The sequence below is a fragment of the Pinus tabuliformis genome, chromosome 2_2 (assembly GCF_031772625.1).
Source record: "Pinus tabuliformis cultivar Carrire ecotype Pingquan chromosome 2_2, CPIR1, whole genome shotgun sequence".
Taxonomy (NCBI): Eukaryota; Viridiplantae; Streptophyta; class Pinopsida; order Pinales; family Pinaceae; genus Pinus; species Pinus tabuliformis.
In genome coordinates, this window is record NC_142300.1 from 1,051,548,097 (window position 1) to 1,051,692,275 (window position 144,179).

A 144,179-nucleotide genomic window follows, 5' to 3' on the forward strand; every position below is an offset into this window, starting at 1 on the left:
CATCATATGCTCATGCGTAGCTTAATGGAGTCCAAAGGGGTCACAATATAATGAGGGCCTACAAAACAATAATAATGTAAGCGCTCAACAATAACAATAGTGGGTTTCTATGGGGAAAACAATAACAATATTGGGGTTACACTAGTATTATAGAGGGTCACCTACGCAAAGGTAGTGCTTTATAACATGTTCTACGAAGTAAGTGACCAATGTTAAAATATGTGTTGCTGAGAACAAAGGGCACCTTATAGAGGCTAGAGAAAATGGTCACTTTGTTAGGCACACATCACCATGACCCATGTTACAATGTGTGTTGTTGAGAAAAAGGGCCACGTTATAGAGACTAGAGAAAATCATCACTTTGTTAGGCACACATCACCCTGGGATACACCTCTGTATCCAACTATGATTCTACTACCAATCCATGTTGACATCAAGGAGAACAAACTAGCCATAATGCCAACACTTTGATTTTTAATTTGGAATTGATGCCTAACATTTAAAACAATATTAATAACAAAAATATATTTATATATGGGTCATAAATAAAATATTTAAAGCAAGTAAAAATATTTCAAAATTAATTACGTATAATATATACAGAGGAATTGAAATAGAAGATTTCCCATTACACTCATAAGTGCTCTCTAGATCCCAATATGAAAGAAATATATAACTGAATTCGTTGTACTCGAAAGCAAATTATCAACAACAAAAAAATATTTCAAAGACAATATTTCCCTACACACATTAGAGTTAAAACATTTCAATTGTGTGTTATTAGTCCCTGCCGGGGACTATAAGCGATCGATAGATCGCTGACTTTGGGTTGACCGCGGCGATATTGGGAAATATTTGGGCGTTTTCCTAAGTGAGAATAAGGTTTACGGGGCGGCAACGGTTGGGGGTCTTATTACGCGCTTCGCATGGTTCGAGGCGAGTGGCACGTGGCGCGCGTGAGGGGCACGTGGTTGCATGCGGTCTGGTGGTGTGATCGGCGGCCAGGTGTCCGTCCTCGAGATGCTGGAAGCCATGGGGTGTGTTTTAGTGTGTTCGCGGCATTTGAGTTGGTATTGTTCTGTGCGATGTTTGGTCTGCGGTAGAGGTCCTGCCTGCCCGGGTATTGTTGCTTGCAGTCTGTGCGATTTTTCGTCTGTCGTGGAGTTGCTGCCTGCTGGGTGTGGCTTTGGTGAGTTCGGCGATGGCATTCTGGTTTGCCTTCTGGTTAGATACTGAGGGTTTCTCTTACGTGCATGCAAGAGTCCATGGTTAGTTGAACGTTATAAGTTAATGGCATTCTGGTTGAATACCGAGGGTTTGTCTTGGCTGTCGTCGGCATGCGGTATGGTGGTCTGATCGGCGGCCAGCTGTTCGTGCTCGACATGCTGGCTTGGGTTTTACTGTCTTCGCGGCCTTTGGGGTTTACTGTCTTCGCGGCCTTTGGGTTGGTATTGTTACTTGCTTGTTTAGCTCTGCAGTCTGTGCGATTTTTCGTCTGCGGTGAAGTTCCTGCCTGCTCGGGTATTGTTAGTTGCTTGTTTAGCTCTGCAGTCTGTGCGATTTGTCATCTGCGGTGGGGTTCCTGTCTGCTCGGTGTGACTTTGGTAAGTTATTCTGGTTAAATATTCAGGGTTTCTGTTACCTGCATGCAAGAGTCCATTGCTATTTGGGTTTTGCCCTGTTCGCGGCCTTTGGGTTATTATGATTACTTGGTTGTTTAGGTGCGCGCTCTGTGCGATTTTTGCTTTCTATTTGTTCTATTGTGTGCGGTGAAAACACAATGCGGTTCCTGCCTGTTGTGTTAGCTGCATGCAAGAGTCCATGGCTGTTTGGGCATTATAAGTTAATGGAATTGTGGTTGAATACTGAGGTTTTGTCTTAGCTGCATGGGCTTTATGCAAATTTGGGTAAATGTCTGCGTGAAGCTATGATTGTTAGTTGTATTGTTTAGAGGTTAAGTTCGGCTACTGCATTATAAGTTAATGGCATTTGAATTATTGTTGTGAATACTCAGTGTTTGTCTTCTGGTTGAATAGTGGGGTTTTGTGTTACGTGCATGCAAGTGTCCATGGTTATTTGAGCATTTTAAGTTAATGGCATTCTGGTTCGAGGCGAATGGCACGTGGCGCGCGTGAGGGGCACGTGGTTGCATGCGGTCTGGTGGTGTGATCGGCGGCCAGGTGTCCGTCCTCGAGATGCTGGAAGCCATGGGGTGTGTTTTAGTGTGTTCGCGGCATTTGGGTTGGTATTGTTCTGTGCGATGTTTCGTCTGCGGTAGAGGTCCTGCCTGCCCGGGTATTGTTGCTTGCAGTCTGTGCGATTTTTCGTCTGTGGTGGAGTTCCTGCCTGCTCGGTGTGGCTTTGGTGAGTTCGGCAATGGCATTCTGGTTGAATACTGAGGGTTTGCCTTCTGGTTACATACTGGGGGTTTCTCTTACATGCATGCAAGAGTCCATGGTTAGTTGAACGTTATAAGTTAATGGCATTTTGGTTGAATACTGAGGGTTTGTCTTGGCTGTCGTCGGCATGCGGTATGGTGGTCTGATCCGCGGCCAGCTGTTCCTGCTCGACATGCTGGAAAGTTCGGCTTGGGTTTTACTGTCTTCGCGGCCTTTGGGTTGGTATTGTTATTTGCTTGTTTAGCTCTCCAGTCTGTGCGATTTTTCGTCTGCGGTGAAGTTCCTGCCTGCTCGGGTATTGTTAGTTGCTTGTTTAGCTCTGCAGTCTGTGCGATTTGTCATCTGCGGTGGGGTTCCTGTCTGCTCGGTGTGACTTTGGTAAGTTATTCTGGTTAAATATTCAGGGTTTCTGTTACCTGCATGCAAGAGTCCATTGCTATTTGGGTTTTACCCTGTTCGCGGCCTTTGGGTTATTATGATTACTTGGTTGTTTAGCTGCGCGGTCTGTGCGATTTTTCCTTTCTATTTGTTCTATTGTGTGCGGTGAAAACACAATGCGGTTCCTGCCTGTTGTGTTAGTTGCATGCAAGAGTCCATGGCTGTTTGGGCATTATAAGTTAATGGAATTGTGGTTGAATGCTGAGGTTTTGTCTTAGCTGCATGGGTTTTATGCAAATTTGGGTAAATGTCTGCGCCAAGCTATGATTGTTAGTTGTATTGTTTAGAGGTTAAGTTCGGCTACTGCATTATAAGTTAATGGCATTTGGATTATTATTGTGAATACTCAGGGTTTGTCTTCTGGTTGAATACTGGGGTTTTGTCTTACGTGCATGCAAGTGTCCATGGTTATTTGAGCATTTTAAGTTAATGGCATTCTGGTTCAATACTGAGGTTTTGTCCATGGGTTGACGGACGGGATTTTTGCAAACATTTGGCATATTTCCTAAGTCGAACTAAGCTTTACGGGGCGGAAACGGTTGGGGGTCTTATTGCGTGCTTCGCATGGTTCGAGGCGAATGGCACGTGGCGCGCGAGGGGCACGTGGTTGCATGCGGTCTGGTGGTCTGATCGGCGGCCAGGTGTCCGTCCTCGAGATGCTGGAATGTTCGCCTTGTGTTTTACTGTCTTCGCGGCATTCGGGTTGGTATTGTTACTTGCTTCTTTAGCTGTGCAGTCTGTGCGATGTTTGGTCTGCGGTAGAGTTGCTGCGCTAAATGTCTGCGTGAAGCTATGATTCTTAGTTGTATTGTTTAGAGGTTAAGTTCGGCTGCTGCATTATAAGTTAATGGCATTTGGATTATTATTGTGAATACTGAGGGTTTGTCTTCTGGTTGAATACTGGCGTTTTGTCTTGCATGCATGCAAGTGTCCATGGTTATTTGAGCATTATAAGTTAATGGCATTCTGGTTGAATAGTGACGGTTTGTCTTAGCTGTGGTCGGCATGCGCTGTGGTGGTCTCGTCGGCGGCCAGCTGTTGCTCGTCGACATGCTGGAAAGTTCGGCTTGGGTTTTAGTATGTTCGCGGCCTTTGGGTTTTACTGTCTTCGCGGCCTTTGGATTGGTATTGTTAGTTGCTTGTTTAGCTTTGCACTCTGTTCGATTTTTCGTCTGCGGTGGAGTTCCTGCGTGCTCGGGTATTGTTCCTTGGTTGTTTAGCTCTGCAGTCTGTGCGATTTTTCGTGTGCGCTGGGGTTCCTGCTTGCTGGTTGTGCCTTTCGTAAGTTCGGCTTCTCTATGGCAATCTGGTTAAATACTGAGCATTTCTGTTATGTGCATGCAACAGTTCATGGTTATTTGGCTTTTGCCCTGTTCGCGGCTTTGGGTTGTTATTGTTACTTGGTTCTTTAGCTGTGCGGTCTGTGCGATTTTTGTTTTGTATTTGTTATATTGTCTGCGCTGAAAACACAATGCGGTTCCTGCCTGCTCTGAGGATTGCTGTTACCTGCATGCAGGAGTCCATGGTTATTTGAGCATTATAAGTTAATGGCATTCTGGTTGAATACTGAGGGCTTGTCTTAGCTACATGGGTTTTATGGAAATTTCGGTAAATGTCTGCGTGAAGCTGTGATTCTTAGTTGTATTGTTTACACGTTAAGTTCGGCTACTGCATTATAAGTTAATGGCATTTGGATTATTATTGTTGCTTGGTTGTTTAGCTCTGCGGTCTCTGCGATTTTTCCTTTGTATTTGTTGTATTGTCTGCGGTCAAAACACAATGCGGTTCCTGGCTGTTCGGTTAACTCTATCGCAAACGTTTGGTTGCGGTTGTGTTGTTCCAGGTGCAGCTTCTATCGCTCGACTGTGTGCTGTCGCTTTGGTAAGTTGAGCTACTGCATTATAAGTTAATAGCATTCTGGTTAAATACTGAGGGTTTCTGTTACTTGGATGCAAGAGTGCATGGTTATTTCAGCATTATAAGTTAATGGCATTCTGGTTCAATAGTCAGGGTTTGTCTTAGTTGCATGGGCTTTATGGAAATTTGGCTAAATGTCTGCGTGAAGCTGTGATTCTTGGTTGTATTGTTTAGAGGTTAAGTTCGGCTACTGCATTATAAGTTAATGGCATTCTGGTTAAATACTAAGAGTTTCTGTTACCTGCATGCAACAGTCCATGGTTATTTGAGCATTATAAGTTAGTGGCATTCTGGTTGAATACTGAGGGTTTTGTGTGCAGACTTCGTTAACCAATTACGTCATTTGCACATTTTCTCATGGTAGTGGCATAGGCTGCGTTGTGCATGCATATGCTCTAGAGGAGAAGGAATTCGAACGCTCAACTTCGTTGCAGGTACGGTGTTATTCTACTAATTGCATTTTGTCAATTTTTGTATTGCTTGCTTTTTGTCGATTTGTTAGTGTTTTAATTTTTGCGTTGTGTAGGTTTATGGTCCAGTTACTCTAGGTTTATAGTCCACTTACTCCGTCATCCCTGCCAGGGACTATATGCGATTGATAGATTGCTGACTTTGGGTTGACCGATGCGGTTGCTGGCTGCCGTGATACTATGGGTTTCTGTTAGCTGCATAGGTTTTATGGAAAATTCTGTAAATGTGGGTTTCAGCCACAATGTTGCTTCGTTATCATTTGAACCGAGTGGACCTGGGCGAAGCTATGGTTCTTGGTACAGATTGAGTCGCAGTATTTTGTAGTTTGAACTGTTTTTGCACATGAACATCTAAATAAATTGCAGATTTTGAACTGTTTGAAATGTTAAAATATTGAAGATTGCAGTCTGTTTTGTAACTGCACGGTTTCCTATCTTAGGCGTGTATTCAACGTTTTTCGCTCGTATAATTTATGTATATGTTTGCTTTGGTCCTTAATGTTTGTTCAGGTCTGTAATTCTGTTATGGATGTATGAATATTCGACTCTGATATTACTGCTAGAACGCAAGGTTTCTTTGTTAACAACTTTGTTAAGTTCATTTAGTTAGTGTTAAGTTCATTTGCTTTGTTAACAAGTGCTGAATTCAAGGTTTGCTATATTGGTACTAGATGTTGTTCGTTTGTTGTTGCTTATATATTGGATGAAATGTTTCGTTTGCAAAAATTATAAGCTTTTCTATGATACTGAGGGTTTCTGTTACCTGCATGGGTTTTATGGAAATTCCCGTAAATGTCAGTTTCGAGCACCATGTGACTTCCTTGTCATTTGGGCTGAGATGGCCTAGGTGAAGCTGTGGTTCTTGGTACAGGCTCTGTTGTGCATGAATTTGTCTAGACGAGAAGCAATTTGAATACTCGGCTTTGTTCCAGGTACGGTGTTATTCGACTAATTGCTTTTTGTCAATTTTTGTATTAATTGCTTTTTGTGAATTTGTTAGGGTTTTAATTTTTGCATTGTGTAGGTTTATGGTTCAGTTACTCTAGATTTATAGTCGAGTTGCTCTGTGATTGTTTTAAAAAACATAGATATTTAAGCTGTATTCAGTCATTGAGATCTTTTCTGTCATTCAATTATATTGGAATTCAAATCTGAAATTGTCATTGTTTATTTTGTGTTTACATTAATATTAATATTAATATTATCAATTGTTATAATCATAACAACAATATTATTTGAGATGATCCCAACAAGTACAAGTTGAGTAATGCATGCAAGTAGCTTTGTATAATGATGAATCAAGACATTTTGTCTATTTAAACCTTAGATTAAAATGTCATGTTAGCTAGTTATAACCAGATTGGTTTTCATATGATGTTCAACTACCTTATTCTGCTCAGACAGAAAAAATTATTTTATTATGAAAACAAAATTACATTTATTATATATGTTCCTGCATTTCACAGATATGCTTAAGCATAGGAAGTGATAAAAGTATTGCTGGGAACATATCTTGTTTCATAAACAGTTTCCAAAAATGTCAATATGACAGCCCTATCATAGTCATTCTAACATATATCGAAGCTTTGAAGCGAGTTTTATCTGATAACAGCCCTGTCATGGTCATTCTGACATACATCAGAGATTTGAAACCAGTTTTGTCTAATGAAGAATCAGGTCCTAGATATGTTCATAAACAGTGGCATAAAAAATTATACATAGATATTGGCATTTAAAAGACATTCCATCAGCTGTCCTTCCACTCTCTGTTTAATCAGCCAAGCTCATGCTACCAAGTGTAATCTTGCTTTTGACAGTCCATCAGTTTCCATGTTCCTGTCTTTGTGTAATCTTGCTTTTGACAGTCGATCAGTTTCCATGTTCCTGTCTTTGTAAACATGTTCAAACATAATCTGTTAAATACTCTGTTTAACGAAGTCGAATCTCCTGAAATATAGGTTGAAGTTTATAATTATCCAATCAATTTCTTGCATTCATCAAATTCACCACAATTTGTGAATCATCAAAGATCTGTAATTTTTGAGCATCTTCTTTCACATGCGACAATTGGCAATAGTCTTGGGACAATTTGCTTAGGCAGATTGTTGCTGTGTTTGCCAAACCTGCCCTTTGAATATATTACATGTTCATCATTTATATGGATCATAGCTGCAGTGTCCCATAATGATGGATCTTGTTGAGAAGCATTATGGAATTATGCTTATGCACTACTCGTATCTGGTTCTCAATGCCTTGTTTGGGTTCCTTGATCCTTGAATTCTGTTTAGATTCATATACTGTCATGGTCATTTTGACATACATCAGAGATTTGAAACCAGTTTTGTCTCATGAAGAATCAGGTCCTAGATATGTTCATAAACAGTGGCATAAAAAATTATACATAGATATTGGCATTTAAAAGACATTCCATCAGCTGTCCTTCCACTCTCTGTTGAATCAGCCAAGCTCATGTTACCAAGTGTAATCTTGCTTTTGCCAGTCCATCAGTTTCCATGTTCCTGTCTTTGTGTAATCTTGCTTTTGACAGTCCATCAGTTTCCATGTTCCTGTCTTTGTAAACATGTTCAAACATAATGTGTTAAATACTCTGTCTAACGAAGTCGAATCTCCTGAAATATAGGTTGAAGTTTATAATTATCCAATCAATTTGTTGCATTCATCCAATTCACCACAATTTGTGAATCATCAAAGATCTGTAATTTTTGGGCATCTTCTTTGACATGTGACAATTGGCAATAGTCTTGGGACAATTTGCTTAGGCAGATTGTTGCTGTGTTTGCCAAACCTGCCCTTTGAATATATTACATGTTCATCATTTATATGGATCATACCTGCAGTGTCCCATAATGATGGATCTTGTTGAGAAGCATTATGGAATTATGCTTATGCACTGCTCGTATCTGGTTCTCAATGCCTTGTTTAGGTTCCTTGATCCTTGAATTCTGTTTAGATCCATATAGTATAACCATATCCAAATACCATTAACTTATAATGCAGTAGCTGAACTTAACCTCTAAACAATACAACTAAGAATCATAGCTTCACGCAGACATTTACCAGAGGAACTCTACCGCAGACCAAACATCGCATAGACTGCATAGCTAAATAAGCAAGTAACAATATCAACCCAAATGCTGCGAAGACAGTAAAACACAAGCTGAACATTCCAGCATCTCGAGGACGGACACCTGGCTGCCGATGAGACCACCATACCGCATGCAACCACGTGCCATTCGCCTTGAACCATGCAAAGCGCGTAATAAGATCCCCAACCCTTTCTGCCCCGTAAACCTTAGTTCGACTTAAATGAAGACTTCAAAAATTTCAAGTGCATCTCAAGTTGCATTAAGCATGAAGTAATGATATTGATAAAGGAAAATATCATTGTCCTTGAACATACCCATTTTGAAGACTGCTTTCTAGAAGCATTGTTTGCAAAAATAAAAGTTGACACATTAGAAATTCCAATACTCAATATATATGCATTGCCACATGCAAACCTAAACAATATCCTCAACGTCATTGCAAAATCCTTTTACCAGTTAGATCTAAACAATATCATAGTTATACTAGGGGACTTGAATATTGACATGGCGCATTGCAATCAAAAAACAAAGCAGCTAGAAACCTACATGCAAAACTACAATCTTCATTTCCTAGTTGACAAAACTAATAGCATGCACAAATCATTGATTGACCATGTTTGGGCAAATGTAGGCAATATAAACTATAAAATTTTCGTATTGGATGCATATTGGTCTGACCATGATATAATATCTCTTCTCCTTGACCTATGATATACACATGAAACAGTTTACAAAATTCCAAATTTTGACATTTTTGCAATATCTCATTGCTTTTATCATATCTATTTTACTAAAGCATACTACAATATATTTTTGTGGTAAACGAAGTGATAACAGCATACATACTATGCATTCCATTCTACATTTGCATATATGGCGTTCTGTGTTGATCAATGCAACTTATGCCAGACACAGCCTTTTCAATTAATGAACAGAACTATCCTATCATAAATTTGCAGATATGACCCCATCTATTTATGCATGCAGATTCTACTAGTAAAACCCTTTTCAATTGAACAGAACAACCAAGAAAAAAGAACAACAAGATGCAACATAAACAAACACAGTATATTCTTTTTGCCTTTCCTTTTCCATGGATCATGCATCTTGTCTTCTTGTTCAAGTTTTACTTTCATATGTTCTTTTGACTTGTACTAAATATGTCTTGCTATTCTATAACATAGCATAAAACTTGAAAAAGGAAATGAAACAATTCAAGAAATAGAATGCATAAGCCAATTAGAAAGCGCAAACAAATCACTTGTTTTGCAAAGGTACGTCTATGAGAACTACACAAAAATGGTAATTTGTATTTAGAATATTAATGTCTACTATATATGCATTCTATTTTTATTTTTACATATGTATGGTTCTATGGTTTTAATGTTCTTGTTCAGTTTTTTCTTCTAGTTTGCACTAGATATATGTTAGTATTCTATAACATAGCCTAAATCTTCAGAGACGAAATGAAACAATTGAAGAAATAGAATCCATAACGCAATTAGAAAGGGCAAGCCAACCACTTGTTTTGCAAAGGTATGTCTATGACAACTATACAAATATGCTGATTTGTATTTAGAATAATAATGTTCAGCAAGGTATGTCTATAACAACTATACAAATATGCCAATTTGTATTTAGAATGTTAATGTTTAGTATATATCCATTCTATCTTTACATATGTATGGTTCTATGGTTTTAATGTTCCTTGTTAACTCTTTACTTCTATATGCTCTTTGAAATTGAACTAAATATATGTTCCTATTCTATAACATAGCATAAATCCTGGAAAAGGAAAACAAACAACTGAAGAAATAGACCGCATAACTCAATTAGGAAAGGCAACCCAACTGCTTGCTTCGAAAAGGTATGTATGGCAACTATACAAACATGCTATTTGCTATTTAAAATATTAATGTTTACTATATATATCTCCTCCTTTTACATATCTATATTTAAATGTAGATATGTCAGATCACGCCACCAAACCCCCGTGAAGCTTCTCAACGCCAAAGCCTTTCCCAAAGAACGATCTCCCTTTTTCAACGAAACTCCAAATGTTTGCATTGGTAGTTTTGTTGAAAAAGGGACATTGTTCTTTGGGAAACATTTTGGTGTTGACAAGCTTCAGGGAGGTTTGGTGGCCTGTCGATGTCAGTCATGTTCAGTTTTTGCTAGCTTCATCAATATTTTTTTGCAAAGCTGTACAAGACAATTGCAAAAGGCAACCCTGATAAGCAATTGCACATAATGGAAGAAATAATAGATGTTGACAATTACAACTTCAGATTGCAATGCGTTTTGCCTGACAACATTGACATTGTATTAAAAAGAAATGGTCTTTTTAGACTAAATGCATTTTCATATACTGTAGCAGATTGTCTATTTGACTCGTTCGAAATGCTTCTACATTTTCGTTATACTTCAAGTGAATTGCGAAATGCATTAATAGACCACTTTCTTTTTTGCTTAAAGAACAATGACGTTGAAGCAATACACTCATATCAATATGAACTAGCACCTCAGTTCCTATACGAGTTACATCGTGTTAATGACATTGGTACATATCTTCATAAAATGCATTATTCTGCATCTACAAATATAAAGGAGTCTGAACGAGGTTTATGGGGTAATACCTTTTGCATACGTTGGTTAGCTAAATGGCTAGATATATCAATTGCATTAATGTTGGAAACCACTTTTATATCAGTTTCAATCTTCTGCTGCATTGTTGACATTCTGTTTTACTTGGTCATGCATCAGAAGAAAAACAGCTTCAATCAGGGTAGAAGCAGGCTCAAGTTAGCATGAATCTGAAGTTTGATTGCAAATACAATTCTGTAACCAGCAATAGCATTGCATACGATAAAACACGTTTAAGGAGCTTGATCTTATATTGAAATTGTGCTCTTCCCTGCTCACATAAGGCAAGTGCAATCTGCAACTATTTGATGCTTCTTTCTGTTTGCAACTATTTCAGGTTTTTTTGCAAATACCTTATCCAAACATCTTTGTTTTATTTATGGCTCAACATATTATTACATGCAAAATTGAGTTCAGATGTTTTAGATTACACTTCCATGTTATTTCAGTCTTGCATAACTTGACTACTGTTTTGACTCAACTAGTTTATTTGCATGAGCAAGTGCACTTGATGATACAAAGTGCAATTCGTCACAGAGCATCATGATGATGTTACATGTGTTTATTCTTTCCCAAATATTTCTGTTGGCTTACCTAAGTTGTCAAATTTTTCCATCGCATGGAGCACCGCATCAAATTCTGTTGGATTCAGATATAGATAGAAATGACTTTTTTGCAATTCTTTATCTTCTAAAACAGAACCGCTCACAGTTCACTGTGAAAGTACGTTTATTTTCTGCTTTACTTGCTTTTACATATATGGCTCTAAAACTTTGCTGCGTGTTAGTCTGGATTCTGTGTGCATTCTGTTTTAGTTTAATTGCATTCATTTGACTCGACAATAAAAAACAAAGATCATGACACATAGTTACTAGTCCCTGCCGGGGACTATAAGCGATCGATAGATCGCTGTCTTTGGGTTGACCGCAGCGATATTTGGAAATATTTGCCGTTTTTCCTAAGTCAAATTAAGGTTTACGGGGCGGAGAATAAGGTTTATTTGGCGTTTTAAAATAACCATGATAAAGAATGTCCAAGCAGTAAGTTTACCTCAACCCATTTCATTTTTTATATGATTTGAAGTGCACTTCACACACAGTATTGTCTAAAATTTCTAGTCGGTTCTTTGCATTTAATTGCCTACATCCTGAGCATTCTGCAATATTTCCAGCCAATGTTTCTATTAGACTTCATTGAAAAGCACATGCTACAGGCTTTGTGCCAAAGGTTTATGGCTTTGTAGCCTCAGACTTTTGATCTTTCCTTCTGCATTCTCATGTTTAGCTAGTTAGCGTGAATCTGAAGTTTGATCGCAGATACAGTTCTGTAACCAGTAATAGGATTGCATATGATAAAGTACGTTTCAGCAACTTGATCTTATTTTGAAATTGTGTTGTCTAATTAGCAGGGATGCTGTACCGACTTCTGATATGAGGCACACAACAGCTGCCAATATTAGAATATTACAAAGAGAACAACTTCCTCGGTCTGCTTTCGAAAGTGATCAATTGGTTGAGGTATGTACAATACTCACTTTCTAATACACTGTTTTTGCAAATCAAAACAGATCTCGTCAACATTGCAAAGCTGCAACAAGCCATCTTAGGCATGTGTTTTAGTCTTATACAGCTTTAGTCAACAAAGCAACCTTCCGTTCTAGGAGTAATATCAAAGTCGAATATCCATAATCCAAATGCCATTAACTTATAATGCAGTAGCCGAACTTAACCTCTAAACAATACAACTAACAATCATAGCTTCACGCAGACATTTACCCAAATTTGCATAAAGCCCATGCAGCTAAGACAAAACCTCAGTATTCAACCACAATTCCATTAACTTATAATGCCCAAACAGCCATGGACTCTTGCATGCAGCTAACACAACAAGCAGGAACCGCATTGTGTTTTCACCGCACACAATAGAACAAATAGAAAGGAAAAATCGCACAGACCACGCAGCTAAACAACCAAGTAATCATAATAACCCAAAGGCCGCGAACAGGGCAAAACCCAAATAGCAATGGCAGAGCTAAACAACCAAGTACCAATAATAACCCAAAGGGCACAAACACAGTCCGATTCATACCAACGTTACATAACGGCTTGGGAGTCACCGGACCACCTGCCCTTCACCTCCAACTATGCGAGGCCCCCAATAACACCCCAAAACCTTTCCACCCCCAATACCAACCTATCCAACCTCCAAAACCTTGGTTCGACTTAGCTTATATCGCTCATAAAAGCCATGCAGATAACAGAAACCCTCAGTATTTAACCAGAATGCCATTAACTTATAATGCTCAAATAGCCATGGACTCTTGAGGGAAACGAAGAGACAATAAACCCAAGTCGAGTAACTCTCCAGGATCTCGACCAGGGACAGTTGTCCGCCCACAAGACCACCACAGACGAAAAGTTGCACAGACTGCAGAGCTAAACAAGCAAGTAACAATATCCGAGCAACCAGGAACTCCACCACAGACGAAAAATCACACAGACTGCAGAGCTAAACAAGCAAGTAACAATACCACCCCAAAGGCCACGAAGACAGTAAAACCCAAGCCGAACTTTCCAGCATCTCGAGCAGGAACAGCTGGCCGCCAATCAGACCACCATAGCGCATGCCAACCACAGTTAAGACAAACCCTCAGTATTCAACCAGAATGCCATTAACTTATAATGCTCAAATAACCATGGACTCTTGCATGCTCGAATAACAAGCTCAATTGTTGATGCATTGTTATGAACACACTTTATTTACTGATCATGTTTTCTTTGTATGGTCAGATTTCTGATGCCAAAGTTAATCTTCTTGAAGTTAGCCCAGGAAAATCTGAATCACTGATTAAAATTTCAGGCAATCCACAGCAAACAAGTGCACCAATTTTGTATGCAGTTCTTGATCTCCCTCCAACATTTTCCAACATTTGCCAACAATTCGTCTACTGTCCCTCTGTTGCTACTTTTTGATTTTGATTTCTTACAACAAAAGCAGATTCCTTGATTCAATTAAATTTCTATTTAAGATAATTAACCATAAATCTGTCTGCAAACACGAACCCCTGGAGTACTAACTATATGCTTTGTTTCAAAATTCAGTCAAATTGCAATATAAACAGTATTGGCAATTTCTCTGAGTTTGAGGACCCAATTCTTTGTCAACAGACTTCTGCCAGATTTGAAAGGTACATAACATTTGCAAAATTTTGTCAATTGCTACTATCATAGTGCTTTTGCTGATCAGTATTTCTGTGCTAATGTCCTTGACATTGTATATCACCTTTGGCAGTGTGACAACCATAAATCTGTCTGTAAACATGAACACCTGCAGTACTAACTAACTATATGCTTTGTTTCAAAATTCAGTCAAATCGCAATATAAACAGTATTGGCAATTTCTCTGAGTTTGAAGACCCAATTCTTTGTCAACAGGCTTCTGCCAAATTTGAAAGGTACATAACATTTGCAAAATTTTGTCAATTGCTACTATCATAGTGCTTTTGCTGATCAGTATTTCTGTGCTAATGTCCTTGACATTGTATATCACCTTTGGCAGTCTGGCTAAACAGTATTGGCAATTTCTCTGAGTTTGAAGACCCAATTCTTTGTCAACAGACTTCTGCCAGATTTGAAAGGTACATAACATTTGCAAAATTTTGTCAATTGCTACTATCATACTGCTTTTGCTGATCAGTATTTCTGTGCTAATGTTCTTGACATTGTATATCACCTTTGGCAGTGTCACAGCAGCTGGTCAGCTTATCACAAAAGCTACAGTTGAAGTTGTAACATCTGAACGCACAGTTGAAGTTGTAGCATCTGAACGCACAGTTGCAGCCATTCTAGGAAAGTCTGGAAATGATCTTGTTAAAATTCAGCAGTTAAGCTAGTATAAAGAAGCATAAATTTCTGCAAATTCCATGGGATCCCCTTCAACTGAAATTTTTGAAACATGCAGACTTGGAATGAACTGCTGTAATTGCTGGCAAAATGACATTGTATTGACAGAAGGCAAAATGTTGCAGCACAAATCCTATGTTCTTAAATGATCATCTTGTATGTGAACATTCATTTAGTGGAATGTTGCATTAACTATTAGTTAATAAAAATTGGCATTGGCAGTTTTTATTTTGTCTCTATGGCTCTTGATTCATTATGCTAATGTTTAATGCATTAATTATTACTTAATAAAAATTGCATTGGCAGTTTTTATTTTGTCTCTATGGATCTTGATTCATTATGCTAATGTTTAATTAAATTTCAATATCTCTGGTCCAATATTTTTTCATTATGCCAATGTTTAATGCATTAATTATTAGTTAATAAAAATTGCATTGGCACTATTTATTTTGTCTCTATGGCTCTTGATTCATTATGCTAATGTTTAATTAAATTTCAATATCTCTGATCTAATATAAAAATATTATTATTATTTATTTTTATTTAATTGTAATATCACACTCTATCTTGCATTGTTTAAATAAATAATGCATTTTATGATTTAAATTACCCATATAATATTAAATACCTCTTATTCATTTATATTTAATTATAACTATTAAATTATTTATAGTTTTAACTAACTATAAGTTTCCTATAATATTTTTATTATTCAGTATTCATGATGCAAAGACTACACTTCCAATCACAAAGAAATAAAATTCCTTGAATAAAAAGATTCGCACATTGAAATGAACTGTTATCTATTTCTTATTTAAAACAGTATTAATTGAATATGGCTTTCATAATTCATAACATGTAATATCATTCCTTCCAGTTGTATTACTTTCTTGTTACCAGGTATAAAGTTTAATAACATAATAACTTTTAAAAAATCAAGCTGTCAAAACATTATTTCTAACTAATAAAAAGTAATTTGAACTGTCAAAACATTATTTCTAACTAATAAATAGTTTCTAAGGTATAAAGTTTAATAACATAATAACTTTTAAAAAATCAAGCTGTCAAAACATTATTTCTAACTAATAAAGAGTAATTTGAACTGTCAAAACATTATTTCTAACTAATAAATAGTTTCTAACTAATAAATAGAATAATTTGAAGTCTCAAAACATTATTTCTGACTAATAAATAGAGTAATTTGAAATGCTATAGTCAATCTCCATTCTTTTATTATTTTCAATTATCCCAAATTTCGTCATTCTATATGACATCATATCTCCTATGCTTATCTTATATCAAATAAATGAATTATATTAAACTATACTTCCTAATTAAGATAATCACAAAATAGAAAAACAACTATGTTTAATGGCATCTGTTTATCTGTGATGTAAGTGCCTTCATTATACTTTGAAAAAATTTCAATAAGAAAACTAACTTGCTTAAATGGAACACAGATATTGCAAAAAGCAACAGTATACAACACCAAAAGATAATGATTTTTTTCCTTGCAGCTCATGATCAAATTTACATTTCAACTCGTACAATTTAAATGTTTTTTTAATTTTAATCTTTTTATTTTAGTTTTTAATTTATAAAATAAACTTATCAAAATTGCTTTGCTATTGTACTTAGATACTATATTTACTAACCCAAAACTACAAAAAAGACCAAAAGTCATGTCCTTCTGCATCACAACAAATTACTAATTAAATGCAACAAATCACTAATTAGGAATTAGATGCTGGGTTTATTTTCTTTGCTAATTAGTAATTGGACAAATTTAAAGTTCACATTAAAGTTATGGTAAACAATATTTTTAAATAAATATATGTTTTGTTCTTTTGACCATGGAATAATTCCCCAATCATTGACATTAACCCCAATGGAATCACTTATGTCCAAACATGTTACTAGATATCTAATCTTTCAATTATGGGTTCAAGACTCCATAATTTTTAAATGCTTAAGTTCCTCCTTGACTTTCGACAATCATAACACTCTCCACCACAGATTCAATTAACAAATTTATATTCATATTAATGTTTATTTGCTCATTATCATTTTATGGATATTTCCATAATATTCAAATGTAAAAAAAAAAACAAAATTCTATCTTTTATGCACCATGAATTCATTATTATGCATTTAAATATATTTTATACCCCATGCTTATTAAAATACATTGCTTACTTTAACACTCTCTAATTCTTCGTATATTGTAATGCATTATTATTACCCTTTATAGTTTTTCCCCGTCAAGGTTTCCATGTTTCACTCTCAAATTTTATTACATTTTAATTATTAATCTAAACACTCTCTAAATCATGACACATTGGAAAATTATGTCTAAAACTATTTTTACATTTACCACAATTCTTAACAAACGCAAAGTTCATTATATTTCACTGTTTGCATAAAGTCAAAAAGTCCATACAACAATTTGCTATCCAATTCACTGAATCTTAATACAAATAAGCATGCCTACAACACACTAGTAATGCAAACTGGCTCTAATAATAATGCAAATTAAACACCTATTAAATCTCATCATAATAACTCACCAAACACTTTTCTTAACCGGCAGGGACTAGCACCACAACAGTGGCTCCTTGTTTAATATGATGGAGGGATATATGCAGGTCCTTCCATACTTAACATGGTATTGATATGATAAATATTTTTTATTTTTTTTCTTTAATTTCTTATTTTTAAATGCTTATTTATGAAGTAAATAATTTTATGTTTTTAATTACTTTATTTTTCAGTTAAAATAGAAATTAAAATATTTGATTTATAATTAAGGATGAATTTTTTAATTAATATACATTTTAAACATTATATACAAATTATATATACATATTAAACACCACCGAATTATACATATATCTCACACTAACAATTTCCAAGTCAATTAAATTAGAAAAATATATTCCCACACTTTAGAAAAATAATGACTATACTTTTCATGTGAGCCAAATGAGAAGAACAAAATAAACAATTTATCAAATATTTTTATTTCTTACTTTTAAATATTTATTTACAAAATAAACATTTCTATATTTTTATTTACTTTATCTTATATATATACTTTAAGATGGATATTAAATATTCGTTTTATAATTAATTTTGAAAATTTTAATTAATATATCTTTTAAATATTATACCTAAATTGTATATACATATTAAATATTGAATTAATGATTCAGGAGGATCTTGTCAGTTCAACGTGAGTGGAGTCTTCAGTGTTTCAAGTCGAAGCGGTCTTAAAATGATCATAGTCGATGAGGTCTTGAACTTTATTAACTTCGCCAGTATTCCTCGTCAGCATTCAGTGTCTGGTATCTTCAACTTCGACAGTGATGTTATGGTTGTCCAGTAATGTCAATGGTTGATATGGTTTTCATGGTATTCAAAGGATATGGTTTTGTACCTCATTGTCAACATGTTTGTCGTCAGTTCTGTCGGGGTTTGGTTGTCGACATGTGTTTGTTGTCAGTTTCGCCAGGGTTTGGTTGTCAACATGTGTTTGTCATCATGAGATAGTGGCAAATGTCGCTTTGTGACAAAGAGGTGTGCATGGGTTTTATTATCAAAATCAAAGTGATTTAATACACAAACCTAAGTCCTACATCCTAATACACCTAAACCCTAACCTATACCTAATCCATGCATTAAAATGCCATAACCCTAAGTCCTAAACCCATCCATGCTATTGCAAAACCTGTAAAACATTAAAACATTACAAAATGCACATAGAACAACCCCTAACTGCTGCCTAACCGCATCGGAGCATACCGCAGCGGGCCATGTGAGGGAACAAAGGATTAACCATCGGGGTTAACATTAGATCCTGACCGTGCAGGGAATGGTATCTAATTGTGGTTGTGGGTGGACGCAATGTAGAAAACCACACGGTCGGGGGTTGTCTCCACCGTTTGGTGGATAGCCACGGTCAGTGGGGGTAGCAGGTATATGTGAGTGCCGAATTAACTGCCAACTGTCACCGTTGTGAAAAACAGTCAGCGAAACCGCTGAAGCCATAACCGTGGGTTATCTAACCTGTTCACATGCACTGTCAGCACCCTTCACCTGGTTAGCTAACTGCTAACAGTTTCGGGCTAAACTAAGGTCGAAAGTGGGTTTTTATTTGTATTTTGGATATTTTAATTACACCTAGGTGTCGAATATCACTCTGTGACATTAATTCATAAACTAAAACCCTAAATTAACCCTAAAAGTCAGCGTGTTCATTCCTAAACTTATACTAAGGAGTTCGAATGCATCTGGAGGATTATAAAGATAGTTTGGCTCGTTTAAGAGTAGGAGGGAGTGATTTTAGAGTTTCGTATGGAGATTCTGGAGGACATAGGTTGATTTTTTTCAGTGTAACGGGAGCATCCAGAGTCAATTGGGAACCGTGATAGGCGTTGGAAAGCTAATTCAGAGAGATTTCTTGTGACAGTGACCAAAAGTGTTTGCGTGCACAATCATTCTCGTTAATTTGTTGTGTAATCGACCTCCTCGGATTCAATCCTAATAAAGCGCACACCCATCTTGAAATCGGACCCGGAGACGTGGTCCATTAGGGACGAACTCCGTAATCAATGTTGATGTCTGGTATCGTTGCGTTTTTGCTACTTATTACTTCTTTATGTATGTTTCTCTTGTTTCAATTATGTCGTAAAGTCACTCCTTTTCAATCAGTTCTCAAGGTTAAAGCACCTTAAGTTAACATTCATTTCACTAATGGCATTAATCAATTTAACTTCAGTTTAATGTATGATCATCTCAAATCAATTATACATATTTTTCATACTAACAATTTCCAAATCACTCCAATGGAAAAAATCAGATTCCTACCCTTCAAAAGTCACTCCAATGGAAAAAACAGATTCCTACACTTCAAAAGTCACTCCAATGGGAAAAAAATAGATTCCTATATTTCCAAAAAAAAAATACCAATCGAATGGAAAAAAAGAGATTCTTACCTTTCAAAAAACAATAACTCTAAATTAAAAAAAAAACAAATTATATAGATAAATTAAAAATCCTACATCCATAAAAAGGAAACCACTAAATATGCTTTTCAAATCAACCAAATGAAAAAATATATATATATCATAAAAAAAATATATCACTCTACAAATGAAAACTAATTCTACATATACAACTAGATTTCTACGTCTACCATGGTAAATAATGAATACAAGTTTTCAAACCAACCAAATGGAAAGAAAAAAATCCAACTCCTATAAATGAAAACAATAAATCTTATAAAACTAGTGTTAGATAATGCATACCTTGAATGTTAAATGAAAAGAATACATCTTTATCCTTTGGGGTTGCATAAAAGACCTCCCAACCAACCAAAAAACAAATCCCTGTCCCTAAAAGTGAAAACCATGAAATCTTACGGGTTGATATGAAATCTTACGGATACAACTGGTGCTATGAGGCGTACCTTGAATGTTATATACGTGAAGACAAGAAGCACGAACCCATCGTTGTTTAAATCGTCCATCAGTATACCTTTTTCGTCGTTGGTTCTGTGTTGCCCATGACATTCATTATCCTTTACACGGAGTACTGATGCGACATTATAAGATAAATTTCATCAAGGCATGTTCGAATCATAAATTTGTGTATAATTTTTATGCACATAATTTCCAACCCGTTTCATTTGTCAATCTCGTGTAATTATTTTTATGTTTTGAAATGAAAGGTTAATTTATATTTTTTTTGTTATTTAAGTATTTTTATATATAAATAAAATTAATCTAATTAAAAGAAAAACTGTTATTTAAATTATATTTTTCAATAATAAATGAATTTAACCTAATTAAAAATTTAAAAAACACGTATAAAATATACTTTTGTAATTTTAATAAACAGAGATTATATTTAATACTCCTTTAATTTTAATAAACGAAGATTATATTTAATACTTTTCTAATTTTAATAAATGAAGATTATATATGATGACTTGGTTTGTGATTTAAATAATTACATAAGCATTGTTTTTTAATATCTCTATATTAAATTATAAGATGTATATGGATACAAAAATTTATTTGGTTGTTTACTTTATATTAGAATTGTTTTTAGTGGGATTTTTTAATTTTTTTATGGGAATTAAGAGAAAAAAATTGAGGTGAAATTTTCATTTGTGTTATTTAAATTGGTTTTTTTGACTTCTTATATGGATTCAGCACCCTCAAACTTCTTAGAGCTCTTGAATTGTCCAGGACTTACCCATCAAATCTGTGATTTCAATAAATTTCTCTTGGATTTTAGAGAAATTAAACTATAAAAACTTCCAAAAAAATCTCAATAAAAACAGCTAACTTTATATTGACAATGAACCGCTGTTCAAATAAAAAATAATAATTGTGAGAAACAATAATGGATCATGACTGTCACTCAATCCGCTTTATTTATATTTATTTAAATAGTATGGAAAGGTTAAAATTTCAAACCTTTCTAGTTCGATAAAAAGATGTAATGAGGCATAATGTGCCTTGTTATGCTTTGGATTCTCTCCTCCACTGAACGACAGCAATCCAAAAGAAGGAACGTACACAGGCATGACATGGCAGTACAGTACTTTTCTAATTTTAATAAACAGAGATTATATTTAATACTCTAATTTTAATAAACGGAGATTATATTTAATACTTTTCTAATTTTAATATATATAATGACTTGGTCTGTGATTTAAATAATTAGATAAGCATTGTTTTTAATATCTCTATATTAAATTATAAGATGTTTATGGATACAAAAATTTATTTGGTTGTTTATTTTATATTAGAATTGTTTTTAGTGGGATTTTGTAATCTTTTTTTATGAGAATTAAGAGAAAAAAATTGAGGTGAAATCTTCATTTGTGTTATTTAAATTAGTTTTTTTGACTTTGTATATGGATTCAGCGCATTCAAACCTCTTAGAACTCTTGAATTGTGTAGGAGTTACTCATCAAATTTGTGATTTCAATAAATTTCCCTAGATTTTAGAGCAATTAAACCATAAAAACCTCCAAAAAAAAATCTCACTAAAAACAGCTCACTTTATATTAACAATGAACAGCCGATCAAATAAAAAATAATAATTATGAGAAACAAGAAGTGATCATGACTGCCGCTCAATCCGATTTATTTATATTTATATTGTATTTTTTATTTATTTAAATAGTATCGAAGGGTTAAAATTTGGAAGCTCTCTATTTCGATAAAAAAATGTTGCGAGGCATAATCTGCCTTGTCATGCTTTGGATTCTCTCCTCTGCTGAACGACAGCAATCCAAAAGAAGGAACGTACACAGACATGACATGGCAGTACACGTTCAATCGCAGTCCCGTCGGATTGATGTTACTGTCACTATACTCACATGGCATGTCAGAAAAAGAAAAAGAAAAAACGATGCAACACAAAACAGTTACAACTCGTAATAAAGTGAAACAAAACGTCGTATTCTATTTTTCATTTTTATTAGTCCTTGCCTGGGACTAATAGCATCGATCAATCGTTGACCTATCATTATTTGATATTTTGACCGGTTTTTTTTGGTGTTTTCACATTTTAACCTAAGTTTGATGCTCCCAATTTTATTCAACAAAATTTTACCCAAAGTTTTTGGTTCGGCAAACCATTGAGGTCTTATTGCAGCCTTCACGTTGCTCGATGCAAAAATAGACGAGTACTGCAAGAAAGATTGTAAAGCTTAACCAAAGTTTCCTTGCCCTTTGATTGGACAATCAAATGAATAGTTTCCTTGCCCTTTGATTGGGCAAGCAAATGAATGTCTTATTGCAGCCTCTCTATAATTACCCTGAGCAATGTATTGTTATTACAACATTAGCCTAAGTTTTAGCTAACATCTGGGATAACTTTACAACATTATTGTAAGTTTAGTAACTTTAGAACTCACGCTAGCCTTTATGTATCCTATCCTAAGTTTAAAGTTTTATATTCAAGTCAACTGTCAGCTGTCGTGTAACCTACTGTTGGCATGTTAGCCATCTGTCAAGATTCACTCACAACCCACTATTGGCATTTTGGCCATTTTCCAAGCTTCCCGCAACTACTAAAGCAAGCTTCAATTCTTTGCTCCTATCTTCGGTTTTGGTCTAGGATCAACCACTCCCTTTCTTGATCTGCAAGTGCACTCCCTTTCTTGATACTTGATCTACAAATGCATTCTCTTTTTTTCTCTTTCTTTGTTGGTGATAGAGGTAGAGGATTTTTCCACAAGAAGGAAATCAGGTACCATATCCCCATTGTGAGATACAGTGAAGGAAATCAGGTACCATATCCCCATTGTGAGATACAGTGAAGAAAGTGCATTCTTTGTTCTTCGTGAGATATAGTGAAAAAAGTGCATTCTTTGTTCTTTGTTGGTGACAGAGGTAGAGGCTTTTTCCACAAGAAGGAAACCAGGTACCATATCCCCATTGTGAGATACAGTGAAGAAATATTGTAAGAGGCATTGTCAAATGAAGAAATATTGTAAGAGGCATTGTCAAATACAACATTTCTAGGTACCATATCCTTATCACCAGATAGATACAGTGAAGCAGCATCGTCTGATACATTGAAGGAGCATCGTCTGATACGGTAAAGCAAGCCACATTGATACAGTAAAGCAACAATGCCAGCACAATATCCCTTGCGCCCTTTCACCCTGTACATTGAAGCTTTCTCTTTCAGCCTGTGCATTTATAATTTTCATCATGTAATCCATTTACATTGAAGCATCCTAACTTAGTATTTACATTTAACATAGTATTACATTGAATAAGAAACAACAACTTCTTCACATGGTTAAGCTCAAAAATAAAATATTTTACACAAAATATTACAAATTTTGGTATGTATGTACAAAGCATTTAGCATTTTCCATATCTGTTTGTTTTCTGGTTCTTCAATTTTCAAAAATACTGAAGCATTTGGTATGTATGTACAAAGCATTTAGCATTTTCCATATCTGTTTGTTTTCTGGTTCTTCAATTTTCAAAAATACTGGAGCATTATAAATTTAGTCTATGCTGGGTCTAAAATCTCTTGTTTTCTCTTAATTTTCCAAAATAATGAAGCATTATAAATTTTGTATATGTTTATATGCAGTAATTTCACCTTTATATGCATAAGAAACACCATTTTAGCATAATTTCACCTTTATATGCAGAAGCACCAATTCCAGTAATAGCAGTTTACCGGGGATTGGTTCTTCCATGAATGGCATTGGAACAATTTCAATTGGATATGGGTATTGATCTTGATTAACTGAATTTCCAATTGATGGGATTTCTGTTTGAACTTGATCTCCATCTTGATCCATCACTACTAATAATGCTTTTGCAAATAGTGAACATAATAATTGCAAATCCTCTGGCGTCTTTAGGTAAATAATAAGTAGCTGTCAAGAAGTCGGAATTAAGGTAAAATGCCCGGACTATAACGAGTGGGATATATAGGCCTTTGCCTTTTATGCTCCCACCTATGACTATGCCTTTGCTGACGGGTAAAGTGAAATGGGTTGCTGCTTCTTTTACAAAGGCTGAATATAATAATTGGCCAGAAACTGTACAAGAGCGAGAGCGATACCCATATTAGGCTTCGATACAATTTCACAGGGTCCTATATGATTGGCCCAAATAAATTTGTTTCATCCTCTGGTCGTGGTCCACTACTTTGCCTCGACAACAGAGGCTTGACCAATCTGTCCTCATTGTAATCTAAAGGAGGCATGAACAGAGCCGCTAGTTGATCATGTAGAGGTTATGGCTGATGATGCAATAATGGCTATAGCACAAAAAATATTTGACTCCTTATTCGAGCCAACAGTGATCTGCGTAGATGTCCACTTGTCTCAATAATGGCTTGCATCGATGCCGATCAACGATGCTCTGCCTGGATGCCTACCTGTCAATCTTTTAATACAATGTATACATTATAATGTCAATCTAATTTCATAGGAATCCGTTAAGTAACAAGATGGTGTTGCGATATATTATAATCCCAATATTTTATAGAAATCCGTGAAATGACAGGATGGCGGTGGTTTCTTCTTCAAGAGCGTTCAATAGACCTTTCGAATAAGTTACTAAAAATCAATGATAACCTCCATGCCCAGGTTAGGCTCTCCAATAACACAAAATCTATCTAATTTGATGTCTTTCATTATGAAAATCAAATTCTTGTATTTTAAAATGAACAGTAACTGTATCGACCATCTTATTTTCTGTCTTTCATTATGAATAACAAGTTGAGCCTCTTATATCATGTATTTTAGAATGAGCAGCAAATTTTGAACACGTTTTGAACACGTTCAACGAATTCAGTAACTTCACTTTTATTTCAGAATAAACAACAAAGTTTAGTGTCTTATATAACGTATTTAAAAATGAAAAACTAATTCAGTAACTATATCCTGTATTTCAGAAAGTTTAAGTTTAGTGTCCATGAAAAACTAATTGAGTAATTATATCCTGTATTTCAGAAAGTTTAGTGTCTTATATCATGTATTTCAGAATGAACTAATTGAGTAATTATATCTTGTATTCCAGAAAGTTTAGTGTCTTATATCATGTATTTCGGAATGAAAAATTAATTCAGTAACTATATCATGTATTTCAGAATGAAAAACTAATTCAGTAACTATATCATATATTTTAAAATGAATAATCACAAATATCAGTAACTATATCATATATTTTAAAATGAATAATCACAAATATCATGTCTTTCAGAATGAACAACAAATTCAGTTATTAATGTGGAATGTAAAAGGACATAAACTAAAATGAGAAGAGTCAGCTTTTACTTACCTTGGATTTCAGCATTTACTTAACTCGGATTTCTAAATTTCAATTTCTCTTCATTGGCAGATCTATCTAGGTTTTCTGATTCATGGTTATACCGCCACTGTTTTCATGATGGAAGATTACAGCGATAAGCAGACATCTCTTTATTAAAAAAATTAAAAATTGCTTCTCTTTACGATTTCAAAAAATTAAAATTCAATTTCTCTTCATTGCCAGATCTATCTAGGTTTTCTGATTCATGGTTATACCGCCACTGTTTTTGTTTTCATGATGGAAGATTACAGCGATAAGCAGACATCTCTTTATTAAAAAATTAAAAACTGCGTTTCTTTACGATTTCAAAAAATTAAAAATTACTTCTCTTTAAGATTTCAGCATTGTAGTCTGACAAATACAAATCATTTAAAAGAAATCTGCAAAAATAATTTAAAAACAATTTAAATTATTAATTTTATTTAGTGTAAATTTTTAAAAAATAGTTAAATAATTTAAAACAAAATTAAATTAATTAATAGACAAATTTACAATTTTCGTATTCAAATAATTTCTCAAATTTCATATATTAGTTCAACATAGTTTTATTTGATGATAATCCATGCTTAATTTTTTAAAAAATTAATAGATTAAAGTTGAAATTTGTCTCGGCAAAGGAAAAAAAAGTTTGGTGAGATTGAGTTTTTAGGCTTACTTGATCACTCCTTTTCAAAATCTATAATTCAAAAACTATAATTCAAGGATTACAATAAGATTTCAAAAGTTACAAATTTATTTTAGTATTATCATAAGGGAAAATGGTTGAATTTGATTTTTCTGTTGTGAGCTGGTTATTAATCAACATTTATAAAAAACATTTATAAAAAGGTGAAGTCAAGTCTCTTTATTTATAATGAACGAAATTATGTAAACTAAATTGTTAATAAATGTAAATAGGCTTCAATTCTTAAATGCAAGGTGGCAATTTAATAAATGTAAATAGGTATCAATTTTTAAATGCAAGGTGGCAAAAATGAAGGGTGGCTCATGCAGAGAAGAATATGTGGTAGTGGTGATTATAAAATTGAAAAAAAATTGAAGAAATTGAAACCGTGTATATAACTTTGCCGTAGTCTTTAACGCGACTTTTTGAAAGCTTTTCCGGCGATTTTTTCCGGTGAAAATCCGGCAGTAATTTATTGAAATCGAAGTTTGATAACTAGTTTCTGCACAATGAAAGCGTCCCAGGGGTTTTTCAGGGTGCTGAATCCGAATATGCAGTTAAAAAACCATTTTAACTGCAACAAATCATGATTTCATCTCAATTTCTTCCGCCGGATTCCGTCACCGGAATCTCAAAAAGTCGCATTATAGACAACTCCTATAACTTTGAAGGACGCCGCCTGCAATAAGAGCTCAAAACCTTTAGCCCAATCAAAACTCATGAAAATAAAAAGTAAGTAATTTTAAATTTGAAATGGTCGTGCTAATTGAAGGACCTGTCTGGGAAGATGGCAATGGCTCTAAACCATTCAAAAACCAGAAATTCAATTATAATTACAATTTTGTAAGGACCTGTCTGGGAAGATGGCAATGGCTCTAAACAAAAACCAGAAACTCAATTATAATTACAATTTTGTATTGTTGTTGTGGCAAACTTCGAAGATGTCAATCCATTTTCGCTGATGCAATATTGTCTGAGATTAACAGGTAAAAATGGAGGCCATATGCACGGTAAGTTTGAAAGAATGTGCAATGTAAGATATTTTGCAATAATCAAAGTTGATCTTGGTTGTTGAAGTCACCCACTGACAGTTCGATGAACAATTTCTGCAACTTCCAATGATAAAAATACAATATTTTGATCAAGTTCTGGCTTTGCTGAGAAACAATTCCACTCCAACTGTAACAGATGAGAATTCAGAATGACCACCTATATCTCATAACGCCCGAGAGATATAAGGAGAAAAAGAATAAATAAGATTCAAATCATGTTTTTTTCGTTTAAAATAATTGAATTTATTTAGATTTCTCTTTATAGTTATCCATGAATATTACATAATGTTATCGTAGATTACAATTTTTTAACTGTTGGACCATTATAAAATCGTATTATGTGGCGAAAAATTTGATTTGCAGTCAAATAGTCTGGCAAGGTCTCGGCAGTCTACCTTATCTGCAGTTGACAGTTGGTCCAGGGGAAGCTCGAAGGGTCCTTCACAGGTCTCATCCTCGACCCAACTCCTTTGACATAGAATACTGATGCATGGGATTTGCTCTATGTAGTGGCCGGGGAAGTTGTCAGGCTGGAGATGGATGGAACTAATCCAATATCCACATCTCCGATGCATGCCCAAGGGTTTCAAGCTCATGTTAGAAGGCAAAACTTCTCTGCATCACTTTGTTTTCTTAAATATGAGCACTTGGTTCAAAACAATTGTTGTGGCAGACGCCGGCAGGACTACTGCGCTTGTTTTAGAGGTATTTGTTTATCATTTTTATTGAAGATTAAAAAATTTAATATTTCATTTTATAAGATTTTATTTAATGAAATTTAAATTAATATGATATCCTACTAATTCTCTCAATTAATTTTAATATTTCGATTTTATGTAAGATTAGTTTTAAAATAAGTGAAATTAGATATAAATTTAGTTATGCTTCGTTTTATTTAAATTAAAGTAATTTTATTTAATTGATAAGTTAAAAATAAAGTAATTTTATTTAACTTATAAATTAAAATTTAATGAAATTCCAATAGAAATAAATTTTCAATATAAACTCGTACTAACTTCAATATTAAAAAAAAAATTGAGATATTTAAAAAATTATTAATATAAATTAAAAAATTATAAATTTATTTTATTATAAAAATAAGATATAAATACATATTATTTTAATTCCAAAAATTACTAAAATCCCTTAAGTGTGTTATGTGGTTTGCAGTGTGTTCAAAAATAAAAATAATATTTAATAAAAATTTATATTAATTTGAATATTATGATGATGATGATGGTTAACGTCTATTGAGACCAAATAATGGTCTATCGGACCTAAAAAAACAAATTACCTATTTTGATTTAAGATTTTATTCCTATGCTCAAAAAGCTAGGAGAGAAGCCTCCCGAGCTCACTATAATTTTGACATTGTAAAAGGCTAGGAAGGTCAGTATTGTAACAAAGATTGTGAAACTGAGATCTAATGTGGTTATACGTGGGAGGAAGTGGTTTTCATCCTCGATGTTCCTATTCTCACATATATGGCAGATCTTTTCCGTCCATGGCGTTTTAGGAACTGCCCAACGACCTGTTTCACTATGGAGCTCATGAGAACTCGTTCTAATCTTTGCTATATTAATTTTCTTCTTTGAGCTAGTTAAAATAGAGAGATACTTTTGATCTTCTAGGGTGGGGTTGATGACCTTCTTATAATAACTTAATTTTCTTTTAGCCACTAAATCTTTCTCACACCACATTTTTTCTTTGAACTTAGAAGTAACAATATCTTTAATGTTATTTATGTTTTGCAATGCATCATTTTCGTTGATCTCCCAATAGTTTAACCAGGCCCTTGTGTCTTTATGCCACCCTCGATTGAGCCTTAGGTGGTTTTGGCTAGAATTTAAAGCTAGCTTAGGAAGTCTATGATCGTCTATGTTACTGATTTTGTGCTTGTACAACAGAAACCTAAGCATAGATAGGCTCTCAATAGGGGAAAGACCTGCTTCTATAAGGAGAGTAGGATAGGGTGTATTACTTTTAATTTTCAGGTTATAAGTTATAAAACGCTTCTGGATTTGCTCAATCTTTCTCCATGATTCTCTGGAGATGCTGCAACCCCAAACCTCACAGCCATATAAGATAATAGGTGTGACTAAAGTGTCAAAGAGGAACTTCTTTTTATCCCACATTACGAGGTTTGCTATTTTACAATTATTTTCAAGACCAAAGTAAGCTTTCCACCCCCCATTAATCCTTTTCTCAATGCTATGGTTCCAATTGAGCTTGTGATGAATATCAATTCCTAGGTACTTGTAAGAATACACTTCCTCCAAGTTATTATCGTCATACATAAAATTAGCGTAAGTGTCCTTCTTGGATTTGATAATCATAACTTTTGTTTTGTTTGTGTTAACAGTCATACCCATGGTAGAGCAGAAATCCTTAAGAAGCCTGAGTTGCTTATTAAGATCAGATGGGCACCTTGCCAAAAGAACAATATCGTCAGCATAAAGAAGAAGGATGACGACTATCCCAGCTAAGATCGTGCCATCACATCCTGCTTCCTCTAAATAGCCTTCGAGCTTATCGATGTAAATGCCAAATAGGGTAGGGGAGAGGGGGCAACCTTGTTTAACTCCGATGTTACACTTAATATCTTTCGACCACCCTTCATTCCTCTTTAGCTTGGCAATTACATTCTCGTATAACCTTATAGCGGCAGCTCTCGACTCGAGAGGAACCTTTAGCTCTTCTAATCTATTCCAAAGGTTGTATCTAGGAACCGTATTGAAAGCCTTTCTAAAGTCCACAAAGCAAAAAAATAAATTGGATTTATCAATACGACATTCCTCCGCAATGATCCTAAGCGTAACAAGGTGGTCTGTTGTTGAGTGATGCCTTCTAAAACCTGCTTGGCCTTTAGCCCGCTTACCTTCACTTTCAAGCCATATGCTTAACTTCTTTTCCAAAATACTACCATATAACTTGGCTAAGAGAGGGCTGATCATAATTGTTCGATAATTAGAGGGGTTATTTGTATCCCCACTTTTAAAAATAGGGATAATGAGGCTCTCAGTCCAAGGTTTAGGGAACCCTTGCTTGACTGCTTGATTGAAAAGCTTGTGGATGTGGGGGATGAGGACAAGACCTCCAATTTTTAAGATTTCTGCTTGGTAACCTTCAATTTCCTTAGATTTCCCATTAGCGAGGCGATTAACCCCAAACTTAATGTCTTCTAAAGAGAAAACTTCTTTTGTTGTGAGAAGGGTTTCCAGATTATCCATGACATTTGGAGATTCATAAAGCTTTTTAAGATAGGAATTCCAATCGTGAAGAGCAATTTTATTATTATCCTTAGTCTTCCTAGTTAGAATCTGCCTCCAAAATTTCTTAGGAGCTACCTTAGAGAGGTGTAAGAGATTCTCCTGTCTTTGACGAATGTACTGCCTCTTTTTCCTTTTAGTTAGGGCTTTGTATATTTTTATCTTTTCCATTTTAAGAGATTCATCAACAGCATCCTTAATTGCTCTCCTTGCACTTTTACAATCTTTGTCATACCATGGATTGGTTTTGCTATTTCTTTTATTATTTGAAACTTCAATTGAGAACTTGTTAATAGAATATGAGAGGGTTGTAGTAAAATTATGATAGAGGTCTTCTATGTTGTCTATATTAGATAAAGGAAGCAAATTAGTTTTTAATTCATTTAGAAAGAGATCATTTTTATTTCTATCAAATATTAAGTTCTTTTGGCTATAAGTATTATTTTCTATGGGAACTCTATGCATGACAAAATTGAGAGTTATAAGTAAAGGCCTATGATCAGAGTCAGGTTTGTGGTCGTTTAAGATGTCAAAATTTATTATTTCGTTGTATAATGGGAGATCGGAAATAACGTAGTCTACCACGCTGCTACCAAGTCCATGGATGCAGGTCATCTTGCTGGAATTGGGCCACTTCTTTAGACCATTGCAAATTATGAGATCCTGAGCACTATAGAGCTTGACTAGCTCCGACCCAAACAAATTTTCCTCGAGATCTTCAGAGCTCCTTTTGTACCTGCTAGCCAGAGTAGGGTCTTCGTCTAACCAAAGAGGATTAGGGTTGGAACGATTGCTTGGTTGTTTGAAGTTCGAGCATTAAAGTCACCTATTAAAAGGATATTGCCGTCATTCCTTAGGCTAGAAATATCATTCTCTAAACCATTGTAGGGGTTAGTTTTATCTAGATTCTCCTTCTTATAGAAGTTAGAATTAATGGGGGGAAAATAACATATTGCTATGTAGGACTTTTTATTATTAATGTCTTTGATCTCTATCCAACTATATTGGTTGTGAGGGTCGTTTTTATAAATCCTAACATGGGGGGAGATGTTCTTCTTAATGTAACAAGCTATTCCCCCAATGCCTCTACGGGAGGATCGCTTGTTCCAGGTAGACCATAGCGTAAATCCATCTATGTTAGGGACCTTAGATTCTTCATGCTCTCAAGTTTCAACAAGCAAAATAATATCAACATCATTTGAAATCCAACTTAGCTTGGGGCCTTTGTTCCATGGGAAGCCCCGACAATTCCAAGAAAGGATCCGGAGCATGTTTAATTGCTATTGATTACTATCTTTTTGGTTTCTGACTCGAATAAAGGCTTTTCTATTTCTGATTATTGCCCATTTTCCTTCCTTTCTAGCTTCCTTTACCTTTTGAACCTCCTTTCTTAATTCTGCTTGATCTTCTGGAATGAGATCTTCATTTATGAATATTTCCGTTCCTTTTAGACTTGAGGTTTTACTAAGTATGTCATGCTTATGATCAATGGAGCTCACCTTTATGCGGATTAGTCTTCCTTTATTCTCGGTTAATTTCCCCAACCTTGTTGCTTCTGTGAGACACAATGTTTCAATTTGTAATCTATTATGTAGTTCTGTCTGGGCTAAGACTAAAGTATCCTCGTCTACTTCCTCTTTTAAACCGAATATTATAAGGTTTAAGGCCCTTTTGTTACGTTCGTGGTCTAATTCTATTAATTTTTTCATTTCATCTTTAATTAGTTTGATATCTAACTTATCTACCACATTATTTAGGGTGAGGCGGCTATTAACTTTTTCTTCTAGTTCTTTAATCATGTCTTTCATTTTAAGACTCTCTAAAGTATCAACATCTCCTTGCTTGGATGGTTGGTTAGTATCATGGTTTTTTTTTTCTATAACCTGCAGTCTAGTCTCCATTGCCTCCATTTTATTCTCTAGTAGTTCTATTTTATTTTCTATTTGTTTTTGGATCGTGTCTTCAAGAGATGCAAATTTATTTTCCAGCATGGCTTCCAACTCTTTTTGTAGCTTGGCTTCTCTTTCTTCTCTACGTTTCTCTAAAGACTCTATATACTCATAAAGGCCTTGTAGAGTAATTGTGCTAGGTCTTCCCTTGGTAATCTTTGGTAACTGTGGTGAAATATTCATACTTGAAATTATATGAGCAAATATGTATTAGAAAAATAAAAAGATAAGGAATGTGTGCACCTGATATCAGCAAACCTGACTGCAGATCGCCCGTCTGCCCTTGGTAATCTTTGGTAACTGACTGCAGATTGCCCGTGCCCACCATAGCCCGTAGACTGAAGAATATATGCGAAGAATATATAGAGTACATTTTTAATTCTTTCAATGAGCCTTAGAAATCTTTCACTGAAGAATAAATGAGAAGAATATATAAAGTACGTGTTTAACTCTTTCATCGAGCCTCAGAACTCTTTCACCAAAGTATATATAGAGTACGTGTTTAACTTTTTCACCGAGCCTCAAAACTCTTTCACCGAAGAATATATGTGAAGAATATATAGAGTAAGAATATATGCCAAGAATATATAGAGTATAGAGTAAATTTTAAAAACAAATATAAAATTTCAATCTAATAAAAAATGATTAATTAAGATAATATTTTAGGTAATAGGCTTTTGGAATTATCTAGTGTGATTCATTGTGAGGATAAGATGAAGAGGTAGATAATGGTGTGGTTCATCGCGAGGGCAAGATGAAGAGGTAGATTGTGGCAATGTAGAGACCTTTAATAAAGTTCACGACTATAATAAAAAATTAGTTTTGAAAAATTATATTTTAATATATAACATCAATTACTAAGATCAAATTATATTAGATAAATCTAATATTAAGATATGGTTCAATATATAGTTAAATAAATATATTAAAAATTTAAAGCCACACTTAAAATAAGGAGCTAGGGCTCTAAATATAATTAGTGGAGTCAAGACCCTAGTAATAAATAATAATATTATTTCAAAAAATCAATCGCATAATCAAAATAATAAAAATTCCAAGAATGTAAATAACATTAAAAATAAAAATAATCAAAATTAGTAAAAAAATTTGAATTAAAAATTCAAAGTCAAACGTAAAAGAAGGAGCTAAGGCCATAAAAATAATTAAAGCATGCAAGAAAAATCAATGAAATAATCAACATAATAAAAAAATCATGGAAAAAAAATCTTTGAATAACCAATAATATCTATCTATCTATCTATATATATATATATATATATATATATATATATGATAAAATGTAACAAATATATAAAAATACAAAATCAAAATAAGAGAAAATAAAATAAAATAAAAAGAAATATAAATTCAATTAAGTTAAAATAACATAACAAGACAGGGACCCAACATCTTCTAATTTTCCAAATATCGTCTATATTCAGATTATTGAGCCTTCTTTCGATTTCTAGGGCTTCCCTAAATTTTTGATCATGGAAATGACTAATCGTGGCAATGACCTGAGCCTCCTCAATGCAGATGTGATGCTTAGTTTTTTCTACATGTTCTGCCAAAGCTGAGGAGCAGGTCCTGCCATGCTTGATATCAGTGGATTTCTCATGAATCCTTTGATTAATTGAGCGACCCATCTCACCTATGTAGGGAGTCACACAAGAGCAAGGGATAACGTAAACACCTCTCATATTTTTGGGTCCACTGAGTCTTTTACATATCTTAGGGAGCTCTCGATGGTATCTAGAAGCCTAAAGGTTGAAGGAACCTCATGCTTCCTTAAGATCTTTGCAATCTTGTTTGTGGTCCCTTTGATAAATGTGAGATGTAGCCTTGAAAATCGATCCTTGGGTTCTTTTTTGATCTTAGGACCCTTTTAGGTTTTCAGGGAAACCTTAGTACATTGGTGCCTATTGTATCCATTATTATAGAAAACATTTAGGAGATGAGATTTCTCATCATTAAGATGGTTTTCATTAGAAACTCTTAAAGCTGTAGTCACTAAAGTGTTGAGAACACCAAGATTTTGAGTAGGAAGTGATGAAATTTAGCATGAAGATATTGCTCCATGTGTCATTTCTTCCGAAAAAAATGATGAGAAAAACATTCATCATCCTTCCTTGAAAGGATGATGTCGAGGAATGAAACACTACCATTTCTTTCATATTCCATGGTGAACTTTATGGAACTAGATTGATTGTTAAGATGATGGAGAAAAAATTCCAACTTTCCCTTACCATGGGACCAGATGACACAAGTGTCATCCACAAACCTCTTCCACATCTTAGGAAGAAGTCGAGGAGAGGCCAAGGCCTTTGATTCAAAGTCCTCCATAAATATATTAGCCACCACAGGGGAGAGGGGCGAACCCATGGAAACCCCACAAGTATTTTCATAGAATTCCCCATCAAAAGAGAAGAAAGTAGAGGTGAGACAAATACTGACTAATCTAGTCATAATGCGCTTGATGACTTCAATGGCCTCATTAATAGGGATATTATTGTAGAGGGAGACCACATCGAAACTCAAAAGTTTTTCATGAGGATCTAATTTTATACCCTTTAACTCATTGATAAATGATGAGGAGTCCTTGACAAAGGATTATGTAAGGCCAACAAGGGGTTTAAGCTTTTGGGCTAAATATTTAGCAAGAATATAGGTCGTCCCTCCTATAATGTTGACAATGGGTCTTAGGGAAGCCAATTTCTTATGAATCTTTGGAAGGTCATATATTCTCGGGGTAAGAGGGCTACTTTCTTTTTCCGGAGAAAATAGAGTTCATAATTTCTATTAAAGAGAAATAATAGAAATTACATGCTGTTGATGCCAAGGCATATGCTGTAGTGTGGTTGCTACCACTGCTAAAAAATTATACAAAATTACATCCAGTATGTGTCACTAGGATACGATGGTTCTGTATCCGTCAAAGATAGACAGTGTCTCACAAAATTTAACCAAAAATAGACAGAGTTGAGGAATATATCCCTCATGCAGTAAAATAAGTATAGAACCGATCTGAACTGTGCTGTTATATACAAAAATAAACATGTAGAGCAAAAATTTAGATGGGGAGGTTGTCCCCCTGTTGGAGGCCATCAATATATGGTCGATGATAGAATCTGTGCATCCCCTCTGGATTGTATTCTTCAATCAGCCAGTCTCCTAGAGGCCGATCCGCCGCTTCTTTCGAGAGCCGGTCAGCAGTTGCATTTCTTTCCCTGTAGATGTGAGAAACAGTGATCTGGTCAAAATGTGTTTTTAGAAAAACAATTTCTTCCAAGATGTGTTTCAAAGAATATGCATGACAGATAGTTTTATTATTTGCCCAATCAATCACAATCTTTGAGTCCCCAAAGATTTGTATTTGTCGACAGTTTTTGGATAGAGCAAAGTAGAGAAGATGTCTCAATGTAATAAGTTCTGCATGGTTATTGGTACCGGGGCCGAGTCCCAATCTCAGGTGAAAAAAGTGTGTTTCTGTTAGATGAAATAAAATACCCCCCCCACATCCTTGCATTGGTGCTGCCCCATCGAAATATGCCCAAGGCATATCCCTGTTGATATTTTCAGGCGTAATGTTCCTGGGTGTGTTAATTTTATTTTCAAATGGGATTTCCATGTATGCCGCGCAGATGGACGGCGGAATTAGTTGCCAATTGACCCTGTTGTCTTCAAAGATTATGGCATTACGCCTGTTCCAAATGTACCAGGACACCACAGGCGGTAAGTTCCTGGCCTTTTCAGAAGCCACCGCAGTCCACCACTGTTCCCAGGCTGAGGGTATATCTGCTCCTTGCCAAACTGTGTTTATGTTGAGAGTCTGTGTGACCTGATGCCATAAATCCTTTGTAACCTCACAGGTGAGAAATAGGTGAGGTGTTGTTTCCTCCTCTTTTCTGCAAAGTACACACCAAGTTGGTCCAGCGAAAGCCCGTTTCCTTAGAGTGGCGCCTGTAGGTAACTTGTCTGCAATGATATTCCACATTAGAAGCCTGGCCCTAGGCTGTGCTTGAAGCTGCCAGATATCAGACCACCAGTTTTTTTGTATGTCTGGTTTCTTAGCTTCGATAAGCTTTATGTAGCCAAGCTTTGGAGCATAAATACCAGATTTGGCAGGCGCCCATATTAGTTCATCTTCCTCCTCATGAAGCTTGATGTGTGATTCGGTAAGTGCTTGTATGTATCCTTTCCAATATTCAGTCCATTCGTCTGACAGATGCCACTGACGATCCGTGACCCATGCCTGTGTGAAGATAGTTGATCGTTGTAGATCGCCAATCTGAGCCAGATATTTTATGCCCCTGTTGTTTAGATGTCGAATCAATCCTTCCGGCAGTAAGTGTGCGTTCCCTGAACCAGGCCAAGGGTCTAAGCCAATACGGACCTGTGCACCATTGCCAATTTTCCATAGCAGGTTATCTCGGATGAGTGGCATAGCTTTTAGTGTGGCCCTCCAGATCGCAGATATGCCTTGGTGGTTCCATGTGGGTCTGCGAAGCCATTCAATGATGTTGGAGGGCCAAATATACTTTTGGTGTATTACTTCCGCCCATAAACTGTCCATCTTGAGGAGTGACCAGCCCTGTTTCGCTGTTAACGCTTGTGCAAACTCTGAAAGAGATTTTAGTCCCCACCCTCCCCATCTCTTGGGCATGGAAACCAGGGACCATCTTGTCCAAGCAAATATCTTACCCTTTTTATTGCCATTCCACAGGAACCTGTTGCAGATTTGTTGAATTTTTTGAAGGATGCCTTTTGGTATCCATGTGAGGGACATCCAGTAGACTGGGGTAGCCTCAAGTACAGATTTGATCAGCAGTAGTCTACCAGCTTTTGACAGTAGTCGATGTTGCCAGCAGATGATCCTTTTTTCAATTTTGTTTATAAGCCATGACCAGTGTTCAGATTTATAGCCATCCGGCCTTAATCTGAATCCAAGGTATTTGATGCCCTCCAGCATGTTATTTTCCGAGAAGGGGAAGTGCTGTGTCGCCAGTTGAGTTTCCTGATATGTGCATCTCATCATGGATCTGGTGGATTTCTGCCTGTTGATCTCCATGCCCGTGGCTTTACAGAAGAGTTGTAGAATATCATTTAGTGCAATGGTGTCCCGGACACTTCCATTGAGAAAGATTAAGATATCGTCAACAAACAGTAGGTGGGTAAGAGAGTACTGTTCAGTGATTTTGAGACCGCTGAAGTCTCCATTCCTTTTTGCAGCAGCAATGAGCCTGCTCAGTCCCTCCATAACAATAAGGAAGAGTAGTGGGGAAAGGGGGCAGCCTTGCCTGATACCTCTGTTGATGTTAAAGCGAGCAGAGGTTGCACCATTAATAAGGATGGCAAAGGAGACAGATGATATACATCCCATAATCCAGTTTATGAGCATGTGGGGGAATCCCAAATGGGTAAGAATCATCTTAAGGTAGAGCCAATTTACCTTGTCAAAAGCCTTTGCAAGATCGATCTTTAGTGAAATGCCTTTGAGGTTCTTCAACTTAATAGAGTGTAAAGCTTCCTGGGCTGTGCCTATGGCCTCTTGGATGTGGCGGTTTTGGAGAAAGGCAAATTGTTCTGCAGATATATGTGTGGACAAGATAGGTTTAATGCGGTTGGCAATGATTTTGGCAATGATTTTGTAGAGGCAATTACAGAGAGAGATAGGGCGAAAATCATTGAAGGATGTGGGGTCATCAGATTTGGGGATCAAGGCAATGAAGGTCTGGTTCATAGGCGGATGTATGTGCCCAGTGATCCTGCTCTCCTCAATGACTTCCAATAAGTCCTCGCCTAGCAGATCATAAAAAGCCAGGTAGAACTCCACTGGCCAGCCATCTGGCCCCGGACTTTTATCTTTCTTAAACCATTTAAGGGTACTTTCCAGCTCTTGTATAGTAACCGGTTGATTAAGGTCTTCAATGTCTTCCTGTCCAACAAACCGAGGAAAATTTCCTGCAAGACTGATGATGTCTGGTAGATTTACAACATTCGGCGCCGTGAATAGTCGCTTAAAGTGTGTTACCCCCAGACTGGCAAGTTGCTGGTGAGTGGTAGCCCAACCATCTGGTTCCCGTGGTAGCTTCCAGATGGTATTTGATGCCTTTCTGCCATTTGCCATATTATGAAAGTATTTAGTATTACTGTCCCCAGCTTTGAGCCAAATGGCTCTGCTTTTGAGTCTCCATAGCTCCTCCTTTTCTTGTAATATCTTCGATTTTTGCCCAAGCAACTGGTTTAGTAATGTTTTTGAATCATCGGATTGATAGCCCGCCCCCCTCTCATCAGTCAATAGAGCTATCTGTTCTTCAGTGTCCTTCAGTATCTGTTCATCTCTATTCCGCTTTGATCTCGCCCAGGTCTCAGTCATTTCTTTGAGCTTCTTTAGTCTACCACAGAAATCCATCGCTTTCCTCTGTTCCCTCAGCGGGGGATGTGATGCCCAGAAATCCGTGACCAGCTTGATGAATTCCGGCTCTTGGAGAAATCCAGCAAAGAATTTAAAGGGGGAGCGCGGCTTTAATTTTTTATCGCTGATCTGAAGTAGAATCGGGTGATGATCTGATAGGCCCCCAGTGCTGACCCATTGTCTGTATAAAGGGAACAATTGTATCAATTCCTCATGTATCATATATCTGTCTAACCGCCGCCCCAGAGCAGCCTCTCCTGTGCGCTGATTGTGCCAAGTAGGAAGCTTCTTGTTCATGGGGATATCCACGAGGTGGTGTGCATCTAATAACATGTTCATTTGATCCGCAATAGGGTCGCTCTGAGCATGAGGTCCCCAGGATTCTACAACCCCCAATGAGAAATTGAAATCACCCCCAATCACTGTATTCTGAGTGATATGATTGCCATTTAGAAAATTTTGCCAAAATGGGAGTCTATTCTGATTAGGCCCGTAAATATTAATAATTCTGATGGGGATGCCCAAGTCACCCATAAATATGTCCATGCCGAGGAAGCCACTACCCCCCCAAACAGAGAGTAGCCTGCTTTTTCTAGGATTTATTCCAATGAGCAGCCCGCCAGATCGACCACTCGCATCCAATCCATGTAAAACCCAGCCAGGGAGCATAGCTTGTAGACTTCGCACCGCCACCTCGGATGTACAAAGTGTTTCCTGAAGGAAAATGATATCGCATCTAGATTCATGTAAGAGTCTTTTCAGAGCCAGTCTTTTTTTGGGGTTGGCTAGTCCCCTGCAATTGTAGGAGAGCCAGATCATGGGGAACCGCAGGTCAGGGGCTCAATAGCTCTAAGTGCCCGATCAATGGTAAACTGTCGCCCCATGGCGACTTCCGCAACAGCATTTAGCTTTGCTGAAGAGATTTTAGATGGTCTGCCTCGCTTTTGCTTGCGGTGGCTACCAGGGGATGATCCCAGTCCCAGAGTTCTAGAATGTGCCTGGGGTCTCAGATGATAGTGATGTGATCCGGATCCGACCGGAGAGGAGGGGGAATCAGGACAGCCCAATACCAGGTTGTGAGAGGGAGGTGTGGTAGAGAAAGTGGGTGGAGGAGGGGCAATGGTGCAAAGGATGGAGGGGAGGGGGACATTTTCTGTGTGGGAAGTCCGCAAAGAAGAGTATACAATAGATTGCATATCATCAGAAAAATTGTGAGTACAATTGGGAGTGGAAGCATTACCCGGATGAGTAGGTGCAGCCTCCGCAGTCTTGGAGCGAGTACGCGGTGGCCTTGGAGTAGATGAATCCTTCCTTCGAGCAATCTTGTTGGTACTATCACCCGCCTTCTTGGATGGAGTCTCCTGTTGAGACTGCTCCCCTTCCGTAGGAATATTAGCTCCTGCATTTTGATCCACTGTGGTCTGCTGTCGAGGTCCTTTGGTATCCTCAGAAGTCACCCCCGAATTCAGTGGACAATCCTTATAGAGATGGCCAATTTTATGGCATCTTCGACAGCGGAAGGGAACTCCTTCGTAGTCTAGTAGCTGTTTGCGTGAGACATGGCTGTGGTGCAGGGTGATTTTCTCCTCTAATCCCGGTCTGGTGTCCAAGTGGACAAGTATGCGAGCCATTGTCCTGATTCCCGATTTGTCATACGATCTGTCGTGCTCCAGGTAGGTACCTAGAGTGTCCCCAATTCTCTTAAAAACATACGGGTTCCAAAATTGCCAGGGCAGACCAGGTAGGCGAACCCAGATGGGTCCAGCCCCCAGTTGTTCACGTTCCGGGTCGAAGAGAGGATCCCAACGCTTGAGCATGACTGGTGCTAACTCAATGTGCCAATACTGAGAGAGGATCCACTGGGTGTATTCGGGTCTATGGAAATGTAAGGCGAACCAGCCCCTCGTGAGGACCATGATATCTGGAAGTTCTTTGAGTAAAGTGCCCCAAATCTCCTCCACCCAGAGCTTGAGTCGTTCCACAGAGTAGGTGCGTCCACGGACCCTACCGACCAGGACCTTGCGAGAAGAATCCATCACATCCGGCAGCGGTGCTTCAGGCCCAAAGTTGATGTTGAAGTCCGAATCAGTTGCTCGAAGGCATCTGCCTTTTGTCACCTTCTCTGAGCGCTTTCCAAAAGGATTCTCCCTAAGAAGTTTACGGCAAGGATCAGTAGAGCTATGCTGTGCGGATCCAGCGGATCGAACCGGTAGCGGCGGGGTAGTAAAGCATCCCGAGCGAATCGGAGAGCGAGGAACAGAGCTACTAGTGCCCGGGAGAAGGGATAGGGAGGAGCGGTGGGGGGGCTGTTGGGCCAGCGGCATAAAGGAAACGGAAGGTGATTGAGAGTTTGATGGAGGCGGAGGCGGTGGGGGCTGTGGTAATGCAGGGCGGTTGGAAATCTGGAGCGGAGCGTCGAGAGAAGGCGAGTTCTGAAAGCATGAGCCCAACAACTGAATCGTCGCAGGAGATAGGGGCGGGCATTCAAGTGGCAGAGAGTCGACGAGGTTGAAGTCTGGGGATTTGTTCTTCCCAGTGAGCGGCAGGTGCGGCTGCTGAGACGAAGCACCTGTCTCGTAGCCCAGTGCAACACTCCGCGGGATCATATGAGGCCGCTTCGGATGCGCCCAGATGTCTTGGTGAGGCGTGGGGTCCGCCTCGTAGTCAACAATATCTTCTTCTCCCATGCTGTCTGTCGGTGCAGTGTATGCCAACAAGAAACGATCAGGGAAATCGTCCAGCGGAAAGGTAGGGGGGCCAGAGCACCAGTGTATCCAGGAGGGGACCGCAGAGTATAATAATGCGCCGAGAAACCCGTAGCTGTTGTCGTTACTCAGACCGTCAGTGATCCCTGTACCCAATGCGCAAAACGCCTGTCGCCATGGTTAGTCGACCCTGTAACAAGACCTAGGGTTTAGGGTTCCACCATTGTAGCAGGAGCGCTCCGCCTGTCCTCTTCTGTGTCTGATCTCTCGCTTATCCTTTTTCTTCCACTTTGTTATTCTTGTTAGAGTGGGGATTAATGGAAGATGTATATGGGGTTTTAGGGTGTGGGTTGAAAATTAAATTGATTAATTATATTAGGTTTTAGGGTGTGGGTTGAAAATTAAATTGATTAATTATATTATTTAGCGTAGAGTTAATGTTTGAATATATTAAAATTAGGGTGTTTTTTATTTTAATTTGATGATACAATTTTAAATAAGGTTGCTAATGACATTTAAAGATTGAATTTTATAGGTTAAAATTTTTAAATTTTAAGTTTTTAAAAGTCTATTGGTGATTAAAATTTAGATTTTTTAAAATAAATTAAGAATCAAATATATATGATGAATTGAGAAAATGTCATTTTACAATATTAATTTATGTTTGTATTAGTTAAAATGAGATCAATTTATAGGATATTTTTATATGAGGATTATAAGGAATATCTGCCGGTTGTACCAAAAATTAAATTTAGATTATTTATGTTTATTAGAGTGAGGTTAGTGTGCAGGGCTTTTTAAATTTGTATAATTTTTAGAAATAACTATATCAAATATAATAAGAATTGAACTTATGATGGTTATGTTTGGTGGAGTGAAGTTAATTATGTATGACATTTTTTCTCTATGAATTTTAAAAAATGGTATTGAAATTGGATTTGGAGTAGTTATGTTGGGTAGAGGGTTGAATTTCTTGTAATGTATAGTTTTGAAGATTTTAAAGTAAAGCCGTATTAAAGAGAATCAAGTGCAAACTAATTGTGTTAGCCAACATTAAATGAAACTTCTAAAACATGTTGTTTTGAGGATTATGAATTCAACACATACAAATTGCATTAAAAATTTAGCCTAAGTTAGTTGTATTGACAAAAATGTGGTAAATGAAAGAAAACATATGTGCAAAACTTCCTACACTAATCAATGATAAACACACTTGCAGTAATAAGGAACACATAAACATACAACCCCTAAGCAACAATTTCTTGGGAGAAACCCATTTAGGATAAAAATAAGACACTATAAAGCAAGCTCTATATATTATATAATGATAAACAATGTTTACAATACACTTTTATAGCCATGCTTTAACATCCGTAATATGCAATGAGCTTCTCTAAACCAAATTAGGCCTACACTATGCACTCGAATATTACATTGACCACACAAACATATTTAGATTAATAAACCAATTCTTGAAACCCATACCATGAAACATCTTACAATGTATTATTCCAAGCCATTGAACATACTTCATTAAATAAAATAACATAAACAAATGCTATGGGTTACCTAGTACAAAGGATGCATAAATCATGTATTGTAACACAACATTAAAAATCAAACTTAAATTATACAACATTAATTGTATAAAGGTCATCATAACAACTTATAACAAATCAAATTTAACCCAACAATAAAACTCTTTAATTATACCACTTTAAAAAATGCCCAAGAAAACCATATATATTACATTAAAAATTGAGTTCAAATTATTGCCAAAGGCTTCTTATTTCAACTTAAGGTGGATGAAGATCTATTGATTTTTTATTTTTATTTTTTTAATTGAGGGCCTAGATTGATTCTCAAGGGAATATGATCAACATATGCTTAGTCTTAATGCTTATCAAGGACTATACGGTATTAAAGAGTTTGTTAGGTTGCATTGACTTTTAATAAATTTAATAAATTATATTTCTGTGGGCCCACCAATTACCTAGGAATTTGAGATTATTCCAATTCTAATAAGTTTTTCCATGATAAGTTCTTCATTATTATTTATAACATTCATTTATATAAGTAAATTTTATTTAACAAAATGGTCCATTACTTTTAATAAATTAAAAAAATTAGATTTGTGCCACTTTGCTCCCTACCCACCAATTCCTAGGGATTTGAGATTATTCTAATTCCAATAAGTTCCTCACTATTATTTATAACATTCATTTATAATCCTTTTTTTCTTAAGTTAAAGTTGACCCATAACATTTTTATACATGGTTAATTAGGTAAATGTGTGCATTAGTAAGACATTTTTTGTGTTGCAATAGTTTTTTGGTTATATTTTTGAATCTTTCGACTATGTCAACCACATTAATATTTTTAATGTGGTTGTACTAGTATATATATTCCATTTCAAACATACACATAACTTTACAAATTTTCAAATAAAACCATATAAACTGAAGGGTAATTAAATCTAAACTGCCAAAAATAAAATCAATATTTTTTTATTTGTTTTCTAAGTTGTATGTTTTAACATGACTTCACACTTAATCTTTGGTTTGAGAAATCATGACTCAAGGATATCTAAACCATCAAAATCACTCAGAGATCATGCTCGACTTAACCATCAAAATCACTATGACATCGTGCTCAGCGTATGCTACACCAACCCTTAACATGATTGAATTTTTTCCCACTAGGCCACACCAACCCTTAACATGATTGGATTTTTTTCCACTAATAACTTTAACATCATAAAATGCCTTCACAATATATCCCATTACTATCTACACTATACCCTCTAAATAAAAATAAAATCAATATTATATAATAAATTTAAAATAAATAAATAAATAAAATATAATTTTGTGAATATGCTATTAAATTACAAATAAACTGTCCATTTATTATAAAGCCACCATCCACTTACCAATACCTGCCAATTAACTACTTCTAATACCTTACCCAAAAATATCGCATTTCATGATTATTGTGAGAAATTTAAATTTGATTTCACCTCTACTTAGTCCACCGCCAAGAACATCATGGAGAAGGAAAAACAGTGAAATGATGAGGACGCACAACCGGCAGCGTCATCGCGGACAAAGAAACGGTCACATTGAAGAACAAAGTTTCAAGAGACGGTCCGCGTAAAGATCGATTACTTTCCTTTGAAACAAACGAGTAAATCGCTGACACGTTAACGAAATTAATACCGACAATGTGACAGCTATCAGTGTCACATCTGGCCGTATATTATCTGCCACCTGGCACGCTGTGAGCTGTAGATTTCAATAGACGTTGGGATTCGGCTTCCACACGCTATAAATGTATACATTGTCGTGTTTCAGAGATTTGCTAACGTGCTCTCTGTGAAAAACCAGAACAAACCAATCCAAACCAAAATGGCTTCTCTGCGGATATATTCAATGTGTACATCCTCGGCCTTCCTGTTGTCTCTACTCCTTTGCAGTATGCACCTAACAACATCGTTTGCTTCGGTCTCACCAGAGGAAACGGTACAAGGCGGTGAGCAATGCGAACCCATCTTTGAGATTAAGTAAACAGACTGGGATTTTGGGCTTGTCATTTGTTATGTGAAACCATGGATGGAATTTTGACAGGTATCGTGCATTTGGAGGCTTCTCCACCTGCTCCTTTGGCGGAGAATAGTTCCCTGATTCTAGCAGCAAGTCGAACGCACAGGCATGATCCATTAGACAACTTCAAGCGCTATGGTGGGGGATGGAATATCACCAATAAGCATTATTGGGCTGTAAGAGATTGAACCCTGTTAGAAATCAGTTCATCTCATGGCCATGTATATACAAACACCCAATAATAAATCCTCACCCCTACAAATATATATATACAGGGACACACGTATACATATACACACCCACCCATCTCTGTGTTTATTATTAGATGTGTGGGAATTCTATGCATATACACCCATCTGCGTATATAGCGTTAGGTGTGTGGAAATGCTGATGTCTGTAATATATTGGTGGTACATATTGTATGGTTATACAAATGCTGACAATATAAACGTTGTGTATGCATTTAGTGTTTGATTATGCTGATATGTATGGACCCTTGTGCTGCTTGGCTTCTTCAGGCCAGTTGTTATAGTGCATCTCTTTGATTCTGAGAAAAATTATCGTGCTAATGAGTGTGTAAATATCTGTGTGCAGTCTGTTGGTTTCACTGGCGCGCCATATTTTGCCATTGGTGGCGTTTGGTTTATAGGGTTTGGACTGGTACTGTTAGTGTTACTTTGCTATCACTGCTGCTGTAAACGGAGGGTGAAACTTGATAAACTCCACGAGAAGACCTACACCATTTCGCTCATCCTCCTCGTACTTTTCACCTGTGGAGGAATGTAAGAAATTTATGTTCCTTCTCCTGGAATATCAGAATGTTTTCATTGTTTTGTTTTTATTTACATCTTTCTGTTTTGTAGAAATTGCTTGAAAAATATCCCTAAATAAGTGCAGGGTAGGACCTTAGTTTTGAAGGATAGACCTTGCACTAACCATTCCGTGGGAAGTTTGATCAGAGTCTTTTACTCGGCTGACTTTACAGGTAGATTAGGACCTTATTGGGTAGACAAAGGACCTTGTTGCCTTGAAGGCATACCTAAGAACTTTCTTGTCCTTTCAGGGCCAACCCTTCTATGGAGTAAGTGATAACCGGATTTGGGGACAACCTTTCAAGCAAGGTTTGATCAGAGCTTTCTATTGGGTTGACATCACTGGACGATTAGGACACGATTGACTGGACCAGGCCTTTTACTGCCTGAAAGGCTTACCGGAGACCTTTAATGCCCGTACTTTGGAAAGATTGACCTTGCAGGATCAACTAGTTAGACGGGTTGATCATGGCCTTTTACTGGGTTGGCCTTACAGGAAGATTAGAATCTTATGAGCAGGACCTTACTTCCTGAAAGTCTTACCTCGGGGCTTTCAGGAAAAATTGGTTAGAATGCTGATCAGGACCTTTCACTTTGTTGTTCTTACAGGAAAACCGGGACCAGACTGCTTGCTAAGACCTTTAACGACCTTATTTTCGAAGCATTGACCTTTCAGGGCCAACCAGTTAGAAGGGTAGACGAGGGCCTTTTGCTGGGTTGATCTTTCAGGAAGATTAGTGCCTTACTGAGTGGTTGAGGACCTTGCCAATTGAAAGGATTACCTCAGATCTTTCATGCCCTTACTTAAAACCTGTCAGGACCAACTCTTCTAACTTGTAAGTGATAACTGACTGGCATAACCTTTTGAACACATGTACAACCTTTCAAACAAGCACTGATCAAATTTCAGAAGAATCAGTAGCGGAGCAACTGTAGCTTCCTTAGGCTTAGTTGCCATTTCGAGTGGTTAGCTATTCTGCCAAAATCTGCCGGGACTTGAACATGTCATCATACCTTTGAAACCCAGTCCATTCGGGTGAGGCAGATCGCAGCTGGAATGGAACCTTGATGGACTGCTTAGTACAGCCATAGATTTACAATATCACATTCAGTTCGTGCTGCTCATCAGTCTTGACGTTAGTTCTGATGTTCATATTTTGACCCTTTTGATTGACAAAAGCCATAATTTCCCGATACTGAGAGTCTGAGACATCATTATTCAAGGCATAATGCTCTGGCATAGCGGAGACATAATGTTCTTTCATGTCTGTACCAGATTTCCTTGAAAATCACTGTAAACTGGTCTGATATTTTGGCCCTTAATGAAAGGAGGACCAAGAAAAGCTCGGCCTCATCTACACTGAGCTTTCTCCTAGGAGCCCAGTGCATGCATGTAGGCTGGGCACCCCATTCTAGATGCGTCGGGTTAAGGGCTTGTGTGGTTTTAACCCTGGCCTACTTCTCTAGATAAGCAGGCAGGGTCTCTGTTAGGGGATGAAGAATGAGAGTTTGTAGTGATTGTTTTTGTGATGAGGATGTTCTGCAGCAGCATATCATCAGAAGCAGGTTCTGTGAGTCTTCAGATTTTCATGGTGCAGAGCAGTGAGGGCAAAACAGTGGTCATATAATAATGCAGAAATTATGGAGGAGTTAGAGAGCACATGTTTATGTCAACCTCTCTCTTTTCCAGATTAGGTTGCTGTCCAGAATTAGTAGTATAGCTTCAGTTCAGATTTGGTAGTTGCTTTTCTATTATGAGTTTGCTTTTCCAGTTTCAAAAAAAGTGCTCAAGTGTATTCCAGTTTTATGAGGCGGTGCTGATCCCAAAGATAGAACTGAGGTGCTTGGCATGGTTTGGCCTTCTCCAGTGGAGCAAATTCCTACGAGCCCACTGCATGTATGTATGCAGGCTGGGTGCTCCATTCTAGATGCCTATGGTTAAGTTCTTGTGCATTTTTAACCCTAGCCTACATCTTTATATAAGTAGGCAGAGTCTCCCATAAGGGCATGCAGAAGGATAGTCTGTTGTAATTTCTTTTGTACATTTTTCTTTTACTGTTTTCTGTTTGTATTTTCAGTTAGCTATGTGTTTTTAGATCTAGCATATAAACTGGCAGTTTTGTGACACTGATGTTACAGGAATTTTCAGGAGAGAATCACGATAGCTCCGCATTGTTGACTTCAGTTCCTGTCTCCTGCATAGATTTTCCTTTGCCCTGCAAGTGTTCTGAGTTCTAACTTCCTTCTCACAAGTCAGATTCTTTTCCTTCCTGTATTTTTCCTTCTAGCCTGGTGACCCTTGTAACTTGTTGTATCTATCCTCTTCCTGCCTTTGACAGATGACTCTGCTCTGCGGATTCCTTCCTGGTTGCTTCTTTCTGCATTTCCTTAGATGATGCCTCATGGGGTGATAGCAGCAGCTTATTTCATTGTAGCAAACAGCATGATTAAACACAGATTCTGCCAATTCCTGGTAATAAAACCGATGCCACTTCACTTAGTCTAGATTGCCATCCTTTGCAATCATGGATCAGATTCTGCCAATTCCTGGTGGCTCAGATTTTGCCAATTCTTGGTAATAAAACCAATGCCACTTCTCTTAGTCTAGATTTCCATCCTTTGCGATGATGGCTCACGCATATTTGGGCTCACCATTTCTCAAACTTGGTGTTACCTGCTTTAAAATGCCACGATTGACCCTGCATTTATCTTTCATATCAACATATTCGAGCTCCATCAAAATATGCTTTTGTCCTTCGATAGCTTCTGTCACAATCAGCATGATTAAAGTTTAAACACACCTTGTGCTAATTCCTGGCAATAATGTGAAGGTTCCTTCTGTTAATCCAGATTTCCATCCTCTGTAATGATGGTTGGCACTTATTGGGCTCATCATTTCTCAAACTTGGAGTTACCTGCATTAAAATGCTATGATTGAGTCCTGTGTTATCTTTGGATGTCAACCTATCTGAGCTCCATCAAAGTAGCCTCAGTCCATTGATAACTCATGTTGCTCTACATTGGATCTCAAGACCCAAAGACTCGATTTTTATAAGTTATTAAGGAAATTCTTTTCTAATTGTTCCTTTTTCATTGTGTAGTTATCCTGACCTATGTTGAATGCCAGTGCTCTGATTCTTTTGTTGTACTTGTTGTAAGCATCTGGATAATATATTTTTCTTGTTTCCATTTCTTTGACCTTAATTTAAGCTTTCTTATGCCTTAAAGCTTTCCATGTCTCTTTGAGGGTTATTCATCTTGATATGTTCATCTTGATGTGTGCAGAGCCGGGAGCATCTTGCTTTATGTTGGACAGGATAAGTTTCATCACAATATATCTCATACCTTGGATTATGTTGTTGATCAGTCCGAGTTCACAGTCCAAAGCCTAAGAAATGTGTCAGGGTATCTTGACCTTGCAAAAACTACGGGCGTAGACCAAGTGTTCCTTCCTGTAAGTGACCAACAAAACATTGATAATTTGAATAGAAAGTTGAATAGGGCAGCAAATGATATGGAGTCCAGAACCAAAGACAATTCTCGGACAATAAGGGATGTACTGGAGAATGTGTAAGCATCTCTGGAACAACATCTTTAATTTGCATGTCAGAATTACTCATCTGAGAAGTTGTGCTGCTGGATTAATTAATCCAGTTTTGTCTTTGTTTTTTTACTTGCATTAAGCTAATAAGCTGTGATTTTCCTGAGGCAGGCGATTTTCCTTAATTGTGGTGGCTGCAGCAATGCTGGTTCTGGCATTTCTTGGACTTTGTATGATTTACTACCTGTTTCTAATACCCAAATGCACCATAGGATTGGGTCTTCAATTTTATGTCTGAGCATTTCCGCTTATTGAACTTTAAATCTGTTTTCCTTGTTATTACTTTTTACTTAATTTTTTGAACTAATCTGATCCCTGTGATTGTTGGTTGGCAGTATTTTCTATTCTTGGACTCAAGACTCTGGTTTACTTGTAAGTTCTATATGTAGAAAAACTAGTTCTTTCCACGAGGATTAAAAATGCATGAAGATATGGTTTGATAAATTAAACCTTTAAACATTGTCCTGTTGATTATTTGTTTCTGCTTTGTTTCTCAGTTTGGTACTTGGTGCATGGTTTCTTGTGGCGGGAACATTTATTCTTTGTGGAGTGTTTGTTTTATTAAACAGGTAAGTTGGTTTTATCTCTAAACCCTGCAGTATTCGTGTCCAAAATATAAGGTTTGTCAGCGCTTCCAGTAACACAATTTGGATTGTCATTGTAAAATGCTTGGTTGATATTTTTCCCTTCAAAATAAAAGCCTGCAATGATGTTTTTTCTTGCAGAAAGAAAAACAACAATTAAATTAAAAAGGTTACATTTGATGGATTATTTTTTTGTTCTGCAAAGTTTACAACTATTAAATCTTTGCCTCTTGATATTTTGTTGACATCCAAATAGGCCTTCAGGGTGAAAAAAACCTCCCTTGAAATGTCAATTTTGCTGCTACAATGAATGGTCATTAATATTATCAATCAATTGAGAATACCATGTGTGAGATATTTACATTCATTAAGAACTAAATATAACCTTTTATGTATGAAAGGGTTCTACATTCATTCATTAGCAGCACTTGCTAATGAAGCCTTATCAATTAGTATTACCTGAAAGAAAATAGTTATAGACACCAATGCAATTTGATCAGCCCTTATAATTGGGTTGGATCTCGTTCAAAATGATGAAAGACTTATCCAAAAGGTAGGAAAGGCTATTATACAAAATACACATGATTTCTCCCATGAATCTTCACTTATGTGCCAAAAGGGGAAATATGGAAGAAATTTTCTTTTTGTTCTCTTAGATAATAGTGTGAGATTCTTAGTCTAGGTTCCTCTCGATAGGTTCATTGAGCATGATTTTGATCTAGCTTCCAGTGTTTTAGGAAGTCTTCTAGTGGAGTTCCAATGTTGGGAGTTTAGTTGGGGTAAGTTCGATAACCATTCACATCTGTGGGCAGGTTCGACAAGCATCAAACCACGTTTGCTTTGCAGCCCAAAATGATGAATTATCTAGAGATGATATGATTTTTGAGAGAATGTGAAATTAAGTTTCTATAAGAAACCTTTGCGGTGTCTCTCCTATTTTTCTAATTACTTATATTATCCCTAGTTTTAAAACCGGTCCGGTTGAATTGAAAATTGGTCAAACCGGCCTAACAAATTTGATTGGTTGGTTGTTCAAGATTGATTGGGTACAAAATCGGCTGGTTTTGGTACCAAACCAACTGGTTCGGCTGATTTGGTACTTGACCGACCAATTTTTGTAAAGAATCGACCGGTTAGGATGGACATTTTGATGGCACTCCCAGGTGGTTTTTGGAGGTGATTTTTAGCCAAACCATGATAGCTTCCCTTCTAAATATGCCTCCCTAACTAAGTTACCAGAAAACGGATACGGGAACGGATACGGGTACGGGGTTTGAAACAGATACGGCAAATTTTCAAAAAATCTGGATACGATACGGCAGGAAACGACACATAATATATATATATATATATATATATATATATTAAAAATAAAAAATTCATATTACCATTCATATTTCAGAATCTAGATTATCCGTATCATCTATGATCTATCATGATTCATGATTCATCATCATCAATTCAAGTTTCAACATATGCCATATTGAAGAAACGTTTTCAGTGTTCACTCTCCAAAGAGGTAGAGATTACCTTCTCATATCAAGCCAAGGGTTCCTTTTTTGCTGGCTAAATATATCTTGTTATCTGGGCCGAGTTTACCTCTTATTACTTGCTAGTCGAGTTTGCTGCTTTGTGGGCTGATTTCTGCCATTTTAAATGGGCTGAGTTTTGTCCTTTTGAGGACCCAGTTCCAGTCTATTTCTGGAGTTCAAGATGCTACTAAAAAGGGGGTTTAGTCCCCTCTTGTTGTGCCGTTCAAGCTGCCCAAGACCTCTGTTATTGGTGGCTGAGGATTTGTTTGGAAGAACTGTGGGTAATATTTGATATCAGTCTTGCGTTTTTTGAATCTATCTTGTGCTAGACCAAAACAGTTCCAGTAAAAACTTAAAAGCCAAGGGAGGCAGTCTTGCTTGTGTCTGCCTGTATCATGTCAACTATGTTCCAACTTCCAAGATGAAGATAATGCCAAATGGCAAAACCTCTGATTCTTTGTCCTTTTATGATATAATGGAATGAAGCCATGGAATCCTTTGATTCCAGCATTGTTAATCCAGGTTTGCCTGTGTATTTATTATTAAAACAAAATGAACTATTTCCCTCTTCATGGATGTTTGAGCCATTTCAGAGCATTGCTGCACTGATCTCAAAATTTAAAAATTTGAAATAACCTTTAAGATATCTGGGGTGTTTTCATAGCTCTTCTTCCCATTTCAGTGACCAGTCCATTAAAATCTTCAGAGGGCCATTTCATAAACTACTTTCAGAGCATGTTCTTGTACTGTACAATACCCTATCTTAATAACAGAGTTTTAAAACTACAAGCGTTTCCAATTTCTGGGTCTAACAGACCAAAGCTCATTCTCGATAATTCATGTGCCTTTTAAGTTTTTACATAGTACTTTCCAATTTTCACGTCTAAAAGACCAAAGCACATCCTTAACAATCCCTGTCCCTTTATTGCGTAGCAGTTCACGATTTGCTGAAACGTATTGGTTTTTTTAAAACGGGAGGGTTTTTTCAGGAAAACGCCTAAAAAACGGCTAGAAGAAAACAAAACGTTTCTAAATCACCCAAAATGTTTTTTGGCCGTTTTTTTGCAGTTTCTCGGGTGGATACGTATCCAAAACGTAAAACGGCGTTTTGGCCCTTCAGGCAGCCGTTTCCGGTATCCTAGCCCCCTAACCTATAAGCTCCTATTTGCCTTGTGCATATGAAAGCTTGGACATATTTGCACCAACATTGAGTTTTGGAGCAACAAGTTTGGAGGTTCTTTGTCATCTTGGAGCTAGTTTGGAGCTGTCTAGGGGTGTTGATCCTAATGCAAATCTGGTAGTCGAACGAAGAGTTGAAGGAAGTGAACTAACAAGACCAAGCATGGAACAGGTGACTTGTGAGGGAAGCAATAGTTGTGCAACTTGATGAATTCATGCCTCTAGTTTTGGTGATGAGGTTGCTCATGCTACTACTAGTACTGCTACTGAGGTTGGAGAGGAGTTTGAGGAGTCCTCAAACTCTGAGCTAGATGATGTTGATGTAGCTCCTAGTGATGATCCCATTTGTAGTAGTGGTGATGAGTTTAATGAGTGATCATGTCGATCAGTGATTGGCATAGTTACATGGGTATTTCTCCCAGGCATTGGAGAGCACGTACCCCGCGCTCCTGGGAGCTTGGGAGTTGGTAGAAAATGCTCCAAAACTGTTGGGAGCTTCAACTTGTACTTTTTTGGAGCTTTTCGAGAGTTTCACTGCAACAAATTTTGACGTTTTGGGTACTTATTTTGAGCAGGGAAGGTACCATTTGTTTATTTTCTAAGTGATACATGCCAGGTGAGGGGGCTGGACTCCATGAACTTTGTAAAGTGACAAAGATGTGGAGATGTAGCAAAGGTTTCAACAAAATATAAACTATTGCCAATCATTTCTTGATAGTTTTGTTGCAAATCTTTAAGTTAAACAATTGCAAATAAAATAAGTCTACTCTCTTGAAGCCTATCTTGCAGCTTTAATGATAAGTTTCAACGAATTAAGTGATGGTAAGAAAGAGAGAGTAGTGTGTTAGTTTCATTTTATAAATTTCCACACTTGAATTTCGAAGTTGAAAATACTATAGCATTGGATGAAATCACATAATAATAGAGTAATAACAACCTTTTTTATAACAAGAGCCACACTTTTGGAGATATTCTTTAAAGGATCCTTATTAAGTTTCCTATAGATCCCGCTATGACAAAGGTGGTGCAACATTTTCTTTCGGTAATCCTGTTTATCTAGAATAACCACAATACGAACCTTGTAGGCTTTCATAACAACAATGTCCTTGTTATTGTTTAACAACTTGCGAGTGTCAAACTCAAGTTTTCTAATGTTGTTCTTGGATGGTTTTGTCTTTCTGAGGATAAAATAACAGTAATGTCTGATGATAATTTTAGTAACGTTCATGTCATATCCCTCTCGTAAATAACTCGAGGTAAAAACAATCATGTTGGGAAACTTCGCCTATATTCAATTCCAATAATTTGGCATGTGAAGAAAAGCCATTTACTGTATGCCATGGTTGTTCCGGCTATGTTGAGTTGGATTCAAGATACTAAACCACCAACGCTCACGGTTGACACCTCGAACGAGGTCGTCTACGATGACATCTTTATGGGTAATTTGTATAAAAAAAATTAACTCCCTGCTTTTACATGCGAGGTTACCGGGGTATGTGACAGTTCAGTAAGTTTCTAATACCATATTCAATGTCACAAAAAATATCGTTAATCAGGATCATTCTAATAGCAAGGGAAAACTTTAAGCCTTTCTCAAGAAGACTATAGACTAGGTCATTATATATCAACCTTCCAATCATGCTAAGGTGGTTGTAGATGAGGGTGAGTATATCATCTCCATTAAAATATGTATTGGTGAGTTCCTTCTAATGCTCCAAGATAAAAACAAAGCACTGAATCATGACTTCAAAACCATCCCACCTGTAGTAGACCTAAAAAAATGGTGGGATCAAATTTCGACCATGCAATGGAGGCATAAGTGGGATTATGTTTGACCGGAAGATGGCCATAATCTATCTTCCTCTCATCTCTACCACATATATTACAAGTTACTATTTTGTAACTTAATCACTTTCGAGATGTGCATGCCATCAGAAATCAATTACGTGAGCAGTTGCATGAATCTCTTGGAAAAGTTAATCGACTCACAAAAAGACGTGGCTTTGCTAAGATCAATGGGAATCCTTACAAAACTACTTGGGAGTGACAGAGAGGTTTTCGACCTTTTAGATGTTCTATGCAAAGATGTTGGGGTCGTGAGTATGGAAAATGTCTTTGATGCACTGAGAGAAGCTATGAATGTAGACTACAAAAAAAAATAAGGTCCATCTTAAAGAGATTGTCTAAGATCTTTTCTCACCGTCGTGGAAAGCTTTAGCTTTGGGGGTGGAATTTTTTATAGTTCTTCTTGCCTTTATTCAAATAGTGTGCACAATTATATCGCTTATATACAAGAAGTAGCGCCTTACCTATTTTTTTCTCTGAAATAGATAAGTGATTTGTATGTGGTTGATGATTTGTAGTTTTAATCAACCGACTATAAATCAGTTATTTATTTCGAAGAAAAAAACAGCAAATAGGCTACTACTTATGTACCGATTTAATTGTGAAGATTGTTTGAACAATGGCGAGACCCAGTATAACAATTGTCCCCACCGTTGCTAAAGCTTTCCAGGACGATGAGAAATGGTCCCGCACAAGCTTTGCAAACTGGACCCTAATTTTATCTCTGTAGTGCTTATTCACTCTTTCTTTCAATAGGGCAAAGAGATCTGCCATACTCGTGATCCCAACATCCTTGCATAGACCGTTGAATAGGTCGGCAACCTCTTTGTCACTCCTAATCAGTTTTGTAAGGATTCCCATTGATCTGAGCAATGCCACGTCTTCTCCCGAGTCGATTAAGTCGTCAATGAGAGTCACGTAACTACTCACGAAATTGCGTTCTGATGGCCTGCACATCTTCCAAGCGATTAAGTTACGGAATAGTACTTTTGGTGCCGTATGTGATATAGACCACAGGAAGATAAATTATGCCCCTCTTATGGTCGAACGTAATCCCACTTATGCCTCCATTGCATGGTCGAAATTTGATCCCAACATTTTTTAGTTCTACTGCAGTAGGGATGCTTTCGCAGTCAGCATCCAGTGCTTTATGTTTGCCTTGGAGCATTAGAAGGCAAGAGCCAATACAACTTTTAATTGAGAGGGGATGCTCAGCTTGATATGGCTCAACATCGGAAACCTGATATATAATGGCCTCGTGCAAGAAATCTAAAATATGATCACCTTTTTTTTTGGTCATCCTATCCATTATAGAATCTTTATCCTTCCAGGAAATTTTGAACAAACCCGATGTTCCATTCTGCAGCAGATTCATAAGCTCCCACTCGACCGGGCTTTCCCCCTCTTCCTCCGATCTGCTTTCCCCCACTTTCTCCAAACTTAGTAACTACGAGAACGATCCAAGGTATCTGATTCTCAAGCATCACAATGTCCTTCAATATATTGGATGCAAGGAGCTTGTTTTCCCAAATAATAAGGTCATTCCTCTCATCCGGGTGATTCGAGACCCGACCCATAGTTCTCAATCCTTCTAGAATGCAGAAACCGTCCAAACATAGCATCCAAGCAAGGGTATTTCCATCGTAACCGATAATTTTTTCGTAGATGGCCCTCATTTTGTACTCCACGCTGAGGGTCGCATCCGTTGCATTCGTGGAGAAAGCCATATCATCTCGCTTGATCTTCATCTTGTTCATCATTCTACGCAGGGCTCTTTCTTTGTGATTGTTCATAGGAGCAAGCTCTTCACTTTTGTGATGAAGTGGACCCAAGGAAACTGTTTGAGGGACATATGCTTTCCTTTTTGTGTCTTTCAGGAACTTTGGAACTCTGAATATCGAAACTCGAGAATTCTCGAAATTTGTGCTGAGCCACATTCGCGGCCTTTCACCGCCCACTGATTGTCCCCGTAGCCTCTGCTGCCCGTCATCACTCTCGGCATCTGCCTGGATCTCATCACTCTCGGCATCTGCCTGGATCTCGTCGAAAGGCTTTTTCGATCTCTGCTTTCCTTGACTCGTGGAGGGAATCTCATCTAGCTTTCTTTTACCCTTGGAGTGACTCTCGGTAACTGGCTCTTCGTAGCATACCAAATTCTATTTATTATAACTGTCCAAATAACTCTGGGTTGCCAACTCTACAGACACAGTGCTTGCATGGCCACTACTAGACATTTTATGATCACAATTCCGGTGCAGAGAATACTTTGTGTCTCTCTTATTACAACTATGTCTCCGCTCCAGTGGAGTTTCTAAAAACTTTCTTCACTTTATATCTCATTACACACTCAAGCAAAGCTCTAGCAATCAACACAGTTATAAACAAACAAAGAATACTCCACACAACAACGAACACATGAGTCGTCAAAGGCGAGAAACGAATGGGAGAAACCAAACATTAGAAAGGGATAAAACTGAAAAATCAGGAATCACATGACTCAGAAAACAACCTACTTCATAATTTTTGTTGGAAGATTACATAAGCACAGTTATGTAATCTTCCAACAATTATTATGAAGTACGCTGTTTTCTGAGTCATGTGATTCCTGATTTTTCAGTTTTATCCCTTTCTAATGTTTGGTTTCTCCCATTCGTTTCTCGCCTTTGCCGACTCATGTGTTCGCTGTTCTATGGAGTATTCTTTGCTTCTTTATCACTGTGTTGATTGCTAGAGTTTTACTTGAGTGTGTAATAGAGATATAAGGTAGAGAAAGTTTTTAGGAACTCGGGAGCGGAGACATAGCTGTAATAAAATGTCTGGCAGTGGCCATGCAAGCGCTGCGTCTGCAGACTTGGCACCCCAGAGTTATTCGGACAGTGATAATAAAGTGATTTTGGTGCGCAACGAAAAGTCAGATCCGGAGATTGAGTTCGAGCCAGTTCCCGAGAGTCCCTCCACGAGTGAAGTAGAGCCGACATCAAAAAATACTCTCCGAGGTCCAGTCAGATAACGATAATGGTGAGGAATTTCTTTACTCGCGAGGATGGGTCACCAACGCGGAATGGGGTTCTTACATGAAAGGGGATCCCTATGTTCGTCTCAGATTGTCGATATTCAGAGTTCCGAACTTCCTGAAATACACAAAAATGGAAGCATATGTCCCTCAAACAGTTTCCCTGGGTCCACATCATCACAAAAGTGAAGAGCTTGCTCCGATGGACCGTCACAAAGGAAGAGCCCTGCGTAGAATGATCATCAGGTCCAATAACAGGATGAAACTCCATCAAGATAATATGGTTTTTGCCAACAATGCAATGGAAAAGATCCTCAGCCTGGAGGACAAAATCAGGGACATCTACCAAGAAAGCATCGGTTGCTCTGGAAGGACCCTGGCTCAGATGCTATGTTTGGACGGTTGCTGCATTCTAGAAGTATTGAGAACTCTGGGTGGGTACTCGTATAACACGGATGAGATGAATGACCCTATTTTTGGGGAAAACAAGCTCGTTGCATCCAATATACTTAAGGACATTGTGATGCTCGAAAATCAGATACCTTGGATCGTTCTCCTAGAGTTACTAAGATTGGAGTGCCCGGGGGATGACCAGGTCGAGACGGTGCTTTTGAATTTGCTGGTGGATGGAACATCAGGTTTGTTCAAAATTTCCGGTCCGGATACATCTCCTCTAATGCAATGGATAAATCAAGTTAAAAAATTTGATCATGTTTTAGGTTTCTTGCACAAGGTCATTGTATATCAGCCTTCCATTGATGAGCAAGATCAAGATGAGCATCGCTTCTCAATTAAAAGTTGTATTGACCATTGCCTTCTAATGCGCCAAGACAAACATAAAGCACTGAATGATGACTTCGAAAGAATACCTACTGCAATAGAACTAAATAATGCTGGGATCAAATTTCGACCATGCAATGGAGGCATAAGGGGGATTAGGTTCGACTCGGAGAGGGCCATAATTTATCTTTCTGTGTTCTCTATCACATACGGCACAGAGGTACTATTCCGTAACTTAATCGCTTTCGAGATGTGCAGGCCATCAGAACCCTGCAATTACGTGAGTAGTTACGTGAATCTCATAGACGACTTGATCGACTCGCAAAAAGACGTGACATTGCTCAGATCAATGGAAGTCCTTACAAAACTGATTAGGAGTGACAAAGAGGTTGCCGACCTATTCAACGGTCTATGCAAGGATGTTGGGACCTTGAGGATGGCGTATGTCTTCGCACAAGTGAAAATAGATGTGAATGCGCACTACAGAAATAAAATTAGGGTCCAGTTTGCAGAGTTTGTGCGGGACCATTTCTCATCGTCCTGGAAATCTCTAGCAACGGTGGCGGCAATGGCTATACTATGTCTCGCCATTATTCAAACAATCTTCACAATTATATCGGTATATAAGAAGTAGCCTCTTTGTTGTTTTTTTGTTCGAAATAGATAAGTGATTTGTAGTCGGTTGATGATTTGCAATTTGGATCAGATGTATCACCATCCTAGTTCTAGTTGGTTTAAGCGAAGTTTACGTAGTTGGTTTAAGATAGGGAGCTTTGTAGATAGATTAAGTAATTTGAGCTTGCTTCCGGATGGCCATAGTATGTATCGAACTTATCAGATGATGTATCTGACCGAATATTATTCACATAATTTCGTAGTGTTTGTTTAGTATTCTCCACTTCTAAATATTTTCTGTGAAAAAACATTAATATAATAGAAGTATGTACTAGCTATATTCGTGTATATTGGTTACAAATTTGCCAGAAATTATTAACAAAATTATATTATAAAGTTTAGAGTTATCATTGTAATATTAACGCTTCAAAAAATTACATACAAATTCTGAAGATAAAATAAAATATTTTCAACTCATTCATATAAATTATATATAAATAAATTTATTATAATTATATAAAAACATAAAATTAAAAAAAAATTTCATTTATACCAACAAAAAATAATAAAAATAAAGCGAAAAAATTATTATCTCATTCATACAATAAAAAAAAATGTTAGTTTTATTATATTTATTGGAGAACTTCAAATATTTTAATTTGATTATTATATTATCGTAAATTATGTTTTATAAAGAAATTAGTAAATCTTAATTTTTAATTTTTAAGTTTTATATTTTAATCTTCCAGATTTAAGCTTCATGTTTTAATCCTCCCGATTTAAGCGGAAATATGTCGAGTGCAATACTGTGTTATTTAAGTCGAGATAGAGATAGGAATTTTTCTAATCAGTTCAAATAAATATTATGAGTGAGTTTATATTTATCTGGTTGAGTTTACATTTATCTTATTGAGTCTCAACAACATAGGTCATTTTCATCCTATGTTGCAATTGTCTTGGGGTGTTATTGTTGTGGGTGTTGTATAAGATATTTTTATTTTTTATGACGTTATTTGAATATGTATATATAAAATTAAATTAAATTTTTAATATAGTTTCAAAAATTAAGTAAATATCATCAATATGTAGATTGTAAAGTAATAATTATTTAATATTTACATATAAAAAATTAAAAAAAATACTAGTCACATTTAAACCCTAATGTACACTAAATATATAATTATAATATTTTTAAAACATATAGTTGTGATATTTTTAATGCAAATACATTCAAGTAGTGCTAATACTTAAATGAACTGTGCAATATTAAAAAAAAATTATATAATATTAACCGTAAGAAAAATATAACAATTTTAAAAAACAATATCTTATAATTTTTCAAAAATCACTTTCATAAATATATAAAATAAAATAAATTATTATAAAAATGTAAATATATTTTAAAAAAAACTAATAATCTCATTATATATGTTGGTGGACTTTGGTTTTCCTACACGAGTTGAAGCGATGACAAATACCATGCCATGAACATGTATAAACCTACCCCCATAGTTGCAGGATTTACAAACAGCTTCTAAGCTATACCTTGTCAACGTTATGCTTAATCATTGTTTGAGGTGCTATGTTATCTCGTATACTACAATATCCTTGACACTTCAAAACCTTCATCCTGAAATATAAGAAGAGAGAGAATGCCATTTAGCAGTAAAAAAATTACCATTCAGCATTCAAAATTGATTTTTGCCAATTTTCATTCATTTTTCGCCGGATGGTATCATGTTTCTAAGGAGAGGAACAAAAACAAACACACCAAACACTTCAAGCCAAAAGTAAATGTTCAATGTATATATCCTTTTAACAATTTACTCGCTGGCCAGGCTTTAATTCCCATGACTATGTCACGTCAATAAATTGAACACAGTGTCTATATATATAATTTTGTGGAGTGGCATAAATAAAAGATTGAAAACCATTAGATTTTAAATAAGTATTATTTGTAATTTTGTTATTTAGTACTGTTTTTTTTGGCTTAAAAAGTGACTAATCAATTTTATATTGATTCTTTTATGTTTTAAAAATTTACAGTATTAGTGTTGTTATACACATCATTATTTTAATGTATAAAGCATGTAATTATGTTTTCACTATATAGAGTATACAGCTAAACTTGATAACATATAGAATGTAGATGAAGCTTATATCATAAATGTGTTGGGCCAAAATATTTTATTGATTTATTTTCTTAGTGTTTTTAATATATAAAATGTTAAAAATAGCTTTTATATACTGTTAGTATGTTCAATTATTTGATCATTTCTTTTTATAATAAAAAATAATCCTCTGTAAAAAGTATCATATATCACGTTGACCGCGGTTGCGCACAAAGGTAAGTAAGATGTCTTTGTCGGTAGCAAAGGTGTGATATGTGCAGCAAGCCAAGGAAGGTGCATGAATGGTTCTAACACATGGCAGGTGTAATGAGTGCGCCCCTTGGAAACCTGTTTAAACATGTAGCTTGGAACGGAACACATGAGAAAAGATTCATCACAAGCTAGAAGGAAGGAGAACCAACAGTCCAACAAGTTAAATGAAATAAAATAACAACATATGCATGAAACGCGCTGGCTCTGTTATATTAAAAAGTGAAAGTTCCAATCATACAATACAAAAATGACCAACCACTAGTCCCGATAATGGAACTTTACAGTTACTGCTACCTACTTCTCCAAATAGAAGTACTAGCTCTGCATTGTGGAGAAGCCAAGGCTCATTACAATACTCTCCAAGATTTCTTTAAGATACACCTATCGGAAGCTTGGCTTACTAAAAATCCATACAATAAGTTATAAGTTACTATAAATAGCAAAGGGTAGGGTGACGCTTGACATTCCCCTTTGTGACTATCCATCTACACACATGACTATTCAACTACTCTATGACTGTTACATTCAACTATCGACACTTGAAGTTCCACTTTACAAGATGTTACATACAATATGCACATGTACCCATGTGAGACAAAATAGGCTTCAGCGAGCCATGCAAGACATCACTATGAATCAGACAAGTGCCTCTCCTATTTTTCTAATTACTTATATTATCCCTAGTTTTAAAACCGGTCCGGTTGAATCGAAAATTGGTCAAACCGGCCTAACAAATTTGATTGGTTGGTTGTTCAAGATTGATTGGGTACAAAATCGGCTGGTTTTGGTACCAAACCAACTGGTTCGGCTGATTTGGTACTTGACCGACCAATTTTTGTAAAGAATCGATTGGTTAGGATGGACATTTTGATGGCACTCCCAGGTGGTTTTTGGAGGTGATTTTTAGCCAAACCATGATAGCTTCCCTTCTAAATATGCCTCCCTAACTAAGTTACCAGAAAACGGATACGGGAACGGATACGGGTACGGGGTTTGAAACAGATACGGCAAATTTTCAAAAAATCTGGATACGATACGGCAGGAAACGACACATATATATATATATATATATATATATATATATATATATATTAAAAATAAAAAATTCATATTACCATTCATATTTCAGAATCTAGATTATCCGTATCATCTATGATCTATCATGATTCATGATTCATCATCATCAATTCAAGTTTCAACATATGCCATATTGAAGAAACGTTTTCAGTGTTCACTCTCCAAAGAGGTAGAGATTACCTTCTCATATCAAGCCAAGGGTTCCTTTTTTGCTGGCTAAATATATCTTGTTATCTGGGCCGAGTTTACCTCTTATTACTTGCTAGTCGAGTTTGCTGCTTTGTGGGCTGATTTCTGCCATTTTAAATGGGCTGAGTTTTGTCCTTTTGAGGACCCAGTTCCAGTCTATTTCTGGAGTTCAAGATGCTACTAAAAAGGGGGTTTAGTCCCCTCTTGTTGTGCCATTCAAGCTGCCCAAGACCTCTGTTATTAGTGGCTGAGGATTTGTTTGGAAGAACTGTGGGTAATATTTGATATCAGTGTTGCGTTTTTTGAATCTATCTTGTGCTAGACCAAAATAGTTCCAGTAAAAACTTAAAAGCCAAGGGAGGCAGTCTTGCTTGTGTCTGCCTGTATCATGTCAACTATGTTCCAACTTCCAAGATGAAGATAATGCCAAATGGCAAAACCTCTGATTCTTTGTCCTTTTATGATATAATGGAATGAAGCCATCGAATCTTTTGATTCCAACATTGTTAATCCAGGTTTGCCTGTGTATTTATTATTAAAACAAAATGAACTATTTCCCTCTTCATGGATGTTTGAGCCATTTCAAAGCATTGCTGCACTGATCTCAAAATTTAAAAATTTGAAATAACCTTTAAGATATCTGGGGTGCTTTCATAGCTCTTTTTCCCATTTCAGTGACCAGTCCATTAAAATCTTCAGAGGGCCATTTCATAAACTACTTTCAGATCATGTTGTTGTACTGTACAATATCCTATCTTAATAACAGAGTTTTAAAACTACAAGCGTTTCCAATTTCTGGGTCTAACAGACCAAAGCTCATTCTCGATAATTCATGTGCCTTTTAAGTTTTTACATAGTACTTTCCAATTTTCACGTCTAAAAGACCAAAGCACATCCTTAACAATTCCTGTCCCTTTATTGCATAGCAGTTCACGATTTGCTGAAACGTATTGGTTTTTTTAAAACGGGAGGGTTTTTTCAGGAAAACGCCTAAAAAACGGCTAGAAGAAAACAAAACGTTTCCAAATCACCCAAAATGTTTTTTGGCCGTTTTTTTGCAGTTTCTCGGGTGGATACGTATCCAAAACGTAAAATAGCGTTTTGGCCCTTCAGGCAGCCGTTTCCGGTATCTTAGCCCCCTAACCTATAAGCTCCTATTTGCCTTGTGCATATGAAAGCTTGGACATATTTGCACCAACATTGAGTTTTGGAGCAACAAGTTTGGAGGTTCTTTGTCATCTTGGAGCTAGTTTGGAGCTGTCTAGGGGTGTTGATCCCAATGCAAATCTGGTAGTCGAACGAAGAGTTGAAGGAAGTGAACTAACAAGACCAAGCATGGAACATGTGACTTGTGAGGGAAGCAATAGTTGTGCAACTTGATGAATTCATGCCTCTAGTTTTGGTGATGAGGTTGCTCATGCTACTACTAGTACTGCTACTGAGGTTGGAGAGGAGTTTGAGGAGTCCTCAAACTCTGAGCTAGATGATGTTGATGTAGCTCCTAGTGATGATCCCATTTGTAGTAGTGGTGATGAGTTTAATGAGTGATCATGTCGATCAGTGATTGGCATAGTTACATGGGTATTTCTCCCAGGCATTGGAGAGCACGTACCCCGCGCTCCTGGGAGCTTGGGAGTTGGTAGAAAATGCTCCAAAACTGTTGGGAGCTTCAACTTGTACTCTTTTGGAGCTTTTCGAGAGTTTCACTGCAACAAATTTTGACGTTTTGGGTACTTATTTTGAGCAGGGAAGGTACCATTTGTTTATTTTCTAAGTGATACATGCCAGGTGAGGGGGCTGGACTCCATGAACTTTGTAAAGTGACAAAGATGTGGAGATGTAGCAAAGGTTTCAACAAAATATAAACTATTGCCAATCATTTCTTGATAGTTTTGTTGCAAACCTTTAAGTTAAACAATTACAAATAAAATAAGTCTACTCTCTTGAAGCCTATCTTGCAGCTTTAATGATAAGTTTCAACGAATTAAGTGATGGTCAGAAAGAGAGAGTAGTGTGTTAGTTTCATTTTATAAATTTCCACACTTGAATTTCGAAATCGAAAATACTATAGCATTGGATGAAATCACATAATAATAGAGTAATAACAACCTTTTTTATAACAAGAGCCACACTTTTGGAGATATTCTTTAAAGGATCCTTATTAAGTTTCCTATAGATCCCGCTATGACAAAGGTGGTGCAACATTTTCTTTCGGTAATCCTGTTTATCTAGAATAACCACAACACGAACCTTGTAGGCTTTCATAACAACAATGTCCTTGTTATTGTTTAACAACTTGCGAGTGTCAAACTCAAGTTTTCTAATGTTGTTCTCGGATGGTTTTGTCTTTCTGAGGATAAAATAACAGTAATGTCTGATGATAATTTTAGTAACGTTCATGTCATATCCCTCTCGTAAATAACCCGAGGTAAAAACAATCATGTTGGGAAACTTCGCCTATATTCAATTCCAATAATTTGGCATGTGAAGAAAAGCCATTTACTGTATGCCATGGTTGTTCCGGCTATGTTGAGCTGGATTCAAGATACTAAACCACCAACGCTCACGGTTGACACCTCGAACGAGGTCGTCTAACTAACTAAGTTACCAGAAAACGGATACGAGAACGGATACGGGTACGGGGTTTGAAACAGATACGACAAATTTTCAAAAAATTTGGATACGATACGGCAGGAAACGACACATAATATATATATATATTAAAAATAAAAAATTCATATTACCATTCATATTTCAGAATCTAGATTATTTGTATCATCTATGATCTATCATGATTCATGATTCATCATCATCAATTCAAGTTTCAACATATGCCATATTGAAGAAACGTTTTCAGTGTTCACTATCCAAAGAGGTAGAGATTACCTTCTCATATCAAGCCAAGGGTTCCTTTTTTGCTGGCTAAATATATCTTGTTATCTGGGCCGAGTTTACCTCTTATTACTTGCTAGTCGAGTTTGCTGCTTTGTGGGCTGATTTCTGCCATTTTAAATGGGCTGAGTTTTGTCCTTTTGAGGACCCAGTTCCAGTGTATTTCTGGAGTTCAAGATGCTACTAAAAAGGGGGTTTAGTCCCCTCTTGTTGTGCCATTCAAGCTGCCCAAGACCTCTGTTATTGGTGGCTGAGGATTTGTTTGGAAGAACTGTGGGTAATATTTGATATCAGTCTTGCGTTTTTTGAATCTATCTTGTGCTAGACCAAAATAGTTCCAGTAAAAACTTAAAAGCCAAGGGAGGCAGTCTTGCTTGTGTCTGCCTGTATCATGTCAACTATGTTCCAACTTCCAAGATGAAGATAATGCCAAATGGCAAAACCTCTGATTCTTTGTCCTTTTATGATATAATGGAATGAAGCCATCGAATCCTTTGATTCCAGCGTTGTTAATCCAGGTTTGCCTGTGTATTTATTATTAAAACAAAATGAACTATTTCCCTCTTCATGGATGTTTGAGCCATTTCAAAGCATTGCTGCACTGATCTCAAAATTTAAAAATTTGAAATAACCTTTAAGATATCTGGGGTGTTTTCATAGCTCTTCTTCCCATTTCAGTGACCAGTCCATTAAAATCTTCAGAGGGCCATTTCATAAACTACTTTCAGATCATGTTGTTGTACTGTACAATATCCTATCTTAATAACAGAGTTTTAAAACTACAAGCGTTTCCAATTTCTGGGTCTAACAGACCAAAGCTCATTCTCGATAATTCATGTGCCTTTTAAGTTTTTACATAGTACTTTCCAATTTTCACGTCTAAAAGACCAAAGCACATCCTTAACAATTCCTGTCCCTTTATTGCATAGCAGTTCACGATTTGCTGAAACGTATTGGTTTTTTTAAAACGGGAGGGTTTTTTCAGGAAAACGCCTAAAAAACGGCTAGAAGAAAACAAAACGTTTCCAAATCACCCAAAATGTTTTTTGGCCGTTTTTTTGAAGTTTCTCGGGTGGATACGTATCGAAAACGTAAAACGACGTTTTGGCCCTTCAGGCAGCCGTTTCCGGTATCCTAGCCCCCTAACCTATAAGCTCCTATTTGCCTTGTGCATATGAAAGCTTGGACATATTTGCACCAACATTGAGTTTTGAAGCAACAAGTTTGGAGGTTCTTTGTCATCTTGGAGCTAGTTTGGAGCTGTCTAGGGGTGTTGATCCCAATGCAAATCTGGTAGTCGAACGAAGAGTTGAAGGAAGTGAACTAACAAGACCAAGCATGGAACAGGTGACTTGTGAGGGAAGCAATAGTTGTGCAACTTGATGAATTCATGCCTCTAGTTTTGGTGATGAGGTTGCTCATGCTACTACTAGTACTGCTACTGAGGTTGGAGAGGAGTTTGAGGAGTCCTCAAACTCTGAGCTAGATGATGTTGATGTAGCTCCTAGTGATGATCCCATTTGTAGTAGTGGTGATGAGTTTAATGAGTGATCATGTCGATCAGTGATTGGCATAGTTACATGGGTATTTCTCCCAGGCATTGGAGAGCACGTACCCCGCGCTCCTGGGAGCTTGGGAGTTGGTAGAAAATGCTCCAAAACTGTTGGGAGCTTCAACTTGTACTTTTTTGGAGCTTTTCGAGAGTTTCACTGCAACAAATTTTGACGTTTTGGGTACTTATTTTGAGCAGGGAAGGTACCATTTGTTTATTTTCTAAGTGATACATGCCAGGTGAGGGGGCTGGACTCCATGAACTTTGTAAAGTGACAAAGATGTGGAGATGTAGCAAAGGTTTCAACAAAATATAAACTATTGCCAATCATTTCTTGATAGTTTTGTTGCAAACCTTTAAGTTAAACAATTGCAAATAAAATAAGTCTACTCTCTTGAAGCCTATCTTGCAGCTTTAATGATAAGTTTCAACGAATTAAGTGATGGTCAGAAAGAGAGAGTAGTGTGTTAGTTTAATTTTATAAATTTCCACACTTGAATTTCGAAGTTGAAAATACTATAGCATTGGATGAAATCACATAATAATAGAGTAATAACAACCTTTTTTATAACAAGAGCCACACTTTTGGAGATATTCTTTAAAGGATCCTTATTAAGTTTCCTATAGATCCCGCTATGACAAAGGTGGTGCAACATTTTCTTTCGGTAATCCTGTTTATCTAGAATAACCACAATACGAACCTTGTAGGCTTTCATAACAACAATGTCCTTGTTATTGTTTAACAACTTGCGAGTGTCAAACTCAAGTTTTCTAATGTTGTTCTTGGATGGTTTTGTCTTTCTGAGGATAAAATAACAGTAATGTCTGATGATAATTTTAGTAACGTTCATGTCATATCCCTCTCGTAAATAACCCGAGGTAAAAACAATCATGTTGGGAAACTTCGCCTATATTCAATCCCAATAATTTGGCATTTGAAGAAAAGCCATTTACTGTATGCCATGGTTGTTCCGGCTATGTTGAGTTGGATTCAAGATACTAAACCACCAACGCTCACGGTTGACACCTCGAACGAGGTCGTCTACGATGACATCTTTATGGGTAATTTGTATAAAAAAAAATTAACTCCCTGCTTTTACATGCGAGGTTACCGGGGTATGTGACAGTTTAGTAAGTTTCTAATACCATATTCAATGTCACAAAAAATATCGTTAATCAGGATCATTCTAATAGCAAGGGAAAACTTTAAGCCTTTCTCAAGAAGACTATAGACTAAGTCATTATATATCAACCTTCCAATCATGCTAAGGTGGTTGTAGATGAGGGTGAGTATATCATCTCCATTAAAATATGTATTGGTGAGTTCCTTCTAATGCTCCAAGATAAAAACAAAGCACTGAATCATGACTTCAAAACCATCCCACCTGTAGTAGACCTAAAAAAATGGTGGGATCAAATTTCGACCATGCAATGGAGGCATAAGTGGGATTATGTTTGACCGGAAGATGGCCATAATCTATCTTCCTCTCATCTCTACCACATATATTACAAGTTACTATTTTGTAACTTAATCACTTTCGAGATGTGCATGCCATCAGAAATCAATTACGTGAGCAGTTGCATGAATCTCTTGGAAAAGTTAATCGACTCACAAAAAGACGTGGCTTTGCTAAGATCAATGGGAATCCTTACAAAACTACTTGGGAGTGACAGAGAGGTTTTCGACCTTTTAGATGTTCTATGCAAAGATGTTGGGGTCGTGAGTATGGAAAATGTCTTTGATGCACTGAGAGAAGCTATGAATGTAGACTACAAAAAAAAATAGGGTCCATCTTAAAGAGATTGTCTAAGATCTTTTCTCACCGTCGTGGAAAGCTTTAGCTTTGGGGGTGGAATTTTTTATAGTTCTTCTTGCCTTTATTCAAATAGTGTGCACAATTATATCGCTTATATACAAGAAGTAGCGCCTTACCTATTTTTTTCTCTGAAATAGATAAGTGATTTGTATGTGGTTGATGATTTGTAGTTTTAATCAACCGACTATAAATCACTTATTTATTTCGAAGAAAAAAACAACAAAGAGGCTACTACTTATGTACCGATTTAATTGTGAAGATTGTTTGAACAATGGCGAGACCCAGTATAACAATTGTCCCCACCGTTGCTAAAGCTTTCCAGGACGATGAGAAATGGTCCCGCACAAGCTTTGCAAACTGGACCCTAATTTTATCTCTGTAGTGCTTATTCACTCTTTCTTTCAATAGGGCAAAGAGATCTGCCATACTCGCGATCCCAACATCCTTGCATAGACCGTTGAATAGGTCGGCAACCTCTTTGTCACTCCTAATCAGTTTTGTAAGGATTCCCATTGATCTGAGCAATGCCACGTCTTCTCCCGAGTCGATTAAGTCGTCAATGAGATTCACGTAACTACTCACGAAATTGCGTTCTGATGGCCTGCACATCTTCCAAGCGATTAAGTTACGGAATAGTACTTTTGGTGCCGTATGTGATATAGACCACAGGAAGATAAATTATGCCCCTCTTATGGTCGAACGTAATCCCACTTATGCCTCCATTGCATGGTCGAAATTTGATCCCAACATTTTTTAGTTCTACTGCAGTAGGGATGCTTTCGCAGTCAGCATCCAATGCTTTATGTTTGCCTTGGAGCATTAGAAGGCAAGAGCCAATACAACTTTTAATTGAGAGGGGATGCTCAGCTTGATATGGCTCAACATCGGAAACCTGATATATAATGGCCTCGTGCAAGAAATCTAAAATATGATCACCTTTTTTTTAGTCATCCTATCCATTATAGAATCTTTATCCTTCCAGGAAATTTTGAACAAACCCGATGTTCCATTCTGCAGCAGATTCATAAGCTCCCACTCGACCGGGCTTTCCCCCTCTTCCTCCGATCTGCTTTCCCCCACTTTCTCCAAACTTAGTAACTACGAGAACGATCCAAGGTATCTGATTCTCAAGCATCACAATGTCCTTCAGTATATTGGATGCAAGGAGCTTGTTTTCCCAAATAATAAGGTCATTCCTCTCATCCGGGTGATTCGAGACCCGACTCAGAGTTCTCAATACTTCTAGAATGCAGAAACCGTCCAAACATAGCATCCAAGCAAGGGTATTTCCATCGTAACCGATAATTTTTTCGTAGATGGCCCTCATTTTGTACTCCACGCTGAGGGTCGCATCCGTTGCATTCGTGGAGAAAGCCATATCATCTCGCTTGATCTTCATCTTGTTCATCATTCTACGCAGGGCTCTTTCTTTGTGATTGTTCATAGGAGCAAGCTCTTCACTTTTGTGATGAAGTGGACCCAAGGAAACTGTTTGAGGGACATATGCTTTCCTTTTTGTGTCTTTCAAGAACTTTGGAACTCTGAATATCGAAACTCGAGAATTCTCGAAATTTGTGCTGAGCTACATTCGCGGCCTTTCACCGCCCACTGATTGTCCCCGTAGCCTCTGCTGCCCGTCATCACTCTCGGCATCTGCTTGGATCTCATCACTTTCGGCATCTGCCTGGATCTCGTCGAAAGGCTTTTTCGATCTCTGCTTTCCTTGACTCGTGGAGGGAATCTCATCTAGCTTTCTTTTACCCTTGGAGTGACTCTCAGTAACTAGCTCTTCGTAGCATACCAAATTCTATTTATTATCACTGTTCAAATAACTCTGGGTTGCCAACTCTACAGACACAGTGCTTGCATGGCCACTGCTAGACACTTTATGATCACAATTCCGGTGCAGAGAATACTTTGTGTCTCTCTTATTACAACTATGTCTCCGCTCCAGGGGAGTTTCTGAAAACTTTCTTCACCTTATATCTCATTACACACTCAAGCAAAGCTCTAGCAATCAACACAGTTATAAACAAACAAAGAATACTCCACACAACAACGAACACATGAGTCGTCAAAGGCGAGAAACGAATGGGAGAAACCAAACATTAGAAAGGGATAAAACTGAAAAATCAGGAATCACATGACTCAGAAAACAACCTACTTCATAATAATTGTTGGAAGATTACATAAGCACAGTTATAAGCACAGTTATGTAATATTCCAACAATTATTATGAAGTACGCTGTTTTCTGAGTCATGTGATTCCTGATTTTTCAGTTTTATCCCTTTCTAATGTTTGGTTTCTCCCATTCGTTTCTCGCCTTTGCCGACTCATGTGTTCGCTGTTCTATGGAGTATTCTTTGCTTCTTTATCACTGTGTTGATTGCTAGAGTTTTACTTGAGTGTGTAATAGAGATATAAGGTAGAGAAAGTTTTTAGGAACTCGGGAGCGGAGACATAGCCGTAATAAAATGTCTGGCAGTGGCCATGCAAGCGCTGCGTCTGCAGACTTGGCACCCCAGAGTTATTCGGACAGTGATAATAAAGTGATTTTGGTGCGCAACGAAAAGTCAGATCCGGAGATTGAGTTCGAGCCAGTTCCCGAGAGTCCCTCCACGAGTGAAGTAGAGCCGACATCAAAAAATATTCTCTCCGAGGTCCAGTCAGATAACGATAATGGTGAGGAATTTCTTTACTCGCGAGGATGGGTCACCAACGCGGAATGGGGTTCTTACATGAAAGGGGATCCCTATGTTCGTCTCAGATTGTCGATATTCAGAGTTCCGAACTTCCTGAAATACACAAAAATGGAAGCATATGTCCCTCAAACAGTTTCCTTGGGTCCACATCATCACAAAAGTGAAGAGCTTGCTCCGATGGACCGTCACAAAGGAAGAGCCCTGCGTAGAATGATCATCAGGTCCAATAACAGGATGAAACTCCATCAAGATAATATGGTTTTCGCCAACAATGCAATGGAAAAGATCCTCAGCCTGGAGGACAAAATCAGGGACATCTACCAAGAAAGCATCGGTTGCTCTGGAAGGACCCTAGCTCAGATGCTATGTTTGGACGGTTGCTGCATTCTAGAAGTATTGAGAACTCTGGGTGGGTACTCGTATAACACGGATGAGAGGAATGACCCTATTTTTGGGGAAAACAAGCTCGTTGCATCCAATATACTCAAGGACATTGTGATGCTCGAAAATCAGATACCTTGGATCGTTCTCCTAGAGTTACTAAGATTGGAGTGCCCGGGGGATGACCAGGTCGAGACGGTGCTTTTGAATTTGCTGGTGGATGGAACATCAGGTTTGTTCAAAATTTCCGGTCCGGATACATCTCCTCTAATGCAATGGATAAATCAAGTTAAAGAATTTGATCATGTTTTAGGTTTCTTGCACAAGGTCATTGTATATCAGCCTTCCATTGATGAGCAAGATCAAGATGAGCATCGCTTCTCAATTAAAAGTTGTATTGACCATTGCCTTCTAATGCGCCAAGACAAACATAAAGCACTGAATGATGACTTCGAAAGAATACCTACTGCAGTAGAACTAAATAATGCTGGGATCAAATTTCGACCATGCAATGGAGGCATAAGGGGGATTAGGTTCGACCCGGAGAGGGCCATAATTTATCTTCCTGTGTTCTCTATCACATACGGCACAGAGGTACTATTCCGTAACTTAATCGCTTTCGAGATGTGCAGGCCATCAGAACCCTGCAATTACGTGAGTAGTTACGTGAATCTCATAGACGACTTGATTGACTCGCAAAAAGACGTGATATTGCTCAGATCAATGGGAGTCCTTACAAAACTGATTGGGAGTGACAAAGAGGTTGCCGACCTATTCAACGGTCTATGCAAGGATGTTGGGACCTTGAGGATGGCGTATGTCTTCGCACAAGTGAAAATAGATGTGAATGCGCACTACATAAATAAAATTAGGGTCCAGTTTGCAGAGTTTGTGCGGGACCATTTCTCATCGTCCTGGAAATCTCTAGCAACGGTGGCGGCAATGGCTATACTATGTCTTGCCATTATTCAAACAATCTTCACAATTATATCGGTATATAAGAAGTAGCCTCTTTGTTGTTTTTTTGTTCGAAATAGATAAGTGATTTGTAGTCGGTTGATGATTTGCAATTTGGATCAGATGTATCACCATCCTAGTTCTAGTTGGTTTAAGCGAAGTTTACGTAGTTGGTTTAAGATAGGGAGCTTTGTAGATAGATTAAGTAATTTGAGCTTGCTTCCGGATGGCCATAGTATGTATCGAACTTGTCAGATGATGTATCTGACCGAATATTATTCACATAATTTCGTAGTGTTTGTTTAGTAGTCTCCACTTCTAAATATTTTCTGTGAAAAAACATTAATATAATACAAGTATGTACTAGCTATATTCGTGTATATTGGTTACAAATTTGCCAGAAATTATTAACAAAATTATATTATAAAGTTTAGAGTTATCATTGTAATATTAACCCTTCAAAAAATTACATACAAATTCTGAAGATAAAATAAAATATTTTCAACTCATTCATATAAATTATATATAAATAAATTTATTATAATTATATAAAAACATAAAATTAAAAAAAAATTTCATTTATACCAACAAAAAATAATAAAAATAAAGCGAAAAAATTATTATCTCATTCATACAATAAAAAAAAATGTTAGTTTTATTATATTTATTGGAGAACTTCAAATATTTTAATTTGATTATTATATTATCGTAAATTATGTTTTATAAAGAAATTAGTAAATCTTAATTTTTAATTTTTAAGTTTCATATTTTAATCCTCCAGATTTAAGCTTCATGTTTTAATCTTCCCGATTTAAGCGGAAATATGTCGAGTGCAATACTGTGTTATTTAAGTCGAGATAGAGATAGGGATTTTTCTAATCAGTTCAAATAAATATTATGAGTGAGTTTATATTTATCTGGTTGAGTTTACATTTATCTTATTGAGTCTCAACAACATAGGTCATTTTCATCCTATGTTGCAATTGTCTTGGGGTGTTATTGTTGTGGGTGTTGTATAAGATATTTTTATTTTTTATGACGTTATTTGAATATGTATATATAAAATTAAATTAAATTTTTAATATAGTTTCAAAAATTAAGTAAATATCATCAATATGTAGATTGTAAAGTAATAATTATTTAATATTTACATATAAAAAATTAAAAAAAATACTAGTCACATTTAAACCCTAATGTACACTAAATATATAATTATAATATTTTTAAAACATATAGTTGTGATATTTTTAATGCAAATACATTTAAGTAGTGCTAATACTTAAATGAACTGTGCAATATTCAAAAAAAAATTATATAATATTAACCGTAAGAAAAATATAACAATTTTAAAAAACAATATCCTATAATTTTTCAAAAATCACTTTCATAAATATATAAAATAAAATAAATTATTATAAAAATGTAAATATATTTTAAAAAAAACTAATAATCTCATTATATATGTTGGTGGACTTTGGTTTTCCTACACGAGTTGAAGCGATGACAAATACCATGCCATGAACATGTATAAACCTACCCCCACAGTTGCAGGATTTACAAGCAGCTTCTAAGCTATACCTTGTCAACGTTATGCTTAATCATTGTTTGAGGAGCTATGTTATCTCGTATACTACAATATCCTTGACACTTCAAAACCTTCATCCTGAAATATAAGAAGAGAGGGAATGCCATTCAGCAGTAAAAAAATTACCATTCAGCATTCAAAATTGATTTTTGCCAATTTTCATTCATTTTTCGCCGGATGGTATCATGTTTCTAAGGAGAGGAACAAAAACAAACACACCAAACACTTCAAGCCAAAAGTAAATGTTCAATGTATATATCCTTTTAACAATTTACTCGCTGGCCAGGCTTTAATTCCCATGACTATGTCACGTCAATAAATTGAACACAGTGTCTATATATATAATTTTGTGGAGTGGCATAAATAAAAGATTGAAAACCATTAGATTTTAAATAAGTATTATCTGTAATTTTGTTATTTAGTACTGTTTTTTTTGGCGTAAAAAGTGACTAATCAATTTTATATTGATTCTTTTATGTTTTAAAAATTTACAGTATTAGTGTTGTTATACACATCACTATTTTAATGTATAAAGCATGTAATTATGTTTTCACTATATAGAGTATACAGCTAAACTTGATAACATATAGAATGTAGATGAAGCTTATATCATAAATGTGTTGGGCCAAAATATTTTATTGATTTATTTTCTTAGTGTTTTTAATATATAAAATGTTAAAAATAGCTTTTATATACTGTTAGTATGTTCAATTATTTGATCATTTCTTTTTATAATAAAAAATAATCCTCTGTAAAAAGTATCATATATCACGTTGACCGCGGTTGCGCACAGAGGTAAGTAAGATGTCTTTGTTGGTAGCAAAGGTGTGATATGCGCAGCAAGCCAAGGAAGGTGCATGAATGGTTCTAACACATGGCAGGTGTAATGAGTGCGCCCCTTGGAAACCTGTTTAAACATGTAGCTTGGAACGGAACACATGAGAAAAGATTCATCACAAGCTAGAAGGAAGGAGAACCAACAGTCCAACAAGTTAAATGAAATAAAATAACAACATATGCATGAAACGCGCTGGCTCTGTTATATTAAAAAGTGAAAGTTCCAATCATACAGTACAAAAATGACCAACCACTAGTCCCGATAATGGAACTTTACAGTTACTGCTACCTACTTCTCCAAATAGAAGTACTAGCTCTGCATTGTGGAGAAGCCAAGGCTCATTACAATACTCTCCAAGATTTCTTTAAGATACGCCTATCGGAAGCTTGGCTTACTAAAAATCCATACAATAAGTTATAAGTTACTATAAATAGCAAAGGGTAGGGTGACGCTTGACATTCCCCTTTGTGACTATCCATCTACACACATGACTATTCAACTACTCTATGACTGTTACATTCAACTATCGACACTTGAAGTTCCACTTTACAAGATGTTACATACAATATGCACATGTACCCATGTGAGACAAAATAGGCTTCAGCGAGCCATGCAAGACATCACTATGAATCAGACAAGTGTCTCTCCTATTTTTCTAATTACTTATATTATCCCTAGTTTTAAAACCGGTCCGGTTGAATCGAAAATTGGTCAAACCGGCCTAACAAATTTGATTGGTTGGTTGTTCAAGATTGATTGGGTACAAAATCGGCTGGTTTTGGTACCAAACCAACTGGTTCGGCTGATTTGGTACTTGACCGACCAATTTTTGTAAAGAATCGACCGGTTAGGATGGACATTTTGATGGCACTCCCAGGTGGTTTTTGGAGGTGATTTTTAGCCAAACCATGATAGCTTCCCTTCTAAATATGCCTCCCTAACTAAGTTACCAGAAAACGGATACGGGAACGAATACGGGTACGGGGTTTGAAACAGATACGGCAAATTTTCAAAAAATCTGGATACGATACGGCAGGAAACGACACATATATATATATATATATATATATATTAAAAATAAAAAATTCATATTACCATTCATATTTCAGAATCTAGATTATCTGTATCATCTATGATCTATCATGATTCATGATTCATCATCATCAATTCAAGTTTCAACATATGCCATATTGAAGAAACGTTTTCAGTGTTCACTCTCCAAAGAGGTAGAGATTACCTTCTCATATCAAGCCAAGGGTTCCTTTTTTGCTGGCTAAATATATCTTGTTATCTGGGCCGAGTTTACCTCTTATTACTTGCTAGTCGAGTTTGCTGCTTTGTGGGCTGATTTTTGCCATTTTAAATGGGCTGAGTTTTGTCCTTTTGAGGACCCAGTTCCAGTCTATTTCTGGAGTTCAAGATGCTACTAAAAAGGGGGTTTAGTCCCCTCTTGTTGTGCCATTCAAGCTGCCCAAGACCTCTGTTATTGGTGGCTGAGGATTTGTTTGGAAGAACTGTGGGTAATATTTGATATCAGTCTTGCGTTTTTTGAATCTATCTTGTGCTAGACCAAAATAGTTCCAGTAAAAACTTAAAAGCCAAGGGAGGCAGTCTTGCTTGTGTCTGCCTGTATCATGTCAACTATGTTCCAACTTCCAAGATGAAGATAATGCCAAATGGCAAAACCTCTGATTCTTTGTCCTTTTATGATATAATGGAATGAAGCCATCGAATCTTTTGATTCCAGCATTGTTAATCCAGGTTTGCCTGTGTATTTATTATTAAAACAAAATGAACTATTTCCCTCTTCATGGATGTTTGAGCCATTTCAAAGCATTGCTGCACTGATCTCAAAATTTAAAAATTTGAAATAACCTTTAAGATATCTGGGGTGCTTTCATAGCTCTTCTTCCCATTTCAGTGACCAGTCCATTAAAATCTTCAGAGGGCCATTTCATAAACTACTTTCAGATCATGTTCTTGTACTGTACAGTATCCTATCTTAATAACAGATTTTTAAAACTACAAGCGTTTCCAATTTCTGGGTCTAACAGACCAAAGCTCATTCTCGATAATTCATGTGCCTTTTAAGTTTTTACATAGTACTTTCCAATTTTCACGTCTAAAAGACCAAAGCACATCCTTAACAATTCCTGTCCTTTATTGCATAGCAGTTCACGATTTGCTGAAACGTATTGGTTTTTTTAAAACGGGAGGGTTTTTTCAGGAAAACGCCTAAAAAACGGCTAGAAAAAAACAAAACGTTTCCAAATCACCCAAAACGTTTTTTGGCCGTTTTTTTGCAGTTTCTCGGGTGGATACGTATCCAAAACGTAAAACGGCGTTTTGGCCCTTCAGGCAGCCGTTTCCGGTATCTTAGCCCCCTAACCTATAAGCTCCTATTTGCCTTGTGCATATGAAAGCTTGGACATATTTGCACCAACATTGAGTTTTGGAGCAACAAGTTTGGAGGTTCTTTGTCATCTTGGAGCTAGTTTGGAGCTGTCTAGGGGTGTTGATCCCAATGCAAATCTGGTAGTCGAACGAAGAGTTGAAGGAAGTGAACTAACAAGACCAAGCATGGAACAGGTGACTTGTGAGGGAAGCAATAGTTGTGCAACTTGATGAATTCATGCCTCTAGTTTTGGTGATGAGGTTGCTCATGCTACTACTAGTACTGCTACTGAGGTTGGAGAGGAGTTTGAGGAGTCCTCAAACTCTGAGCTAGATGATGTTGATGTAGCTCCTAGTGATGATCCCATTTGTAGTAGTGGTGATGAGTTTAATGAGTGATCATGTCGATCAGTGATTGGCATAGTTACATGGGTATTTCTCCCAGGCATTGGAGAGCACGTACCCCGCGCTCCTGGGAGCTTGGGAGTTGGTAGAAAATGCTCCAAAACTGTTGGGAGCTTCAACTTGTACTTTTTTGGAGCTTTTCGAGAGTTTCACTGCAACAAATTTTGACGTTTTGGGTACTTATTTTGAGCAGGGAAGGTACCATTTGTTTATTTTCTAAGTGATACATGCCAGGTGAGGGGGCTGGACTCCATGAACTTTGTAAAGTGACAAAGATGTGGAGATGTAGCAAAGGTTTCAACAAAATATAAACTATTGCCAATCATTTCTTGATAGTTTTGTTGCAAACCTTTAAGTTAAACAATTGCAAATAAAATAAGTCTACTCTCTTGAAGCCTATCTTGCAGCTTTAATGATAAGTTTCAACGAATTAAGTGATGGTCAGAAAGAGAGAGTAGTGTGTTAGTTTCATTTTATAAATTTCCACACTTGAATTTCGAAGTCGAAAATACTATAGCATTGGATGAAATCACATAATAATAGAGTAATAACAACCTTTTTTATAACAAGAGCCACACTTTTGGAGATATTCTTTAAAGGATCCTTATTAAGTTTCCTATAGATCCCGCTATGACAAAGGTGGTGCAACATTTTCTTTCGGTAATCCTGTTTATCTAGAATAACCACAACACGAACCTTGTAGGCTTTCATAACAACAATGTCCTTGTTATTGTTTAACAACTTGCGAGTGTCAAACTCAAGTTTTCTAATGTTGTTCTTGGATGGTTTTGTCTTTCTGAGGATAAAATAACAGTAATGTCTGATGATAATTTTAGTAACGTTCATGTCATATCCCTCTCGTAAATAACCCGAGGTAAAAACAATCATGTTGGGAAACTTCGCCTATATTCAATTCCAATAATTTGGCATGTGAAGAAAAGCCATTTACTGTATGCCATGGTTGTTCCGGCTATGTTGAGCTGGATTCAAGATACTAAACCACCAACGCTCACGGTTGACACCTCGAACGAGGTCGTCTACGATGACATCTTTATGGGTAATTTGTATAAAAAAAATTTAACTCCCTGCTTTTACATGCGAGGTTACCGGGGTATGTGACAGTTCAGTAAGTTTCTAATACCATATTCAATGTCACAAAAAATATCGTTAATCAGGATCATTCTAATAGCAAGGGAAAACTTTAAGCCTTTCTCAAGAAGACTATAGACTAGGTCATTATATATCAACCTTCCAATCATGCTAAGGTGGTTGTAGATGAGGGTGAGTATATCATCTCCATTAAAAGATGTATTGGTGAGTTCCTTCTAATGCTCCAAGATAAAAACAAAGCACTGAATCATGACTTCAAAACCATCCCACCTGTAGTAGACCTAAAAAAATGGTGGGATCAAATTTCGACCATGCAATGGAGGCATAAGTGGGATTATGTTTGACCGGAAGATGGCCATAATCTATCTTCCTCTCATCTCTACCACATATATTACAAGTTACTATTTTGTAACTTAATCACTTTCGAGATGTGCATGCCATCAGAAATCAATTACGTGAGCAGTTGCATGAATCTCTTGGAAAAGTTAATCGACTCACAAAAAGACGTGGCTTTGCTAAGATCAATGGGAATCCTTACAAAACTACTTGGGAGTGACAGAGAGGTTTTCGACCTTTTAGATGTTCTATGCAAGGATGTTGGGGTCGTGAGTATGGAAAATGTCTTTGATGCACTGAGAGAAGCTATGAATGTAGACTACAAAAAAAATAGGGTTCATCTTAAAGAGCTTGTCTAAGATCTTTTCTCACCGTCGTGGAAAGCTTTAGCTTTGGGGGTGGAATTTTTTATAGTTCTTCTTGCCTTTATTCAAATAGTGTGCACAATTATATCGCTTATATACAAGAAGTAGCGCCTTACCTATTTTTTTCTCTGAAATAGATAAGTGATTTGTATGTGGTTGATGATTTGTAGTTTTAATCAACCGACTATAAATCACTTATTTATTTCGAAGAAAAAAACAGCAAAGAGGCTACTACTTATGTAACGATTTAATTGTGAAGATTGTTTGAACAATGGCGAGACCCAGTATAACAATTGTCCCCACCGTTGCTAAAGCTTTCCAGGACGATGAGAAATGGTCCCGCACAAGCTCTGCAAACTGGACCCTAATTTTATCTCTGTAGTGCTTATTCACTCTTTCTTTCAATAGGGCAAAGAGATCTGCCATACTCGCGATCCCAACATCCTTGCATAGAGTGTTGAATAGGTCGGCAACCTCTTTGTCACTCCTAATCAGTTTTGTAAGGATTCCCATTGATCTGAGCAATGCCACGTCTTCTCGCGAGTCGATCAAGTCGTCAATGAGATTCACGTAACTACTCACGAAATTGCGTTCTGATGGCCTGCACATCTTCCAAGCGATTAAGTTACGGAATAGTACTTTTGGTGCCGTATGTGATATAGACCACAGGAAGATAAATTATGCCCCTCTTATGGTCGAACGTAATCCCACTTATGCCTCCATTGCATGGTCGAAATTTGATCCCAACATTTTTTAGTTCTACTGCAGTAGGGATGCTTTCGCAGTCAGCATCCAGTGCTTTATGTTTGCCTTGGAGCATTAGAAGGCAAGAGCCAATACAACTTTTAATTGAGAGGGGATGCTCAGCTTGATATGGCTCAACATCGGAAACCTGATATATAATGGCCTCGTGCAAGAAATCTAAAATATGATCACCTTTTTTTTTAGTCATCCTATCCATTATAGAATCTTTATCCTTCCAGGAAATTTTGAACAAACCCGATGTTCCATTCTGCAGCAGATTCATAAGCTCCCACTCGACCGGGCTTTCCCCCTCTTCCTCCGATCTGCTTTCCCCCACTTTCTCCAAACTTAGTAACTACGAGAACGATCCAAGGTATCTGATTCTCAAGCATCACAATGTCAGGTTCAGTATATTGGATGCAAGGAGCTTGTTTTCCCAAATAATAAGGTCATTCCTCTCATCCGGGTGATTCGAGACCCGACTCAGAGTTCTCAATACTTCTAGAATGCAGAAACCGTCCAAACATAGCATCCAAGCAAGGGTATTTCCATCGTAACCGATAATTTTTTCGTAGATGGCCCTCATTTTGTACTCCACGCTGAGGGTCGCATCCGTTGCATTCGTGGAGAAAGCCATATCATCTCGCTTGATCTTCATCTTGTTCATCATTCTACGCAGGGCTCTTTCTTTGTGATTGTTCATAGGAGCAAGCTCTTCACTTTTGTGATGAAGTGGACCCAAGGAAACTGTTTGAGGGACATATGCTTTCCTTTTTGTGTCTTTCAGGAACTTTGGAACTCTGAATATCGAAACTCGAGAATTCTCGAAATTTGTGCTGAGCCACATTCGCGGCCTTTCACCGCCCACTGATTGTCCCCGTAGCCTCTGCTGCCCGTCATCACTCTCGGCATCTGCCTGGATCTCATCACTCTCGGCATCTGCCTGGATCTCGTCGAAAGGCTTTTTCGATCTCTGCTTTCCTTGACTCGTGGAGGGAATCTCATCTAGCTTTCTTTTACCCTTGGAGTGACTCTCGGTAACTGGCTCTTCGTAGCATACCAAATTCTGTTTATTATCACTGTCCAAATAACTCTGGGTTGCCAACTCTACAGACACAGCGCTTGCATGGCCACTGCTAGACATTTTATGATCACAATTCCGGTGCAGAGAATACTTTGTGTCTCTCTTATTACAACTATGTCTCCGCTCCAGTGGAGTTTCTAAAAACTTTCTTCACCTTATATCTCATTACACACTCAAGCAAAGCTCTAGCAATCAACACAGTTATAAAGAAACAAAGAATACTCCACACAACAACGAACACATGAGTCGTCAAAGGCGAGAAACGAATGGGAGAAACCAAACATTAGAAAGGGATAAAACTGAAAAATCAGGAATCACATGACTCAGAAAACAACCTACTTCATAATAATTGTTGGAAGATTACATAAGCACAGTTATAAGCACAGTTATGTAATCTTCCAACAATTATTATGAAGTACGCTGTTTTCTGAGTCATGTGATTCCTGATTTTTCAGTTTTATCCCTTTCTAATGTTTGGTTTCTCCCATTCGTTTCTCGCCTTTGCCGACTCATGTGTTCGCTGTTCTATGGAGTATTCTTTGCTTCTTTATCACTGTGTTGATTGCTAGAGTTTTACTTGAGTGTGTAATGGAGATATAAGGTAGAGAAAGTTTTTAGGAACTCGGGAGCGGAGACATAGCTGTAATAAAATGTCTGGCAGTGGCCATGCAAGCGCTGCGTCTGCAGACTTGGCACCCCAGAGTTATTCGGACAGTGATAATAAAGTGATTTTGGTGCGCAACGAAAAGTCAGATCCGGAGATTGAGTTCGAGCCAGTTCCCGAGAGTCCCTCCACGAGTGAAGTAGAGCCGACATCAAAAAATATTCTCTCCGAGGTCCAGTCAGATAACGATAATGGTGAGGAATTTCTTTACTCGCGAGGATGGGTCACCAACGCGGAATGGGGTTCTTACATGAAAGGGGATCCCTATGTTCGTCTCAGATTGTCGATATTCAGAGTTCCGAACTTCCTGAAATACACAAAAATGGAAGCATATGTCCCTCAAACAGTTTCCTTGGGTCCACATCATCACAAAAGTGAAGAGCTTGCTCCGATGGACCGTCACAAAGGAAGAGCCCTGCGTAGAATGATCATCAGGTCTAATAACAGGATGAAACTCCATCAAGATAATATGGTTTTCGCCAACAATGCAATGGAAAAGATCCTCAGCCTGGAGGACAAAATCAGGGACATCTACCAAGAAAGCATCGGTTGCTCTGGAAGGACCCTGGCTCAGATGCTATGTTTGGACGGTTGCTGCATTCTAGAAGTATTGAGAACTCTGGGTGGGTACTCGTATAACACGGATGAGAGGAATGACCCTATTTTTGGGGAAAACAAGCTCGTTGCATCCAATATACTTAAGGACATTGTGATGCTCGAAAATCAGATACCTTGGATCGTTCTCCTAGAGTTACTAAGATTGGAGTGCCCGGGGGATGACTAGGTCGAGACGGTGCTTTTGAATTTGCTGGTGGATGGAACATCAGGTTTGTTCAAAATTTCCGGTCCGGATACATCTCCTCTAATGCAATGGATAAATCAAGTTAAAGAATTTGATCATGTTTTAGGTTTCTTGCAGAAGGTCATTGTATATCAGCCTTCCATTGATGAGCAAGATCAAGATGAGCATCGCTTCTCAATTAAAAGTTGTATTGACCATTGCCTTCTAATGCGCCAAGACAAACATAAAGCACTGAATGATGACTTCGAAAGAATACCTACTGAAGTAGAACTAAATAATGCTGGGATCAAATTTCGACCATGCAATGGAGGCATAAGGGGGATTAGGTTCGACTCGGAGAGGGCCATAATTTATCTTCCTGTGTTCTCTATCACATACGGCACAGAGGTACTATTCCGTAACTTAATCGCTTTCGAGATGTGCAGGCCATCAGAACCCTGCAATTACGTGAGTAGTTACGTGAATCTCATGGACGACTTGATCGACTCGCAAAAAGACGTGACATTGCTCAGATCAATGGGAGTCCTTACAAAACTGATTGGGAGTGACAAAGAGGTTGCCGACCTATTCAACGGTCTATGCAAGGATGTTGGGACCTTGAGGATGGCGTATGTCTTCGCACAAGTGAAAATAGATGTGAATGCGTACTACAGAAATAAAATTAGGGTCCAGTTTGCAGAGCTTGTGCGGGACTATTTCTCATCGTCCTGGAAATCTCTAGCAACGGTGGCGTCAATGGCTATACTGTGTCTCGCCATTATTCAAACAATCTTCACAATTATATTGGTATATAAGAAGTAGCCTCTTTGTTGTTTTTTTGTTCGAAATAGATAAGTGATTTGTAGTCGGTTGATGATTTGCAATTTGGATCAGATGTATCACCATTCTAGTTCTAGTTGGTTTAAGCGAAGTTTACTTAGTTGGTTTAAGATAGGGAGCTTTGTAGATAGATTAAGTAATTTGAGCTTGCTTCCGGATGGCCATAGTATGTATCGAACTTGTCAGATGATGTATCTGACCGAATATTATTCACATAATTTCGTAGTGTTTGTTTAGTATTCTCCACTTCTAAATATTTTCTGTGAAAAAACATTAATATAATACAACTATGTACTAGCTATATTCGTGTATATTGGTTACAAATTTGCCAGAAATTATTAACAAAATTATATTATAAAGTTTAGAGTTATCATTGTAATATTAACGCTTCAAAAAATTACATACAAATTCTGAAGATAAAATAAAATATTTTCAACTCATTCATATAAATTATATATAAATAAATTTATTATAATTATATAAAAACATAAAATTAAAAAAAAAATTCATTTATACCAACAAAAAATAATAAAAATAAAGCGAAAAAATTATTATCTCATTCATACAATAAAAAATAATGTTAGTTTTATTATATTTATTGGAGAACTTCAAATATTTTAATTTGATTATTATATTATCGTAAATTATGTTTTATAAAGAAATTAGTAAATCTTAATTTTTAATTTTTAAGTTTCATATTTTAATCTTCCAAATTTAAGCTTCATGTTTTAATCCTCCCGATTTAAGCGGAAATATGTCGAGTGCAATACTGTGTTATTTAAGTCGAGATAGAGATAGGGATTTTTCTAATCAGTTCAAATAAATATTATGAGTGAGTTTATATTTATCTGGTTGAGTTTACATTTATCTTATTGAGTCTCAACAACATAGGTCATTTTCATCCTATGTTGCAATTGTCTTGGGGTGTTATTGTTGTGGGTGTTGTATAAGATATTTTTATTTTTTATGACGTTATTTGAATATGTATATATAAAATTAAATTAAATTTTTAATATAGTTTCAAAAATTAAGTAAATATCATCAATATGTAGATTGTAAAGTAATAATTATTTAATATTTACATATAAAAAATTAAAAAAAATACTAGTCACATTTAAACCCTAATGTACACTAAATATATAATTATAATATTTTTAAAACATATAGTTGTGATATTTTTAATGCAAATACATTTAAGTAGTGCTAATACTTAAATGAACTGTGCAATATTCAAAAAAAAATTATATAATATTAACCGTAAGAAAAATATAACAATTTTAAAAAACAATATCCTATAATTTTTCAAAAATCACTTTCATAAATATATAAAATAAAATAAATTATTATAAAACTGTAAGTATATTTAAAAAAAAACTAATAATCTCATTATATATGTTGGTGGACTTTGGTTTTCCTACACGAGTTGAAGCGATGACAAATACCATGCCATGAACATGTATAAACCTACCCCCACAGTTGCAGGATTTACAAGCAGCTTCTAAGCTATACCTTGTCAACGTTATGCTTAATCATTGTTTGAGGAGCTATGTTATCTCGTATACTACAATATCCTTGACACTTCAAAACCTTCATCCTGAAATATAAGAAGAGAGGGAATGCCATTCAGCAGTAAAAAAATTACCATTCAGCATTCAAAATTGATTTTTGCCAATTTTCATTCATTTTTCGCCGGATGGTATCATGTTTCTAAGGAGAGGAACAAAAACAAACACACCAAACACTTCAAGCCAAAAGTAAATGTTCAATGTATATATCCTTTTAACAATTTACTCGCTGGCCAGGCTTTAATTCCCATGACTATGTCACGTCAATAAATTGAACACAGTGTCTATATATATAATTTTGTGGAGTGGCATAAATAAAAGATTGAAAACCATTAGATTTTAAATAAGTATTATCTGTAATTTTGTTATTTAGTACTGTTTTTTTTGGCGTAAAAAGTGACTAATCAATTTTATATTGATTCTTTTATGTTTTAAAAATTTACAGTATTAGTGTTGTTATACACATCACTATTTTAATGTATAAAGCATGTAATTATGTTTTCACTATATAGAGTATACAGCTAAACTTGATAACATATAGAATGTAGATGAAGCTTATATCATAAATGTGTTGGGCCAAAATATTTTATTGATTTATTTTCTTAGTGTTTTTAATATATAAAATGTTAAAAATAGCTTTTATATACTGTTAGTATGTTCAATTATTTGATCATTTCTTTTTATAATAAAAAATAATCCTCTGTAAAAAGTATCATATATCACGTTGACCGCGGTTGCGCACAGAGGTAAGTAAGATGTCTTTGTTGGTAGCAAAGGTGTGATATGCGCAGCAAGCCAAGGAAGGTGCATGAATGGTTCTAACACATGGCAGGTGTAATGAGTGCGCCCCTTGGAAACCTGTTTAAACATGTAGCTTGGAACGGAACACATGAGAAAAGATTCATCACAAGCTAGAAGGAAGGAGAACCAACAGTCCAACAAGTTAAATGAAATAAAATAACAACATATGCATGAAACGCGCTGGCTCTGTTATATTAAAAAGTGAAAGTTCCAATCATACAGTACAAAAATGACCAACCACTAGTCCCGATAATGGAACCTTACAGTTACTGCTACCTACTTCTCCAAATAGAAGTACTAGCTCTGCATTGTGGAGAAGCCAAGGCTCATTACAATACTCTCCAAGATTTCTTTAAGATACACCTATCGGAAGCTTGGCTTACTAAAAATCCATACAATAAGTTATAAGTTACTATAAATAGCAAAGGGTAGGGTGACGCTTGACATTCCCCTTTGTGACTATCCATCTACACACATGACTATTCAACTACTCTATGACTGTTACATTCAACTATCGACACTTGAAGTTCCACTTTACAAGATGTTACATACAATATGCACATGTACCCATGTGAGACAAAATAGGCTTCAGCGAGCCATGCAAGACATCACTATGAATCAGACAAGTGTGGGAAGACCAACTCTTCGAAATCCTCACGATGGTTGACAGTGGCAAACTCATGCCAAGCTTGGTAGTCCGCAATGGTGTCCATGTACTATGAGGTGACATCTTTATGGAAATGAACTCTTGCCTCTGTTGCATCTGGGTACACTAATTTGGCTCCTCTGTCCAACTTGTTTGATAGCATGCACATCATTATCTTGAGTGCGGCTAGACCAATGACATACTGATGCAAGGTGTATGCATTGATCGTCAAATCTGCACTGGTTGCTATGCGCATCAACTCGTCAAAGTGCAAGTTCAACTCCTATCGGACTCGACCCTTTGTCTTTGCATTGGTGAGTGTCCCAATAGATGGAATCGCATGTGCACACACAACAAAATCCAAGCTTCTGAACAACCGTGCATGGGAAGCCTACAAACTAGTGATGAGTTGTGGGAGTTCCTCATAGTGTCGGATCTGAGTCTAGATGCATGCCTTTAACTCAACCACCATGGGCTTCATCATCTTGGGCAAGTATAACGGGGCTCCCTTGTATCTAATTTCCCATGTTTGCATGCGGTTGACATCAGTATGCAAGTTTGACAAGATACATGCTCTCTTAGCACAACACTATTGCAAACTGTTGAGATGGACAACTGCCTTATGCACGGTACCAAATATGTAATACAACGTTCGCATGACTGTCTCAAGGGACGATACTTCATCCAGTTTCGCCTTCTTTATCTCCACCTTGGCGGACGCTGTAACAAGTTCTCCTCCCTTCTTCGCCGTCTATAACTCCTTAGCCATTCACTTGTTCTCTACTATCAAGAAGCGAACACTCGAGCTAGTGGCTTCGGCATATGCTCTAGTAGCATCAACCTATCCTACTGGATGCTTGTGAACATCGAATATGATCACCTATTCCTCAAACTACACAGGAGATGTGTGGACATCCAGAGTAGACACTGTGCAATTGCACAAATCTATGTTGCGACTTGTCGAATGATATGTTGTGCATCTCTTCTTCCGGATTATCTCCAAGGATCTTAGTATCTCCTTGGTCGCTTGGGACTTTCTTTTCTTCCAGATCTGGTGAAGCTGGTGGGCTGACCTCTTGGTCGTAAGGGTCAACCTCTTGGTGGAATCTTCTTCCAATTCCTCCTCTATAGCAATTAAACCTGGTGGGAGAACTTCACCATCAGGTTCGTCAAAGATTTCTGGTGTTGATCAAGTTGAAGTTTCAATAGTTACAAATTGTCTGAGGGGTAATCGGTTGATCATCTTCTAGTAAATTAACAACTTCTGAATGTTCAAATTCGAAGTGCAGATGTTTGGGTAAATGAACAACAGTTTCAGAAAGAGGTTCCTAAACAACTTCAGGTTCAGATGTAACTTCTGTTTGAATTGGGTTAGATTCTGGATTAACTTCTAGTTGAACTAATTCAAGTTCAAAAGTAATTTCATGCTGAGCAACTTGAAGTTGAGGATCAACTTGTTGTTGAACAACGTTGGTTACTCTTTCATTAGGATCATTGCTAATGTCCTCAGGTAATTGTGAAACTTCTTCAAAAATAGATGGGCGAAAAATAGTTGGAGTAACTGGAGTGTCAGTACTTGCCGAAATAGATGATTAAGCTAATTCAGATGAAGAACTAGGATTTCTTGATGTACTAGACTCAGTTAAGCGAGACCACTTTGTCTGAATTAGTGTCGCTTTGGGAGGCAAAGGCGGTTTTATCGTTGTTCTCCACGAACAATGGGATAGGGGTTGATGTTCCTCCATGATTGCTGATTAATTTTATTATCAAAAAGGAAATAAACAAAAAGGGGTATACTAGGCAAAAGGTTTACCAAGCAACTGTGAACTGCAGAATACCTTTTGGCGAACCAAGAAGTACGGGTAGACAATCTCCCCGAATGATGTGTTCGGTATATCGCAGTTTACAAGGCAGCCAACTCGGTTACTTAAGGATGGATAGAAACCTATAGCTGTCCTCCCACATATACCCGAAGGTATGTGGAGGTCGAGTCTGTATAAGCATTGTCTAATGGAAAACCACACAATGAGAGCATTCCCATATACTTTATGTACTGTAACACTACCCTATATACCTGAAGGTACGTGGACGAGCTACGATATACTCACATACGTGGAATGAGGTATCACGCTCGAGATGTATTGTAGACAAGTTAGCGACAACTGCTTTGTTTTATGACGTCGGGACATGTTTCTAGCCTAGAACCACTAAATGTTCTCATTAATGACAATGCTCCATTAGTTAAATTGATGTTAATTTTAAGTTGATCTTGCTTAGAAATTTTCCTTTCAAGTTCACCACATGATGTATTCTGAAATTCCTAGGAATGCAACTATCATGATAAGCATTCTTTCCATTCAATTTAACAATGAAAATCCTAGCTACTTAGGGATAGAGAAATCAAATTTCTTTTGATCAAAGAGGAAAGAGCACAATCTAAATGCAATTTCCCTACACTATTCCTATCATCACACTCAAACTTTTTCAATGCAACATGCATGTATTTCTTTTCGATTCCCTTAATGTGAATATGAACAAAAAGAAAATGTGCACACACAATCAATCAATCTTTCATATGAACGAAGACTTTTAATGCAGTTCAAATTTGAAGGAAGAGAAGACTTTACGACACTTTCTTTCGAATGAAGATTAATCAATTATATCCCAACTTTGACTATTGATCGATAGTGACAAAGAAACCATGAAGAAACATTAATCAATCCTATCAAAGTTGGGTTAGACCAAGAGATAAAAACTCATTTTCTAAGACATAACATTCATTGATCAATCAACAAACAGTCAAACAGAGAAAATTTTGCAAAAAACTCTTTCCAAAGGTGGGAAACTAATCCTAGGAGGATCAGCGTAGCTCAGAGTAGGAGACAGTGCACTTCAGAGCACTGTCCCTAAGTTAGGGATGCTTTGCAGTGCATTGTGTCCCTCACAAGCCTGTGCTGGTGACAATAAGCCATTTCAAGAGGCATTTCTACACAGTTTTGACCAATTTTTCAATGTAAACAACTGAATTACAATAAATGAACACAAATAAAGCCTACAAGGATGTCTTAGGAGGTGGATAAGCTACTAGGAAAGAGGATTCTTCCCCAGTGGAGTCGCCAATTTGTTTTGGAGAATTTAGCATCTACGGATAAACACTAAGTCATTAGACAAGTTGTGCCTAGAACAATAGTTTAAAGTGTTTTAGACTTTTCCTATAAACAATAGATAAGATGAGAAAATAGAAGGACTACCTGTAGTTCCGCTTTCCTCTCGTCTCCCTTGTATCGATTCCGTTGCTTCTTCCCGTACCTAATATGCTTGAGAAGTACCCTGTAAACACAACAGAAGACAAAAACCGATCAAAGCATACGATCCATTGAATATAAATGAAAAGAATTAGAAGCAATTCATACATATAAGCATTATGAAAGAACACAACATATGGAAAAAGGTTCAAACGCTTTATTAGATAGAAGAAGGAATTACAACCATTAATGTTTGATTCAAAGTCATTCCTCCAACTTGGATCCCATCCACATCATATCAAAAGTAAGACAAGCTTGTGGCATCACATCATTTGCTCCAAGGTCAAGTCTCATAGCAGCATTATCTCCTTACAATTCAACATAATCCAGCCCCTAATCACTTAGATGAGTGGTCAATTTATAGGAAGATGAAGGAGGTTTTATCATTAATGGTGACATTAAATGGCCTTCCATACTTAGAATTAGTTCCATGGAGGAAGGGATGAGAGGATAGGATGCTCCTTAACTCATTCCTCATCCATTTTCGAGCTCATACGAGTTGATAAGACAGGGAAACTTATAGATGACTCCAAAAGATAATAATATTCCCCAAACCCTATGTGAATTTCGCTCATTCTCGCCTAGTGTAGGTGAAAGGAAGCCTAAGTGCTCTATATATCACCCTGGCAGTGTACTTAACTGCTCTATAACGCACCTTCATAAGGGCTTACCTGTGCTGGTCCCTCTAGAGGCAATTTTTGGATGTCTTCAAGTCATGAAACTGTCTGGGAAGGAGGCATTCAAAGGGTTGACTTGTTTAGGGCATGAAATAACTAAATTTAGGGTTTGATGAGCCCTAAAAAACTGATCTGAATGTTGGGATTTTATGTGCCCAAATGGATCTGTAACATGTTGCTGCCAAGAAAATCTATCAAGCCTCCCGTTGGTCAACCAAAGAGTTTAGTCAGACAGAGACCCTAGACTTCACTCCAAAAAATTGCACAGAAGCTACCAACATGCACGCTTTCACTAACTAAAGAAATTTCATATACATGCCAGACAAAAACCCTCTTCCTGTCATTGCAATGTCCTAAAAAAATGCGTAGTTTTCTTAGCCAACCACTTTGTCACCCGACCTGCTGGTCCTCCTAAAAACTTTGAAGTTCACATGGTTTTCTGCCAAGCTGCCCAACATCCCACTCAACCCAGAAATTGTGCAGGGATGTCTTGTAGGCCAACCTCCTAGCTCTGCGCAATTTTGGCCAACAGCCTCCCGCAACCCACTACGATCCTCCCTGAAGAATCTATGTAGTGTTCACTCCCAGTGTCCCCTTATTGCCCACACTGTCTCCTTACAAAAATTGTGCAGATCTGCCCTCCAGTCGAGCTAGATCCCGCAGACAATCACTGCTGATATAGATTGCCTATCTCAGCCTCCGAGTGACCTCTGCACAATTTTCATTGACAATGCCCTAGAGCCCGCATCCCGACCTGAAATGTGATTTGCGTAGTCTCAGAAACTTATCCTCTCTCCCAGTCACCTGCAGCCTAAAGCGAAAGATGATGCATCATGGTAGACTAGGCGATTTATGGATTTGATGTCCTCTCGTCATGAGTGATTGAAGATACAGGTACATGGATGAGACACGAGGTGATGACGAATGAGATGAACAAGGAGCACATGCTAGGAGACTTGTTCGCGAACGGACCAACACACGAAGTGTACCTAGTAGCAAGCAAAGGAGACACATGCGCATGCATGAACTATCAAGCAAACACTAAGACCGTCGAAGAATTTGCACACCTTGCCATACAAAGGTGAAGCTATGATACACCAAGAGCACACTCATCACTCAAAAACACTGCAAGTCGACATGGACACCATCATCAGCGTGAACATACCAGCACTGTCGTGTCAAGTCATGTCATGAGTCATCTCGACCACATCGCAATTGTGGGTCGTACTGTTAAAATCAATGTAATGTAATGTGGAAGTCCAAGAGATCCACATGTAAAGTTTAAGAGTCATGTAAGTCAAACAATCATGAGGGAAGTCGAACAGTCACAAGGGTCAGTTTCACCATTTGCTATATATAGCCCTCAGTTGTACATGCAAGGGAATTTTCACCTTGGCTCCTCCCACATAGCCTTGAGAGTCTGTAATATCTTCTTTGAGGAGCAAGCAGTGGATCCAACACCCCACTATCGGGGTTAGTGATGTAATGGTGTGACAAATGTATCTTGAAACTTTCACACATGTATTTTATTCATTGGTAGGACTATTATTTGGATGCCTGTAATGCGTGCTGCTTTAACTTGTATTAAGATCGTTGAACCATTTCAGTTGTTTTAGTACATATGTTGTTGGAAATGTGTTGTATTAGTTGCTAACGTTGTTTCACCCGTGTGGTTTATCCCGCTGAACACTCAATAGATTCATTCCTGTAAACTTGTTATAACGCCCGTCGCATTCGTGTAGACTATTTCGTTTGGTGTTGTACGTGTTATCTGTTCACCTTGTGTTTGTGACTGCCGCATCCCTGTGGACTACTCTGCCGAAAACTGTGCATGTCCTATTTTGTTGTGTGTCTTTAGCAGAGTTGGGACGATTCCCTTTCAACCCGAGACTCACTTTCAACCTCGTTGTTCAAATACAAAGTAAACCACTCTCATGTGTTGACAAAGAAGAGCTAAGGAAATATTTAAGATAATGGCAATCAGGCCATCATACTAGATGGGAGTCCTACACCAAACGATGTGAGGCCTATTTGGGAATTCATACCAGGGAGGTCCCCCGAATGTTGGTGGGTACAACACCGTCAACATAATGGTATTAATGTTTGTTATGCCATTACATTTTACCATGATAAAATTTATTGTTTGTAAGGGTGGAAGGTAGCTCCATGTAAAGAAGTTAATCGCCTTAACTACTACCATTCAAATGAAGGAATTGTACAATATGGATAAATAAAGCTTTGTCTCTGTGGTTTGTTGTACCAATGTGATGGAGGGAAAGGATGGGGATCTCAATCCAATAAGTGGATATCCTAGTCAGGTTAGTTGGTCCTTTATAATATTCAACGACTAGGATAATGCATCAGTCAAATTAGTGGGTAGATTGCACTGAAGGAATTCCTTATGGCATAATTATATAACTACGATCAAATGGTTAATGACATTTTGATACAATGACTTTAGGTCATATGGAATGGCAGAGTGGGCTAATATTCACCCATGGGCTAATTTTCTATACTTTTTCCATAAAAAAGATACGTTAATTTCCATTTTTTTGTGAAAATGGTTCGCCCAAATTTTATAGAATGAAATTATTTTACCCCGAAAATTGCCAAAAAATTATATATAAACTATATAAAGATATTATAAATTTGAATATTTTACAAAAATATCTCCAAACATTGTATAGATTTCATATTATGGACTAGTGGGATATGCCAAGGTTTCTAAACTTTAAGATAAATTTCCATACTAAAAAAATCCCCTGGAGTGGGCCCTCGTCAATGACCCTTGAACCATCTGATGAGATCATATCAATAACATTGGTTCCATCAAACGATCATGAATCACATCATATCACAACATGCATGATAGTTAGAGTTAAATATTTGGTTACATATAGTACATTTCGAAGACAGGGATAAAAGATAAATTGAGTTATGAAATCGGTAAATCTCCAAGCCTTATTATTACACTCAAATAATAGTCTTTGATAGTATTTAAGAAATTTTAGAATAGAAATGATCTCTATAACATGAATATGAATATTTATAGGTAGGGAATAATGATACTTACAAGGGGGGTCTACAACTGGAGCTAGGGTTGAAGTTGGTGCTAGGGTTTTGACTTTGGGAACCATGGCGGGACGCACAAGGGGGGAGTGTGTCTCCCTCCTATATTTAGGTAGTTACATGCAAAAATTAGGAAGTAGGAAAGCAACACGTTAAAAAACCTTTGGAAAAGGCAATAGAAGCGAGAGGCAAAGGAACATTGGAAAGAAATGGACTTCATGAACAAGAAGGGGACAAGCCGGAAGTAAATAAGGAGAAGGAGAATGAAGGTAGCTATGGAAAACATCCTTCCATAAGGACAACGAGGGTCTGCAAACCCAAGTCGAGTACCATTCCACAGGTCATATTGAGTGATCCTACGCTTCAAGCACATAGGGATCATATGACGAAACATGCGATCATATGCAAATTTATGGGATTATGGCAGATAGAAAGGGTGCTACATATTTGGATAAGGAGTCATTGGAAGCCAAAGCAGGAAATACATCTAAATCTGGGCTCTAAGGGCTTCTTCATAGTGGTGTTCACGAGCCTAGAGGATAAGTATAGAGTGTTCGAAGGAGGTCCATATTTCTATGTTGCGACAAGACTCTACATGTGGCCATGGATGATGAACTTTGTCCTGGAGCACGAAACCTTCACATCAGTATCGGTATGGATTAGAATTTACTCCATCCCTCTGGATTATTGGCTACCAGAATCTCTGAAAACAATAGGCAATAAGCTGGGGCATTTTCTAAAGATCTCAGAGGTGACTCTGAAAGGAAAATATACCTCCTTTGCCCGGATCTGTGTGGAAATGGACTTATCTAGAGCTCTTCCGGAAGCAATAATTCTAGAAGTGTATGATGAAGAATGGGTTCATACTGTGGACTATGAGAACATCCCATTTAGGTGTCGCAAATTCCATGAACATGGGCATTTATTCAGAGACTACCCAGCAAACAATATGGAAGGAAATGAGAAAACTGCTGAGGATAAGAATCATGAGGTTTTCACCAAGGTTGGGAGCAAAGGGAAAGGTGGTAAAAGAAGATGAATGGGGATAGACATTCAAGACACAATCGGTTCAAAATCTTAGAGGAAGAAGAGGGGAACAAGGAAACAGTCCAAGATATGGAGAACATAATCAATGAAAAGGAAAAGGAAGATGCCATGGAGGATATCACGGTAAATAACTAGCAAAAGGATGATCTACCAAGCTGCATGGAGATAAGTAGGGACCAGGAAATGACTCCAAGTGAAGTGGGAACGGAGGACTATGAGCTATAGGAAATTCTAGATAAAGAAAATCTAGATCTAGAAAAAATTTTGGAACAAGGGACAACCATAGGAGTGGACTCCTTGCCAAAAGAGGACTATGACAGGGTACAATAGCTCTTTCTATGGAGATCACAAGAAAAGGGAGCTGGAGTCAAAAGAAACCATGAAAGTCAAGAGCTCAATGGGGTCATAATGATGGAAAATGTACAGGCACAATCGTCAAAGAACTCAGGAAGGAAAAGAGGAAGAAAAGACAGAATGAGTTGCTCAAAGAATGTGGGAAACTACTGATTAACTCAGAAAAGATGAAAGATCTTACAAGTTACTCTTTTAATAACCTTTCTTAATGAAGCTCACAACCTGGAATATCAGAGGCACAGGAAATAAAAGGAAACAAAGGACTCTCAGTAATAGAATTAAAGAAGAAAAACAAGATATGATTTTCATTCAGGAGATAAAATGTTCAATGGAGAAGATCAAAGAAACTCATAATAAGTGGCTAATCAGATATGAGTATATAGAGGTTAAAACAAACAACTTGGCTGGGGGGATTCTCACGCTGTGGGATCCATAGAAATTTGGGATCTTGGATGCTAAAGCATCCAGGAACTATCTTTCTATGGTTTATCAACCTATAGATGATAAGGAAGTATACATGATTACAAATGTTTATGGACCACAAAAGCAAGCCGACAAACTCAAGCTTCTCATCTCCCTTGAGGATCTTAGAGCAAGACACCCCAATATGCCCTGGATTGTTGCAAGAGATTTCAATATGATAAGATCTCTCTCGGAGAAAAAAGGAGGTATTAGACAGCTAGGAAGAGATTCCTTGGCCTTCCAAAATTTTTTAATGAACATGGGGCTAGTGGACACTGAAACAATAAATGGAACCTTCACTTGGAACAACAAGAGGGGAGGAGCTTCTCAAGTTTCCTCCAAACTTGATAGATTTATTATTTCAGAGGACCTTCTTCTCACAGGCCCAACAATGACAGCTTTTATTCTACCCTTTGGAGGATCGGATCACTAGCCTGTACGGCTGGAAGCCACTTTTATGGGCATGCCCAGAAACAGACCTTTCAGGTTTGAAAATGCCTGGCTATCTCACCCTGAATTCATTAGTAATATTGACAAATGGTGGAGAGAAGATATGAACATTCAAGGCACTAAAATGTTCATGCTCCATCAGAGACTCAAATACATCAAATCAAAACTTAAAGAATGGAACAAAAAGGAATTTGGTGACATCTTCAAAGCCAAAAAAGAAGTTGAGCAAAAGCTACAAGAGATTAATCAGATAAACATCACAGATGGATTTACCGAGGAGCGGCTAAAGCTTACTGACTCTTTGTGGGAAGAATGGGAAGAGCGATGCTTGCAAGAGGAAATTTTCTGGTGGCAGAAATCAAGGATACAGTGGATTAGGGAGGGAGAAAGGAATACAATTTTTTTTCATAAATCCACCATGGCTCACAGGGCACATAACAAAATCACTAAGCTCAAATATTCTTAAGGAATAGAGCTTGTCACTCACAACGATATGGAACGAGTCCTTGTACAACACTTCCTTAGTATAGCAGAGGAACCCTTGGAGGATAGATCGAGGTTCATTTAACAATTCACTCAATATATCCCTCAACTGGTCACGAGAGAAGATAACCATAATCTTAACAGGCCAGTGTCGGAAGAGGAGATCAGCGGAGTGATTAATGAAATGCAAAATGGAAAAGCCCCAGGCCCAGATGGGTTCAATGTGGACTTTTTCAAAGCCTACTAGGAAACTGCCAGACAAGATATCCTTGGGGTTGTGGAAGAGTCAAGAAAATTTAAAAAGGTTCTGAAGGCTCTTAATGCTTCCTTCATAACTCTGATCCGAAAACAGGAAAATTCCATGACTCCGAATGGTTTCAGACCCATAGCCTTATGTAATGTGGTGTACAAAATCATTTCCAAAGTGATAGCCAATAGACTCAAGCCCCTTCTACCATCTCTCATCTCGAAGGAGCAAACGAGCTATGTGGAAGGAAGAAAAATCCTCAACAACATCATCCAAGCACATGAGGTGGTACACTCTCTCAAAGGCAACAAACAATCTGGTATGATCATTCAGTTGGACCTAGAGAAAGCCTATGACAAGATAAGTTGGTCTTAAATAAGAGCAATTCTAAGGGCCTATGGCTTCGACCAGAATTGGATAAGATGGGTTATGCCACTCGTCACGATGACCAGTTTCTCTATACTACTCAATGGAGCTCCATCAAGAACCTTCACACCATCCAGATGTCTTAGATAGGGAGATCCACTCTCACCTTTCCTCTTCATTCTCATGATGGAAGGGCTAGGTAGAGCGTTCAAAGTGGCAAATGCTGAAGGACAAATCCATGGTATCAAACTCACCGAAGATGGAGCAGAAAATACACATCAAAAATTTGTGGATGATACTATGCTACAGGGTATACCCACAGTCAGGGAAGCCAAAGAGATCAAACATATATTGAATGAATTTGCTACGGCAGCAGGCACAGAGGTAAGCCTCAACAAATCCAAAGTTTTTTTCTTTAACACCGATATTGCTATTCAGAGAAATATTATTAGAATTCTTGGGTTTCAAAGGGAATAGCTACCTTCCAAGTATCTAGGCATACCTCTTACAGATAAACCTTTGAGCAAGAGTGTGTGGGAGCCAACAATTAAAGGACAAGGTCAGAAAATGGACACACAGGTCACTAAATTTGGCAGGGTGCCTGGTGCTCACACAAGCAGTCTTGCAGGAAATTCCCATTTTCATGTTCTCATCTCTTCCTGCTCCTAAAGGAATTAAGCAACAAAATAGGAGTATACAAAGGGATTTTTTGTGGGGTAGAGGTGAAGAGAAAAAGAAGTGGGCTTTAGTAGCTTGGGACAAGATTTGCAATCCCAAAAACCATGGTGGCTTGGGGATTCATGACCCTAAAACCCTTAGTAGAGTTTCGGGAGCCAAACTTTGGTGGAGATGGATTAAGGAATCGGTAGCTCCCTGGGCTAAGCTGTGGAAACAAAAATATGCCAAGTATTGGTAGGAGAAGGATCACATTAGAATGTCAAGGAAAATCAAGGGCTCCCATATTTGGAATCTAGACTGGGAGAATAAAAGTATTGTTCAGGAACACAGCTTTTAGGAAATTCGAGCAGGGAACCTAGCAAGATTGTGGGAGGACAGCTGGAAACAGGAACCAAACCTTTATAAGGATGAATTAGCAGGTCTCAAGAGATACACAGATAACAAAGGGCTGATTATGGTTAAATATTTGTGGGACCAGGATAGGGATAATGGAAAATGGAGAAATTGGAAGGATCTAGGCCACAGTGATGACAGTCCTTTCAAGGTCCTGGCAAGAACACTCGCCCAGGAGTTAGAGCATAGAAGGATTCTGGTATCCTCCTTACCTGACCAATTAAGATGGGGAAGAACACTGAAGGCAACTTTAACCTCAAAGAAGCTAAACAGGAAGTAACAAAATTTAACTATCCGAATCCTGATCTAGTCTGGAAGAAATTATGGCAAATCCCCCACTGGATGAAGATAAATTTGTTCATCTGGTTAGTGTATCAATGGAAAATCTTAACCTGGGAGAATCTAAAAAAAAGGCTTTATTGGCCCCTCCCAATGTTACCTCTATGGCTCTCAAGAGGAGACGATGGATCACCTTCTCAACCTCTGTCCTTTCACATCAAACGTATGGAACTGGGTGGCCTTAATATTTAGGCAAATAGATAGGGATAGTCTCAGCGTATCCAATACTTTGAAGAACTGGCAGGAAAATTTCTCAGGGAATGAAATCATTAATAAAGCTCGGATTCTGGTACCAGGCTTTGTTATCTGGAATGTTTGGAAAGAACGCAACAATCTAATCTTCAAAAACAGAGCAAGAGAGCCCCAACACATAATTGCCAAAATTCTGAGGCAGCTCAAAGACACAATAAGAAGGCTTTTGCGGAATCTTCCTAAGGATCCTCCTCTACCTCAAGAGTGAGCATTATTACGCATTTGGGTCTCCAATCCATAAACCCACAGGGCTTAATCAAGGGAGTAAGCCAAATTAATGCAAATATTAATATTTGGAAGCCTCCTCCTCATGGCTTTCTAAAGCTTAATATAGACGGAGCTTCTAAAGGCAATCCAGGGTTAGCAAGCTTTGGAGGGAATATAAGAGATGAAAAGGGTCAGATAAAGAAGACCTTCCATGGCCACTTAGGCAAGGCTACTAACAACATGGTGGAGCTCATGGCACTAGAACAAGGCTTGGAAATTTTGTTAGATTCTAATTTGCATAATGTCATCATTGAAGCAGATTCAAAATTGATTATTAGAGCGGCTAAGAAAATATGTAATGGTACTTCTCCAAATAAAGTATCAAAGCACTGGAGGCTTTTGTAGGTCTTTCACCGTATCCACTCCCACCTGCAAACCTTAAAAACTGTTAGCGTTGTCCATGTGAAGAGGAAAGCTAACATGTTAGCGGATCGCCTAGTGAACGAGGGAGTCACCAACATGGATAGGGATTCTCGGTATGAATGGGATCTAGTACCCCCAGGCAAACTGTTGGAGGACTGTCTCTATTTGGCAGACAAAGATATAGAGCTATGGATTCACAGGAAGGACTGAGATGGTACAGAAGACAGGAGGGAGGATAGGGTACCCTAAACTGTCAGCCCTCTTTGGGTATGGGCCACTATCCACAGCTCAGTATTCCTTCGGACCTGCTATAGAAGTACTATAGGTTGGGTTGTCCATGGTACAAAACATTATGTGGAAATTTTGATGGCGTTTTGTGCTGGACAATGATTTTGGGAGGACGGCACAAGAACCGTCCGATGCACGAGATCATTGGCTATTGCTTGGCGAAAAAGCGTGGTAGTTATTCTGCGAGGCGTTGTTTTCTAAAACCACAAGAGGTTTATTGGGCGGGGTCTAAGTGGTATCGGGTTTTTTTGAGGAAGGCTCTGATTCCACTCGTCGTGTGACACGTAGCAGGGAGAGGTGAAAGAATACTGCTCTTATCGGATGGTTATCCCTCATGCGACTTATCCACCCGATATCTCCGTAAACTGTTGGATCCTCGGCGGGAGATCAATGGTGTATGTTTGATTGTGCAAGTTAGCTTGGTGTCTCGGACCCGAAAAAAGTTTAGAGGGCTGGAATAAAGTTTACGTCGGGTCCATAAGAAAGGTTTGGTGTGGGTTGTTGTGGGCCCGCGATTAGTGTGTGTCTAGTGGATACTGACAGGTCAGTTTGGGAGGTATGCGACTCTACAAGCTCAATGAAGGTTCTAGTTGGTATACTTTTTGGAAGTCTGGTGAACCCTCACTTATGAATTCTATTGAGGGCTCGAACTCTTTTAGTGCTAGACGTCATGACCAGATGGTCTATTGCTTGCCTATTGTCTAGAGTAAATGGATGTAACCCCCTGGTTGTCTTGTTAGGACTTTGCATGGTTTTGGATGCATGGTTCGGTACTTTGTCTGCACAGCTGCCTGATGAACTCTCACGGAGCTGGTGCGGCAACTTGTAAATTATGTATTATTGACTAGATTAATAGAAGGTCCTACTCTTAACTGATTAAAAAAAAGAACATTTATGGGTAAAATTGTTGATAAGACAGATTTGTAATGCATTTACTTGTTCGTTGGTAGATATTCCTGAGGAATTCTAGATTTTCAAAAACATACAGACTTTGTGCCCAAAGTTTAAAGGTGTATCCTCTATAATTCTAGCTACCTCACAAGGAGGCTCCATCCCTAGTAGGAGTTGAATGTTGTAGCCCATTCTGACGCTCCTTAAAATTGAGCTACCTCTTTAAATTCTACCTCACATAGATCTTTATCTTGATTAATACTTTCCTTATTCTATCTCTCGTAAGAAAAAATCATTATCCTAACCTACCTTTTACATTTAATCTTTGCCTTAACCTTTTTAAAGATAAATCAAAATCAGTCTCCTCTTGAATCATTGTAGCCTAAGCATGATGATCACATATAAACATACACACATGTATTATTAACATTAGTCTAGGAAATGATTAAATGATTAGCATTACTAACTAAATATCATCTTAATACTTATTAATAACTAATGATGTCCACAACAAGTGGGGTAAGTGTCCGAAAAAAGGGGGGAATGATGCACACAAAAGGTGGAATATAAAAAAAAATGCATTATGATTATGTTAACACATATTCTTTAATTAACACTTGTATTAACTATGCTAAATTATAACAATTTAATCTTATTCAAGTAAACATCACTAGAAAATATGTCATCATATGCTCATGCTTAGTTTAATGGAGTCCAAAGGGGTCAAAATATAATGAGGGCCCACAGAGCAATAATAATGTAAGGGCTCAACAATAACAATAGTTGGTTTCTATGGGGAAAACAATAACAATATTGGGGTTACACTAGTATTATAGAGGGTCACCTAGGCAAAAGTAGTGCTTTATAACATGTTCTACAAAGTGACCTATGTTACAATATGTGTTGTTGAGAACAAAGGGCACCTTATAGAGGCTAGAGAAAATGATCACTTTGTTAGGCACACATCACCGTGACCCATGTTACAATGTGTGTTGTTGAGAAAAAAGGCCACGTTATAGAGACTAGAGAAAATCATCACTTTGTTAGGCACACATCACCCTAGGATACACCTCTGCATCCAACTAAGATTCCTACCAATCCATGTTGACATGAAGGAGAACAAACTAGCCATAATACCAACAATTTGATGTTTAATTTGGAATTGATACCTAACATTTAAAACAATATTAATAACAAAAATGTATTTATATATGGGTCATAAATCAAATATTTAAAGCAAGTAAAAATATTTCAAAATTAATTATGTATAATATATACAGAGCAATTGAAATAAAAGATTTCTCATTACACTCATAAGTGCTCTCTAGATTCCAATATGAAAGAAATGTATAACTGAATTCATTGTACTTAAAAGCAAATTATCAACAACAAAAAAGTATTTCAAATACAATATTTCCCTACCCACATTAGAGTTAAATCATTTCAATTGTGTGTTATTTAATATGATGGAGGGATATATGCAGGTCCTTTCATACTTAACATGGTATTGATATGATAAATATTTTTTTATTTTTTCTTTTTATTTCTTATTTTTAAATGCTTATTTATGAAATAAATAATTTCAATAAAAATATTTAATTTATAATTAAGGATGAATTTTTTGATTAATATACATTTTAAACATTATATATAAATTATATATACATATTAAACACCACCGAATTATACATATTTCTCACACTAACAATTTCCAAGTCAATTAAATTTGAAAAATATATTCCCACACTTTAGAAAAATAATGGCTATACTATTCGTGTCAGCCAAATGAGAATAACAAAACAAACAATTTATCAAATATTTTTATTTCTTACTTTTAAATATTTATTTACAAAATTAACATTTTTATATTTTTAATTACTTTATTTTATATATATACTTTAAGATGGATATTAAATATTCGTTTTATAATTAGCTTTGAAATTTTTAATTAATATATCTTTTAAACATTATACCTAAATTGTATATACATATTAAACATTGAATTATTGATTCAGGAGGATCCTATCAGTCCAGCATGAGCAAAGTCTTCAGTGATTCAAGTCGAAGTGGTCTTAAAATGATCATAGTCGATGAGGTCTTGAACTTTATCAAGTTCGCCAGTATTCATCGTCAGCATTCAGTGTCTGGTATCTTCATCTTTGACAGTGATGTTATGGTTTTCCGGTAATGTCAATGGTTGATATGGTTTTCATGGTATTCGAAGGATATTGTCACGCCCCTACACCTGCGGTAGTCTTCCAACCGCTTATAGCGAGGTGCGGCACCACCAAACACTTTCTTTTCACCAATACTAATGTTCATGGACTACGCCTAATTCACTTTTCCTTACTTTGTTTTTGTTTCGCAACCAAGCAATATTATGTTTATCCTTTATACTAATGAACACCGATATTCATTCATTATCATCAGCAATTATAAAAGAGAACAACAATTGCACAGTATAAAGGGAGGGGCAACTCCCTGAACAATGAGTCTGCCCAAAAATATATAATAATCAGTCTTTCTTCAATAATACAAGCTTCACAAGTATTCTTGGCAAGATCAAAGTCTATACTTAGCCAATTTTACATCAATACAACATTCGTGCACTCCTTGCAGGATGGGCGGGCGCTCACCTGAGCCACCAAGACACCCTCGCCAAGTCTCGGCACAACAACACAACCATACATCCAACCCGGGCACATCTTGCCCAACACCTTCACCTCTCACCATGAGTGATTCCAACAAGTTCGTTCCACCAAGGAGAGCGCATGAGCTATATGCTCATCTCTCCTCTAAAACTGCACACTTACAACCTCTCTCCAAGAGCGAAGATCGAATGTGTTGTGTTCGAATGGGTGAGTTTGAACGCTCCTCCAACGAATGTATATACCCATCGTGGGGTGTGGGTGGGCTGCCCAGCCGACCGCCCACACACCCCTTCATCGCATCGTTTGGGCGCTCCTTAAGTCGGCCATACCCCATCATCGTAGGTCGGCCACCCCTCCATCGCAAACGCTCTTCGCAAGGGTATAACTTTGCACCATGCCTTAGTTCTTTTCACATGCTCGCACAACCTTCGTCGCATATCGTCCATCATTCCGTCGCACGCTCGTTTGGTCGCTCGTCCGTTCGGTCGCACAACCGCCTGTCGTACCTCCATTGCACGCCCGTCGTGTGCGCGCGCCCGATCGCCGGGCGCCCAACCATCGCACAACTTCGAAGGCCTTACATCCTCCTCCACCTGAAATCGTTGTCGTCCTCGACAACATACCATCTCGGTAGCCATCCACCAAGATCATCATTATCCATGATGTCAACTCCTCCACATAAGGCAAACATCCCTGCAACATGTGTAGAACTCCATCTCCATCATGTCTCATCTTAGCAACCATCTGTCACCAAGATCACCATACCAAGGTATACACCTCATCGGTATGTCATACATCAGATATCATCTCGATCCATGATCATCGACCCCTTTGCCACAATCTCCACTGCAACATCCTGTGTCGACCTCATCATGTGTCATCATGTGAACCTCTGTCATGATACTCCAACAAGAGCTAACACATGTCTATCATGTGCCAACATCTCATCCCAATAGCAACATCATCCTGTACACTGGATCCCCTCATGACTCAAGCTAGTTGGGTAGCTAATCCAACCATACGCCCAAACCATAAGAATGCACATTCTTCCATCACCATCAGTCGTTTCTCAAAACAACCTGCCACATTCTTGACTCATCAAGAATCTATCTCCATAAGTGTAATCCATGCTCAGGTCCATGGAAACTCCATCCATCTCATCTGCAACATGTCATGATGCTTGATGCCAAGCCATCCCTGCACCATCAGTCATACCTGCTCAATATGTTTAGGGACTCACTGCCATGAGCAGCTAACAATGAGTCCCATCTCCTCATCCATCTAAGAAGATGTAGAGGGAGTAGAGCCTGAAGGCTCTCCCTCACTAATCAGCTTGATCCATCTATCAGGATCCTCAATTTCCATCCTTTGTAGATAAGCAACCCGGTCTCCCTTCTGGACATCCGGCCTCACATACACCTCATCATCATCATCATCATCCTCAACCAACTCTAGCCTTCTTGACAAGTCCAAGATGCTATCTGAAAGTGACCTGATGACCAATGACTGCTCGGTAAGCTTTGCCTCAACAGTAGACAACCGCTTACTCATGTCTCCCATTCTCTTCTCGTCCTCCATTTGCATCACTCCCAATTTACAATCAGGTCTTGTCACTCCAATGGTTGGCACACCAATGGGTACATCTTCCCTTCCATCATAAATGTAGAGCTTCTTCAAATGTGGAACAATCATGGCATCAAATTGTTTCATGAATTCCATCCCCAATACAGCCTCATAGTCATCAATCCGCACTATAGTGAAATCAACCTTCCCTGTCCATTCACCAAGTGTAGTGTCCACCCTTTCAACTATACCAAGAATTTCAATAGGAGGAGAATTCACTGTCTTCATCTGTGCCTTTGCCGGTACAAATTTCAGCCCAATTCTTCTTGCAGTATCTTCACCCATGAAGTTGTGAGAGGCCCCACTATCCACCATAGTGAGTATATCAACACCTCCAACCTTCATTCGAACATACTCCAATCTGTTCCTCTCAGGATGCCTCCGAGAGACCACCTCTATAGTAACAGAAGCACCAAGTATCTGCATCATCCCCACAGAAGCACCTTCATTCTTCGCATCAGATTGTGCAATAGCAGCTACCACCTTTGGTCTAGAAGGACAATTCTTCACCGTGTGTGGTCCAGCACATATCCAACACTTCAAGGCTTTCTTCGTCTTCGAACTGTCATCCGATTTCGAGGCATCATCCTTCTTCTTTTCCTTCGGTTTATCAGACTTCTTCTTCTCATCAGAAGTCTCATCATAATGCTCCACCAACCTATCAATAGCAGCAAAAGCCTCCTCAAGCGTCCTAATCCTCTGCCTCTTCACTTCATTGCGTGCCCAAGGCTTCAACCCAATAATGAAGTTGAACACCTTGTCCCTCTCCGCCATGTTAGGAAGTTCCAGAGCTGCACTTGCAAACTCTCGCTGATATGCTTATAGGCTCCCGGTCTGCTTTATGTACTTAATCTTTGTCCTTGCTTCCCATGTCTCATCCTGAGGACTAAAATGGGTTTGCAAAGCCTTCTTCATGTCATCCCACGAAGTAATGTTATCAACACTGCCATTGGCAATCTGGTCCATTGTCCTTCGCCACCACATCTTAGCATCCTTTGTTAAGAACTAAGCAGCTACCTTGACCTTTGTCTCATCATCAGATAGACCCAACCGTTCCAAGTATTTCTCCATGTCCCATAGAAAGTTGCCAAGAGTTTTTGCATTCCTTGTGCCATCATAAGATTCTGGTTCCTTGACTTTCACATGAGGCACTCCTCCTCCTGAGTTATGCCTCACGGCCTTCTTCAACACCGCGATCTCATCCCTGGCTTCATCAAGAGATTTCTTCAAGTTCACGATCTCTACAAGACCCTGATCCCTTGCTTCTTCAACCTCCTTGACCCTTACTTCAAGTTGTGTACACATAAGATCAGTGTACTCATGCTGTGTCCGGAGTTCATCAAACTCTTCCTTCATCTTCGAGTTGGCCTCTTGTTCTTGAGTGAACAAGTCCATCTTCTTATCCCAGGAAGTTTCCATAACCTCCATCCTCAACAACATCTTTTCCATGACTCGACCCAGCCTGAGATTCAGCTGCCATCTCTAACAGCTTCTTCTTCTTTTGCAATCTAGTTTCGACCATTCAACAGCTTCACCAAGTAGCCTGCAACCTGAACCAACCCTTGTTCCACTTATGTGAAACGACTTCCTTCACTTGCAAGTACCCTTCCCACTGTCACAAGCAACCCTTCTCACCGGCTTCAAACCAAAGCTCTAATACCACCTGTCACGCCCCTACACCTGCGGTAGTCTTCCAACCGCTTATAGCGAGGTGCGGCACCACCGAACACTTTCTTTTCACCAATACTAATGTTCATGGACTATGCCTAATTCACTTTTCCTTACTTAGTTTGTGTTTCGCAACCAAGCAATATATTATGTTTATCCTTTATACTAATGAACACCCATACTTATTCATTATCATCAGCTATTATAAAAGAGAACAACAATTGCACAATATAAAGTGAGGGGCAACTCCCTGAACAATGAGTCTGCCCAACAATATATAATAATCAGTCTTTCTTCAATAATACAAGCTTCACAAGTATTCTTGGCAAGATCCAAGTCTATACTTAGCCAATTTTACATCAATACAACATTCGTGCACTCCTTGCACGATGGGCGGGCGCTCACCTGAGCCACCAAGACACCCTCGCCAAGTCTCGACACAACGACACAACCGTACATCCAACCCGAGCACGTCTTGCCCAACACCTTCACCTCTCACCGTGAGCGATTCCAACAAGTGCGTTCCACCAAGGAGAGCGCATGAGCTATGCGCTCATCTCTCCTCTAAAACTGCGCACTTACAACCTCTCTCCAAGAGCGAAGATCGAATGTGTTGTGTTCGAATGAGTGAGTTTGAACGCTCCTCCAACGAATGTATATACCCATCGTGGGGTGTGGGTGGGTTGCCCAGCCGACCGCCCACACACCCCTTCATCGCATCGTTTGGGCGCTCCATAAGTCGGCCATACCCCATCATCGTAGGTCGGCCACCCCTCCACCATAAACGCTCTTCGCAAGGGTATAACTTCGCACCATGCCTTAGTTCTTTTCACATGCTCGCACAACCTTCGTCGCATATCGTCCATCGTTCCGTCGCACGCTCGTTTGGTCGCTCCTCCGTTCGGTCGCACAACCGCCCGTCACATGCCCATCGTGTGCGCGCGCCCGGTCGCCCGACGCCCAACCGTTGCACAACTTCGAAGGCCTTACAGATATGGTTTTGTACCTTGTTGTCGACATGTGTTTGTCGTCAGTTCTGTCGGGGTTTGGTTGTCGACATGTGTTTGTTGTCAGTGCTGCCAGCCTTTGGTTGTCAACATGTGTTTGTCGTCATGAGATAGTGGCAAATGTCGCTTTGTGATGAAGAGGTGTGCATGTGTTTTATTATCAAAATCCAAGTGATTTAATACATAAACCTAAGTCATGTATCCTAATACACCTAAACCCTAACCTATACCTAATCCATGCATTAAAATGCAATAACCCTAAGTCCTAAACCCATTCATGCTATTGCAAAACTTGTAAAACATTAAAACATTACAAAATGCACATAAAATAGCCCCTAACGGTTGGCCTAACTGCATCAAAGTAGACCGTAGCGGGCCATGTGAAGGGACAAGGGATTAACCGTCAAGGTTAACATCGGAGCGTGACCGCGTGGGGAATGGTATCTAATTGTGGTCGTGTGAACACAGTGCAGGAGACCACGCATTCGGGGGTTGTCTCCGCCGTTTGGTGGACAGTCACGGTCCACGGGGGAGGGGGGGGGGGAGCAGGTGTATGTGAGTGCCGAATTAACCGCCAACCATCATCGTCGTGAAAAACAGTCGGCGAAATTGTCGGAGCCATAACTGCGGGTTATCTAACTTGTTCACATGCACTGTCTGCGCCCTCTGCCCGGATAACTAACTCCTAACAGTGTCGGGCTAAACTAAGGTCGAAAGTGGGTTTTTATTTGTATTTTGGATATTTTAATTACACCTAGGTGCTGAATATCACTATGTGACATTAATTCATTAACTAAAACCCTAAATTAACCCTAAAAGTCATCTTGTTCATTCCTAAGCTCAGATGAAGGAGTTAGAATGCATCTAGAGGGTTGTAAAGATAGTTTGGCTCATTGAAGAGTAGGAGGGAGTGATTTTAGAGTTTTGTATGGAGATTTTGGAGGACATAGGCTGATTTTTTTTTCCAGTGTAAGGAGAGCATCTAGAGTCAATTGGGAACCATGACAGGCGTTGGAATGCTAATTCAGAGAGCTTTCTTGTGACAGTGACCAGAAGTGCTTGCGTGCAAAATTAGTCTGGTTGATTTGTTGTGTAATCGACCTCCTCGGATTCAATCCTAATAAAGCGGACACGGAGACATAGTCCATCAGGGACGAACTCTGTAATCAATATTGATGTCTCGTATCGCTGTGTTTTTGCTACTTATTACTTTTGTTTGTATGTTTTTCATGTTTTAATTATGTCGTAAAGTCACTCCAATGGGAACAAAACAGATTCCTATCTTTCAAAAAAAAAAAAAACCAATCCAATGGAAAAAACAGATTCTTACCTTTCAAAAAACAATAACTCTAAATAAGAAAAACAAATTATAAAGATAATTTAAAAATCCTACATCCATAAAAAGGAAACCACTAAATATGCTTTTTCAAATCAACCAAATGAAAATATATATATATATATATATATATATATATATATATCAATTTACAAATGAAAACTAATCCTACATATACAACTTGATTTCTACACCTACCATGGTAAATAATGAATACAAGTTTTCAAATCAACCAAATGGAAAGAAAAAATCCAACTCCTACAAATAAAAACAATAAATCTTACAACTAGTGTTAGATAATGCACACTTTGAATGTTAAATGAAATGAACACATCTTTATCATTTGGGGTTTGCATAAAAGACCTCTCAACCAACCAAAGAAAAAACAAATTCCTGCCCCTAAAAGTGAAAACCATGTAATCCTACGGGTTGATATGAAAAGAAAGAATTCCTACCCCTACAAATGAAAACAATGAAATCCTACGAATACAACTGGAGTTATATGGTGCATACCATGAATGTTAAATGAAATGAACACATGTTTATCATTTGGGGTTGCATAAAAGACAACCAACCAAAGAAAAAACGAATCCCTGCCCCTAAAAGTGAAAACCATGAAATCCTACGGGTTGATATGAAAAGAAAGAATTCCTACCCTACAATTATACGTGAGGACAAGGCGATTCCTAAATCCAACACTATAGAAAATTTATTGCGCCTGACATGCGCTGGAGATAGTCCCTTGTAACACGCCGTTTTTTTTTTCCTTAGTCATCCGGCCGCGTGTTATATCTGCATATCTTCGGCGCATGTCAGGCGTAATAAATTTTCTATAGTGTTGGATTTAGGAATCGCCGTTTTGATGAAAACGCGTTGAAACATGCCCTTGGAAAGAGGGCCCGCTTTAGGTCTCGTATTTTCAGGAAGAAACTTTCAAACATAACCCTTCGAAAGATAGATATTGGCTGGTGGGAAGATAGATCTTTCACTGCTATAAAATTAGAGAAGTATTAAATATAATCTCTGTTTATTAAAATTAGAAAAGTATATTTTGTACGTGTTTTTAAAATTTTTAATTAGGTTAAATTCATTTATTATTGAAAAATATATTTTAAATAACCATTTTTCTTTTAATTAGATTAATTTTATTTTTATATTGAAAAATATAATTTAAATAAAAAAAATTATATAAATTAACCTTTCATTTCAAAACATAAAAAGAATTATACAAGATTGAGCAATGAAACTAGTTGGAAATTATGTGAATAAAAATCATACACAAATCTATGATTCGAACATGCTTTGGTGAATTTATCCTATAACGTCGCATCACTCCTCCGTGTAAAGGATAATGAATGTCATGAGGCAAGAGCTAACTAGCCTGCCACAGGGCATTAAATGCCTGGTTAGCTGCGCCCTCAATATTCCTATAACACACACATTATTTTTTATTTATAAAGTCAGCGTGCGCGTGTTATAGGAATATCGAGGGCGCAGCTAACAAGGCATTTAATGCCCTATGGCAGGCTAGTTAGCTCTTGCCATGGGCAACACAGAACCAGCGACGAAAAAGGTATACTGATGGACGACTTAAACAATGATGGGTTCCTGCTTCTTGTCTTCACGTACATAACATCCAAGTTATGCCTCATAACACCAGTTGTATCCGTAGGATTTTATTGTTTTCATTTGTACGGGTAGGAATTCTTTCTTTTCATATCAACCCGCAGGATTTCATGGTTTTCACTTTTAGGGGCAGGAATTTATTTTTTCTTTGGTTGGTTGAGAGGTCTTTTATGCAGCCCCAAATGATAAAGATGTGTTTATTTCATTTAACATTCAATGTATGCATCATATAACATTAGTTGTATCTTTAGGATTTCATTGTTTTCATTTGTAGGGGTAGGAATTCTTTCTTTTCATATCAATCTGTAGGATTTCATGGTTTTCACTTTTAGGGGCAGGAATTTGTTTTTTCTTTGGTTGGTTGAGAGGTCTTTTATGTAGCCCCAAAAGATAAAGATGTGTTCATTTCATTTAACATTCAAGGTATGCATCATATAACACTAGTTGTATCTGTAGGATTTCATTTTTTTCATTTGTAGGGGTAGGAATTCTTTCTTTTCATACCAACCCGTAGGATTTCATGGTTTTCACTTTTAGGGGCAGGAATTTGTTTTTTCTTTGGTTGGTTGAGAGGTCTTTTATGCAGCCCCAAATGATATAGATGTGTTCATTTCATTTAACATTCAAGGTATGCATCACTTAACACCAGTTGTATCCATAGGATTTCATTGTTTTCATTTGTAGGGGTAGGAATTCTTTCTTTTCATATCAACCCGTAGGATTTCATGGTTTTCACTTTTAGGGGCAGGAATTTGTTTTTTATTTGGTTGGTTGAGAGGTCTTTTATGCAACCCCAAATGATAAAGATGTGTTCATTTCATTTAACATTCAAGGTATGCATTATCTAACACTAGTTTTGTAAGATTTATTGTTTTCATTTGTGGGAGTTGGATTTTTTCTTTCCATTTGGTTGGTTTGAAAACTTGTATTCATTATTTACCATGGTAGATGTAGAATTCTAGTTGTATATGTAGGATTAGTTTTCATTTGTAGAGTGATATATATTTTTTTTCATTTGGTTGATTTGAAAAGCATATTTAGTGGTTTCCTTTTTATGGATGTAGGATTTTTAAATTATCTTTATAATTTGTTTTTTTTATTTAGAGTTATTGTTTTTTGAAAGGTAAGAATCTGTTTTTTTCCATTTGATTGGTTTTTTTTTGAAAGATAGGAATCTGTTTTCTTCCCATTGGAGTGACTTTTGAAGTGTAGGAATCTATTTTTTTCCATTGGAGTGACTTTTGAAGGGTAGGAATATACTTTTTTCCATTGGAGTGACTTGGAAATTGTTAGTATGAAAAATATGTATAATTGATTTGAGATGATCATACATTAAACTGAAGTAGAATTGATTAATGCCATTAGTGAAATGAATGTTAACTTAAGGTGCTTCAACCGTGAGAACTGATTGAAAAGGAGTGACTTTACGACATAATTGAAACATACAAACAGAAGTAATAAGTAGCAAAAACACAGTGATACCAGACATTAATATGGATTACGGAGTTCGTCCCTGATGGACTACATCTCTAGGTCCACTTTCAAGATGGGTGTCTGCTTTATTAGGATTGAATCCGAGGAGGTTGATTACAAAACAAATTAACCAGACTGATTGTGCATACAGGCACTTCTGGTCACTGTCACAAGAAAGCTCTCTGAATTAGCTTTCCAACACTTGTCATGGTTCCCAATTAACTCTGGATGCTCCCATTACACTGAAAAAAAATCAGCCTATGTCCTCCAGAATCTCCATACAAAACTCTAAAATCACTCCCTCCTACTCTTCAACGAGCCAAACTATCTTTATAACCCTCCAGATGCATTCTAACTCCTTAGTCTGAGTTTAGGAATGAACAAGCTGACGTTTAGGGTTAATTTAGGGTTTTAGTTAGTGAATTAATGTCACATAGTGATATTCAGCACCTAGGTGTAATTAAAATATCCAAAATACAAATAAAAACCCACTTTCGACCTTATTTTAGCCCGAAACTGTTATGAGTTAAATAACCGGGTGGAGGGCATTGACAGTGCATGTGAACAAGTTAGATAACCCGCGGTTATGGCTCTGGCAGTTTCACTGATTGTTTTTTCACGACGGTGAAAGTTGGCGGTTAATTCGGCACTCACATACACCTGCTACCCCCCCCGACCGTGACTGTCCACCAAATGGTGGAGACAACCCCCGATTGTGTGGTCTCCTGCACTGCGTTCACACGACCACAATTAGATACCATTCCCCACATGGTCAGGCTCCGATGTTAACCCCGACGGTTAATCCCTTGTCCCCTCACATGGCCCGCTGCGGTCTGCTCCAATGCAGTTATGCCAGCAGTTAGGGGCTATTTTATGTGCATTTTGTAATGCTTTAATGTTTTACAAGTTTTGGAATAGCATGAATGGGTTTAGGACATAGGGTTATGGAATTTTAATGCATGGATTAGGTATAGGTTAGGGTTTAGGTGTATTAGGATGAAGGACTTAGGTTTATGTATTAAATCACTTTGATTTTGATAATAAAACCCATGCACACCTCTTCATCACAAAGTGACATTTGCCACTATCTCATGACGACAAACACATGTTGACAACCAAACCCCGGCGGAACTGACAACAAACACATGTCGACAACCAAACCCTGATGGAACTAACGACAAACACATGTCGACAACCAGGTACAAAACCATATCCTTCGAATACCATGAAAACCATATCAACCATTGACATCACCGGACAACCATAACATCACTGTCGAAGCTGAAGATACCAGACACTGAATGCTGACGACGAATACTGGTGAAGTTGATAAAGTTCAAGACCTCATCGACTATGATCATTTGAAGACCACTTCGACTTTAATCACTGAAAACTCTGCTCATGTTAGACTCACAAGATCCTCTGGATCAATAATTCAATATTTAATATGTATATGCAATTTAGGTTTAATGTTGAAAAGATATATTAATTAAAAATTTCAAAGTTAATTATAAAAAGATTATTTAATATCCATCTCAAAGTATATATATAAAATAAAGTAATTAAAAATATAAAAATGTTTATTTTGTAAATAAATATTTAAAAGTAAGAAATAAAAGTATTTGATAAATTGTTTATTTTGTTCTTCTCATTTCGCTGACACGAAAAGTATAGTCATTATTTTTCTAAAGTGTGGGAATATATTTTTCTAATTTATTGACTTGGAAATTGTTACTGTGAGAAATATGTATAATTTGGTGGTTTTTAATATGTATATATAATTTATATATAATGTTTAAAATGTATATTAATTAAAAAATTTATCCTTAACTATAAATCAAATATTTTAAATTTTATTTTAGCTCAAAATATGTATGTAAAAAAATAAAGTAATTAAAAACATAAAATTATTTATTTCATAAATAAGCATTTAAAAATAAGAAATAAAAGGAAAAAATAAAAAAATATTTATCATATCAATACCATGTTAAGTATGGAAGGACCTGCCTATATCTCTTCATCATATTAAATAACACACAATTGAAATGTTTTAACTCTAATGTGTGTAGGAAAATATTGTATATGAAATATTTTTTTGTTGTTGATAATTTGCTTTTAAGTACAATGAATTCAGTGATACATTTCTTTTATATTGGGATCTAGAGAGCACTTATGAGTGTAATGACAAATCTTCTATTTCAATTGCTCTATATATATTATGCATAATTAATTCTGAAATATTTTTACTTGCTTTAAATATTTTATTTATGACCCATATATAAATATATTTTTGTTATTAATATTGTTTTAAATGTTAGGCATCAATTCCAAATTAAACATCAAATTTTTGGCTAGTTTGTTCTCCTTGATTTCAACATGGATTGGTAGCAGAACCGTAGTTAGATGCAGAGGTGTCTCTCAGGGTGATGTGTGCATAACAAAGTGATGATTTTCTCTAGTCTCTATAACGTGGCCTTTTTTCTCAACAACACACATTGTAACATGGGTGACGATGTTGTGTTCGTAACAAAGTGGTGATTTTCTCTAGCCTCTATAATGTGCCCTTTGTTCTCAGCAACACATATTGTAACATAGGTCACTTACTTTGTAGAACATGTTATAAAGCACTAATTTTTCCTAGGTGACCCTCTATAATACTAGTGTAACCCCAATATTGTTATTGTTTTCCCCATAGAAACCCACTATTGTTATTGTTGAGCCCTTACATTATTATTGTTATGTAGGCCCTCATTATATTGTGACCCCTTTGGACTCCATTAAGCTAAGTATGAGCATATGATGACATATTTTCTAGTGATGTTTACCTGAATAGGATTAAATTGTTATAATTTAACATAGTTAATACAAGTGTTAATTAAAGAATATGTGTTAACATCTTCATAATGCATTTTTTATATATTCCACCTTTTGTGTACATAATTCCCCCTTTTTTTGGACACTTACCCCACTTGTTGTGGACATCATTAGTTATTAATAAGTATTAAGATGATATTTAGTTAGTAATGCTAATCATTTAATCATTTCCTAGACTAATGTTAATAATACATGTGTGTATGTTTATATGTGATCATCATGCTTATGCTACAATGATTCAAGAGGAAAGTGATTTTAATTTATCTTTAAAAAGGTTAAGGTAGAGATTAAATGTTAAAGGTAAGTTAGGATAATGATTTTTTCTTACGAGAGATAGAATAAGGAAAGCATTAATCCAGATAAAGATCTACGTGAGGCAAAATTTAAAGAGGTAGCTCAATTTTAAAGAGGGTCAGAATGGGCTACAACATTCAACTCCTACTAGGGATGGAGCCTCCTTGTGAGGTAGCTAGAATTGTAGAGAATACGCCTTTAAACTTTGGGCACGAAGTCTGTATGTTTTTTAAAATCGAGAATTCCTCAAGAATATCTACCAACCAACAGGTAAATGCATTACAAATCTGTCTTATCCACAATTTTACCTATACATATTCATATCCATGTTATAGAGATCATTTCTATTCTAATAGTTGTTAAATACTATTAAAGACTATTATTTGAGTGTAATAATAAGGCTTGGAGATTTACCGATTTCATAACTCAGTTTATCTTTTATCCTTGTCTTCGAAATGTACTATGTGTAACCAAATATTTAACTCTAACTATCATGCATGTTGCGATATGATGTGATTCACGATCGTTTGATGGAACTAATGCCATTGATATGATCTCATCAGATGGTTCAAGGGTCATTAACGAGGGCCCACTGAGCACTCTTCCATTCCATATGACCTAAAAGTCATTGTATCAAAATTTCATTAACCATTGGATCATAATTATATAATTGTGCCATAAGGAATTCCTTCAGTGTAATCTACCCACTAATTTGACTGATGCATTATCATAGTCGTTGAATATTATAAAGGACCAACTAACCTGGCTAGGATATCCACTTATTGGATTGAGATCCCCATCCTTTCCCTCCATCACATTGGTACACCAAACCTCAGAGACAAAGCTTTATTTATCCATATTGTACAATTCATTCATTTGAATGGTAGTAGTTAAGGCGATTAACTTCTTTACATGGAGCTACCTTCCACCCTTACAAACAATAAATTTTATCATGGTAAAATGTAATGGCATACCAAACATGAATACCATTATGTTGACGGTGCTGGACCCGCCAACATTCAGGGGACCTCCCCAGTATGAATTCCCAAATAGACCTCACATCGTTTGGTGTAGGACTCCCATCTGGTATGATGGCCCGATTGCCATTATCTTAAATATTTCCTTAGCTCTCTTTTGTCAACACATGAGAGTGGTTTACTTTGTCTTTGAACAACGAGGTTCATGTGCCTAGTGAGTGCTTAGTGCTGCTTGTGTCAAATTTATTTCACTGTAGAGGGAGACGGTGGAAGTGAGTCTCGGGTTGAAAGGGAATAGTCCCAACTCTGCTAAAGACACACAACAAAATAAGACATGCACAGTTTCCAGCAGAGTAGTCCACAGGGATGCAATAGTCACAAACACAAGGTGAACAGATAACACGTACAACACCGAGCGAAATAGTCTACACGAGTGCGATGGGTGTTATAACAAGTTTACAAGAATGAATATGTTGAGTGTCCGACGAGATAAAACGCATGGGTGAACAACGTCAGCAACGGATACAACAAATTTCGAACAACATATGTACTAAAACAACCGAAATGGTTCAACTGTCTTAATACTAGTTAAAGCAGCATGCATTACAAGCATCCAAAGAATAGTCTTACCAACGAATAAAATACATGTGTGAAAATTCCAAGACACATCTGTCACACCATTACATCAATAAACCCGATAGTGGTGTGTTGGATCCACTGCTTGCTCCTTCAAGAAAATATTACAAACTCTGAAGGCTATGTGGGAGGAGCCAAGGTGAAAATTCCCTTGCATGTACAAATGAGGGGTATATAGCCAATGGTGAAATTGACCCTTGTGACTATTCAACTTCCCTCATGACTGTTTGGCTCACATGACTCTTAAACTTTATATGATTCTTAAACTTTACATGTGGGTCTCTTGGACTTCCACATTACATTACATTGATTACAATAGTATGACCCACAGTAGCGATGTGGCCGAGATGACTCATGACATGACTCGACATGATAGTGCTGGTATGTTCATGCTGATGGTGGTGTCCATGTCGACTTGCAGTGTTGTTGAGTGATGAGTGTGCTCTTGGTGTATCATAGCTTCACCTCTGTATGGCAAGGTGTGCAAATTCTTTGATGGTCTTGGTGTTCGCTTGATAGTTCATGCATGTGCATGTGTCTCCTTCGCTTGCTACTTGGTATGCTTCATGTGTTCGTCCATTTGCAAACAAGTCTCCTAGCATGTGCTCCTTGTTCATCTCATTTGTCGTCACCCCGTGTCTCATCCATGTACCTGTATCTGCAATCACTCATGACGAGAGGACATCAAATCCATAAATCTCCTAGTTTACCATGATGCATCATCTTTCACTTTTGGTTGCAGGTGACTGGGAGAGAGGACAAGGTTTTGAGACTACACAGAGCACATTTCAGGTCGGGAAGCAGGTTCTGGGGCATTGTCAATGAAAATTGCGCACATGTCACTTGGAGGTTGAGATGGGCAATCTAGATTAACAGTGATTGTTTGCGGGATCTGGCTCGACTGGAGGGCATATTTGCGCAATTTTTCCAGGGAGACAGTGCAGGCAACAGGGGAACACTGGGAGTGAAAACTACGTAGATTCTTCAGAGAGGATCGCAGCGGGCTGCTGGGCAAAATTGCACAGATCTAGGAGGTTGGCCTACAAGACATCCCTGCATAGTTTCTGGGTTGAGCGGGATGTTGGGCAGCTTGGAGGAAAACCATGAAAACTTCACAGTTTTCAGGAGGAGCAGCAGGTCGGATGATAGTGTGGCTGGCTGAGAAAACTACGCATTTTTTTAGGACAGTGCAGTGACAGGAAGAGGGTGTTTGTCTGGCATGTATATGCAATTTCTTTAGTTAGTGGAAGCGTGCATGCTGGCAGCTTTTGTGCAATTTTTTGGAGGATTGAAGTCTGGGGTCTCTGCCCAACCAAACTCTCTGGTTGACCAGTGGGAGGCTTGATAGATTTTCTTGGCGGCAACGTGTTACAAATCCATTTGGGCACATCAAATCCCAACATTAAGATCAATGTTTTAGGGCTCATAAAACCCTAAATTCAGTTGTTTCATGCCCTAAACAAGTCAACCCTTTGAATGCCTCCTTCCAAGACAGTTTCATGACTTGAAGACATCTAGAAATTGCCTCTAGATGGACCAACGCAGGTAAGCACTTATGAAGGTGCGCTGCAGAGCAGTTAAGTCCACTACCAGGGTGCTCTGCAGAGTAATTAGGCTTCCTTTCACCTTCGTTAGGTGATAATGAGCGAAATTCACATAGGGTTTGGGGAATATTCTTATATTTTGGAGTCATCTAGAAGTTTCCCTGTCTTATCAACTCCTATGAGCTCGAAAATGGATGAGGAATGAGTTAAGGAGCATCCTATCCTCTCATACCTTCCTCCATGGAACTAATTGTAAGTATGGAAGGCCATTCAATGTCACCATTAATGACAAAACCTCCTTCATCTTCCTATAAAATGACCACTCATCTAAGTGATCAGGGGCTAGATTATGTTGAATTTTAAGGAGATAATGCTGCTATGAGACTTGACCTTGGAGCAAATGATGTGATGCCACAAGCTTGTCTTGCTTTTGATGTGATGTGGATGGGATCCAAGCTGGAGGAATGACTTTGAATCAGACACTGATGGTTGTAATTCCTTCTTCTATCTAATAAAGTGTTTGAACCTTTTTCCATATGTTGTGTTATTTCATAATGCTTATATGCATGAATTGCTTCTGATTCCTTTCATTTATATTCAATGGATCGTATACTTTGATCGATTTTTGTCTTCTGTTGTGTTTACAGGATACTTCTCAAGCGGATTAAGTACGAGAAGGAGCGATGGAATCGATACAGGGGAGACGAGAGGAAAGCGGAACTATAGGTAGGCCTTCTATCTTCTCATCTTGTCTATTGTTTATAGGAAAAGTCTAAAACACTTTAAACTATTGTTCTAGGCACAATTACTTGTCTAGTGAATTAGTGTTTATCTATAGATGCTAAATTCTCCAAAACAAATTGGCGACTCCACTAGGTAAGAATCCTCTTTCCTAGTAGCTTATCCACCTCCTAAGACATCCTTGTAGACTTTATTTGTGTTCATCGATTGTAATTTTGTTGTTTACATTAAAAAATTGGTCAAAACTGTGTCAAAATGCCTCTTGAAATGGCTTACTATCACTAGCGCAGGCTTGTGAGGGACACAGTGCACTGCAGAGCATCCCTGGCTTAGGGACAGAGCTCTGAAGCGCACTGTCTCCTACTCCGAGCTACGTTGATCCTCCTAGGATCAATTTCCCACCTTTGGAAAGATTTTTTTGCCAAATTTTCTTTGTTTGACTGTTTGTTGATTGATCAATGAATGTTATGTCTCAGAAAATGAGTTTTTATCTCCTGGTCTAGCCCAACTTTGATAGGATTGATTAATGTTTCTTCATGTTTTATTTGTCATTATCGATCAATAGTCAAAGTTGGGATATAATTAATTAATCTTCATTCGAAACAAAGTGTCGTAAAGTCTTCTCTTCCTTTAAATTTGAACTATCGTAAAATTCCTCATTCATATGAAAGATTGATTGATTGTGTGTGCATATTTCCTTTTTGTTCATATTCACATTAAGGGAATCGAAAAGAAATAAATGCATGTTGCATTGAAAAATTTTGAGTGTGCTGATAGGAATAGTGTAGGGAAATTGTATTTAGATTGTGCTCTTTTCTCTTTGATCGAAAGAAATCTGATTTATCTATCCCTAAGTAGCTAGGATTTTCATCGTTAAATTGAATGGAAAGAATGCTTATCATGATAGTTGCATTCCTAGGAATTTCAGAATACATCATGTGGTGGACTTGAAAGGCAAATTTCTAAGCAAGATCAACTTAAAATTAACATCAACTAATACCTAATGGAGCATTGTCATTAACGATAACATTTAGTGGTTCTAGGCTAGAGATGTGTTCTGGCATTGTAAAACAAAGCAGCTATCGCTAACTTGTCTGCAATACATCCTGAGCGTGATACCTCATTCCACGTACATGAGTATATCGTAGCTCGTCCATGTACCTTCGGGTATATAGGGCGATGTTACAGTACGTAAAGTATATGGGAATGCTCTCATTGTGCGCTTTTGCAGTGGACAACGCTTATACAGACTAGGCCTCCACGTACCCTCGGGTATATATGGGAGCACAACTCTAGGTTGTTATCCATCCTTAAGTAACCAAGTTGGCTGCGTTGTAAACTGTGATACATCGAACACAGCATTCGGGGAGATTGCCTGCCCGTACTTCTTAGTTCGCCAAAAGGTATTTTGTAGTTCACAGTTGCTTGGTAAACCTTTTGCCTAGTATACCCCTTTTTTTAATTTCTTTTTTGATAATAAAATTAATCAGCAATCATGGAGGAACATCAACCCCTATCTTGTCGTTCGCAGAGAATAGCGAGAAAACTGCCTTTGCCTCCCGAAGCGACACCAATTCAGACAAAGCAGTCTCGCTTAACTGAGTCTAGTACATCAAGAACTCCTAGTTCTTCATCTGAATTACCTTAATCATCTATTTCGGCAAGTACTGAGACTCCAGTTACTCCAACTATTTCTGGCCCATCTGTTTCTGAAGAAGAAGTTTCACAATTACCTAAGGACATTAGCAATGATCCTAGTGAAACAGTAACCAACGTTGTTCAACAACAAGTTGATCCTCAACTTGAAGTTGCTCAACAAGAAAGTACTTTTGAACTTGAATCAGTTCAACCAGAAGTTAATCCAAAATCTATCCCAGTTCAAACAGAAGTTACATCTGAACCTGAAGTTGTTCAGGAACCTCTTTCTGAAACTGCTGTTCATTTACCCAAACATCTGGACTTCGAATTTGAACATTCAAAAGTTGTTACTTTACTGGAAGATGATCAACCGATTACCCCTCAGACATCAATAACTATTGAAACTTCAACTTTATCAACACCAAAAATCTTTTACGAACCTGATGGTGAAGTTCTCCCACCAGGTTTAATTGCTATAGAGGAGGAATTGGAAGAAGATTCCACACCTAGAACCCTGTTTCACTTTGGAACTGGGCTTTATCTTTACCCTCATACTCCTGATTTTTCTGCTCCATTTGATCCTGCTTCTTTTCAAGTACCCGTCGATTCTTTAGGACAACTTTTGGGTCAGTTAACTATGGCTGAACAACCATCAACATCTCAGACTATATCATCTGATTCAGGTGTAGTAGAATCTTCTGTTGAAACCATGATGATAGGAGAGGAACCATGGGAATATTATCATCATCATTCCCATATTATAGATGACATCAAAGATTATTCAAATGAACTAAACCATCCATCAATTGTTGATTTCCTATCGAATTCAGTTTTCATAGACATAATCGAATCTGAGCAAAACCTATCAAACATTGAAGAAATGATTTCTATTAATATTTCGACCAAGCCTATGATTGTAAAGAACATTCATGTAAGCAAAATAATCTTGTTCTGCATTGGAACTCAATAATTACTATACTCTCTTTTGTGAATTTAGAGATATTTTTTCATGGTCTTACGAGGAGATGCTAGGCATTGACTCTAGTATTGTTGAACACGAAATTAAAATGTACCCTGATGTCAAGCTAGTTTGATAGCGGCTTCGACTTGTTCATCCAAAGAAAGCTGCTTCAATTAAAGTAGAAGTTGAAAAACATTTACGGGCTGGTTTTATTTACCTTGTTCATCTTATTGACTCGGTTTCCAACATTGTTCCTGTCATGAAGAAACAAGGAACAATTCGATTGTGCATCGATTATAGGGATGTAAATCACGCATGTTCAAAGGACAATTATCCTACTCCTCTTATCGACGCCAGATGCGAAATATTCTCATTTATGGATGGATTTTTCAGCTACAATCAAATCAATATACACCCACAAGAAAAATCGAAAACAACTTTTATTTGTCCATGGGGCACATTCGCCTATAGGAAACTCCCATTCGGTTTGAAGAATGTTGGGGCCACATTTCATAGGGCAATGAATTATGCCTTTCATGACATCAAGCACATCGTTCAACCTTACCTTTACGATTTACCTGCTCATTCACGAAAGCAGACCGATCACTTGCAACATTTGAGAGCAATATTTTTACGATGTGGACACTACAAGATATGACTCAATCCACACAAATGTGTGTTTTGCATTGGTTCTATCCGCTTTCTTGGATTTGTAGTGTCTCGAGAAGGGATTCGACTGGATCCATTAAAGGTTCAGGTAATTTTGGATTTGCCTCCACCTTCAAATCTTTTACAGTTACAGAGACTCCAAGGGAAAGCCAACTTTCTAAGGAGGTTCATTCCTAATTACGCTGAAATGGCTAAAGGTTTTACATGTCTTTTGAAAAAGGAGATACCCTTTCATTAGGATCAGGTTGCGCAAGCTTCCTTTGACGCTCTTAAAGATACCCTACTTAGAGCTTCATTAATGTATTATCCAAATTACCAAAATGACTACTACCTGTATCTCGCCACTGCAGATACCACCATTGGCATGGTTTTAGTCCAGGAAGAAAACGGGGTTGAACATCCTATTTATTAATTGGGCCGTAATCTCAATGATACAGAAAGTAAGTACTCTTATGTCGAAAAACTAGCTTTGGCAGCTATGCAAGCTGTTCAATAATTTCGCCATTATATCTTGTTACAGAAAACAACTGTCATTTCAAATTGCAACCCTATGACATACATTTTGTCACGTCAATTGTCAGGGGGGAAATATTCAAAATGAATAGTTATTCTACAGGAATTTAATTTGGAATTCATCAAATCTAAATCAAAGAAATCTCTAGTTTTCGTTGAGTTACTATGTGACCTTCCCTTGACCTCCATTGATTCAACATCTAAACCATCAATTTTGGATGAGTCCCTATTTCTAATTTTGTCATTTGACGCCTGGTATGGAGATATATTTATTTATCTCCAAACCCAAACTTTCTGGCAAGATACCTATCGCTCGCAACAGAGACATATTCATTACCAAGCCAAAGATTATCTTATCATTGGTGACACACTTTACCGTCGTGGTATCGATACGGTTTTATGGAGGTTCCTCATGCATGAGGAGGCCACGAAAGTATTGAATGATTACCATTCAGGTGCCTGTGGTGGACACTTATCTAGATATGCAACCACATAAAAGATTCTTCGTGCTGGTTACTTTTGGCCAACTATATTTAAAGATTGTATTATTGTTGTCAAAAGTTGTCATGCATGCGAGATATATGACCAAAAAACTATATTACCACCTACACCATTGCATCGAGTCATTGTTGTTGGCCCATTCGCCAAATGGGGCATTGACTTTATGACATGTAACCCCACCTCGGTCAGGGGGCATGGGTATATTATAGTTTTCGTTGACTATTTTACCAAATGGGCTAAGGCGATGCCAACATTGAACAACAGTGGTGAAACGACTGCTCTTTTCTTTTTTAACCATGTGGTTGCCTGGTTTGGTGTACCACAAGCCATAGTTATAGATCATGGGTCGCATTTTCGCAATCACATGATGGCTGAGTTGACTACTAAGTTAGGACTGTCACATGATAGTTCTACCCATATTACCCACAAGTGAATGGATAAGTTGAGGCCATCAACAAGGTCCTGAAGCGGATGTTGCAAAGAATGATAGGGGTTCATAAAAGAAACTGGCACTTAATCATGTACTCTACCTTGTGGGCATATCGAACCTCGATGAGAAATGCAACTGGATTTACACCCTTTCATTTGGTGTATGGTTTGGAAGCAATCTTACCAATACAGTGTGAAATTTCATCGCTCAAATTTTCGATTGACCTATTACCCGATACTTCTGAAGAAGAAGAAGTGTGTTTCTTGGAATTAATCCATCTGGATGAAACCCGTCGTGATGCTGCATTGGCTAACGAAGTGCATAAGAAACATATTAAGGTGCAATATGATAGGAATGCCAAGCCTCATATCTTCTCAGAAGGAGACCTGGTCTCGCTTTACGATAAGGAAGCTGGTAAACTTAGAGCAGGGAAATTCGAACCAATGTGGATGGGTCCTTATGTTGTCAAGCATGTTCCAGCAAAAGGAGCCTACGCGTTAGTAGATTATTATGGGATTCCATTGTTACAGCTGTGAAACGGGTTGTACCTCAATCGTTACTATGCTTGATTAAGTGTAGTAAAACTCACTGTATATATGCTTTCATTGCATGTGTGTGTGTGCATGTCTTTTAGAGATTTTTATCTGTTTAGTAATCCGCTTTACATTTGTTGCAGATGTCGGAGTCTTCGGAACCTTTTTTTGGTTACGTTGATGGTGCTAGTCGTAGTACGCAGAATTTGTCTTCTGTAGCATGGGCTATTTTCACTCCAAGTGGCGAGTTAGTGATTTTTCAAGGGATTCGTATCAGTTAATCGACAAACAATATCGCTAAGTATACCGCATTGATTGAACTACTCTCTGATGCCATTTCACTTGGCATTCATCGAATCATCATTAGGCTAGACTTACAACTCGTTGTACTACAACTAACAAACATTTATTCTGTCTAAAATCCAACAATTTTTTCTATGTTCCTTAGAGTTCGTATTTTTGAAAGACATTTTGAACACATTCAATATCAACATATTTCCAGAAATCTTAACACATTAACTGATTCTCTAGCGAATTATGTGTTAAATAGACATTTTCAACACATGTAAAAGTAATATTTTCAATTCACAGCATCAGTTGAATAGGATTGCATATAACCATAGAAACTCTGAAAGTAAAATAGATAGGTGTTTTAAAAGTTTTTACAAAATTTTTGCCCAAGACACAATTGGTCATTTGACCCAAAAACTCAAAAATGCGTACAAAACATCCTAAGTAGATCTAGTGGTGCTCATGGTAACAGGTCACAACCTATGCTATCATGCACAAAAGCCTAGCCCAACGGTTAGGAACACCAATACTATGGCTTTGTAGCCTCATGGGTAACTCCTCGATCCGGATATCTAGAATACCAAGGGTTAATCCATCTATTTGATCCTGCAACTTTGCTAAGGTCTCAGCCAAATCCAAGTCCTGGAGAACTTCTCGCCCGATGTTTCTCTGCGTTGGCCCACCTGCAACCTGTTGGCGTACCGCAGGTCGAACAGTACCAACTTTTGCATGCATAAGAGTAATTTTAGTTTAGTCTTGGAAACATTAAAAAACACAAAAAACATGTAGAAACTTGAAAAATCAAAAAACACTTTGGTCAAACAACTTACCCATAGCACCCCATTGTGCTCCAACTGGTAGAATCAAATCTGGATCTCCACGATAAACCATGATCCCTGAGTATGGATGCTTCTCGATAACAACATGTTGTCATTCAAGCCAGCTAAAAAATGTAGGAGAGAAAATGATTGTTGACTGACCAGCATGTCGAGCCATCAATTCAACCCACCTCTGCATTCATGGATCTCTAAGACTAGCTACACCTAGTGATACATGTTGTGGTTGCATCAATGGGATTTTCTTTAAGGCAGAAGCAATTAAAATTGGACCATAGCATAAATTCTTCGTCTTACCACTTTTTACCTTAGTCAGTTGTTCTTTCAGCAGTGAAAGTAAAACCTCGCACGAATTGAAAACTTTTGGCTCTAAATATTCCAGTGCATACTACATATAAGATATGTTCACCAGATGTAGTGTCACTCTGCTAGCCAATTTTGCGATCGTGAAGAGGATTGTTCTTAAGGGAAAATCACTTACATCACTGACATTTATTTTGCCATCCTTGCTAAGTTCTGTACCTGGCCGACAAAACTGTCTGATGTAATCTCTCACTGATTCACCTCGACGAGCAAATCCAGAAAGTGAGATGGGGGCACCTCACCTCGACAGTCCGGTAAGAAAGTAAATATCCTCAATAGTAATAGGGACCATCTTGTTCCTAATGTGAAATGTCTGATCTGTCGGATCCCATGCATGAACAAGCAACTGCAATAGTTCTATTTGTTGCCTCATTCCAGACAACTTAAAGTATTTGAGTAACCCGCAATTCCCGAGGGCCTCAACTGTACCCAAGTTGTTTAGGGCAACCATGTCTTGTTCTTCATTCTCTCTTTCTTGCCATGTAATCGACATTCTGATCCAATGAAATCCTGAAACACAATCATAAGCTAAATTAGGATCCTTTCCATGCAAAAAACAGGACAAATTTTGGAGCTAACAGCTAAAACAAACTTGGGAAACTCACCCAGTGCAGCATAGGCATAAAGACAGTGCACTGCAAAGCATCTAGCCTTCTATCTAGGTGCTCTTCAGCATAGTTTTTGATGTGAAAGCCTGCGCTGATCCCAGGGAAAAAAATGAAACCCCAGGGGCCCCAAAAAACCCTAAAATTTGCATGAAATGACAAAAGAATGAATTGAAAAGAAAGTAGAGAGGTTTAGTTCCTATCTAGTCTGGACGGCTCGAGAAATGGTCCACAGAATCTTTCGCAATCAGCTGGTGAAGTTTGAGGTAAAAACTGAGCTCAAAGCACAAAACTGGATGGTAAGTTCCAAATGGTAAAAATGATATGGTAAAAACTTGTTTTATGTTTATTTCATGTTAATTAATTGACTAAACATTAGTATTTGCCTATTTTTGCCTATGAAATAGATATTTTTAATCCATTTGGTGATGTTTTGAGCAGGTTTTACAACTGATTTGCAGAATTCAACGTGCTCGATTGTAAGTTGTAATTTTTACCACAAAGCAAACTTTTATCTCTTTTTCGAGCTTTGTTAAAAAGGAAAAGGAACCCCCTTGGAGTCCTCTTTAAGCTCTTTTCAGACTCTCTAAATATCAAAAGATTGTCGAGCGCTTTTCCTTTCGAGCTTGTGAACGGATTGGAAAAGATATCTCTCTTGTATTATTTTACGCTTTTTTGGACTTGAGAGATTAATTTACGAAAAATAACTTGTGGAGTTTTTTTTTGTACCTTTTCAAACTCTCTAAACATGAAAAGGACCGAGTTATCTTTGTCATTAAACTAGTTAAAAACATCAAATAGTGACAAACTTGTCCATTTAGACAAGACCGAGTTTCACCTTCGCTAGACTCGTTAAAACATCAAATAGTGATGGGTTCACCCGAAGGGTGAAATTATACAACAAGCATATGTTATCCTCCTCAAGCTTGATAAAAATAAAAAGGTACTAGTCAGCGATGACTAGGGAAAATGGAAAAAGGGGAAAACCACTTTATGGTAGCAGGTCGCTCTTGAACATGATACTTTCACTCCATCACCATGACTATTTGGGTTGGGTTATTAGCTTGATGGTTATCATACCTTTGGTCTATCATACCATCCATTACTTTGGTTTTGGGTCAATGCTGCCAATTCATTCAGTGTCGCCAATATGTTCAAGTGAAGTCATTCAGTTGTAGTACTCATAAACCTTCATTTTCATGACCGCCATTCCTGCACCTTGTGTCGTCAGTCAAATTCCATCTCTATAATCACTACACATGTTTTGTGTCGTTGATGTGGGATACATCAAGGCCCTCCTGCGATGAGTCGCTTCTTGTCAACATCAACTCATTATCCAAGAAGTTGACTTAGAAACACCCATTTAATACCTTGAGGCTTGCATGCATCAATGGTAGGTTTCTCTCTTTCAGCAGTAGGAATACATCAATGACCTTCGACCAAAAGACTTTGTTTGGTGTTCGACATCAAATCATCCATTCACACCATGCAAAATTTATTGCAGTACCTTGAGGATCATTATCATTATCAGTGATTTCTCTCGCATATGTTAACAACTTATGTCATTGGCTGATAATCAGATGGTGTCTTCCCATGTTCGACTTCAGATCACAAATTCACATGGATAGACTCGTACTTGAGCGAACGGTTGAATGATATTGAAGACCCTAGATCTAGTTTCATCCATCCGGGTTGCGATATCAGGAGTACTAAATCATATGTACAATAGCTTTACATTGATAGTCATTCCAATCATGGATCTATATCTGTAGACGACTATTTATGTACATGTAATGAAAGTTTATAAGTTGAGCATGGGTATGCCTTCCCTCAACAATTCATGTAAAATCAAATATCATGATATATGTATTGTAATTGATGTAGGTCACCTTCCACCTTGATACCTCCTCATCACATCGTAAAGCATTTCATTCGACATTGGCATTTTTCTGACTTCATGCTTTAGGGGGCAGCTATTACAGATCCATTTGGGCACATCAAATCCCAACATTTAGATCAATGTTTTAGGGCTCATCAAACCCTAAATTCAGTTGTTTCATGCCCTAAACAAGTCAACCCTTTGAATGCCTCCTTCCCAGACAGTTTCATGACTTGAAGACATCCAGAAATTGCCTCTAGAGAGACCATTGCTGTTGTGTTGGGTCGTCATGGGAAATCAAGTATAGGAGTCTTGGTGCTAGTTTTGAAGGAGCCTCTACTTATGTCTTCCCCTGGGACCAAGAGTCTTTCTTGTTTGCAAGGATGTCGCCTCAACATGGGAGACACTGTGGAGGGGGTGGCCAACATGCACATCTAGGGGCAAGCACAGGCGGGGAATTCTCATCTAGGAAGGAGCACTCTAATAGTTTGGATAGGGAGGAGGAGCTTGTGCAGGACCCAACGCACTCACTTGGTCATGTTGTTTAGTGATCATCCTTGGAATCGATTTCTAATCGGTTATGGGGAATCCAACCCAACATGGACATCCTCCGAGATGGCAGATATGAAGATAGAAATGAACTAATGGCCTACACGAATGACATCCTATTTAGTTAGTATGAGATTCTGAAACAATTGGATAATGTATGCAGAAGTCAGAGGCAAAATAATGAACACATGCATGAGATAGAGGCCTGACTGGAGCACATTGACTTCGATATGCACGAGAGGCGGGATCCTCTAACAGTTCAGCCTATGCACCCTCCCCACCCACCAACCTAATATGCAGTCGACTGGTTGTTTTCTTATTTTGCTCATTTTTTGGCATGTGTGGAAAGCCCTCCAGAGATAAAGGGGCAACTGCAAAATCTTATGTATTACATACTGGCTCTCCTCGCTAATAAATCAGGTCAGAATGAGGGAGGAAGAATTGTTGAAAATCAATGTGTACTAAGTTTTTTCATAATATAACAACAATTTGTTTATCGACTAAAAATAAAATAAAAGTGGAACAATATAATTATAAAACATTTTTTCATCCCAAATCCAAAGATTTTCCAAGCTATAATTGTTTTCAAGCCCATAGTAAGGCTTCAAACCTCCATTTATCCTTTTGTAAATGTTATAATTCTATTTGAACTTATGATGGAGGTCACTTCCCAGATATTTTTATGAAGGAACTTCCTCCAAGTAGTTATTGTCATAAATGAAAGTATCTTTGGTAATCTTCTTAGATTTAATTATCATGGATTTAGTATTTTTAGTATTAAAAATCATATATCCATCTTGGAATAGAAATTTTGGAGTGTTTTGAGTCTCTTTCCAATATTACAATGGTTCCTTTCCAAAAGATCAATATCATTAGCACAAAGGAGAATAGTTATAACCATACAAATTAGGGTATGGCCCACAACCTACATCTTCAAAACACTCTTCTAGCTTATCAATGTATATACAAAAAAGGGTAAGAATAAGGGAAAACCTCAATTGACATCAATATTGCATTTAATTTCTTCTGACCAACCTTTAGTGGTGCTAAGATTGGAAATAACATCCTTGTACAACCTTGCCACAACAACCCTCAACTCGAGAGGAACCATCATCTCTTCTAGCCTCTTCAATAGCTTTGTTCTAGGAACAATGTTAAAAAGTTTTTCTAAAGTCAATGAAACAAAGAAGAGATTAGTTTTATTATTGCCACATTCCTCTGTAATTATCCTAAGAGTAACAAGATGGTTCATTGTTGAATGATATCTCCTAAACCTAACTTGACCTCTAGCTTTTAAACAATGGCTTTCAAGCCAAAGGCTAATCTTCTTTTCGAAAATAAGCCTATACAACTTAGATAAAATGTGGTTGTGTCATGTAATTAGAGGGAATGTTTTTATCCCATCTTAAAAGTAGAATTAGAATGAATGTTTTTATGCCCACTGTTAAAGATAAACACAGTAAGGCTCAACATCCAAGGCTTAGGGAAGGTTCATGTCACTGCTACATTAAAGCGATTGTGTGTGTGAGATGATTATAGGTTCTCTCATTTTTGTTAGCTTTCCTATTAAACAAATTTCTTAACCTAAACTTAATGTCTTCAAAAGAAAAGATATTATCTACTATAGAAGAATTCAAAATAATATCTCTGAATAATGAGGAATTCATAGAAATTTTTAAAATAAATATTTTAATTCCTTCAAAAAATTAAATGATTTTCTTTAATAATAAAAATCAATTTATTTTTTTTCCAAATCTTTTGTAGTTCAAATTTAAATAAATGCCATAACTACTCAGGTTTTCTTCTTAAATATTATCTTTTCTGTTTACTTATATACAACATATTTATATTCAATTTCACCAATTTAAAATATAATCATATATAAAAGTTAAACATAAAAATAAAATATTAAAACTTATCCAAAATAAAATTTTATATACCAATTTAAACTTAAATCCTCCCTAGTATAGAATCATATGTGGAGAGACATTAAATTTTTAACTTTCGGTAAAATGGGTGAAAGCTGCAGAGGAGGCCCTTTTGGGCTCACTTGAATTGGTAATTATTTTTTCCCTTTCACTTCATAACACATGTTCTAAATTGGGCTCCACCAACATGCATAATTTTCCCATATTTATGAAAATACAAGTGGATGCTCATTCCTTTTTGAATTCCAATATAATCCCAAAATCACGGCCAAAAAGTGAGACAAATGAAATAATAATTGCACGCTTTGAAGAATCTCGAGAGGAAAGGAGGCCATCTTGGGGGTAGGTCGCCAATAAGTGAGGTGTTGTCGCTGTTCTTAGCTTTTAGGAAAAACAATACCAATTTCGGAACTGGAACCCTCAACTTTTTAATTAGGGTAATATCAGTTGTAAACTTTTCAACGGCCACTGTGTCGATATGATCATGTAATTTTATAAGGGTTCCTATTTAGTTATTTAGGGGCACTATTAATAAGCTAGATATTGATCGTGATGGATTTTTTTATCTTAGTTTTTAGATTTTTTTCAATATGGTATTTATTGTTGGAAATAATACTGAGAGGGGGGGTGAATCAGTGTTATCAAGTCACTTATTTTCTTTTTCAAACCTAGATCATATACGCTACTTCAGTTAGATAAAACCGCGTATATACGCAACTACAGAGAAGGAAACCCGCGTATGCAATGCAAACTTATAATTTAGTTTATCTTACTGATGTTGATCATTAATCTGTGTATTAGGATCAAATAAATAGTAACCAGAAACAGTAAAACAGATCTGAAGACAATCACACACACAAGAACACAAGATATAAGGTGGAAACCCAATGTGGGTGAAAACCACCTGCTGCAATTCGTCTCTATCTTCTTTTAATTAGAAACTTCTTTTTACAATGTACTAGTGCAGTCCTTTACCAGTACGCAGGCTGCAACCTGCAGAGAGCTACAACCCTCTCTCGTTCTCTAGCTTCTCCTGGAAGGGAGCTACAACCCCCTTAGCTCTTGCACTAGCCAAGATACTAGTACGTAGGTGTTGGCCTACAGAAGGCTACAACCTTCTCTTTCTTCCAGGGACCACGTTTCATAAATTTTCAGACTGGATCCACATCAATCAAATATCAAGAATTTCTGCATCAACCAATCACCTTTTCACCAATCAAAACTGAATCAAAATAAACACTTCTCTGACAACTGTACCCAGAACACAGTAACTGTAACCACACACCAATTCTGAACCCAGACCACTGCAGCAATAAACAGAAGCAGCTAGAACATAAATTAAGAGATGTACGCTACTTCACTGTTCAGAAACATGTGTGTATACGCTTCTGTGTCAAAGCCAATATAAAGTATTCTTCTCCTGAATATAAAGTATTCTTCTCCTCGAGGTGACCTTTTCCTAGATGGACCACATACATCTGTATGGACTAGTTCAAGAGGCCTACTATCTAATCCTTCCTTCTTAGGGAAGTTAGTTCTAGTTTGCTTACCAAACTGACATGATTTGCATATTGTATTGTCTGGAATTCTGATGTCTAGAAGACCACGAACTGCCTGGTACTTGCATGCTTTCCTTATCTGTGAAAATCTTAGATGCCCCAACCTCCGGTGTCATAACCAGTGTTCATCATTTTTGCTCAAATAGCATTGTTGTTGTCCTTCTTCAAATATGTATAAATTATTTGGAGTTCTTATGTCTTTGATCACTGTTTTTCCTGTATTAAGATCACGAACACTACATCCATTTGATCGAAATATTACCTCAGTTCCTTGATCGCACATCTGACTGACACTCAGTAGATTATGCTTCAAGCCATCAACATACAAAACATTTCCAGCTTTGACTTTTTCTTTCAACTGAACAGTGCCTTTTCATTTTATGACTGCAGGGGTATCATTTCCAAAAGAAACTTTCTTTCCTTTTTCTAAAGCACTATATGATTGAAGTTTTTCTTTATCACCTGTCATATGCTTCGAACATCCACTGTCGATGTACCATTGATTTTCCTGTCCTTTTGCATATAAAGCTATCCCACATCTTTCTGGTTGCGGTTCCTTCATTCTCCATGTTCTGGCACTTGAGGTTTGTTCCTTCTGAGTTGTCTTCCGAAACCTGCTCCTGCATTCAGAATCTTCATGACCGAAGTTATTACAAATAGAACATTCAATTTCATTTTCAAGGGCGGAAAAGTTGTTATAGGTCCTTTTCGTGATTCCAGTCATACTTCTTTGTTTTTGAGCTTCTCTAGTCATGATTGTCTTATAGGCAACACATTGAGCTGCTTTGTGGCCAAAGTTATGGCAAGAGAAACATTGGCCATTGAAGAAACTCCTGCGATTATCAAATCTATCAACCAACCGATTGTAGTTTCTACTGACATCCATTCTTGAGGCAAATTGGGAAGATTTTACCTGTGGCTGGTTGTGGCTTCTGTTTGTCCTTAAAGTAGATTGCCCCCGATTTTCCTGATAGTCTTTGTTCATTCTTGAGGTAAACTGTCCCTGATTTACCTGATGATTTCTATTAGGCCTTTGCTCACTCCTCCTTGCTGCATCAAGATAACTTTTGGAGGTGGATGCTTGAGATGCTTCTCCATTATATCCCAGACCTGTCTTGATTAGTGGAGAACGCTGCACATTGATAATCTCATCCAGAGTTTCAGATCCTTTAACAAATTTAAGATTAAGAGCTTTTGTTTTCTCAATCTCTTTTCTAAGACCAACAATTTCACATTCCAATTTTTCTTGATGTTTTTCCCTTTCAGCCAGTTGACATTGCAAAGAATCAATAATCACATTTTTCTCTTCTAAACAAATTTTGAGTTTAGAAATCTCTTCATAAAGACCTTCTTCATCTATAGCATCCATGTAATCATCATCTTCAAAAGCCATTAAAAGTTTATAATTATTACCTCGTTCATCTTCATCACTATTTGAGAGTCCATCACTGTCTTCATGAGTGTAATAGCTTTTCTTATTTACATTTTGTTTCTTGTTCCATCTAACAGGTTCCTTCCCCTTGTCAATCTTATCCTTATGAGGACATTTGGCAGCATAGTGACCGACTCTTCCACAAGCAAAGCATTTGAAAGGTAACTTACCTCGGAATCTTCCAGCACCTTGTTGAAGGTTTTTGACAAAACTGATTCTTCTTCTTCTTCTGACACATGTCCTGACTCATAGTAGTCTCCTTTGCCTGAAGCCTTGAAGGAAGCTTCTCTCTTGTCTGATGGTCCTCCTTTCCTCATTTCATAAGCAGTTAGAATTCCGTGCAGCTGTGACATGGTAAGGTTTCGTAGATTCTCTTTTTCTTCTATTGCAGAAACTTTAGATTCAAACCTAGGGGACAAAGATCTTAGGACTTTTTCAACCACAACAGCCTCTTTTATTTCTTCTCCCAAGTTTTTCATACAATTAACAATCTCATCTACACGAAGGAAATAGTTAGCCACACTTTCATCATTGTGCATTCTGAGATTTTCATACTGAATTCTGAGGGTTTGAAGTTTTTCTCGTTTTACCTGTTCATCTCCTTCATAGCTCAGAACAATCTTGTCCCATATTTCTTTTGTGGATTTATACTGCATAACCTTGACGAATTCTGATTGAGATAGACATCCTAATAGGGTATTGACAGCCTTTGCATTTGTTTCATATTTCTTCTTCTCAGCCGGATCTATAGGAGTTGCTGATGGAAAAGAGTACCCTGTATCTATGATATCCCAGACTTCTGTACCAAGAGATTGAAGATAGGCAGTAACTCTTACCTTCCAATATACGAAGTTTGTCCCATCAAAAATCGGTGGCCTGATAGATGCTTCTCTCTCGTAGTTGCTCATGATGATGGATCTTCCTTCAAGCGATCAAGCTTCTTTAGAAGGACTTGCTCTGATACCAATTGTTGGAAATAATACTGAGAGGGGGGGTGAATCAGTATTATCAAGTCACTTATTTTCTTTTTCAAACCCAGATCATATATGCTACTTTAGTTAGATAAAACCGCGTATATACGCAACTACAGAGAAGGAAACCCGCGTATGCAATGCAAACTTATAATTTAGTTTATCTTACTGATGTTGATCATTAATCTGTGTATTAGGATCAAATAAACAGTAACCAGAAACAGTAAAACAGATCTGAAGACAATCACACACACAAGAACACAAGATATAAGGTGGAAACCCAATGTGGGTGAAAACCACCTGCTGCAATTCGTCTCTATCTTCTTTTAATTAGAAACTTCTTTTTACAATGTACTAGTGCAGTCCTTTACCAGTACGCAGGCTGCAACCTGCAGAGAGCTACAACCCTCTCTCGTTCTCCAGCTTCTCCTGGAAGGGAGCTACAACCCCCTTAGCTCTTGCACTAGCCAAGATACTAGTACGTAGGTGTTGGCCTACAGAAGGCTACAACCTTCTCTTTCTTCCAGGGACCACGTTTCATAAATTTTCAGATTGGATCCACATCAATCAAATATCAAGAATTTCTGCATCAACCAATCACCTTTTCACCAATCAAAACTGAATCAAAATAAACACTTCTCTGACAGCTGTACCCAGAACACAGTAACTGTAACCACACACCAATTCTGAACCCAGACCACTGCAGCAATAAACAGAAGCAACTAGAACATAAATTAAGAGATGTACGCTACTTCACTATTCAGAAACATGCATGTATACGCTTCTGTGTCAAAGCCAACCTACGTATACGCTTCTTTCCCTTACCAAAACAGCGTGTATACGCGCCTTCGCTTCACTGAACCTGCGTATAGATCTATAAAGGATAATTCACTCTTTCAAAAATTCAGACACTGATTAGCCCAGAGTATCAGATTTATAGATCAAGCATGCGCCACATATAACAGATCAAAATCATACAAAGATACTATCATTCAAGCCTTAAGATTATGACCTATCAATAGAACTTATCCTTCTCTTTGCGCTAAGGTTCCTCCTTCATTCAGATCCAGATCTGCACCATAACCCCAATCACCAATATTTCAGATCTAGCACTTATTAGATATTCAATTAATTCAGATGATGCCTTGCCAAATGATCTCCTTCCTCTTTTATAGTCTTAGGCCTTTCACAATACCACGGTCCAAAACCATAATAAAACAATACCAAGGACCCAATACTTGGGATCAACACTTCTGACGAGATACCATGGTCCAAAACCATAGGTTCAAGTACCAAGGACTAACTACCACGGACCAAAAGAAGTTCTCCAACATATACGCGCTTTTCCTTGCGTGAAAGTGCGTGTATACGCATACGCGCCTTTGTAACGTCTAACCCGCGTGTATACACGCCTTAGTCTCGATGAACCTGCGTATATGTATTTTCCTTCATTCTGAAAGCCTGAACTGAGATCTGTCACCAGATAGAGTTGCTGAGATCTATCACCAGATAGAGTTGCCATCAAGGACAACACCTGTGCCATAGCTCCAAACCTATGCCATAATGCCAACATTTATATAAAAAATTATATAAATTAGTTTAATTATAAAATTTATTTTATTTGTTTAGTTTGTTCATAAATTTTCCAACTGAATATTTTTGGATTTAATTATTATCGTTTTAGTTTTGTCGGTATTAACTGTCATACCGACAAAATGCATATTACAGGCTGAAATTTCAGAACCTAAAGATCCGAAATTACAGAGTTACAGTCATTTCAAGATCGATCTCCTAAAATCAAGAAAAAAACGATATGAGGAAGTTTGATAGCAAGGATTTATTAAATTGGATACTATAGATGGAGAAATATTTTGATCTACATGGTGTACCACTATTACAAAAGGTAGGTATTGCATCTTCATATTTAGAACTGGATCAATTTTTATGGTATAAAGGGCTTTGTTCTTGTAAACCACTTGTTACGTGGTCAATTTTCACGGAGGAAATGATAGCACACTATGAGGATGCAAAGAGAAACACCTTCTTTAGCCAATTAATAAATCTCAAACAAAAGTGGTCAATGATAGAGCACATTGAGGACTTTCAAAAATTGAATATAAGGGAAAATGATATTCCAGAGAATCAGAGGATTGATGTTTCCATAGGGACTTTAAAGGATAACGTTCAACATGAGGTTCGTCTTTGGGAACCAGATTCATTGGAGAAGGCATTCAGGTTGGAAAGAAAAGTGGAAAGAAAAATTATGGAAACAAGGATGTCTACCCCTCACAACTATAAATATAGAAGTGTTGTTTCTCTTAGCCTTCCACAACCTACAAGGTTGACACCACAACAATTGGATTAAAAAGAGTAAAAGGGCTTTGTTACAATTGGGATAAAAAATATATTAAAGGTCATGAGTGTGCTGACAATAAATTATTTTACATTGATTTTGAAGAGGAAGAAGAAAATGATCCAGAAACGTCAAAAGAAGAGGATATACACTAGGAACCAACCCCAGAGATAGAAGAAATAAATCCGACCATATCTTGTAAAGCATTGGCAAGAATTACCACTCCTAAAACTCTCAAGATAGAAGGACATATCAAGAAGAAAAAAGGTTCAAGAAGCGAAAGATCACATCGAGCATCAAGAAATTAATACTGATGGTTGTAAAGGAAAAGAAACCTGATAAGACCAATGTATTTGAAGGCTGTGATGCTAAACAACAAGTTGAATTAGAAAAAGTTGTTTCAGAATATGATATCCTATTTCAAGAACCTAAAGGTCTACCACCAAAAAGGGAAATTGTACATGATATTAATTTGCAGCAAGATGCTCCATTGCCTAACATCGGAATGTACAGGTTATCCGCTTTAGAGAATGCAGAAATCAAGAAGTAGGTACAAGAGCTACTCGAGAAAGGGTTCATAAGACCAAGCACATCACCATGCGGATCCCCAATAGTGTTGGTGAGAAAGAAGGATGGTTCGTGGAGGATGTGCATTGGTTACCGAGCCCTGAATAAAATAACGATAAAGAATCGTTATCCCCTTGCATAGATGATCTATTGGATTAGTTGAAAGAGGTTGTTTACTTTTCCAAGTTGGACCTACGTAGTGGTTACCATCAGGTCAGAGTAGCAGAGCAAGATGCATGGAAGACTACTTTCAAAACAAAGCAAGGGCTGTATGAATGGCTAGTTATGCCTTTTGGCTTGACTAATGCTCCTGCCACTTTCATGAGAGTAATAAATGATGTACTCAGGCATTTTATTGATGATTTTGTAATTGTATATTTCGATGACATTCTTGTATTTAGTAAAACATGGGAAGAACATTTGAAGCATGTGAAGAAGACTCTAGATGTTTTGAAAAAGGAAAACCTCTATGTTAAATCATCAAAATGTGAATTTGGTAAAAAAATCTTTGAATTATTTGGGTCATATTGTAGGGGGTGGTGAATTGAAGATAGATCCCTCTAAGGTTGCAGTCATTGTAAACTGGCCTAAACCCAAGTCTGCTACAGAAGTTAGAAGCTTCCTAGGGGCAGCACAATATTGGAGAAAGTTTATTGCTAACTTTTTCTTAATTGCAGCTCCCTTACATGCTTTAACGGGATTGAACAAGGTGTTTCAGTGGGGAGGCAAACAACAGAAAGCCTTCGACACCTTGAAAGAAAAAATTAGTACAACACCAGTACTAGCATTGCCAAATCTTCAACAACCATTTGAGATCGAAACAGATGCCAGTGATTATGCCATGGGAATATTGTTGATGCAACATGGTAAACCCATATGCTACCATTCTGAGACCTTTAATTCTGCAGTAGTTAATTATCCTACATATGATAAAGAGTTGTATGCATTAGTTCACAGTGTGAAAAGTGGAAACATTACTTAATGGGCAAAGAAACAATAATACATACTGATCATCAACCACTTCAGTACTTGCACTCACAAACTAAGTTGCAGCAATCAAGACACTATAGGTTGATAGGTTTCCTACAACAGTTTCATTTAGTCTGAGATATAAAAAGGGCATACACAATAAACTTGCAGATATGTTGTCCAAACCAATCATAAATGCATCTATTATACTTAAGCATAATTCAGTAATGCACGAAAGTTGCATTGAACAATATGCTCAAGATATAGACTTTAAAGATGTATATGCAGCTTTAAGTAATGGAAAAAAGGTAGAAGCATTGGATTACTATGTTAAGGACTAACTCTTGTATCATTTGGGAAAGTTATGCATTCCACAAACAAAGAGAATTAATATAATTAGGGAGGCACATACTTCTATAATATCAGGTCATTTTTGTGTAAGCAAAATAATTGCACAACTACAAAGATACTACTATTGGCCAAAAATGCATGAAACGGTTTCTAGATATGTAAGAGGGTGTACCATGTGTGCTAAAAGCAAGCCTAACAATAAAAAACTAGGCTTGTACACTCCACTGCCAGTCCCTTCCTGTCCTTGGGAAAGTGTTTCCATGAAATTTGTTGGAGGATTGCTAAAATCTAGAAAAGGACATGATTATTTATATGTTATTGTGGACAGGTTCAGCAAAATGTGTATTCTAATACCTTGTAGTAAGCAGATTAAAGCTGAACAAACAACGAAATTGTTCTTTCAACATGTCTAGGTGCAATTTGGGTTACCCACTTCCATAGTATCTAATCGAGACTCTCGATTTGTTGGGAAGTTTTGGTCAAGTCCATGGGAATTAATGGACACCAGACTGAAGAAAAGCATAGCCTTTCATCCACAGGCAGATGACCAAACAGAGGTAGTCAACTGGACAGTGATCTAGTTTCTCAGGGGTTATTACAGCAAGCATCCCAAGCTTTGGGATGAACATTTATGTTATGTGCAACATGCTTACAACCATGCTAAACATTCTTCTACACAGAGATCTCCTTTTGAGACCTGTTTTGGTTTTATACCAAGGTCTCCCTTAGATTTTGTCTTTGAAAAAGACATAGCAGTTGTTGGACACAGTGATGTGGATAAAGCAACCAGATTCGTTGAACAGATCCAAGAGATTCACTAGGCAATGCAGGAACAGCTGGAAAAGAGCCAAGCCAAATACAAGGCAAGGCATGATAAACACCGGGTGGAGCACAGCTACCAAGTTGGCGATCAAGTATGGTTGTATATCAGCAAGGATAGAATGCAAGGTGAAGGAAAGAAGTTGAAGCCAATAAGGTATGGGCATTTTAAGGTACTTAAGAAAATTGGTGAGAATGCTTTTTGACTTGATCTGCCATCATACATGCACATCTATTTAGTAGTAAATGCAGAAAATTTAAGACTGTTTGAACCTTCATTAATTGAAGATCCTAAAGATCAAAGTCAATTGCCTTCCATTGATGATCTTTTGCCTGAATACCTCAATGAGCTACAGGAAGATACAATTCTGGGCAGGAAGGTGAGGACAATGCGCAGAGGAGATGTTGAGTACCTAAGGATTAGACTCAAAGGTTCAAAACCCAGCAGTGCAAAATGGATAGAGATTGGACAAGTGAGGCAGCAATATCCTCACTTGATTAATGCTTGAAAACCAACTTTTGGTGGTCCAAAATCCTTTTTCAGTGGGAAGGTGTGATTCAAATGGTTCCAAGAATGCCTCTAAGTCTTCATAAAACTATTAAAAATCATGCCAAAGCCAAAAGTCCCTTAAAAGGATCGAAAACATCATAAGAGGGACACCCTTAGCCGGGCGGAAAAACACTATCGGGCAACCCAAAACCTGTGAAATCGTGAAAAGAAACAGAGTAATTGCAAGCGGAACAAGTGATGCACAGTAGCCATCCAATCTGGCCAATCAACGGTTTAAATCGGATCGGCAATCACAATCGGCGATAACCTTTGGCAGAAGATCGGCGAGATCTACTTGAGAGTCGCGATCGCGAACAACGATATCAGTGCTTAACATATGTATATGGCGACGACGATTGGCGAAGTTAATATGGACCATCGATCAAGCACGTAGATCGATGACCCATACAAACTCACAGGATCGCTATCGGGGGATTGCAAGAGCACTTATAATGGCTCGGAGGCATTACAATGGGTGATTGCGATATCGCAATCAGAGCGACCCAATGATCCGAACCCGATAGGATTATCGGAAACATTTTATAGGATTTGAGATCCACAAACAAGGCCATTTCAATGTATTTCACAATTTTCATTGTGTTTCCAAAATACAAAGGAACTGAGCCATTGCGATTTGCGATAGCGACAATAGGGGGACCTAATGTAGAATAGGGAGGATTTAAGGACTTTTGAAGTCTGATATATTGAGTTTTGGTGGATTTCTCCATTTAAAATACGTTTTCCCTGTGTTTGATAGAGCGCGGCCATTACAGGCATTTCAGAGGCCCGAAGCACTCTAGCGTTGCGAAATGGTTGGCCACCTCCTCTCCATGCGTTAAGCAATTATTGTATAATGCTGGAGATGGATTCAAAGCATTCAAGAGGCCGAGGAGACCGAGAGATAGGACCATGAAACGAACAGGCAATGGATTTCTGGCTATAAAGCCATAGACAGAGAGCATAATAGGGAGGAGAGCAGTATTCAGGAAAATGCTGAGACAGATTTGGGATAGAGAGCATTAGGGGAGTCTGTGTACTCATAGGGAACTTGAGAGGTTCAAGTAAACTCTTATTGTTGTATTCTATTGTGTGTGAGGCTCAAATTGAGCTCACTGTTGTAAGAAAAACTCTGCCTGAAGACATAATAGAGAGGCCACCACTGAAGGCTGGACTAGGAGATGTAGCCCAAGAGTATTGGGTGAACTCCTTATTAAATTTGTTGTGTCATGTGTTATCTATTATGTTTGTTTACTGCTTCATTGTCTGTGCATTTCGCAATCTTATCGATCCATTGCATATAATGACATAGACTAATTCATGCACATAAGTCTGTAATACCTTATTAATTGTCATAGATCTCATTAGTAGATCAGTTGTGTCCAGAGCATGTATCAGGTTCCATATTTGCAGATTTTTCATATTGCATGCCTGTTTTAATTTTTCTTTTTCAGCAGTATGAAGGCATGTGGTCCAGTACTTTTATGCTAGCCTAGTTCTATTGGAAAGTTGAACATACTTAGACAAATTAAGTATTGTGCATAAGTAGGATTGCACATAAAGAATCTCACTAGCTGAGCATTTACTTTTCAGTTGTTAGAATTTTTATTTCTACGTTCTAGATTGAGGAGGAAAGTCCCATGGAGATTTTTCTTATTACAAAGATGCATTTTGTATTGACTCCATGCCCAATAGTGAAGGAGGCTGGTATGCAGGTTTTCAACACCTTGCAAGCAAGACATTATCCCCAGTAGGAGCCAAGGTTGTCACTCACTGCTTTTTCAGTCACTAGTGGCTTTAGAAGCCGAATAGAAGTGATGTTTGATGCCAAATTTTGAGCCACAAAAGCTAGCAAAACTAGATGGGACCCTCTCCAGTGTGTAGTTCTCAGAAATAGATTTCCGGTGGTATATAGAAGTCTAAAAAAGGGTTCTTGGATCAGAAGTTAGAACCTACTAAAGAATCCCTTTAGAAAGCTCAAAAAATCCAAAAAATGGCTAAGTGTTGAAGAAAAATCGCAATTGGGACTTGGGACAGTTCATCACAATCGCATATCAGTATCAGCGAGGTCCAGGAGGTAAAGAGCACCAGCGGAAGGAGGAATAGTGATTTGTCGATCGTCGATGTCGCATATCGGGAGTCAACTGGTCTAGGCGCATCGTATATCGGCATCGGCGGGTCCAGGCAGGTAAAGAGCATCGACGAAAGTAGATTAGCGATCCGTCGATCGCCGATATCACATACCGATGATTGGAGGAGTTTTAAGGCCTATGATAGTGCAGATGGGGCCGATTGGAAATGGCTGCACAAACCAAGGGCCGAGGCTCCCCTTCTCTCTCCTCCACGTGACATCGACGATCGGTGGATCGGTGAGGTCACAAGTATGAAACTATAAAAAATCGTCAATATTACGATATGGACCAAAATCATTGGGGAGGGCCTATTTTTAAATACAAAGGAAAGCATGGAAAAACAGGGCTCGGCGGGCCTCTTTTTGTCTCCTCCAAGGGGGTCCATGTGGCGGCCTCTCATTGGTCCACCGAGATGACATGGCAGCTAACATCAGTAAAGACGTGGCAAGTACGGAAGATGATGTGGCAGGTGGAAACGTGTCAACACATATTTCATTAAATTTGGAATTAAATGGTAGATCTAGAATTTCAAAATAACAAAAAAACTCAATTCTAGTCATTGTCCTTGTAATAAAATATTTCCAAATATAATGAAATATGTGTTTGTCACTCGTTTTGGGCGTTTTTAGGGGTCCTATGGGGCTATTTCCAGGTGCCACGTGGCACCCCTCACAGAGTGACACATGGCAGTGATGACATCAGCAAGTTATTGTCGATCAGTGATCGACGGCTCCGGGTCTCGGCTTATTGGCGATTGCGATGTGATATTAAAAAAAGAAGCTCTGGATGCGATATATTATCAGCTACGATTTACAAATATTTCAGGTCCGGTAAATCAAACGATGAGGACTTATGTGATATAAAGAAAAAGGCCCCCACATAGTAAGTCAAGGCCTTAAGCGCTTTAAAGATAAGCCCCCGATCTCCACCCATGGTC

The 144,179-nt window shown here is 37.5% G+C and overlaps 4 protein-coding genes and 1 long non-coding RNA gene across 5 annotated transcripts in view; all 5 read left to right on the plus strand.

The window, feature by feature from the left end:
* Window positions 1-5,650, plus strand: part of LOC149196989 (jacalin-related lectin 3-like) — a 20,889-nt gene extending 15,239 nt beyond the window's left edge. Inside the window, exons 2-3 of the mRNA XM_089403821.1 lie at window positions 5,075-5,188; window positions 5,337-5,650. Of these exons, the coding sequence (XP_089259947.1) occupies window positions 5,075-5,188; window positions 5,337-5,375 (153 nt within the window). The 3' untranslated portion in view covers window positions 5,376-5,650. The remainder of the gene's footprint in view (window positions 1-5,074; window positions 5,189-5,336) is intronic.
* Window positions 5,651-14,313: 8,663 nt separating this feature from the next.
* On the plus strand, window positions 14,314-14,993 carry LOC149196990 (uncharacterized). Its single transcript, XR_016254164.1, has 3 exons — window positions 14,314-14,428; window positions 14,533-14,611; window positions 14,716-14,993. It is a non-coding gene; the product is annotated as an uncharacterized LOC149196990 (long non-coding RNA).
* Window positions 14,994-45,149: 30,156 nt separating this feature from the next.
* Window positions 45,150-119,831, plus strand: LOC149196991 (uncharacterized). The gene is made up of 8 exons (XM_089408521.1): window positions 45,150-45,323; window positions 45,419-45,570; window positions 45,989-46,176; window positions 49,492-49,776; window positions 49,919-49,977; window positions 50,143-50,179; window positions 50,305-50,376; window positions 119,753-119,831. The coding sequence occupies exons 1-8, from the start codon at window positions 45,200-45,202 to the stop codon at window positions 119,829-119,831; spliced, it is 996 nt and encodes a 331-aa protein (XP_089264647.1). The 5' UTR covers window positions 45,150-45,199.
* Window positions 71,742-73,358, plus strand: LOC149196992 (putative UPF0481 protein At3g02645). The gene has a single exon (XM_089406192.1). It carries the CDS (start codon window positions 71,742-71,744, stop codon window positions 73,356-73,358), a length of 1,617 nt encoding a protein of 538 aa, XP_089262318.1.
* Window positions 82,819-84,435, plus strand: LOC149196993 (putative UPF0481 protein At3g02645). The gene is made up of 2 exons (XM_089406193.1): window positions 82,819-83,599; window positions 83,741-84,435. Exons 1-2 carry the CDS (start codon window positions 82,819-82,821, stop codon window positions 84,433-84,435), a joined length of 1,476 nt encoding a protein of 491 aa, XP_089262319.1.
* Window positions 119,832-144,179: the final 24,348 nt, after the last annotated feature.

What these genes read in the sequence shown, in the direction of transcription:
- LOC149196992 (XM_089406192.1), top strand. Translation starts at nt 71,742, where the DNA reads ATGTCTGGCAGTGGCCATGCAAGCGCTGCGTCTGCAGACTTGGCACCC.
- LOC149196993 (XM_089406193.1), top strand. Translation starts at nt 82,819, where the DNA reads ATGTCTGGCAGTGGCCATGCAAGCGCTGCGTCTGCAGACTTGGCACCC. An exon ending in AGAGTTACTAAGATTGGAGT is followed by an intron (nt 83,600 to 83,740) that starts GCCCGGGGGATG and finishes ATCATGTTTTAG; the next exon opens with GTTTCTTGCAGAAGGTCATT.
- LOC149196991 (XM_089408521.1), top strand. Translation starts at nt 45,200, where the DNA reads ATGGCTTCTCTGCGGATATATTCAATGTGTACATCCTCGGCCTTCCTG. An exon ending in AGAGGAAACGGTACAAGGCG is followed by an intron (nt 45,324 to 45,418) that starts GTGAGCAATGCG and finishes GAATTTTGACAG; the next exon opens with GTATCGTGCATTTGGAGGCT. An exon ending in TCTGGCATTTCTTGGACTTT is followed by an intron (nt 49,978 to 50,142) that starts GTATGATTTACT and finishes GTTGGTTGGCAG; the next exon opens with TATTTTCTATTCTTGGACTC.